A 144179-nucleotide genomic window follows, 5' to 3' on the forward strand; every position below is an offset into this window, starting at 1 on the left:
AGGAGGAGGAGTTGTATGTGACACTGAAAGTGTGCTGAGAAAGGTAAGAGGAGAACCAGGAGAGAGCAGAGTCACAGAGGCCGATGGAGTGGAGTTTACTGAGGAGGAGTGGGTGGTCGACTGTCAAAGGCAGCGGAAAGGTCAAGGAGTATGAGTATGGAGTAAAGGCCGTTGGTTTTAGCAGTTATTATTAGTGAAAATGTCCCCACACTCCTGGTAGTGTGTGCTTTCACCCTAAAGGGTGGGACCTTACTCTTCAAGCCATAGGCTTGAATGATCAACTGGCAGATCCAATGTGAAATAGTTACTTTGGATGCCACCTGCCTTTTCCTGGGCCTGTCAGGTAGTACAAAAAAAGCTTCCAACTTCCTGACCTGTGCCAACAATTTCAGGAAAACCCTTATAGCGCGTACCACATCCAGAGTATGTAAAGATATCTCTGTTGCTGACTGAGGCCTAGGAAAGAAAGAAGGCAGAACAATGTCTGGATTGAGATGTAAACTAGAAACCACCTTTTGGTTAAAATCACAACACTACCTTATCCTGATGCAAAACCAGAAAAGGTTCCTTACAAGAAAGGGCTGGCAACTCAGACACCCTTCTTGCCAAAGTGATTGCCACTAGAAACAAAACATTCTAGTTACCAGAACTAGTGGAATCTCCCCCATAGGTTCAAATGGTGGTTTCTGCAAAACCTCCAAGACAAAGTTCAAATCCCACAGACATAATGGTAGCCTTACAGGCGGAGCTATATGCATTACTCCTTGCAAAAATGTATGAACTAAAGAGTGAGACACAATGGGCCTTTGGAAAAAAATGGCCAATGCTGAAACCTGGCCCTTAATAGTACCAACTATTAAGGTCTTTCAGGGATGAAACAGCTGTACCCACTACATGTATACCCTACTTCTTAAACTTATTTTCCATAGGGTACCAAAGAGAAAACTTCTTTGGTGGAACAAAAACCCTGTCTGGATGATCCCAGTCAGCATACATAATCTGCTCCAAAAGAGGATGCACTGGAAAGGCCTGAGTACTCCAGTAGAGGCTTCAAAGAGCCCAAAGAAAAAAAAGTAACTTCAGAGCTTTTTATCAGAGGTAGCCTGAATCGAGATCGTACCATAACAGTGAGGTGCTAGAGTTATAACCTCTGAGATTGGGAGGCAGAGACTGCCTGCTTCTCCTCAGGCTGTGACCCTTCACAAAGACTCTGCCTGACCTTCCTGCAGTTTCTCCTCATCCTCCAGTTCTACCCATTCCTGCTCCAGGATCAGTGGTTCTTGAGACTGGGATCTCTCCCGCTTCTTAGTCTCCCTATGATCCCTATGATCGTATCCTCAAAACCCGCTAAGGCTGAAGCAAGATCATACTTGGTTACATAGGCCAAGACAGACGCCCCAGTACAAGCTACAATGCCAGATAACTGCAGTGGCTCAGACTGCGCAGTCACTTCTGGCCACTCAGGAGAGGATACTACAGCGGACATCCAGCTAGGTTCATCAGTGCCTCCCCCACTCTGCTTTCTGGAAGACATTACTTCACTTCGCATTAAAACCTGTGCACCTTCAGTAGTAAACACAGACCACAAAATACAGCTATGCAAGTAGTATGGTGATAAAAATACTCAATGCAAATTGCTGAGCTGACTGACTGGCCAATGCTCCTTCCCCCTCAAGGGAGTACTCACATGTCCCACTGAATAGCCTGCTCTGTGTTCCAGCCCCAGGAGTCCACCAGCAGTAGCCCACATGTGTCCAGGCCCCTTGATAAACATGGCCGACTTCTGCTTCCAGCCGCTCTAGTGCTCCCTCTAGTGATCCACCTGGAACAGGCAGGCATACATTTTCTCTGGCTAAATGCGGTGAGCACTACCGCTGGTGGTAGATTGGCCAATTGCACCAAGAAACTCCCCTTTTTCCCTCCAAAATCTGTGTGGTTTTTTTTTTTTCCTTTTCAGAGAGAAAGAGGTAGCTTACCAGTCCTGCTGCAGGTCCCTGACTTCAGCTAGGCAGCGACCTTCACCCATCACATAAGGCATTGTCATACAGACCTTCAAGGACTCAGTCCCCATAATGTGACGCCACTGCCTCAGACCTGTATAGCACCCCATTGGAAAGCTCCTTGGTCAGATATATACTGCACAGGGTTACATCTACACGGGATCCAGTGCTGTCAGGCTGCATTACAGGCAAAATCCCAAGGATTCTTCTCCTTATCCAGTGAGGCTTGGCTACCATCCATTTTAGCTCACAACTTTTCAAATGGATCCGATTTACAGTCCGTGATTCTCGAAGGAACCGTACTAGACCTTTAGGTATGCCCCAGGAGCACAAGCAACACTTTCAGTGACCATCTGCTTTACAGACACTGGTGGAAAAACTGAAGTACTTCCTGTGTAGGAGAGGTTATACAGGAGAGGACTTCTTCTCTGATTGGTCAGCCAATGTCCATTCACCTATAGGTGACCTATAACCCACATAGTCATGAATAGCCTGCTCTGTATTCCGTGATGTACGATAAAGAAAATGTATTGTTCCTATAATTGTTTCCAATGCAATGGGGTTGATTTACAGAAGGCAAATAGACTGTGCACTCTGCAAGTGCAGTTGCTCCAGAGCTTAGTGCATAAGGTGAAGTTTCACACTGCAAAAAAATACCCAATCACATGCAAGGGGAAAAAAGGGGTTTTGCTTGCACATGATTGGATGACGGAAGTCAGCAGAGCTTGCCATCATAAGCTCTAGAGCAGCGGTTCTCAACCTGGGGGTCGCGACCCTTTTGGGGGTCGAACGACCATTTCCCAGGGGTCGCCTAAGACCATCGGAAAACACATATTTCCGATGGTCTTAGGAACCGAGACACCGCTGCTGTCTCCGGCGATGTGTGGGCGGGATGATATGCTGCCCCTGTCACCGCCTCCTCGCCGCTGATTGGCCACCGGAACTGTAGCTCAGGAGAGGCACACAGGCGGCCAATCACCGGCGAGAAGGTGGAGCTTGGAGAGGAGGAGCCGAGCGGCAGCGCGGAGATCGAAGAAGATTGAGGGAGCTGCAGGAACGAGTGAAGAGAGAGGCCAGAGAAGGAAGACAGCTGACAGGTAAGTGCAAATTTTGCTGCTGCAGCCAGGTATGCAGGCTGTAGATGGGAGAGGGAGAGAGCGAGCCCAGGCTGGAGCAGGAGTCAGCAAGGTAAGTATCATTGGTGTCAGTGGAAGGGATAGTGCCCCATCATTTGTGTCACTAATACCAACGATGGGGCACTATTCCTCCCCCCACTGACGCCAACGATGGGGCACTATTCCTCCCCCCACTGACGCCAACGATGGGGCACTATTCCTCCCCCCACTGACGCCAACGATGGGGCACTATTCCTCCCCCCACTGACGCCAACGATGGGGCACTATTCCTCCCCCCACTGACGCCAACGATGGGGCACTATTCCTCCCCCCACTGACGCCAACGATGGGGCACTATTCCTCCCCCCACTGACGCCAACGATGGGGCACTATTCCTCCCCCCACTGACGCCAACGATGGGGCACTATTCCTCCCCCCACTGACGCCAACGATGGGGCACTATTCCTCCCCCCACTGACGCCAACGATGGGGCACTATTCCTCCCCCCACTGACGCCAACGATGGGGCACTATTCCTCCCCCCACTGACGCCAACGATGGAGCACTATTCCTCCCCCCACTGACGCCAACGATGGGGCACTATTCCTCCCCCCACTGACGCCAACGATGGGGCACTATTCCTCCCCCCACTGACGCCAACGATGGGGCACTATTCCTCTCCCCACTGACGCCAACGATGGGGCACTATTCCTCCCCCCACTGACGCCAACGATGGGGCACTATTCCTCCCCCCACTGACGCCAACGATGGGGCACTATTCCTCCCCCCACTGACGCCAACGATGGGGCACTATTCCTCCCCCCACTGACGCCAACGATGGGGCACTATTCCTCCCCCCACTGACGCCAACGATGGGGCACTATTCCTCCCCCCACTGACGCCAACGATGGGGCACTATTCCTCCCCCCACTGACGCCAACGATGGGGCACTATTCCTCCCCCCACTGACGCCAACGATGGGGCACTATTCCTCCCCCCACTGACGCCAACGATGGGGCACTATTCCTCCCCCCACTGACGCCAACGATGGGGCACTATTCCTCCCACTGATACCAACGATGGGGCACTATTCCTCCCACTGACACCAACGATGGGGCACTATTCCTCCCACTGATACCAACGATGGGGTACTATTCCTCCCACTGATACCAACGATGGGGCACTATTCCTCCCACTGACACCAATGATGGGGCACTATTCCTCCCACTGATACCAATGATGGGGCACTATTCCCCCCACTGATACCAATGATGGGGCACTATTCCCCCCACTGACACCAATGATGGGACACTATTCCTCCCACTGAGGCCAATGATGGGACACTATTCCTCCCACTGACGCCAATGATGGGGCACTATTCCTCCCACTGACGCCAATGATGGGACACTATTCCTCCCACTGACGCCAATGATGGGGCACTATTCCTCCCACTGACGCCAATGATGAGGCACTATTCCTCCCACTGACGCCAATGATGAGGCACTATTCCTCCCACTGACGCCAATGATTGGGCACTATTCCTCCCACTGACACCAATGATGGGGCACTATTCCTCCCACTGACACCAATGATGGGGCACTATTCCTCCCACTGACACCAATGATGGGGCACTATTCCTCCCACTGACACCAATGATGGGACACTATTCCTCCCACTGACACCAATGATGGGGCACTATTCCTCCCACTGATACCAACGATGGGACACTATTCATCCCACTGACATCAGTGATGGGGCGCTAGTCCTCCCACTGCAAAATTACAGTTATGAAGTAGCAACGAAAATAATTTTATGGTTGGGGGTCACCACAACATGAGGAACTGTATTAAGGGGTCGCGGCATTAGAAAGGTTGAGAACCACTGCTCTAGAGCAACTGCACTTGAAAAGTGCACAGTCTATTTATCTTTAGTAAATCAACCTCATTGTTTATGTAATTTGCACCACCAAGTCTGTTTACCCCAAAATATAATTAACAAAGCCTGCTAATTCAAATTATATCACATTTGTGATTTCTTCAACAAAGAATGGTAAAGCTCAGAGTGAACTATGTTGCATGCACTTACCTGAGTACACTTGCACATTAAAAACAAATGTCATCCATATTATTTGACATTATTGTTGTGACTTGAGTGAATCTGTAGGGAAAGGCGATATTTTAATGTAATATTTATATACAAACAAAACAATTTTTTTAACTTTCTTTCCACACTTTTTCTTCTTTATGGGGAGATCAGTGGAGAACCACTCTAGACCCCCAATGCAGCAACAGATCACATGTAATAGTGATCTATTCCTGACTGCAATCAGCCAACAATACTTGACTACAGCAGTCAAGTGCTGCTGCAAGCAGAGGATGGTAAGAGTTGCAGCATCTCTTCCTAATCATTTATACTCTGAGGAACTGCCCCTGTCATTACACTGCTGATGTAAACACAATGTAAAAGCATAATGTTTAAATCCTCTTCTGGAGCATGCGCCCTTGGAGTGATCTGTAGAAGGACTGAAAGCCCAGGATTGTTTTAGTTCCTGGACTTAGTGACAGGTGGGACCCAGTGCTAAGAGCCAATGGTTCTAGCGCTAGTGCAGGTGGGGACTCGCAGGGGCTGTTGAGTACTGATACAGTTTTAAACTGGTGCTGGGACAAATAGGCAGCACAGGGGCTAGATGGTTATCACTTCTGCCTAACAACACTAGGGTTGTTGGTTCGAATCCCAACCATGGCACTACCTGCCTGGAGTCTGTACGTTCTCCCTGTGCCTGCGTGTTTCCTCTGAGAACTCTGGTTTCCTTCCACACTCCAAAGACCTGATAGTAGGTTAATTGGCTCCTGTCTAAATTGGCCCTGGTCTGTGTATGTATGAATTAGGGATCTTGGATTGTATGCTCCTTGAGGGTTAGGGACTGATGTAAATGTATAATATATATGTAAAGAGCTGTGTAAACTGACAGTTCTTATAAGTGCTTGTAGTAACTTTCATTCAACCAGGTGTGTAAGGGCTCGTTCACACTTGGCTGTTTTACCAACGCTTGCCAAACGCCCCTATAGCGTTTGGCAAGCATTGGTCCGGCGTTTGCGGAGCGTTTTTAACGCTCCGCAAGCGCCGCATGTGTGGTTTAGCGGCGGTTGCTAGGCGTTTGCTGAGCGTTAACGCCCCACAAACGCCTATAATGCAGTTTGAGTGGTGTTACCGCTCCGCAAACGCCCCGCAACTGCACCGCAAACGCCGGCCGGTTGTTTGCAGAGCGGCACCATAGACGAGAATAGGAGGCTTTAACGCCTCCTGACTCGACCAGAGGCGTCCGTTTTGCCGCGACGCAAACGCTCCCGTTAGAACAGCACCATGTGCTGTAATGTGCAGAATTGGCAGAGGCGTTTGGGAAGCGGTAAAAACGCTTCCCAAACGCCTCTCTGCCGCCTGCACACAACGCTAGTGTGAACGTAGCCTTAAGAGGGGCTGAGGGTGTTCTTGGAGTCAAGGCACAGAACAAAGAACCCAAACTACCAAGTGGCTCCTTCAGAGGTAGTGCTACACATATTCTCAGAATTTCCAGTGATGTTCTTCTAGGGGTCTCAAACAAAAAAATGTGCAGCTCTGGTGGAGGAATGATATACCAAAAATCATTCTTATGATTCTGTGCTGTTCTATGCAGTGCTTGTGAGCAAATAGGACATTCATTTTTAATTATTTTTAGCAGCTTATCTGCTATTCTTTTTTTAGATCAAATTTTAAAATTTTTGGAAAACTTTCGTAAAAAAAGTGACAGCCAATCCAAAGCAAAACTTCACCCAAAAGGAGCCGTTCCGCTCATCCTCTTCCTCCCCTCCCACCCTACTAAACTTGCTATATTTTTTGGGAGGGGGAGTGGGTACCAAGCTTTTGCAGATATCTACGCCTACTTCCGCTTAGATCACCTAGGCCCCTCCTCTTCCTGCCTGCAACCTTCTGGAACACGGCACAGGTCCCAGGAGGCTATGGGACAATTCACAGGGGGTGCAGTGCTGCTCGTGCATGTGTAGTGGAAAGCTGACTATGAAACCACAAGGAGTCACAGCCAGCGTCCCACAGTTCACATGCTGTCGCCAAGGACCAGAAGACTGATTAAGAACTGGCCCAGATGAGGATGGCACTTCTTCCCTGGACAGGTGAGTGTCTGTCTGTTTATGAAATGTCAGCAGCTACCGTATTTATAGCTGCTGACTTCTACATTTTCTGGAACCTGGCTAGAGCTCCACTTTAACCGCCTCCTGCCCACCACATAAAGAAATGACGGGCACAAGGCGGTTCTCTTATTCTGGGCGGATGTCGTATGACGTCCTCCCACTCTAACCATGGGTGCACGCCCCTGGGGGTGCGCAGTGCGGCGATCGGTGGTGCATTGTGTCCCTGGGACACAGCTGATCACCAATCAATGGAAAGAGCCAATGACATCGGCTCTGTCATGTGATCAGCTGTGTCCAATCACAGCTGATCGCATGTAAATAAGGAAATGACGGTTATCGGCATTCCTCTCCTCACAAGCTGTTATGCTGACCGCTCGTGAGGAGAGGAGAGCCAGTAATTGGCATTACTCAGAGAGGATATGTACACTGATCATCAGTATCCTGATGATCAGTGTAGCTCCATCAGTGCCCTGATGATCAGTGTAGCTCCATCAGTGCCCTGGTGATCAGTGTAGCTCCATCAGTGCCTATCGATGCCACATATCAGTGCCCAACTGAGCTGCCTTTCAATACCACCTGTCAGTGCTGCCTATCAGTGCCATATGAGTGCTGTCTTTCAGTACCCATCAGTGATGCCCGTCAATGCCCATCACTGCCACCTACCAGTGCCGCCTCATTAGCGCACATCAGTGAAGGAGAAAGATCACTTAGTTTGTTATAAAATTATGTAAATAAGAAGTTTTTTTTCATAATTTTCAGTTTTTGGTTTGTTTAGCAAAAAATAAAAAACCCAGAGGAAAGCTTTATCTGTCTCAAAAACATTATAAAAATTTCATATGAGTACAATGTTGCATGACCACGCAATTGTCATTCAAAGTGCAACAGCACTGAAAGCTGTCTGGCTGTAGTGTCCCTGGCTGTCTATCTGAAAAACCCCCAATCAGGGGCAGACTGACCATTTGGAAACTCTGGCACTGTCCGAGGGCCCGGGGTCAGTAGGGTGCCCCATGAGATGCCCCTGGTACCTTTTTTCATAGGCTTTTTTGAGTTTGGGCAAGGACACAGGGGCCCATGATCACCTATTGCCCGCAGGCCCCATGAGTTGTCAGTCCACCCCTGCTCCAATGGTGCGCTCACACTGGCAGTTTTAACTGTACTTGGGCACTGAGGGCAGGACTCTCCCCTAGATCACTGAGGGCAGGACTCTCCCCCAGATCACTGAGGGCAGGACTCTCCCCCAGATCACTGAGGGCAGGACTCTCCCCCAGATCACTGAGGGCAGGACTCTCCCCCAGATCACTGAGCAAGGAAGCAAGAATGACTGTGCTTTGGTTGGCAGAGGTGATGATGTAGGCATACTTCGGGAACTTCCTTTCAAGCACAGTGTGAGCGCTGACCAGCAAAGGAGTGGGGGGGTGTAATCAAACTGGTTTAATTTTGCTCAGTATGAATACAACCTTTAGAGGCCAAAAACTAGTCACAGAGCACAAGATAAATGCAATGAAAGTGAGTTTTACATCACGATTGTATAATGTGTGGGAAGTGGCATGGCTGGCTTTGAATGTAGTTAATCATATACATTATCCAGCATGCTTTAAAGCTGAACACTAAGCAGATGTAAGACACAAATTAACCAGTTTGTGTCTAGGAAAATTGTTAAACTTTTCTCACACATGTTAAAATTTGCAATTTTGCTTGAAAATTACTTAGAATCCCCAAACATTACACATGTTCTGAAAGCAGAGGCCCTGCAGAATAAAATGGTGACAGTTGCAATTTTTTTTGTTGCACGATATTTGCACAGCTGTTTATCAAACTCATATTTTTAGGAAAAAAATACAATAAAGTGAATTTTAGTGCACACAAATATGATAGAATAACCATTTTTCGGTAAAATTATAAAAGATTGGGTTGCATCGAATAAATAGTTACTAAGCATGTAAAGACTCAAAATTGTGTGCACCCATGAAATGGCACAAAAATTATGGTGCCTATTGGTGGCTAGAGATGTCAATCACTGGGTTCCGGCCAGCATTCAAACGTCAGAGAAAGCTGACAAGGGAGAGATCTGTGTGTAAACATAGGTCTTTCTGCTGTCAGCATGGACATGCTGCTTTGTATTGCTCTGCACCGCAGAGAGATACAAAGCTGCATGTCTCTAAGGTAAAACACACACAGTTAACCCTTTGCCCCAGATGTTAACCCCTTCCTGCACAGTGTCATTAGTACAGTGTTAGTGCTTTTTATTAGCACTGATCACTGTATTAGTGTCACTGGTGACCTCAGTGCCAGTGAGTTCCCACCCAGTGTCAGAATGCCCACCACAGTCACTATAAGTCGCTTATCGCTGCCATTACTAGTATAAAAATTCCAGTACATATACCGCCATTTGTAAACGCTATAACTTTCACATAGACCAATTAATTTACACCTAGTGGGATTTTTTTTTCAGCAGAATACATTTTGGCCTAAATTTTTTTGTTGGTATTTTTTTGTTTTAAAGCATAAAAAATGCAGAGATGATCCAATACCACTGAAAGAAAGCTCTATCTGTAGGGAAAAAAAGGACACAAATTTAATTTATGTACAGCATTGCATATGACTGCGCAATTCCTCTGGAGAGCAAGTGGTTAAAGAGGAACATCACCATTTTATCATATAAAATATACAGTTAAATAGGTTGAAAAAAGACAAAAGTTCAACTAGTTCAACCAAATATAGATGCTAAAGACAAATAATTGCAGGCCTATTCCTTGCATATGCAATTTTTTTTCCACCTAATTCTTCTCATGGTGGCCATTTTCACCAAGGCCAGATGAATCTATTTTTATTTACTTCCTGGAACTCTGCCTAGAACGCTGGCTCAGCCATCACCAGTGCCCAAGAAACCAGGAAGGGGAAAATATTAATTTTAAATATAAAATAAAAAAGGTTTAACAAATTTAAGATTTCATATCAGCATGCATGGTCCAAACTGGACCAATGTAACTATGCAAAAATTGCCTTACCTAAACTTCAGCTTTGAGTATTGTGTACTGTATGTGAGCCCAAGAAAATAGAAGGGAAGAAAACGCAGCACTCGGTGTAATGCGGATTAAATACTTATATACATATACAGTTTACAGCAGGGGTGTCCAACCTTTTAACTTTCCTGGGCCACATTGGAAGAAAAGGAGGAATTGTCTCGAGCCACACAAACTACACTAACAATAAGGATAGCTGATGAGTAGAAAAAGTCAGGCAGATCACACATTCATGAACACTGATATAGACAATGTACCTATGAGTGATAGAGCTTTTAATTTTTTTTTTTTATAAAAGTAAAAGATAACAAAAGTTAGTGTGACATTTGACACTGTTTGTGATAAACAATAATAGGTCCTGATGCACACTGCACGTTTTTCAGCTGCTGTTTTTGGCTTTTGATGTTTTTTTTCTACAGCCAGTAAACCCCCCCCAAAGCATGTTATCCTATGTGTCCATGTACACAGACTGTAATCAACATTTTTTGGCTGGAAAAAACCCCCAGGACTAGTGGGTTTCTATAGGAGGTTTTTTAGGTGTAAAAATGCTCTAATGCTGAAAAACATGGCAAAACACTAAAAAATGCAAACGTGGGAAAACAAGCCGCTAAACGTGGCAAAATGCCTCTAAACGCTAAAAGAGAAGCTGAGACCAGTGTTATCAAAACACCCAGTATGCATGGAACCTAAGGAGAGCTGATGAGCAGTTCCTTCTGCAGCTCTCGGTGAGTAGGTGGACACCCCTGGTTTACAAATGTGTATGAAACTAAAAATCTATTTATCTATTAGGCAAAATAAAAGCATTATGATTTTTTTTTTTTAAGGTTAATTTCATGGTGAAAGAAAATGCTGTTTTTACAGTGTCTGCACAGCTTTCTGCTCTTATCTCTCACTAGGCCTGAGCCACTCATAGATGAAATTAGTTCGACAAGAACCGGCCAAATTTCGATCCAAGTATTGGTAGCCTGTAGTTTTTTTTTTTTTTTTGTGGTCCGTTTTTTCTTTGCCTTATCACTGCCAGCAGCTATAGCCACCAACAGCGATCACTGCATTGTGCTGGTTGGGAAGACTTCCTGTGCTCCCCACCAGCAGAACACAATAGCAATGCGGGAGGGATTCTCCCATCAACACTGACTGCAAGCGTTTAATGCTGTTTATGTCTAGGGGTAGATACTTGCTTACCAAAATACCTAATTTCTTGCTCCAGCAGTGTCCCTCCAATCCCTGCAGCTGATAATGTCAGAAATTTTCTTTATTATTAAAGGAAAACTGGCCCAAAATAGTGAAAAAAAAAATATATTTTTTTAAATTTAGTTGTACATTTCTTGCTACTACCATAATCTACAACCAAAGAACAACCCAAAATAATTTCTCCTGCTCCTGACAATCACAGCAATACCACATATGTGTATGTTAGTTGTTGCTTGTACCCGTAGACTGGCCCAGAAACGGTGTGCATTTTGTTTTGTTTTTTTAAATCCTGCCACTAGCTGACACCGATACTAATTTAAAAATTTAAAAAAAAAAAAAAACCTAACCAAAAAAGAAATGCTGACCCTGACTTTATCCTAAATACGAACCCTGGTACTAACCTAGATCAAACCTTGATGTATGTATTTTTTTAATTATTATTTTTATTTATTTTACACACTTTTTTTTTCTCTCTGAAAGGACAGAGAGATACAATGTATCTCCTCCATCCAGAGAGAGAAAACACAGGGGTAGGCTTCAGAGTGACTGATCATTGTGATAGCCAATCAGAGGCTATCACAGCGATCAGGAGACCCAGAATCGGGAGTTGCGGGCCCCGATTGTTAGAACGGGACCCAGGGCTCTCAGCAGCACAAAGACAGGCATGCAAACTAGCGGCCCCACGGCATGAAGCCCAGTGCAGCGGGGCAGCGAATTTCACCATTGGCGTGAAGGGGTTAATTTATTTGCACTAAGCACTTTAATTTGTTGCACATTGTTAATTTATAACAGCGCAGCCTATATGATATGTCTATCTTAGGCTTGTTTCAAGCTTGGAGACATGCAGCTCTTTGATGTTTGTTGAAATGATGTATCTACACTGCTCACAAGTTATAGGAACACTTTAATCAGAGTATAGCATTAAGTCAATTAACTCCTAGGATATTGATCTGGTCAGTTAAGTAGCAGATGGGGGTTGTTAATCAGTTTCAGCTGCTTCAGTATTAATGAAATTAACAACAGGTGCACTAGACATGCAACAATGAGACGACCCCCAAAGTAGGAATGGTTTTACAGGTGGAGGCCACTGACATTTTTTCCCCTACTCCATCTTTTCTGACATTTTTTTTCACTGGTTTTGCATGTGACTAGGGTCAGAGTTACTACTGGTAGCATGAGGCGATACCTGGACCCTGCAGAGATTGCACAAGCAATCCAACTTCTCCAGGATGTCACATCAATACTTGCCATTGCCAGAAGGTTTGCTGTGTCTCCCACCACAGTCTTGAGTATGGAGGAGAGTCCAATGGGACAGGCAGTTACTCTAGGAGAGCTGGACAGGGCCATAGAAGGTCCTTAACCCATCAGCAGGACCGGTATCTGCGCCTTTGTGCAAGGAGGGCCAGGATGAGCACTACCAGAGCCCTATAAAATGACCTCCAGCAGGCCACTGGTGTGAATGTCTCTGACCAAACAATCAGAAACAGACTTCATGAGGGTGGCCTGGGGGCTTGACATCCTCTACTGGGCCTTGTCCTCACTGCCCGGCACCATAGAGCTTGACTGGCATTTGCCATTGAACACCAGAATTGGCAGGTCCGCCACTGGTGCCCTGTGCTTTTCACAGAGAGCAGGTTCACCCTAAGCACATGTGACAGATGTGAAAGGGTCTGGAGAAGTTGTGGAGAACATTGTTGCCCGTAACATTATTCAGCATGACCATTTTGGTGGTGGGTCAGTGATGGTCTGGGTAGGCATATCCATAGAGAGATGCACAGACCTCTACAGGCTAGACAATGGCACCCTGACTGCCATTAGGTACTATGATGAAACCCTTGGACCCATTGTCAGACCCTACGCTGGTGCAGTGGGTCCTAGGTTCCTACTAGTGTATGACAATTCCCAGCCTCATGTGGTGAGAGTATGCAGGCAATTCCTGGAGGATGAAGCAAATTGATAGCATTGAATGGCCCCCCACGCTCGCCTAACCTAAATCCAATAGAACACTTCTGGGATATCTTGTTTTGGTCCATCAGATGCCAAAAGGTTGCACATCAGACTGTCCTGGAGCTCAGTGATGCTCTTGTCCAGATCTGGGAGGAAATACCCCAGGACACCATCTGTTGTCTCATTAGTCGCATGCCCCAATGTTGTCAGGCATGCATACAAGCATGTGGGGGCCAAACATATTACTGAGTACCATTTTGAGTTGCTGCAAAGAAAGTTCAGCAAAATGGACTAGCCTGCTGCATCATTTTTTCACTTTGATTTTTGGGGTGTCTTTTGAATTCAGTCCTCTGTAGGTTGATCATTTTAATTGCCATCAAACAATGAGCCATCCTCACATTCCTAACACATTACCGCCCATATCACTAAAGATATCCAGCATGATATTTTTCCCCAATGAAATCAGATTTGTTTTCAAAGTGTTCCTTTAATTTTTTTAAAGCTGTGTATATGCACAGAGCACTTTTAAAAATAATTATTTAGGATTTATAAGAGTGCAGTCTACTATACATTCTAATGTCCTATATGTGAATAGAAAAACATATGGCCAAAGAAATTGATTTCATCCATGTGATAAATATATAGCAAAAAGTGAAGAATATGTGATAAAATAAAAACCCAAAAAATGGAAAAAACTCAAAAAGTCCTTTTACAATCCATATTTTATGAAGAGCGTTCCCACACTTCAAATTCCTACTGGATAAGCCTCATTCACATGGGCATACCTACAATGGATATAAGAAGTCTACACACCCCTGTTAAAATGTCAGGTTTCTGTGATGTAAAAAAATGAGAGATTAATCATTTCAGAACTTTACCCACCTTTAATGTAACCTATAAACTGCACAACTCAGTTGAGCAACAAAGTAAAATCTTTTAGGTGGAAGGAAGTAAAAATAAAAAACTAAAATAATATGATTGCATAAGTGTGCACACCCTAAACTATTACTTTGTTAAAGCACCTTTTGATTTTATTACAGCACTCTTTTTGGGTACGAGTCTATCAGCATGGCACATCTTGACTTGGCAATATTTGCCCACTCTTCCTTACAAAAACACTCCAAATCTGTCAGATTGCATCTCCTGTGCACAGCCCTCTTCAGATCACCCCACAGATTTTCGATCGGATTCAGGTCTGGTCTCTGACTGGGCCATTCCAAAACTTTAAATTTTCTTCTGGTGAAGCTATTCCTTTGTTGATTTGGATGTATGCTTTGGGTCATTGTCATGCTGAAAGATGAAGTTCCTCTTCATGTTCAGCTTTCTAGCAGAAGCCTGAAGGTTTTGTGCCAATATTGACTAGTATTTGGAACTGTTCATAGTTCCCTCTACCTTGACTTAGTCTAGGTACTTATGCAGGTTGAATTTAAGGTGTTTCTGCATTGCATTTTGCATTTTTTTTTGTTGCTAGGCAGATTTTAAACGCAAAAGGCATGAAAACGCAGCACAAATGCAACAAAAACATAATACATGCTTTTCTGTAGCGTTCCCATTGAAGTCTATAGAACCAAAAACGCAATGTTTTGCGTTCAAAAAAGTCCCTGCCCTTTCCAAAAAAAGCTGGCACGCAGAGCCATCTCAGTGGGCACGCCAGGAAGAAGAGGATGATGAGCGCGCATGGACCGGCCATCCAGATCTCGTCCACACTGGATCCCCATCAAACTACATTTCCCACATGTCTCTGGGGCCAGGGTGGGCGTGGACGAGAGGAAACGGCTCCAATGCAGCTCTGGCACCAGGGGTGATGTACCCGGGGATGGGCGCGGAAGAGAGGAAGAGGCTCCCACACTGCTCCGGGGCCAGGGGCAACGTGTTCAGCGTGGATGGGAATGAGCTGCTGGGTTGGAAGCCACACCGACGCTGCCAGAGGTGAGATTGCTTGCAGTGTCATCCATCAGTGCCCAGCAGTGTCGCCCATCAGTGCTGCCCATCAGTGCCATCCATCAATGATGCCCAGCAGTCCCATCCATCAGTGCCACCTGTCAGTGCTGCCCAGCAGTGCCACCTGTCAGTGCTGCCCAGCAGTGCCACATGTCAGTGCCCAGCAGTATCGCCCATCAGTGCCACCCATCAATGATGCCCAGCAGTGCCATCCATCAGTGCCCAGCAGTGTCGCCTGTCAGTGCTGCCCAGCAGTGCCACCTGTCAGTGCTGCCCAGCAGTGCCACCTGTCAGTGCTGCCCAGCAGTGTCGCCCATCAGTGCTGCCCAGCAGTGCCGCCCATCAATGATGCCCAGCAGTGCCACCGATCAGTGCCGTCTGTCAATGCGCCCAGGTAGGCAAGTGGTTAATTGCAGTGTTGGCACTTTGAAATAAAAGAGTTGGTTTGTGTTGCAGTTTTGGGCACTCGGGCTCAAAAAGGTTTGCCATCACTGACCTAGGGTAAGGTCCTGCAATATTTTATAACAGAAACTAAGAAAAAACTTTTTTTTTTTTAATTTTCTCTTCAAAATTTTGTCTTTTTTTATTGGTTTAGCGAAAAATAAAAACCCCAGTGGTAATTAACCACTTGATAACCGTGTTATAGCCGAATGATGGCTACAGCGCGTTTACCCAGTTCTGGGAGGGTGTCATATGATGTCCTCCCGTGCGCCCCCAGGGGTGTGCAACCTGGTGATCTCCATGATCGCTGTGTCTTACGTACACAGCTGATCACATGCTGAGGTAAAAAGCCCCCAGGGGCATGCAACCCAGTGATCTCCGTGATCAATGTGTCCTATGGACACAGCTGATCACATGCTGAGGTAAAAGGCCAATCACAGCAGCCTTTTACCACATTATCAGCTGTGTCCAATGTCACAGCAGATCACGATCACGGTTATCGGCAGCACTTTCCTTACACTCACAACTCGAGGAAAGTACGGCCCATAACTGGCAGCTGTCACAGAGAAGATCGGCACTGATGATCAATGACCTGCAGTGCTGCCAGTCAGGGCTGTCAGTGTCGCCTATCAGTGCAGCATCATCAGTGCCTCCTCATCAATGCCTATCAGTGCAGCCTCATCAATGCACATCAGTGAAGGAGAAAAATTACCTGTTTGCAAAATTTTATAATAGAAACAAAGAAATTTTTTTTTGCTCTTTTTTTGTTTATAGTGCAAAAAATAAAACACCCAATGGCGATTAAATTCCACCAAAAGTAAGCTCTGTGTGCGAGAAAAATGATATTTGGGTACGGCGTTGCATGACCATGCAACTGTCAAAGTGCGACAGTGCTGAAAATTGGCCTGGGAAGGAAGGGGGGGGGGGGGGGTATAGAGTACCTGGTAGGCAAGTGGTTAAATGCCAACAGGAAGCTGTCTAAAAAAAAAAGTGATGCATGATGTCAGACTGTTTCAGAGAAATACAGAGAGTAGAAGCAGAGACAGAAGTATGTGTTGAAATTAGCTTAGGTGTGAGTTGCTCATTAACATTTCTTTTGTTTCCAAGGGTGGGAAAGTATCTGGTGGAGGGAGTCATTAAGGCCACCTGGCAGGGGGTCTTCATGAGGAATTTGAGGTATGAATGGTCATTAACCCCTTCATGCCTAAGGGTAAAACAAATCTAAATGCCGAAGTGCAATTTTGCAATGTTGACATGTTAGTAAAACCATACATATCATTACAACTACTTTCTACATCCAGGTGAATTATACCGTGTTTTTTTTTCAGGACAAATTGGGCTTTCATTTGGTGGTAAATGGTAATGAATATCTCCTGCTTTTTTTTTTATTATCAAAGGAAAACTGGCCCAAAATAGTAAAAAAAAAATAAAAAATTTTTTTTTTCATTTAGCTGTGTTTCCTGTTATTACCATCAAAGAACAACCCAAAATACATTCTCTAGCTCTTGACGATTGCAGCGATACCACATATGTGTATGTTGTTTATACCTGTAGTACAGCCCAGAAACAATAGTGCGCATTTTGTTTTTGTCTTTTTTTTTTTTTAACCTAAAACACACTGACACCGATACCAATTTCTTTTTTAAATCCTGACTCTTTGACCTTGACAATAACCCTGGCTCTGAACTAGATCAAACCCTGATCTAGGTATTATTCTACAAACATTTTTTTTTCTCTCTATGCCAGGAGTTAGAGATACAATGTATCTCTCGTCTCCATTCAGAGAGGAAAAATACAAGGGGACCAGGCTGCAGTGACTGATCACTGTGATAGCCAATCAGAAGCTATTACAATGATCATGTGACCCGTAATTGGGCATCCCAGGTCCTGATCGTTAGAACGTGACTCTGGGCTCTCAGTGACCCCGCGGTGTTTGTGCTGGGAGCGCACAGTGTGGCGTGCTCCCAGCATAAAGACAGGTACACAAATAAGCGGCCCCGCGGGAAAAAAGCCCAGTTCTGTGAGGCTGCATATTTGTGTGATGTGGGCATCAAGGGTTAACATATCTTGTGTTCAAGTGTGGGAGAGGTCTGAGGTGTGAATTAATCATTACAATGTGTGACAAGCTTAGTAGGAACATCCTGTATTCAGTGTTTTGTCCATTTGAGTACCTTGAAAACACTTTGCATGCATTTTTTAAGATGAAAAAAGGCTCTGGACAGCATAGGGAACTTTAAGAGGTAAAAAAAAAATATAAATGCAATTTGCAGAGTTTACACGCATTTTGCGTTTGAAACGCTGATAAAATTGCTAAACGCCAGTTTTCTGCATTCAAAAAAATGACTGTAAATGAAGAGCTGTACATGGACACATAGGAAAACATTATGAAGAGCTCACGGGCTGCTGAAAAAAACACTGAACAGATCCTAAACGTGAGTTTATCAGCTGCAGTGTACATGAGCCCTAAAGGGGTAGTAAAGCTGCTGCTCAATGAGGGGTCCACACCTGTAAAGCAGACCTGGCTGCCATTACTGACAATGCAGTTTATGAATTCCTTTCACTGGATACAGAGAGGACCGAATCCCAGCCTTCCACCTCCGCCATAACAGCCGCACTTCAGCCTCTCTGACAGGCCGGTGATGATGCGGCTGATTCATTCGGCCATGCGCGCCTCAGCACATCTTCCACGCACCAAGCATGTGTTCTACTCCCGCCTTCTGATTGGCCGGCAATGAAAATGCGTCAGTCATTGTCCTTGCCAACGTGATCCCTCCGCGAAATAATCCTTTTCTGTTACCTTCTATGTGAACCGATATTATCCCCTCGCTGGGCCGTGTTTAGTAATAGGGCACACGCCCTGATAGTGCGAGCCGCAGGGAGGGGATATTTGTTGGGGTAGGCTGCCTTGTAGCATTGCGAGAGAGTGGCGGAGGGATCTGTGCGGCAGGTGTGGGCTGGTGAAGCGGCTCTGCAGGGATCACCTTGGTGCTGAGTAGCTGCCGGCTACTGTCAGTCGGGCGACAGAGACAGAGAGAGGACGCGGTGTGAGGACACTCCCAGGACAGGTAATCAGTAACCTGAGCCGCTCCTCTGTACAGGAGACTCTAGTACATGTGATGGGATAGAGGGCGGCTCGGCTCGCTGTATTTATAATGGGACTGGATGGAGCCTGGAGAACCCTCCGCTGTATTCATTCATGGAGGTGTGAGGCCTAGTGGGTCTTGTACTGTATGCAGGGGTCGGGCTGGCTCTGTCACCCCCCCCCCCCCATTCCATAGTGGAGGTGGGTGTGACATGATGTCAGGGATTCCTCTCAGGAGAACATGGCTCCTCTTCTATAAAGTGCTGCATCACAGGTTACCAGGGAGACCAGGAGTAGGCGTGGCCTGCCTGACAGAAGGGACCGTTCTGTGTCCTCTAATGGAGGCGCCATGATCATCATGTGCAATCAACGTAAAATTCCAGCAGACCAGCAAACAATCAAATAGGCGTCACTTCCCTTCTGATCGATTTAGATTTTCAATCAATCTGGGTCAGTCATCCGGGTTGGAAAATGATCGATCATTTTGGTGTCGATCTGCAGCAATGAGATGCATTCATCATAATTTGGATTTGAAACAATCGGATAATGACATTGCATGGTGACAACAGAAATGCAATCGATAACGTTTCCGTTGTACTGTCAAGCGAAAGCCACTTTCCCATGTGTGGCAATATTCAATGAATGGGTTGTCTGCTATTATCCCCATACACACAAACTGATCGTTTATTAAAGCATGTACGGCCAACGTTATGGTGGATAATGCTCAGAATGGCTTTATTTACAGTCCGAATGTCAGGTTTACTGCCTAATCAGAAAATTACTCAATGCATGCATACACTTAATCATATCGAATGATCTGCATTCTTCTCATCAGGTTTTCCATCCAGACCGATCAGAAGCATTTCAGTTTAAAGCGGAACTTCACCCAGCAGGGGACATTCTGCTTGTTTGCAACCCATCCCCCCCTCGACTGCCACTTTTGGGGGAAAGGGGAGAGCGGGTACTTGGTTTTGATAGGTACCTGCTCCCACTGTCCTTTAGAATTCCCCAGCAACATTCAACCCCTCCCCCCGCCTACAGGTCACATCACAGGTCCCAAAAGGCTGTTTGACCATTCATTTGTTTGCACTCCTCCACTGCCACATTTGTCCATTTTGAGGGGAGAGCAGGTACCTAGTTTTGACAGATACCCGCTCCCACTTTCAGTCAATTCGCCATGGCAACATTCACCACCTCCTCCCCCCCCCCCCCCCCCACAGCCTTCTGGGGCACATCACAGGTCCCAGAAGACTGTAGGCGCCATTGACAAAGCGCAGCAGGAACCCAGCTGTGAGGCCGCAAGGTTTCACTGTCAGCTTCTCTTACCTACGATGCCGGCCCCTGCATCTGACCATTGAAGAATCGGCTTGGGTGAGGACATCTCTGGATCCCTGGACAGGTACGTGTCCTTATATTAAAAGTCAGCAGCAGCTTCATATTTTGGGGGGAGACTGAAGCTCCTCTTTATTACTAACCTGTCCAAAGGCCCAGCGCCAACATCTTTTTCTCAGTGCTGGCGTTCCTACCCCCCCCCCCCCATCATTGGCTGGCACAGGGGATGATGTCATTCAATGTACTCTAAGGCCTCTTTCACACGGGTGGTCAGATCAACTCAATCTGTCAGTTTTTCATGAGAACCTAATCAGAAGTCCAATGGAAGTCAATGGGCAGGTGGATGTAGTCCATCTAGGCCCCCCCCCCCAAAAAAAGCAAAAATATCTGGGTTCTTTATACAGCATCTGAATATATAGGTTGTTCCAATAGAAAACCAAGATATGTATCAAACAGGTTTCTGAATGCATGCTCCAGTTCTTAAATGGCGCTAAACACTGAGCGGACATGGATGTCACATAAAACGATATGCATCCCGTTCTGCTATGATTCAGCAGGACATCTGTTCATGGATCCCCACCTCATCAGACCACACTACGCCTGTGTAAAAGACCTGAATAAACTCTAAAAAGGAAGCTTTGACCATTGTTATATTTTTTGTATGTTTGTGTTATTTTTGCAATTATTATTTCATATGTTCTTTGTTTTATTTCTGTCGATTTTCTATTTTTATTTTTTTTGTGTGTGTTTCATGTTTTTATTTTCTGTTTTGTATCTCACTGATCGGATGTCAGGGTTGATACATAGAAGATAGCAGCCCTCTGAATGGGGTATCGTGTAATCTTCCTTTTTTTTTCCAATGTATTTTTAATCTTGGTAGATACGCCTTAATGATGAAATCCTGCTCACCTTTCTGAAATAACCTCCTGTTAGTGTCTGTTGTAAATTGAGGAAATAATCCGGGATATGTTCTCTTATTCCCCATGTTCATTAAAGAGTCTTTCTTCTCTCTACTGCCATGAATGCATGCCTTCTTCATGGAGACTGTGCTGTATAGAGTGTCGGATATCTATAGCTGTGCTATCTTTAGCATCATGCGGTAGGATGCACTGCGCCCTTTCCAAGGTCATTGGAAGTCATAGCTGAAGCATTTGCTACTCAGGTCAGTGATTGATTAGAACAAGAGCTGCATAAGTCAATAACCTAATCAGCAGAACAGGACATTGATGATCCAAGCCTCCCGCAGCTCAGCCGTTAATCCAATATGGCTTTTGCTGGAGTAGATGAGCAGGAGCACAATAGAAATGAAGAGTAAACCATGATAAAGTCAATGCAAATCTGAATGATTCCATTCCTGGACACATGGTAGGTTAGCTAGTAAGACCTTCATACTGTCAGCATAGTCACACTGGCAGTTATAACCCCCTTGGCCTGGTTTGCTTGTGTAGTTTGATTTCTCTGAAGCCTGGGGACAGTTAGGTGTACTGTGCCCTCGACCACTTGGAAGAGGTAGTCCGGTGCAGTTTATTTCACTGTGAGTGATTTCTGTGCTAGGAGATAACTCGGCACAGAAGGCAGGGATCACTGCGGTCTGATTGGTAGAGGTGATGATGTAAGCATGCAGGGGAGGGGGGACAATTGAGCTTGGGCATGGTTTGGTTCAATAGTACCCACTGTGAGTACACCCTACTGTGCTAGATTAGTGTCACACATCTGATTATCCAGATTCCTTTGGGTTCCTCTGGTCTCAGTCATCAGCAGGATTTTTTTCCTACATGTAGCAGCTCACAATGTCATAGCTGAACAAGTCTCTACCAGTAATAGGAAGAAAAACGTCAGATGATACTGTAGGAGGTTTCATTATGTTATAGGAGCATATCTCCCAAGAGCATCGCCTATTATGCTTTACATCAGGTACCTTCAACCCACCATGCAGGGATCTGTGAAATAGTTTTCAGGTCTCAGGGAAGAATAAAGAATGGGGTTTCCATAACCATGAATTAAATAATAATTGCCAGAAAATAGAGAGTGAAAATTAAATTTTTTTTTCTCATGTTGGTGGTGCTGTGGGCAGGAGATCTCCCTCTCCTCTTTTTTTCAAGGAGCCCCTACGAACCCCTGGAGTAACCTAGCACTGGTGGAATAGACTCCCTCAAGCGCTGGTTCTGGCCAGCTCAGTGGATTGCTTCCAAAAAGGCCTGGATTGTTCCTTAGATACACAGAATATAACGGGATACTAACATTTATAGGCAAAGTTGATCCATGGAATATCTGATTGCCTCTCGGACGAGGAAGGATTTTTTTTCCCTGCAGGAGCAAATTGGATCATGCTTTGCTGGTTTTTTTTGCCTTCCTCTGGATCAACTGTGGGTATAGGATTATAACTTTTTTTTTTTTTTTTTGTGGTTAAACTGAGTGGACTTTTGTTTTTTTTTTCAGCCAGACTAAGTATGGAACTATATATGGAACCCTGTTTGAGAGAGGCCGATCTACATCGATTTTTTTTTTTTCTGACCACACACATAATTTAAAACTGTCACATCCTGGATAAAGTATAGCTGCTTTTCTATTGAAATTAATTATGGTGTTTGTAAAGCCAGAAACTCTTTAGTGGGTTTTGGATTAAGTAGGGAATGGTTTAAACCCGTTGGGTTTTTTTTTTTTTATATCTCTTCCCCATTGTGGAGCTTTCCCTATACCTCCTGCCCTAGAAATACAACAGGAAATAAAAGGAGATCTGTCTAAAGCAGAAGGAAATATCCACCTTCGTAATCAGAACAGGTTTTCCCATTGCAAGACTTTTTTCACCTCCTTTTCAAATGATAACTAGAAAATATAAGATGTGCCATCACTTTCTATACTGGAGACATTGGTCATCAGGACAAATAGGCTGAGTCTCCCTAGAAGAGAGACATACAGTAGTAAGAAGCAGAGGTCCTAACCCTTCCCCATTTTTTGGAAACAAATTTTGACTTTGTTAAATAATTGTATATGATTATATTTACTGATTTCATCAGCACCTAATTTTCAGTATCTTACTGGAGTCAGATTTTGGCTTTCTGTGTACATTTGTAACTTCTTACCCTTCTCTTAAGCCTCGTACACATGATGAGAATATGGGACGAATGACCGGTCGTTTTTTTTTTTTGTTGCTTTTTTTTTTTCTATTACATGCTAGTCCCATATCAAAAACCAATAGGTTACTAAAGTTATGAAAATTATCCTATGACAGAATACTTCAGAAGTGATGTGATATTTCTGAGCATCTTGGTAGCTCAAATTTGTTTTTTTCTATGGACGAATACTGTACTAATTACACAAAAATTGTTTGTTCTGTTATCGTACAAGAAGCATTTTCCTGTTTGTCCCTTCAGATAATTTTACATGAACTGTCATGATCGGCTCTCGAAAGCTGTGTACGAACGATCGGATTATCACACGATCACTTGGAAAGTGGTATTTTTCGTCCAGTTTTCTGATCATGTGTACAATACTTTTCGTATCAGAAACTTTAAGCACAGCTGCCATGTGTATATTAGAAACGGAGACCTTCCCACCCCGAAATGTACAACAGGAACCCTCCGGCACCAAATTTTGTCTACAGAGTTTCTTGTCTCTTCTGCAGTCTATCAGTGCAGCCATCTGACATTGCTGTGACATTACCTGCTGTGTTCTTGCCCCAGGTCTGGGACTGAAGCCATACACATTCAAGCAAATATATTTAGAAGATGGTCAGCAATGACAGCCCATATAGTTCTCTGACAGGTATACTTTGAAGTGGAACTCAAGCTAAAATGTTTTACAGTATCTACTGATGTCTCTGCCTCTGGTCACATGGGAAATCGGAGTAAGGACATCACTTACCAGATGGAATGGTTCCCTTTCTTATAACAAAAAATGATTTGATTTCCACTTTAAATACATTGCTTCAGTATCTATCACAATAGGCAGGTAGGTAGTAGTAGGCTTTTATGTTTGTGCTCTAAAATCTTGGTGATTGTAACACTTAAAGCGGTTCTTCAGTCAGTTCTGCAAAAATTAAGTCAGCAGCTACAAAAACTGCTGACTTTTAATAAATAGACACTCGCCTGTCCTGGAAGAGGGAGCTGTTACCCTCCCTCCAAAAAAAAGTTTCAAATATGGTGGGGGAGAGAGCGCAGAACTTTCCCTTTTGGGTAAAGTTTCACTTTAATTGTTTTTTTTTTTTTTTTTTTTTTTTGGGGGGGGGGGGGTTAATTAAAATAAAAACATGTTATACTTACCTTCTCTGTGCAATAGTTTTGGACAGGGTGACCTGAGCCTCCTCTACTGGGGTCCCCTGCTGGTGGTCTGGGACTTCTTATGACGAGCACCTCAGCTAGGCTGTGTGTGTTTGTTGACACGCACTGTGGCTCTAACCTGCCCCCCCCCCCCCCCCCTCTCACAGGATTTGACTGACAACAGCAGGAGCCAATGGCTCCCATTGCTGCCTCTTTGTGCAGAGAGAGAAGAGAGCAGCTGCAGACGGACACAGCACTGGATCAATTCCAGGCTCAGCCCAGGTTCACGTATATGCAGTGCGGTGCATAGCATGTGATTCACATAGGAACTATACCGCATTCCTGTGCAAATCACATGTGATTTATGTGTGGTGCGATTGGAGCCATTTTGTATGGCTCTAATCGCACCGCACCAGCACCAAAATGATGCAGGACCCTTTTTTTTGGTCCACACTAGAATCGGATCGCATGGGTATTCACACCTATGCGATCCGATTCTGCACATAGCACCGCGTTTTGCAAACCGATTTCGGGGTGTTGTTAGCTTAACATACACACCCGCAGTGGTTCGCATGAACAAGGTGTGATTCTGATGTGGTGCGGAATTTGCATGGAAAACGCTGTGAATTCCGCTCCGCATCAGTGTGATCCCAGGCTCAGGGAAGCATATGGGGGGAGGGGGTGATGTAAACACTGAGACACAATGCAGGGAATGTATTAAGGTAAAAAAATGTCCAGCCGTTAGAACCTCTTTAATCTTGGAAAGACTCTAGGGAGTGATATGCTTACTGTGAGCTTTTTAAAGGGATGCTCAGTGCATTGTGCTGATTACATTTTTTGTTTAACTTTTATTTCAAGTGTCACAAAGTGACATTTAGGCTACTTTCACATTGTTTACTTGCAAAAACACGGTAAAAACGCATATGCATTTTTGCCTTGTTTCAAGTGTGTTATGCACCTGTGAAAAAGTGATAAAAAAAATGCACCAAAAAAAGCAACCGCGGGTGCGTTTTTGATGCAATTTTTATGTGTTTTCCATTTGGTTCAATGGGGAGGTTTGTTTTTAGTGCGTCTTCTTCTTCTTTTTTTTTTTTTTTTTTTTTTTTTAATACAAAAAATGCAGCAAGCAGGACTTTGAAAAATGCAATGGACTTGCAACTGAACAGTGTGAAGAGTTCCATAGGATTTAATGGTCATATGTTTTGTTTCTGCTTTTTTGACCACCTCCCCTCCGCCATATAGAAATATGACGGACGCAAGGTGGTTCTCTGGTTGTTCTGTCTGGGAGTATGTCATATGACGTCCTCCCATTCTAACCATGCATGCGCGGCTTTCGGAGCATGAGGCGATCGGCGGTGCACTGTGTCCCTCACCGATCCACGGAAAGAGCCAAAGATGTCGGCGCGGTCATGTGATCAACTGTGTCCAATCACAGCCGATCGCATGTAAACCGGAAAATGCCGGTTATTGGCATTTCTCTTCCCACGAGCTGTCACGCTAACAGCTCGTGAGGAGAGGAGAGCTGGTAATCGGCATTCCTCGGAGAAGACCTGTACACTGATCATCAGGGCACTGATGATTAGTGTGCCCTGATGATCAGTGTAGCCCCAGCAGTGCCACCTGTCAGTGTCCATCAGTGCCAGCTCTCAGTGCTCATCCATGCCACCTGCCAGTGTCCATCTGAGCTGCCTTTCAGTGTCACCCATCAATGCCAGTCAGTGCCATATATGAGTGCTGCCTTTCAGTGCCCATCAGTGATGCCTGTCAATACCCATCAGCGTAGCCTCATTAGCGCACATCCGTGAAGGAGAAAAATCACTTATTTACAAAATTTTACAACAATAAGTAAACGTTTTTTTTCAAAATTTTCAGTGGTTTTTGGTTTAAGAAAAAATAAAAAACCCAGAGGTAATTAAATGCCACCAAAATAAAGCTCTATCTGTCACAAAAAAATGATAAAAATTTCATATGGGTACAGTGTTGCATGACTGCGCAATTGTCATTCAAAGTGCAACAGCGCTGAAAGCTGTTAATTGGCCTGGGCAGGAAGGGGGTATAAGTGCCCTCTAGGCAAGTGGTTAAAACAAGCAGCACAGCAGCAAGGTGATCTGTGGTGCCTTCCTGTGTAGTGCACTAAAAAGCTACATGTCTGCATGTTACTGCAGCTCTCTGCTCCTCCTAGCTGTGTTGCAGTGTGAACAGGACGTGTAGAAAACCGTTCTTTCTATATGCCCTAACAGTAACCGACGTGTATTCAGTAAGGGAGTCCTTACTAACAAACGTGTACTAGCTGCTTAGAAGGATTGCCTGTGTCTGTCCATCTAGCTCGTTCTTATCCTTTGAGTATTACTATTACCCAATCGCTCTTCACTTCCTCACTGCTTAGTCAGAGACTTCCCGTATTCTGAAATAAACGGAATAGCTGAGTAATATCCTACTGAACAGGCTTTGCTGTACTTCGTATGTACTTCCCCTGCCATAAGTGTGTAGTATTGGAATGAGTGAAACGAAGAGGAAAGTACTAGTAGTCTGTATGTCTCATGGTACTCGATATTGCAGCTTATCCTTCTTCAGGTGACATTGACAACTGATTGCAGCAGTTTAATGCAGAGCAGAAATCTATGGAAATAATGGTGCATGGCTCACAAAACCACACCAAACTTTATTGTGCCATACTACTACTGTGTTTGCATCATCTGTGCCTGTGGTTACCTAGAATATGAAATTATTATACAGGATTCATATAGCGCCAACAATATTAAGGTGGACAGTGCAGTTGCAATCCAATACAGGAGGGTTTAGAGGGCCTTGCTCTAGGGAGCTTACAATCCAATTGTGGCATTAATGAAGCTTACTTTTAATTAGCAAAGAAAACTGTCATGTTGGGGATTCTTCAGGTCACTTTGTTTCCCTAAGGTTACGTTCACACTTGTGCGATGATTTCCAGTGCAACTTTGATGTGACTTTACACTCTCTGGCACTCAGGTCGCATCAGAGTAGTGCAGGAACCTTGTCAAAGTCGCTACAACTTTAAGTTGTATAGATCCAAATGGGTGCCATTGAAAACAATGGGCTGCGACTTGTCATCCGACTTTATGTTCAAAGTTGCTTGACAATTGTGAATGGAGCCTAATGTGTACTTCCTAACTGATAATTGTTAGATCTGTTGAATATAAACTCATAACTTTGCCATCAAAGGGGTTGTTGAAGGTGAGATTTGTTGGCGTTATCATTGGCAGTAAGAATCAATACTACTAATTACAAGTTCTGATAAGTAAAACTATTCTGAAATAAACTGGACTGGCCAAAAGGTCTACCTGTACTTGTTATATATAGTGCCTAGCTGGAGGATCACCTCTAATGTATGGGATGGACAATGGAGGATCACCTCTTTATGTATGTGGTGAGTAAAGGAGGATCGCCTCTTTATGTATGGGGTGAGTAAAGGAGGATCACCTCTTTATGTATGGGGTGAATAAAGGAGGAATCACCTCTTTATGTATGGGGGGGAATAAAGAAGGATCACTGCTTTATGTATGGGGGGAATAAAGGAGGAATCACCTCTTTATGTATGTGGTGAGTAAAGGAGGATCACCTCTTTATGTATGTGGTGAGTAAAGGAGGATCACCTCTTTATGTATGTGGTGAGTAAAGGAGGATCACCTCTTTATGTATGGGGGAGAATAAAGGAGGAATCACCTCTTTTTATGTATGGGGGGGAATAAAGGAGGAATCGCCTCTTTTTATGTATGGGGGGGAATAAAGGAGGAATCACCTCTTTCTGTATGGGGGAATAAAGGAGGATCACCTCTTTATGTATGGGGGAATAAAGGAGGATCACCTCTTTATGTATGGGGGGAATAAAGGAGGATCACCTCTTTATGTATGGGGGGAATAAAGGAGGATCACCTCTTTATGTATGGGGGGAATAAAGGAGGATCACCACTTTATGTATGGGGGGGAAAAAGGGGGATCACCTCTTTATGTATGGGGGGGGAATAAAGGAGGATCACCTCTTTATGTATGGGGGGGAAATGAAGGAGGATCACCTCTTTCTGTATGGGGGGGAAATGAAGGAGGATCACCTCTTTCTGTATGGGGGAATAAAGGAGGATCACCTCTTTCTGTATGGGGGAATAAAGGAGGATCACCTCTTTCTGTATGGGGGAATAAAGGAGGATCACCTCTTTCTGTATGGGGGAATAAAGGAGGATCACCTCTTTATGTATGGGGGAATAAAGGAGGATCACCTCTTTCTGTATGGGGGAATAAAGGAGGATCACCTCTTTCTGTATGGGGGAATAAAGGAGGATCACCTCTTTCTGTATGGGGGAATAAAGGAGGATCACCTCTTTCTGTATGGGGGGAATAAAGGAGGATCACCTCTTTATGTATGGGGGGAATAAAGGAGGATCACCTCTTTATGTATGGGGAGAATAAAGGAGGATCACCTCTTTATGTATGGGGAGAATAAAGGAGGATCACCTCTTTATGTATGGGGAGAATAAAGGAGGATCACCTCTTTATGTATGGGGAGAATAAAGGAGGATCACCTCTTTCTGTATGGGAGGAATAAAGGAGGATCACCTCTTTCTGTATGGGGGGAATAAAGGAGGATCACCTCTTTCTGTATGGGGGGAATAAAGGAGGATCACCTCTTTCTGTATGGGGGGAATAAAGGAGGATCACCTCTTTCTGTATGGGGAAATAAAGGAGGATCACCTCTTTCTGTATGGGGGGGGGGGAATAAAGGAGGATCACCTCTTTCTGTATGGGGGAATAAAGCAAAGAGTAGAATGTGGAATATGTCACATGCTCGTGTGCTGTTGCACGTAGAGTCTAGGCTTACAGACAGAGGGAGGGGCGTTCCGGTGGCATGTCCTACAAGAGGAGGAGGGATGCAGCAGCTCATGAGATGCTAGCAGGGTTGCTGGATCAGTCCATTATCCGTGTCGGAGGAGAGGAGAGAGCACCAAGCCTTACGTAAGCGACATCCTGCCATGCTCTATACCTTTCAATTATTTTCAGCCATATTTCACTACACTGAGATCCACATAGCTATACACAGCTTATCCATTTCATATATTTACTTTTTTATTTTATGTGTTTATTTTTAGTATGTTTGTTTTAAAAGATGACTTATTAATTGATAAATGAAAGTGAATTACTGGAAGGCTTACTATAAACTTTTATGTCCAATGTATGTACTTATAATGCAGAGGATATTGAGAGGATTTCAATGCACAGAGATAGAAAGTTGTCAGTCTAGGTAACTCTTTTATGCGAAGTTGGAAATTTTCACAGTGATTTCTGCTGCAAGTGACTCATCCTGGGCAGTGGAACAGTGCTGGGATCATTCTGCCTGTAGTCATATCTGACATGCGGCTGGGTAGACGTGGGTGCTAGTTTTACTTCCAGTTCTTAGTGGGGGTGAGGATTTGTATGTGAATGAAACACTGTACACGTGCGGTGTAGTTTTAATAGGTGCGTGGATATGAGGCATGTGCAGCTTTACAAGGATGGGCAAATATAAGGAAGCCTTCTAAAGGCAATACTGTCCTCTGTGTCTTCTAGTCCAGATGTAATTACATGAGCTGGAGCTTGTGCTGGATTTCCAGTAATAACTGCAGAGTGAATCTCTCCTTGTTTGACCCAAATGGAGGTGTACCATCCAAGCTCTATGTATTTATGAAGATTTAGGCATTGACTTGTAATGTAGGAATATACATGCCAGTATGAATTGTCTATTATACAGGGTTGTTAGCTGTTATTAGTGCTGCTCTTGTATTTACATGTTCGGATGGAACTCCAGCCAAAAACTTTTTTAGTTTGTGCTTTGTTTTTTTTTTTCTTTTGTGTGTGTTTTTTATGAGGAAGAGTTAGAGCCCCTCATGATTTTTGTTTTCTATCTCTTGTGGATATTTTACCTTACTTTCACACAGGAAAGAGGGGAGAGTTTTCTTACTGGCATCAGAGAAAGCAGTAAGCCCTAAACTGGCCATTTACTAGTTGAAGTTTGTTTGAGATTTTTAGTTTAGAGAAACGTTTGTTTGACTTTTCTAATTATTAAAGCGAAACTAAATCCTCCTTTCCTTTTCAGCCAAGGAAGCTGCCATCTTCTCTTCTGTTTGACCTGCAGTTGCCATGGTGCTGTACATGTGATCAGTTATGACACCAGCTATTTGATGGCTTGACAGTTAGCGTTCCTGCCATTCGTTGGGAATTTATAGCAGCTATACTTTCCTTGGCTCCAGTGATGAAGCATCCCGGGGTTCCCCTCCTGGCTGACTTCTGGGTCTCGATCGCTGGCCGGTGTTGATCGCTAAGCAGGGGTGACATAACACTTATAGTGAGCTGTGCGTGCGTAGCTCGCTGTACAAGGGTGGACAGGCAAGTAAGTCATTTTAATGCAGAAGAGACAAAGCGTGTCTCTTCTGCATTAAAAATTCCTGCCTGTTCACCTTTTTTATTTTTTTTTCCTAAAGTTCCACATTAACTTTTTGTTTTTTAACTGTAAATCAATGGTTTCCATTCTTCTTTAATGGGGTCAATTCAGTGTTTGTTTTGAACCATAGTAATGAGAAAATTCTGAGAAGCTGTGTGTTTTCATTCAGAGAATTACATTCAATCCAAAATTGAATGTAAAAACCAATCAACATTTTTAAGTGCTTTCAAACAACATTCGTCAAGTTATCTTTTATACTGAGAAATTTCATACAAATTTTTGTTCACAAATCTACTACTGTTTGACCAGCTTTACTCTGTCTGGATAGCTAACAAATAGTCTCTGGCTAGGTTTGACATAAGTGTGAAGCAGAGAAGTGTTAGTATCTGTCCAGGTTTTTATTGCTATTTTGAGGCCTTTTGGGGAAAATGCACCAGACAGGAAGTGAGCAATAAACACCTGAAGGGTGTTCTTGCCATTCCCTGCTCTGCTAAAAAAAAAAAGGTGGGGGCAGGGTTATTGCTGTGTCCTGTAGGAAGATGTATCCTTTTTTTCTTTGAAATGATGAACATTTTTGACTGAAAATGCTGCAGCACACAGGATGGTAAAATTTAAACCTATTAAATCGGAACTAAACCCTCCTATCCTTAATGCTGGCCATAGACGGGTCGAAAATCGGCTGATTTTTCTGCCGAATAAAAAATCGGCCGATTTTTGCACCGTTAGTGGGTTAATTGGCCGGCCATTTTTTGGGGTTTTGGCACATTTTTTTTTATCCGTAAAGTTGGAAAAAAATCGGCCGATTTTCCCGGCAATGATGGGCAAATCGGCCAGTCGTTTTACAGATAAAAAATCTGCGCATGAGCCGTGACCTGCAAGAAGAAGAAAAAGAATTCCAGTCCGCTATTATATTTGACATGAAAGTATTGTGGTTGCAACAATGTATCTATTTGTATACGAATAAAACCATCTGTATCCGAAATGGATACAAATGGATAAGTTGTTGCAACCGTAATACTTTTTCATGTCAAATATAATAGCGGAGCTCTCTGCAAGAGAAGAAGTAATTAAATGCCGGCCGTAGACAGGACGAAAATTGGCTGTTTTTTTTTTTTTTTTTTTTTTTCTTTTACCGTTGGTAACGTCGGCCTATTGAATGACCTATTTTTCATTTTTGTTTTTTTTTTTTTTAAAAGGCTGGTTTTCGACCCATCTATGGCCTGCATTACATGCCAAGGAAACTGTTGTCTTGGCCTTTGTTTGATCTGCAACTGCCATGGTGCTGCACATGTGATCAGTTATGACACCAGCCATTTGATGGCTTGACAGCTTGGTTGAGAGCTCGAGTAAATGTGGCAGTTATCATTTCATAGCATGTCTTACGTGTAACTGTTTTGGGAAACTGTTAAATGGGTTTCGTTTTGGTTTTAGGATTATTAGTTGTAAAGTAAATCCTTTGTGTATCAGTTAAATCGGAACTAAACCCTCTTATCCTTTTCAATCAAGGAAGCTGCCATCTTAGCCTCTGTTTGATCTGCAGCTGCCTTGGTGCTACACATGTGATCAGTTATGATGTCATCCATTTGATGGTTTGACAGTTTGAGAGCACAAGCAAATGTGACAGCTTTCCTGGCATGCCGGGAATAGAACTGTTTTTTTAAACCTTTAAATCGATGAATTTTCTTCCAATTTAACACCAAACTATATGAAATACAATATTGGTAAAGGCATTATTATGCTTCTTCAGGTTGAAGAATGGACTCTATAGTGATTGTAATGGCCATGCTAGAAAGAGTGTAGTGTAACACTGTAATGAGAGAGAGAGTGTGTGTGTGTGTGTGTATATATATATGTATGTATATATATATATATTATGTATGTATGCGATTTTCCTGTTATTAGTATAGTTTGTATACACGGCAACAAAGTAGTCCTATTCCAATGTATTTCCTTTTTATAATCTTACACATGTGTATATATTGATTCAGAAGTAGAAGTACTCTCTGGTATTGAAACAGACATCCATTTTATTTTCAATGCAGGTCACCATGTCAAAGTCTCATGTATGCGATGCCGGCAGTGCCTTCATCCAGACACAGCAGCTGCATGCAGCAATGGCGGACACCTTCTTGGAACACATGTGCCGTCTGGACATTGACTCTGAACCCATAGTGGCACGCAACACAGGCATTATCTGCACTATTGGTATGTATGTGTTTGAAATCTCTGGGAATTATGAATGAAAGCCTACTCCCCAGCATTTGATTATGGTAAAAAAAAAAAAAGAAAAGGAAAAAAAAAAAAAAAGGTCGGGCAACAGTTAAGTCTGTATGCCTTTGTTAAGAAGGTCCCACAGTGCTGACATCATCTGCATCAAGCAAGCCATCAGGACTCCTTTTTAGATGAGATTTTTACTTTCCATGATTGGCAGGTTGTAATTTTATGGGGATGGGTAGGATTAAGCTCAATGGATGCAGGGACTGCTGACTCTGCTCTGCTTAAGCAATTACATGTGTTTTCTGAGAGTGTAGTGTAGAATTCTCAATTTGTGTCTGCTGGCACTAAAGACATCAAGTGGGTATATATAGAGCAGCATAACATACAGTGTGGAAAAGTGCTCATTCACACGGAACTCATAAAGATGCATATACTTTTTATGCTCTGTGTTTTTGATGGAACCCAATCTAATGGTAAAATGGACAACAGTGGCGTGAAAAGCAACCTGCAGAGTTCTTCATGTAAATGAAAAAGCAGTTCATTAACCATTGTTTCCCAAAACCGGCCCCCTCTGTATTTTGCAGATCTTTGCAGAACACAGGTGAAATTTAGTATACTTGATTTAGCCTGTGCCCTGTTGATGGTCCTATAGGACCATCCCATTTAACCTTTTATAAGACAGATCTTTCCTTTGTTAGAGCAATTTCAGTCTGTTCCGGTGCAGTTTGACCGCACTACGGGAGCAGCGCAGATTGCCCGCGGGTTTGGTGCAGGTTAGCTATTCTTTCCTATTGAGTTACATTATGTTTTTCGGTTTTGGTGCGCTTTCTAAAAGTCCTGCATACTACACTTTGGTGCATGTTCAAAAAGCGCACCAAAGTTACAGGACTTAATGCAACTCTGTGGGACAGAGCAGCTAACCCACACCTAACCTGTGGGTAAATTTGCACTTTCCCAGCTGCACTGAAACAGCATGAAAATGCTCCAGTATATCAAGGAAAAGAGCTGTCTTATACAAGGTAAGTGGGCTTGTAACTAAGAGTTCAGAAATGAAACACAAGGGGGCACCAGCTTAGGTGCAGCATCAATGGGTTTATTACAATTAAAAAGCCGAATGCAAACTCACAGAAATATAAAATTAAAGAGCTTATCTGCAGCTATGCTGCTTGTGACAGCATGTTGTCAGTGAGAAAACCAAGTCCAAAGTTCCAGGAAGTGAGGAGAGCCCCTGTGGAATCCAGGGCAGGATGTGATGTCATACCTGGGGCGGGGCTGGTTGCTATGGTAATGTGTTTTGGAGCTCCCATTGGCTCCTTTCTCAAACCATACCTATGCTACACAAGCGCATGCTTACATTTATCTAGGAGGGTAGAGGCTAACTTATGCAGATGGTGCATTAGCATTTATTTGTGCCACAATTTCATTTGTTGTTTATTATAACAAACCATTAGATTCCCCTTTCATGGGAAAAATTACACTTGGAGTATACATTTTAATTTGGCTGATATGGCAGAGACAATTTCTCTTCCAAATGAACTAGGTTTCGTTAATTTACGCTTGTGAATAAAATGTGTATTTGGTCTCTGCACTCCGTTTTCATTGTAAGTGTATTCTTCTTTTGTGTGTGAAATATAATAAATTAACTATAAATTATATATAAAAATATAATAAACAATGAAAGCTCTCAAATGGAGAATGTTATAACTTCGAGATGGAATTTTTGTAATGATTTTCTGATGAAGATAAGCACAGAACTTTTCTTATATCCTTATTGTTTTATTTTTATTTTTTTTTCTTTTACTAGGCCCAGCATCTCGCTCAGTGGAAACTCTAAAAGAAATGATCAAATCTGGGATGAATGTTGCTCGTATGAACTTTTCCCATGGGTCCCATGAGGTGTGTAGTGTATTCCGGTTGTCTTAAGCTGTAGAATAGAAGGTCACTGTGGAAATCCAATCTGCTCCCTGCAGCTGTTTGCTATAAAAATAATTTCTTCTACACTACGTGGTTAGCACTCCATTCTGCTTTACTCTTTATGAACAAATTTGCCAAAAAAATTAATTTTTTTTTTCCATTATAAGCAGATTATGACTATTATAAATTGGCTTACCTACCTCCCATATAATGAAGATGATATGATTTGTGGAACCTGAAAGCCTCTTAAACATTTTCTGTCATAGTGAATATTTCAGACACAATACACTTTTATGTGAATTTAATTGAGACTCTGGCATTACACTTTTGTTTACCAGATAGTCTTCAATTTCAGTGATTTCTCAATAATTCAAACTGCCTAAACTGAATTTTTCATTTAGAAACCGAGTGCAAATGTTCCAGCGTTTTTAATAGCCAACAGTTGAAATGCATTCTGAGTCATTTCAAACATAATTCCACATTAGTCACAGCAGTAAAAATGGCATGTTTTCTCTATTATTGGTACTAAGCAACCCAGTTTGTTGCAAATTACACATCATTATCAATACAAATAAATTAAGATTTCTGATGATTATGCAAGAGGGGTCTCTCCCTGGCACACTGTGGTGCAATGACTCTGCTCTTTCTAGAAAAGAACATTTTTAATCTGGCCACAATTGTCTGTTACTGATTTGAGAATGTAATGCCAGCTAACTACTGCTATACCTATTGTCCTTCAAATGTCTTCTTGGCATATTATGCTCTCAAGTATCCATGGCTTGTAATGACAATTTCCACTGAAGGACATATCCTTATAGCACATGGAAGGTGATCTTGTATGAATGCATGCATACAGATTTCAGTGACCTTTTGTGGCATTTGTTAAACACATTTTCATTCTTGCACAGGCATGACTTAAGCTGTAGGCTTGGCACATGTAATGGTTGGGCATACCTTGTGCTATGTAGCTGGCAGACAAAAAGGTGTCAATTTCATTTATATCTGATGACATGCATTCTTGTACTTTCTTCACCTTGGATCAATACAGATAAATGTCCCCAGAGAACCAAAAAAAGCCTAGTTTCAAATCACTGTAACAAAAAAAAAAAAAAAAAAAGCACCACCTTGCGCTATCATTCCTTGTGCTGGGGAATTTGTATAGATCTAAATCTCATGTTTTCACAACTTGGTTGCTTTTACTTTGCTCTAGAAAAAATGAAGCACTAAATTCTGATACATTAATAATTCTGTGTTTTTTTAATTATGAATTATATTCTAGTACCACGCCGAAACCATTAAAAATGTCCGTGAAGCTACAGAAAGCTTTGCTTCTAACCCAATCCTCTACAGACCTGTGGCTGTTGCATTGGACACCAAGGGACCAGAAATCCGCACAGGTCTCATCAAAGGCGTAAGTACTCTAAAATCTACAGGATCTGAATAAAGAATATGCAAATTTAGAGAGAAATCCTTGTACATCTACAAGTGGATATTATCCATAATACTTTTCAGTGTGACCTCTGCTAAATGCCTTTGACTGTCCCTAGAGCTAAAATGGGCTTGGGGGGGGGGGGGCTGGGGGCTGGATTTAGATAGAAATATGTTTACCTGTTGCAAACTCCTTGTATATTTTGCTTTGTTACACTCTTTGTTGGTTTGTCTTTTAGAGTGGCACAGCTGAAGTGGAACTAAAGAAAGGCGCAGCCCTGAAGGTGACCCTGGATGATTCTTTCCAGGAAAACTGTGACGAGAATGTGCTTTGGGTTGATTACAAGAACCTTACCAAGGTGGTAGCAATTGGAAGCAAGATCTATGTAGATGATGGTCTCATTTCCCTGCTGGTTAAAGAAGTTGGTTAGTAGATTATCTTGATGCGAAAATAATCTGGTTATTCCCTTGTTGTGTCATTAGTTTGGTAAGACACTCTTAATGGTGTCAAGTACAAGTGTATAGGGATGCTAAAGCAGGTTGAAACAGGTCAAATGCAGGTCCGAAAGTGGTCAAGTACACCTGTCTGTGAATCCTGAATGATCTCAAACATGCTGCATTTATCCATCAACACAATCCCATATCAACATATGCCCCTGTAGTAGAGTGGGAAGGGTTTAGATCTTCTGACTGTTTCTACTTGCTGCTTGTGCTTCCCTGAACTCATGTGGCTGTCGCAGAGATAAAAATTGGGGGTAATATTCCCAATAGGCTGACAGCCAGTCATTTTGGCATATTTTGAATGGAATTGGTCTATCTGCACTAAAGTTTCCAAACAGATAGCAGAACTAAAAAGAAGGCACATAAACATATGCCTGCAAGTACATCTTCTATAGTTGCTTAGCATGCTCAGTACACACTAATGTGTCCGAGTATCTCCAAAACTGCAGCTCTTGTGGGATGTTCTTGGTCTGCAGTGGTCAGGACTGACCAAAAGTGATCCAAGGAAGGAAAACTGGCAAACCAGGGTCGGTGCAGCCAAGGCTCATTGATGCACATGGGGAGTGAAGGCTGGCCCATGTAGTCCTATACAATATAAGAGCTACCGTAGCTCAAATTGCTGAAATAATTAATGCTAGTTCTGATAGGTGTCAGAACACACAGTGCATCACAGTTTGTTGCATATGGGTCTGTGTACCCGCAGCCCAGTCAGGCTGCCCATGCTGAACCATGTCCACAGCCAAAAACATCTACAACATTGCAACTTACAGAACTTAAAGGATCTGCTAGTGACAGCTTGGTGCCGGATACCACAGCATACCTTCAGAGGTCTAGTGAAGTCCATGCCTCTATGGGTTATGGTGGGTGGTCATAAAGTTATGGCTGATCGTGGTATATACAGTTACACAGTTGACATCATCTACACTACATACATATTCATATTTAATAGCCTTGAAATCTGTTTTAACGCCGCATATTCTCTACAAGAAAGAAACCTCAAAAGAATACTTTTTTTTTCCAGACGCGTTCTGCTTCTTAGGGAGCAGCCTCTTTGTTGTGTAGAAAACAACATGTCTCTCACAATATGCATTTTGGGTAGGTTTGGCTGGGTCATCAATCTCCAGAAATAAGCACTGGTTCCAGCCCAGCGATTGAAGTATCTGGGGCTGTGCCTGGATATAGTCCAGGCAAAGATGATTCTTTCTCCAGAGAAATGCCTAGCATCGAAGAATCAAGTGTCTGCTCTCAGAACCATAAGGTATCTCTCAATTCATCTCTGCATGAGAGTTTGGGGGAACATTGTGCCCTCATTTGAGGCAGAATTTCTGTTGCAAGCTTCTGCAGCAGAATTTCCTGAATGCATTTGAAAGGGGGGAAAAAAATCATCGGCTCCCCAATGTTCTTACATTTTTGTGCTCTATGGTCCTTGGACTGGTGGATGTCACCCTGTCTCCCCAAAGGTAGGAGGCAAGGAAGTAGTTTCTCCCCCTTGCTTGAAAGATGACCACTTGACAGGGTGGATGGGCAGGGTCCAACTGCAGGCAATCTGACTAGTTGTCCTGCACTGGTTGAATCAGTTTCAGAGGGTCCCAGTGAGGGTTGAGTTGGACAGTGTCATGGCTGTGGCATATAAATCATCAAGGGGTACCAAGAGTTGGGCGGTCCAGAAGGAGGTGGACTGCATCTTGTGGGCAAAGCTCCCTTTTTCCCACTCTGACCACAGTTCACATTCCAGGTGTAGAAAGTTGGGAAGCAGACTTCCTCAGCTGTCCACAATTTACACCAGGGGAGTGGGCTGTCAGTCTGAAGGTGTTCAAGGCTCTCTGTTGGCAGACGAGGCACACTGAATGTGCCTCTATTGGCATCAAGGTTCAGTGGAAACTGGACAGTCTTTTTCAGGACCAGGAATCTTCAGGCATATATGTTAGATGCCCCGGTGATGCTATGGAACCAGTTCTTTCTGATGTATGCCTTTCCTTAGTTACAGCTTCTTCCGTGTTTGCTTCTCAGGGTTTGGGTGGAGGGAACACTAGTACTTCTGCTTGCATTAGCTTGGCCGAAGAGAACGTGGTATTCCAACATTGTAAATATGTTAATGCATGGCCTGTGGATACTTCAAACCCAGCCAGACCTTCTGTCACAAGGTCTGATCTTCATCCTTCTTTAAGGTTGCTGGCTTTAACAGCATAGCTATTGAAGCCATAATCTTGAGGGGAAATCTGAGGCAGTCATCTGCACACTTTTGGGAACCACGAAGGCTACTTTGAGGAAGATTTACCACAGAACCTGGAAATTGTGTGAAGTTTCATCCTGGCAAGTATGTTGTAGGCCGTATTCTGGCTTTTCTCCAGTCAAGGATTATTATGTAACTGGCCTGGAGTCCAGTCAAGGGGCAAATTTTGGTCTTGGCAGTCTCTTTTCAAAGGCCAATTGCTGCTCATTTCTTGTTGCGTACCTTTTTGTTGAGGGTGTCATGCAAGTGGTGCCTCCATTCAGGTCGGCTTTACTCCGTGGGACCTCCGTTTGGTGCTTTCAGTGTTACAGAAACCACTATTTGAGCCAATGCAAGATATTCCTCAATTCTTTTTGACCTGGAAGGTTGTGTTCCTTGTTGCTATTACTTTGGCACATAGGGTATCGGAGCTGGTGCCTTGCACGGACCCTTTTCCAGTGATGACTCATTCTACCAGGAGTGTTGGTGCCTCCTGGCCTATCCTTCATTAGGCGTCAGTGGCTCAGGTATGCAAGTCCCCAACCTGGTCCTCCGTTCATACATTTACAAGGTGAATGTAAGGGCCGCTGAGGATGTGATCGCACATTGCAGTGTTTTGCAGGCTGCTCTGTAAGGGGGGGGGGGTGGTATGTGTGTGTTTTTACATTTTTTTTTTTTTCATTTGGTCTGTCTGTGGTTGCCGTGTCTCCCTGCCCTCATGCGCATGGATTTAGGGTATCCCAATGTGTAAGGCCATAAGGCTGCTCTGTTTTTGATTTGCCTGTAAAATCTATTTCTTGAAGTACATCACGGGACACAGATCCCTCCACGCTATGTTGGGATGTATGGCTTCTACAATACTGAGGTGCTTACTCTATTAGAAGGATTATATAGGGGAGAACTTCCTGTCTTTTTGCCGGTATCCAATCAACTGTAGGTGGTGAATAACCCTATGAGAAAGGATTGGTAAGGCTGCTCTGTACTCCATGATGTACTCCAAGAAATGGATTTTATAGGCAAGTCAAAAATCCAGTTACAGTTAGGTCCATATATATTTGGACACGGGCACAATTTTCATACTTTTGGCTCTGTATGCCACCAGACTAAATTTAAAATTAAACCATCCAAATGAATTTGAAGTGCAGACTTTCAGCTTTAATTCAAGGGGTTGTGCATAGATACAAAGTACAAATTGTAGGAACTGCAACCATTTTTATACACAGTCCCTTCATTTTCAGGGGCTCAAATGTAATTGGACAATTGAATATAATCATAAATAAAATGTTTATTTTTAATATTTTGTTGAGAATCCTTTACTGGCAATGACTGCCTGAAGTCTGGAACCCATGGACATTACCAAAGACTGGGTTTCTTCCTCTCTGATGCTTTGCCAGGCTCTAACTGCAGCTGTCTTCAGTTGGTCTTTGTTTGTGGTGTTTGTGGGACTTTCTGCCTTTTTAGTTTTGCCTTCAGCAAGTGAAATGCATGTTCAGTTGGGTTGAGATCAGGTGATTGACTCAGCCATTGCAGAATATTCCACTTTTCCTTCAAAAGCTCCTGGGTTGCTTTTTTTTTTTTTTTTTTTTTCTTTTCAGTGTGTTTGGATCATTGTCCATCTGTACTGTGAAGCGCCGTCCAATCAACTTTGCTTCATTTGGTTGAATCTGGGCTGACAGTATATCTCTTAACACTGCAGAATTCATCCGGCTGCTTCTGTCTTCTGTTACATCATCAATAAACACCAATGACCCAGTGCCACTGGAAGCCATGCATGCCCATGCCATCAGACTGCCTCCACCATGTTTTACAGATGATGTTGTGTGCTTTGGATCATGAGCTGTTCCAAGCCTCCTCCATACTTTTTTCATACCGTCATTCTGGTAGATTAATTTTAGTTTCTTCCGTCCAAAGAATGCTTTTCCAGAACTGGTCTGGCTTTTTTAGATGTTTTTTTGGCAAAGTCTAATCTGCCTTTTCTATTCTTCAGGCTTATGAATGGTTCGCACCTTGAGGTGAACCCTCTGTATTTGCTCTTGTGAAGTCTTCTCTTGATTGTAGACTTTGACAATGATGCGCCCACCTTCTGGAGAGTGTCCTTCACTTGTCTGGATGTTGTGAATGGGTTTTTCTTTACCATAGAGAGGATCCTGCGATCATCCACCACTGTTGTCTTCTGTGGACATCCATGTCTTTTTATGTTGCTGAGCTCACCAGTGCGTTCTTCTTTCCTCAAATGTACCAAACTGTTGATTTGGCCACTCCTAATGTTGCTCCTATCTCTCTGATGGATTTGTTTTTAGTTTTTGAAGCCTTACAATGGCCTGCTTTACTTGCATGGACAGCTCCTTTGAAAGCATGATGTAGGTTCACAGCAAAAGATTCCAAATGCAAATACCACAATTAGAGTCAACTCCAGACCCTTTACCTGCTTAATTGATGAAGAAATAACGGAGTAGCCCACACCTGGCCATGAAACAGCTTTTGATTCAATTGTCCAATTACTTTTGGTCCCTTGAAAAAAGGGGGGGGTGGCTACTCTTAAGAGCTGTAGTTCCTAAACCCTTCCTCCAATTTGGATGTACATACCCTCAAATTAAACCTGAGAGTGTGCATGTTCAGTCCATATCCATTATATAACTATAGCATGAATATGTTTTGGTAAATACCTGAAAAAAACTAAAATTGTGCCGGTGTCCAAATATATATGGACATAACTGTATCTACAGCCCTTGGTATGGTAGCATGATCAATTAGTTTTAGATAAAATAATAAAGAATGTAGACTATATATTTGGCACTCAGCTTATTTTTTTTTTGTTTTATCACCCCCTGTGGTCTAAATGGCAAAGTTATTTTAGATGATGAATAATTATGGTAAAAAATATCAATGTAGATTGTAAAATTTCCTTTACATTGGCGATCAGTGGGAAAAGACTCCCCAACACAGAGCTAAAAAAATTGAGGTCAGTAGTTTCTTGCCTGAGAGACTAGAGAAGAGGATGGCTGGCCCTAACATGATTTTTGCTGGAACTAGCTCAGGTAGGTAATCAATCTGCCACTGATAAAATGGTCAAGAAACTGCTAGCTACCTCTGGTGGAACCCTGTTTGAGAAACAATGTTGTGGAAGAAAATTACTGCTTAGTGTGCAGAAAGATGCTACTGGAAAGATTAAGGTTGACACCACCTGAAAAGTAAGGAGTTTAGCAATATTTCACTGTGCTGCTTTATGTAGTTCCCTTAATGTTTTTATTGCCTTCTTTATCTAGGCCCAAACTACTGTATAACAGAGGTGGAGAATGGTGGATCCTTGGGCAGTAAGAAGGGAGTAAACCTTCCAGGTGCTGCTGTAGACCTGCCTGCTGTGTCTACGAAAGACGTTCAGGACCTTCAGTTTGGAGTACAACAGGGAGTGGACATGGTGTTTGCTTCCTTCATTCGCAAGGCAGCTGATGTGCAAGCTGTAAGAGACGTTCTCGGGGAGAAAGGAAAGAATATCAAAATTATCAGCAAGATTGAGAACCATGAAGGAGTACGCAGGTAGGAATGACTGCTGGATAGATGACTACTGAAGGGGAAGGGTGTGTGCCTGAGTATTGTACAGTTATGATTTACCTATGTACACTTTTGAAGTCTTCCAGGGCCTTTATCATAAATTCTGCTTTTCCAAGGACTGTAGTAATTTTATTTCTTCTTGTTTTGTGTCTTAAAGTAGTTCTAAAGGTTTAGGGCCAGTTCACACTACATGCGTTTTTAGTGTGCTTTTTTTCTGCATCTGAAAAGCACAGAAAGTAGGCTATATGGTTGTCAGTGTCATGGTTCACATCAGTGCTTGCAGTGCTTTCCAGTTGCAGAAAAAAAGTATAACAAGCTGCATTTTTTTCCTGCATAGAACTGCACTGAAATGCAGTAAAACGCTTAAAAAACACAGCGGAATGCACCAAAAACACGCTGGAACACATCCCTATTTAGATTGAAGAAAGAGAGAGAAAATAATTAACTGTAAAGCATCAAAAACGCACCGGAATGCCCTACAAACGTGGCAAAAATGCACATGCAGAAAATCATCCGGAATGCATCTGGACTGCATTTCTATAGTGTGAACCAGCCATTAAGGGTTTTTTTCACTTTGATGCCTTCTCTGCATTAGTGTGAAAACCTTCTGTACTGAGGATCCAGCCCCCCTTAACTTTACTGAGTCCGATCTCAATCCAGCACTCTGCCTGAGAGCGGCGGCTCTCTCCCTCCTCACAGGGCAGATTGATAGCGGCTCCTATTGCTGTCAATCAAATTCTGTGGTGGGGATGGGGCTGAGCTACACTGTCTGCTCAGCATTGGGCCTGCATGAGTGCCCCTACAGGAAGCAGCTTCCCATGGTGCCACTTGATGAAGAGATGGAGCCAGGAGTACTGGTGGGGAACTGAAGAGGAGGATCAGGGCTGATGTGAACAAAACTATTGCACAGCCTAGGTAAATATGACATTATTAGGAAAAAACAAAAAAGTTTACACTCACTTTTTAAAGGATAAATTCACCGTTGGAACATGTTACATTTTTACGGTGGAGCATGTAACATTTTCCCATAGCTGCATCCGTGCCCACCACCCCCTCTCCCTCTGACAGGTAGAACGGGAGTCTCCCCGTACTAGCTGTCAAATTTGAAAACCACGTGGCCGTGCAGGGCAGTTCTGTGAATGAGTGCCTACAAGTCCCGGCAACCTTTAGTGGCTATCGGCTTGTAGTTGTCAATGAACTACCACATCGCTGTGGAGCCCCATGGTAGTTCATTGAAGCTTCCTCTCAGAATATCTGCTTGACTGTATATCCCATATGGCGAGCAGATATTCTGACAGGTCTGCATGGCATCAGCGATCTACTGATCACTGGTGCAATGCTTTAGAGGCTCTTTTTGGACAAAAATAATAAATGCACTTTTTTTTTTTTTTTACCTGCAAAAAATGTGTATTTATTCTTTTTTGTCCAAGAGGTGAACTTATCCTTTTTAAGCTGTGTATGTAATGAGGGGAATTTACCAAAACTGGAGCAGCCATATTCAGGAGCAGCAGAGATATACTTGGTTTGTTCTGCAATTAAAGCTTTTTTACCTACTTGCTAGCGCACTTCTTCAGAGGCCTTGCATCTGCAGCTCAATCTGCAATCTTGGCATGCCTTTTTCATGAGATGTCATCCCAGATAGGTCAGTCGAGGTGGTCGAAGAAGCGAGACCCCGGAAAAAGACTGGGAGAGAGCTTGTGGGCATCATTTTGCTGAGTGTAGGAAAGCATTGTTTGTTTGTGGTTTTTTTTGTTTTTTTTCCCAAGCTTTAAATGCTTAGCATTTTGCACCTTATAAAATGATCCACTTACTTCTCTATATCTTAATGAGGTATAAACTGGTAAATTCTGTCTTTGCGCTTCTATTTTAGATTTGATGAAATTCTAGAAGCCAGTGACGGTATCATGGTGGCCCGTGGTGACCTTGGTATTGAGATCCCAGCAGAAAAAGTCTTCCTTGCCCAGAAGATGATGATTGGTCGTTGTAACCGTGCAGGGAAGCCTGTGATATGTGCGACACAGGTAGTATTCCTAACTTTTTTTTCTTTTGCAATTTGTATGAAACAGATAACTTTTTTTTTTTTTTTTTACAGATTCTTAAGACCTTGGTAACTTTTTTTTTTTTTTTTTCTCTTTACAGATGTTGGAGAGCATGATCAAAAAGCCACGCCCAACCCGTGCTGAGGGCAGTGATGTTGCCAATGCAGTACTGGATGGGGCAGACTGTATAATGCTTTCTGGTGAGACTGCTAAGGGAGACTATCCACTGGAGGCAGTACGCATGCAGCATGATGTAAGTATTCTCAAGCAACAGGCCACTTTCTGCCACTACATACACACATCAGCTCTTCTAGGGACCTGCATTGCCACATTAGTTGATCAGCTAGAAATTTCCTCATTACAGACAATCAGAATACAGTGGATTCATAGTCATTAAACTGAGCAGATAGGTACTGTAGTCCTATGTGTTTTTAGTCCTAATGTGTTTTTTACTTGGTTGGGTAAGAACATCACATACAGCTTTTTATCTTGTTTACATGAACATAACAGTTTAGACTGAGTGTATTTGTGGTTGGTGTGTGTGCGTGTGTGTATTTATATACCCGTTAATATATAACCCACAAAAGCGTGCAGTGTGCTGTATTGCGTCTTTAGATAAGGTTGTTGTGGCATGTGCTGTCGCTCTGCTGTCTGCTATAGCTTGCTGAAGGCTTTGCGCAGCTTTTAGATAGGCAGTAAGTAAAGACCCCATTTAATGAGCACTTGAAAATTCAGCTCCTTTTCTGCGCTTCCTTCCTCCTTGCCTCCCCTATCTTCTCTACTTCACTGAAGGCCGGTGATGGCATGCTATTTGCCAGCTCACACTTTTACCATGTGTCTGAGGACTGACTCCGGCAAGGCTTGTCTCTTTTAGTGCTGTTGGAAAGGAGTCCTGACTGCTCCTGGTATTTGGACAGTTGGCATGTTTTGATAACTGATGTGGGAGAGTGCTGACTGAGACAAGTCATATTACTCATGCACCAACCGTGCGTACACATCTGCTTCTACTTGTATTACTGGTATGCACGTTCATCCGGGAAGTATTCTTTTAAAGTCTTCACATGTGCTTCAATTAAAAAAAATGGCCTATTTTTGTAGTTTTATGAGTATAGTGAACTCATTTTTTGTTTCTAAATATATAAAAATTATATATATATATATATATATATATATATATATATATATAATTTTTTTTTTTTTTTTTTTTACGTCAGACTACTGTTAACAGACTTAACTGATTAGACTTAACTGATTTGCAAATCTGATGAATTGAGACTTGGTATTCAGTTTGCCTAAATATATTAATGCAGACCTGAAAAGCATAACACATATGATTCGGGATCATCTGAATTGCTGGAATCTTTACACATCTGACACCTCTTCTTTATCAGGAAATTCAGCATATTACCAGTTTTGGTTTACCTGAGTGACGTTTATTCACAAAGAAAGTAAAGCATGTTCACTTTGCAATTTGAATTTAGCTTTGTGAATGAGGTGAAGTTAAATGACAATGCACATTGCAAAGTATACCTAATTATGTGCAAAAAAAATAGGATTGTTACTTTCACCTCATTTACTAAGCTAAGGGGAAATGTAACCTTGCAAAGTGAACATGCTCCAGTCTTTTAATAAACCAACCCCACTGTTCTAATGCAAGTCTGTATAATCTTCACTGCAATTAACAAATCCAGACAGTCTCCATTCATAAGTTGAATGATTCCCCCCACATTGGAGAAGTTTACATGAATATATTTGACCAAATACAAGTGTGGTTCACCAGTTTGTCTGATTTGCAAGTCAATTTGTTTGTCCCAGTTACTTATTTTTTTTCTCCTCTCAGTCACATTAGTAGCTCTTGTTAAAAAAGCAGAGATGCAATATATACAGGCACAATCTGTATCACCTAGAGTGATATTCTTTACTGCTTGGCGGATTAATTCATTAAACAGCCCTTGGTATTTTAGTTTATTCTTTTTTTTTAATATGCTTGCCATCTAGCATGTGCAAATATTTAAATGTAATGACTGGCCGTGGATTGTAGCAAATTTGTATATAAATTTTATGCTACTCCCAGATTTAGTTAAATGTGCAATTTAATATCTTGTACATGGATCATTTAAACCATAATGCCTTCATTTTCATGCTGTATGAAATAGAACATCTTGACCTAACAAATTAATCTGTTTTGACTCTTAAGGTCTACCAGCTTTGATCAGGATAAATGCTGGTTGTACATGTTAATTCTCTGGAGTCCAGGCGATCTATCCTAAATTAAATATGTTTGTTTGTCTAACCACAAAACTACCTGAAACTCACAGTGCGCACATGCAGGTTTGTGTGTAAATGGACCATACGTGCACTTCAGTGATTGCAAAGCAAGGTATTGTTCTGCATTGTGTCATCCCCTCACCTCTCCTGACATATGCTCTGCTGCCTGACCTTTCTTTGCTGGGTTAGAGAAGTGGCAGTGTGTTGCATGGTGTTGCCTGGAGTGTCATTCCACTACACAGCAGTTGTCTATGTAATAGAGGTGACTGTACAAACTCCAAAAAGGGTTGTATCCTTACGCCCACCCCCTAGTTCTTGTCTTGGTGACACTGTTGAGAGTGGGAGAAGATATCATAAATGAGGACAAGGTCAGCAATAAAAATGTGAGGGATTTTAACCTTTCTGTAGTCCTATTAAAAGGTCTATTTGTAAGAGTTTTCAAAAAAATTATATATATGTCATCTTAAGGAGAGTTCTTCCCCTTTTACTTAAAAGAAACGTATGGCCAAAGCTTTTTTGGCCATACTTTTCTTCTTCTTTCTTCTTTCTTTCTTCTATTTTTGTACTCCTGTGACCCACAATCAGCTGACAGAGGGCTGCTGAGAGCCAAAGCAGCCGCTTCAGTGAGAGCTGAAAGGGCAGAGTAGAGAGCAGTGTGACTGTCACCGCTCTCTGCTCAGAGTTGACTGAGAAGTGAGCAATCAGCGGTCATTGATTGCTCAGTTCACGGGCTTAGAGCTGGCAGGGAACAACTGCAGATAGATAGATATATAATTTTTTTTTTTTTCAATTAGCACACTTCTACTGTTAAAATATTGGTTAATGCCAGACTCTGTCAACTCTAGCCTAGTCAATGTATTTTCATTATTAAAGTATGATGAAAATGTATTTTAACAATTTCTGCATGCAGAATTTACATGAATAATCCTTAAAGGATAAGTTCACATTTTGTAACATGTTCCACCCATATTCATGGTTTAATATGTAACAAATTAACTGGCCTCTGCTTTCCCCCAATCCCCCGTTTTGACAGCAGAGATATTCTCCCCCCGCTGGCTTTCACAGTCAGAAAAAAACATTCATTCATAGTATGTGAATGTGGAAACTACAAGTTCTGACAGTCTTTGCGGCTGTCGGCTTGTACTTCTCAATGAACTACCAGAGCGTGTTGAGCTCTCTAGGTAGTTAATTGAACTTCCTGTCATTGTGTAACTGGCCGTATCGGAGGTATGGGCAGGCAGATACAGAGACCGTTTGCAGGACCATGGCATTACACCTACGATCTGCTGATCATGGGTGCAATGCTTTACAAGCTCCTAACAAAGATATAATAAAAATGTACCTGCAAAAAAAAAGTGCGTTTTTTATTATTTATGTAAAAGTAAACATATCATTTAATCTCTATGGTAACTCTGTAGTTCTATCCCCTTCTAGATGGGTTTCAAAGTCTACGGTTACATTATTCTCTTTAATCTATACTGACCCCTGTTCTATATGTTAAATAGGAATTTCAGGTATGGATAATTTACAAATCATTATTGGTCCAGCAAAGAGCAATGTAATTATGTATATGCCGTACCTGGCCGATCCCTCTGAAAGCTGGAAATCACTGAAGTAGACACCCCTACTCCAGTGAGCTTCACTTGCTTCCCAGTCCTGTGCTGAGCGCCTTGGATGAGATGGCGAATATGATGTCACCACCCTGTTAAATTAGACCGCTTTGCATTCATTCAGTAAATGCAAAGCAAAAAGTAGTACCTTGAAAATGTTTTTGGGTTAGTTAGCACTTACAGTGTGAACAAAGTGGGAAAAACAATTGTCCACATTAATCTGATACAGCATCTCTATATATCAAACATTTATACACTGCATGATGGAAAAGTAGTTGTTTTGCACTAGATAAAGCTTGACTGTAGTCAGTGCATTTTATGCTACAGTTTTGTCATATACATGTTTTAAGCATTCAGTCACCCTACATTACATGTAGCTGGCATTTCCTATGATTTTGTAATACCTCTTAATAGGTATTTTTTCACATGACTAAAAAGCTTTTGTCTGGACCATATGTTCAGTTCCACAGCCACACTTTTTATTTAGTAACTCCAATAGACATTATTTACTGGAGGTTTATAGATTTGATGGAAAGTTGGTAGAAATCTTCTATTCTGATGGTATAGCTAAAACAGTATCACATATATTCTCAGTACACAAATAGCTTTATGGGTTGTTCATGTCCAAAGTCTTCAGGCTGCATTGAAAACATCCATTAGGTGAGACATTTTTCAATCAAGAAGTAATGTAGTTTGCATACTTTGTTGGGTTCTCGGAGTTGTCATCGCATGCTAGAAGTCTTATCAACAGTACGTATCACCAACTTTGTTGTATCGGTGTTTAGATATCATCTTTACAGCAGCCTGATGATTTCTAGTGTCTGTCCTGCTTCTCTTCCTTTTCATCTCCTACTCCTCTAGTTTTTCTTTCCTTTAACCCAAGTTCTTCCTAATCTTTCACACTAACATTTTGGCTTGTGGTTACTGGTGCAGAGAATCACTCTGCTTTATTTTCTTTCTTTTGTTATATGTCCCTTTCTCCCCTTGTCCTCCTGTCCCTTGCCCTGGTTCCTTTTCTCCTTTCCTTCGGCTCACAGATTGCTCTGGAGGCCGAGGCTGCTGTTTTCCACCGCCAGCTCTTCGAGGAACTTTTTCGTCTCACGGTTAACTCCAGGCATCCTGCGGAAGCAATGGCTGTAGGCGCAGTGGAGGCATCTTTTAAATGTTTAGCAAAGGCGTTGATAGTTCTGACAGAGTCCGGCAGGTAGGGCTCTGTCCACTCCACTATCCCTTAGCTTCTAACATGCTGCAACGTCTCTGGTTACTCCATGGTTCAGGCAGGTTGCGAGTGTGAATGCTGAATGAGTGGTTTCAGGTGATAGGCTCTGTCATACAATGAAAAAATGTAGCCTGACTGATGTGAATGTCTCCCATCCCATCCTGTTTCCCCCCTCCCCATTCATTCCCTACTTCCCTGCACTGGGCATTTGCGGCACGGCTTATCCCATTACTGCTAGATCGCTCGTGAGGCAGAAGCAGCCATTTTCCACCGTCAGCTGTTTGAGGAGCTTCGACGTGTGTCCCCGCTGACCAGTGACCCAACAGAAGCGACTGCCGTTGGAGCAGTTGAGGCATCTTTCAAATGCTGTAGTGGAGCCATCATCGTTCTTACCAAATCTGGCAGGTAGGAGGGGAATAAGCTCTGTAACAAAGCTGTGTATACTGTGCCTATTGGATCAGGAGTCTGGGAGGTAAATGTGTTACTAGACCAATTACTGACTTAATTAAAAGATTGCTGATTCCTGAGAACAACCCTCTTGACTGAGAAGGGATTAACAGAGGAAACAGGTCATGATGGTTTGTGTTTAGTACTCTGGACAGCTGAAGTTGCTGCTCTTATTTCATATGACCTTTTCTCTTGTGGATCCTTCACTCTGTGACCTTTCTTTGCAGGTATTTATAGCTGTTACCAGCGGCTTTCTATTACAGGGTCACATAGAAAATCACTTTTCTTTTGGCACGTTCTGTCCTTGAGATACCTAATAGAAACATTTTTTTTTCTAATATGTGTGGTTTGGTTAATATTGTTTTATATTTTAAAGTATTATCATACCCTTAAAATAATTATGTGATAGAATCACTTTCAAGCTTTCAGAAACTGTTTTTCTTCTCAGAGCCATATATTCAGATTCTCCTGTAAACTACACATACCTCTGTAGGGTGGCTACACTGCCTTGTGAGGTCTCCCTAGAGCTGCCTTGTAGCCACCATTATGTGCATGTTCTAAGCTGGGAATGCAGCCTCACATGAACATGCAGGACACAGACCACCTCTAAAGTAACTTGATGTCTTCTCTGCCCATCAACCCTTAGATTTGATAGCCGCACTGGAATAAGCTGGCAAATAATTTTCTGCTGCTCTTTCATTGCAGGAATGCAAAGATGGAAGGATCAGCAGAAAAGTGAGGGAGGTTATTGTTTACTTTAATGCCCATAAAGGACAAGTATGGCCAAATCTCTTTTGGCTATACTTTTTCCTGTGGGTCACCAGAGTGCACTTTGTTCTACACTCCTTTTTTTTTTTAACCTGTTTTCAGCCAATAGTTGGCTAAAACTTGCTGATGTCACTCAGCTGGTCCAGGCTCAGAAAAGATCCCGACTTTACAGTTGGGATCCACCGGGATGCCTGGACCAGCAGTTGGCTCAGCCTTTCAGCGAGCCACAGGGAGACTGAGCCAGCTTCTCCTGCTTCTTCCACAGCTCAGCGCTCCACTGAGTGCTGGAGGGGCAGAGAGCTGGTGATTGACAGTCACTGCTCTCTGAAGACCAAGAGCTGAGCAATCAGCCATGTTTGATCACTCAGTTCTCTGTTTTAGAGGCAGCGGGGGACAGATGCAGTATGGATTGATGCTGCATCCACCTAGGTTTGTATGATGATTGTTTTTGTGTTTTTTTGTTTTTTTTTCATTCTGGAATGTCTCTTTTAAAGTAAACCTGAAGGTATTTGGTTCTCATGTCCTACTGATTCACTATCCTTTCCTTTTTTGAGATAAAAGCCTGCTGCAGGATCATAGGCTAGGGTTGTCACCAAAGGTATTTTGGGGTAATTTTTAGTATATTTGAACATGTAGAAAAAAGTCACTGGAGAAAAAGTCAGAACCCAGGTAGGTCAAGAAAATGGGGTCTCCCTTTATTCAATCGCATAGCAGAGCAATACAAAGCAGAATGTTTCCCTAGTAAAGCACACACAGTTAACCCTTTGATAGCTCCAGATGTTAACCCCTTCCTGCCCAGTGTCAGTACTTTTAATTAGCACTGATGACTGTATTAGTGTCATTGGGATGTCAGTGGCAGTTGGTCAGTTCCCCCCCCAGTGTCAGAATGACTGCCGCACTCCCGCTATAAGTCACTGATCACCGCCATTACTAGTATAAAATTTTTTTAAAAAAATTCTAGTATACTGCCATTTGTAGATGATATAACTTTCACGTAAACCAATACATTTTACATTTATTTTTTCAGCAAAGACATGTAGCAGAATACATTTTGGCCGAAATTCATGACTAAATTTTATTTTTTTATTTTTTACTGGATATGTTTTATAGAAAAAAGTCAAAACTATTGAGTTTTGTTTTTTTTCAAAATTGTTGGTCTTTTTTTTTTGTTTATAGCACAAAAAATAAAAAACAGAGGCGATCAAATACCATCGGAAAAAAAAAAAGGACAGCAATTTAATTTGGGTACAGCGTTGCATGACCACGCAATCGTCGGTCAAAGTAACACAGCGCTGTATCGCAAAAAATGGCCTGGTCGGGAAAGGGGGTAAATCCTCTGGAGGGCAGGTGGTTAATGAAGGAAGACCTCATTTTGTTGACCTACCTGGGTGCTGACTTTTTCTCCAGTGCATTGTGTCATGTAGAGGCATTGAAAGGCTCATAATGTGAGCACCGGGTCTGGAGCCATGGATTGAGAACATTACTCCTGTTCCCATGTAGAAAAAAGTGCGGAGAGTATGAAGGCTGCCATTGCTAAACTCATTTGAAAATGCTTGCTGCCGGGCTTCAGTGCTTTGCATTTCTGAACATAGAATAATTATGCAAGGCACGAGTTTACTCTTTTCTAGCTTGTTCTATGTCAGACAGAGACTATATTGAGGCTACAGGCTGGCAGGAAAGGAACATTTGTCAGCAGTGACAGCCTTGGTACTAGTACAGGTTTCTCTTGGCCCCTTTTTTACATCTAAGCAATATATGTGCATGATATAGTGCACAGGTGCAAACTGAAGGCAGAAAGCGTTTTCAGTGATGCCTGTTTCTATACTAGTATGTAAAGTACCCATCAAAATGTTTTTGTGATTCTGTCACTCAAAGATGTCAGCTGCTCTACATTCATGTCTGCCTAGCTGCAGAAGCAGTCTTGGGTGGTCAGCTCAGCATTTTGACTGTTAGTAGTTCTAAATACATCATGCTTTATTTGCCTGTAAAATTATGTGAATTTGTTTTTTTGAAGCAAAGGTGTAAAAGAAAGTATCAGAAATTGCTTACCTGTTAACTCTTCTTCCTCTTTGCTCTGATCCTCCCTGTATACATTTTCGAATGAATTGCTTTCTGAAGACTTTTGTTTTTCTCTATGGTCACGTGACTGCATTGAAGAATGTTTTAAAACAAAAATGTAGAAAACAATTTATTAAAAAATGTATACAGGGATAAGCAGAACGAAGGGGAGAGAAACATTTAACAGGTACGTTATTGTGATGACTTTTCTACTTTAAAGCTGATCTCCAGCTTTTGTTACACTTTACATAGTTTGTTTGGGCCAAGCTGGCCCAAACAGACTATGTCCCTCACGAACATGTGACCTCTAGATGTGATGTATAAACTGTATGTAGCTGTGGCTCCATACAGCACTGTTACTGGTGCGAGCTGAGACCTTCCTGTCTCATACCAGGAACACAATAGCATCTGTCTGAATGGAGCTCAGCCATTCATAGAAAGTGATGTATTTGATCATTGAATACAAAGCTTTATCTGATTGGATGAGTCAGAGGTTGTGACATCATGGGCCCGCCTCTCTGACTCAGCCAATCAGAGGAAACTGTATTCACTGATAGAACACATTGCTTTTTATGAATGGCTGAGTGCCGCTCAGACAGCCACTATTGTGTTCCGGGTATAGGATAGGAAGGTCTTGGCTCGCACCCGGAACACAGTGGTGTATGCTCTATGCAGCCTTGGCTGCATACAGTTTATACAGCACATCCAGTGGCCTCGCATGTTGGTGCGGGACATAATTTGTTTGGACCAGATGAACTATGTAAAGTGTAACAAATGCTGGAGATCGGCTTTAAAGTATAGTTCGATCTTTACCCCCACACCAAAAAAAAAAAGAAAAATTAATTCTCAATACCCTTTCTTAGGTCAGCCAGCATGCTGATTTTGTACACTTTTAAACTTCATATACAGATCCAGAGGCTATATAGCAGCATAACGCTGGCAGAGGCTGGTGGTCATTGGCTAGCTCTGTCATGTGACTGCTAGCCATTGCCAGCATTTTGCTGCTAAAAAGCCTCCAGGGCTGTGTACAGATTGATACATCAGTTTATTGATGTAGTGGGGAGTATGTTGAGAATTCATGATTTTTTTGGGGGGGTGTAAAGGTAGAAATACCCTTTAAGTTCACAATGACAAAAAATGCTTTGTCATGAAAAATGAATATGACCACAGCATTAATAGGATGTAAGTCAGTGGTCTATTGTAAAAACAAGGACCAATTCAGACTATTACCCTAATGTATATCGAAAATGCATGTATTACTGTAATTTTTGAAAGTAAGTCTAATGCCCTTTTTGAATGGCACCTGGTCAGTGCACAGCAATGTATGTTCAGTTTTAGAATACAATCCACAGATCTCTGCATTCTGGTACACTGTCTTTTAAAACCTAATAGTGTGCCTATCAAAATGAAGGGGCTGCCCTACTGAAACATGCGTTACTGTAACAGACTCTGTTCATACTGTCTGAAATGGGCTTTTAGACAACAGGGTTTACAAGCAATGTTTCTTTTACAGGGTTAATTGCTATATTCAGCATTCTGTATAGTGTGCTGTTTATTTTATGTGTTAACGCCGGCTTTTTGCAGATCTGCACACCTGGTATCCAGGTATAGGCCACGTGCTCCAATCATAGCTGTGACTCGTAATGGGCAGACAGCCCGTCAAGCACATCTGTACCGTGGTATCTTCCCTGTACTATACAAGGAGCCAGTGCATCAGGCCTGGGCAGAGGATGTGGACCGCAGGGTGAACTTCGCCATGGATATTGGTAAGTCAGGGAACAAAATAAAATCACAGTTGCGCCATAAATAAAAATAGTGGGGGGGTGAAAATATTGTTAAACAATTTTTAGTAACTTTGCCTTGACTTACACACATGCCTTTTCTAATGCATTGAATTGCACAACAGGTTTAATAACATAGTTTTCTATGTTTGCCATTCACATATATGCGGTCCAGCTGCAGTGCGTTTTTTTGTTTTTCTTTAAGAGGGTCCTGTGCGATTCTTAGAGCGGTGGGGGTGCGACTTCTAGCCTGATTCACTTTAACAATTCACTTTAGAATCACACCTGCACTGCATGAACAAAATTGCACCTCATTCGGCCATCAAAATCATACCGTATATATGTGAACCTAGGCTGAGAGTGTTGAAGCCAGATGGTAGACCTAACAGCCAGGCAATAAGTACAGCAATTATCTCAAAGGTTCTGTTGAAAAAGGTTAACCTGATAAGTGTTCAGCTAAATTTCTGCTTTTGGATAATACATAGCTTTCAATGAGCAGGCTTACTGGCGGTGCTATTTATTAAAGATATATTAAGATGTTGCTATTGGTGGCTGATGGTTTAATTTTTCAGAAATTAAAAGATAAAAACAAAGTATTTGGTTGGTCACAATGGACAACTTTTTTTTTTCTTTTATAATTATCCCAAGTTTATTATTATTATACAGGATTTATATAGCGCCAAAGGTTTGCTCAGCAGTTTACAATATAAGGGGAGACAATACAGCAACAATAAAGTTCAATACAAGAGGGATAGGAGGGCCCTGCTCCTTGGAGCTTACAATCTAGGAGGTAGTAGAAGTGAAGAACTATTGTGTAGTCCTGCAAAGCCAGAAGCAGAACATGCATATATAATGCGCACACATTTGCCCCTTGTATAGTGGTAATTTAAAATATTCAATTTTGGTACACCCCTGTCTCTTATACCCAAACAAACGGTGTACTCAAGCCCCAGTTCATATATATGCAAATTGGATGTGTTTTGAAATGCTTCCAATTCCCATGACATGTGAATCAAACCGGCTTTCTACTGAGTGGGCCAGCCGCATTGCGTTTTTAAAGAGCAGGGTCCGATTTTTAATCAGCTTCAGTCGCAATTTCAAGTGTCAGAAATTCATGCCTGAACTGCTGAACAAAACCGCCCCTGCACATATGTGAACTCGGGATAAAAAAAAATATTTGAGGGTACCACTAATGTAATCTGTGTCGGCACAGGTAATAGGCTAGAACTGCATCCAGATTTAGTTGGGGTTGGTGCCAGTTTATGTTTGTGTATGTACATATCTGCATTCAGTGTTCTTTTGTCATTTTAGGTAAAGCCCGTGGTTTCTTCAAGACTGGCGATTGTGCCATCGTTCTAACTGGCTGGCAGCCAGGATCCGGTTTCACCAACACTATGCGTGTGGTACCAGTTCCTTAAAGTTGATCATCTTCCTGCAGCTCTCGTTCACCTCACTCCTTTATCTGCACTTAGAACGGTTTTGCCCTTTACATAAGCACACTTGTGGCTGCACCTGTAAATCCCATCTTCTATGTGCGGGACAGAGGCGTTAAGTGTGTGTGTGTACATAGCACTGTTCTGCTGCTCGTCACACTCCCTCCCTAATAGTCATTAGACTCCATATGTGCTGCTTACTCCTTAGGGAAACATTTTAGTGCTGTATGTGTTCACACTCCTCTCCTGCTGTCCCTCTATGGTGTTCAGTATGAGTATCCTTTGTGTGTCTTCTCTGGGCAGCTGCGTAGATTGTGGTGTGGTTAGGGGAAGGTTCATCTCCTGCTGTGTAATCCACCAGTCAGCAGTGTGCTGAGTTTAGTGTTTAATAAAATCATGCTACTGAGCACTTCTGCCTCATATTTGTCATTTGTTGTATATACGACGTGTGAAATATTCCAAAAACCGATTGCAATTGTACAGTGGAGCTGCCCATGGAAATGTTCTGGGCTTTTTCAGTCCAACCAGCAAAACCTTTTGACAAACCTGATGCTGCATTAGTTATAGAATATCGGAACTTGTAATAGTGGCATCCTTGTGGTCATTATTAGTAATGCCTACAGCAAAACTGGTATGGTTTTACTTTCATCAAAAGCTAGCCACTTGGCTTCAGGCATTCTGTGACCAGACAGCCCCAGAGGTTTTCTTCATGCTTGAAAGTTTGCATTCCAGATGGGGGCCAGCTATTTATTGTAAGCAGGACACATATAATAGTTACACATATTAAAACCCTTCTTCTCTGGCATATGTATCACATTATTGTAAAGAGGGGCCTCAGCCACTTACTCTCCAGAGGATTTACCCGCCTTCCTGACCAGGCCATTTTTTTGTGTTCCGGCACTGCGTTAATTTAACTGACAATTGCGCGGTCATGCAACACTGCACCCAAATACAATTTATGTCCTTTTTTCCCACAAATAGAGCTTTATTTTGGTGGTATTTGATCACCTGTGAGGGTTTTATTTTTTGCGCTATAAACAAAAAAAGACTGTCAATTTCGAGGAAAAAAACTATATTTTTGACTTTTTGCTATTAAACATGTCCAGTAAAAAAAATTTAAAAATCAAATTTTGTCATAAATGTAGGGCAAAATGCTACGTCTTTACTAAAAAAAAATCCCAATATGTGTAAATTAATTGGTTTACATGAAAGTTATAGCGTTTACAAATGGCGGTATATATTAGGATGGATTTTTTTTTTTTTTATACTAGTAATGGCGGCAAGTTATAAATAACTTATAGCGGGACTGCGGCGGGCATTCTGAAACTGGGGGGAACTGACTTGGTGTCGCTGACATCCCCAGTAACACCAATACAGTGATCAGTGCTAATAAAAAGTACTGACACTGTACTAATGGCACTGGGCAGGACGGGGTTAACATGGGGCGATCACAGGGTTAACTGTGTGCTGTTTCACAGTAAGCTGTGTCTGTGCTTTACAGTGGAAGCACACTGCTTTGTATGACTCGCTGATCGCCATTACTAGTATAAAAAAAATTCCTGTGTGTGTATGTGTATATATGTGTATATATACGTGTGTGTGTGTATATGTATGTGTGTAATGAATACAGTATCTCCTAAACATGCACCATTTAGGAGATATTCTACAGAGCTGCAGCTGGTGACACCAATGCATGCGCTCTGAAGGAATAACATACCTGTGCCATTCCTTCAGAATTGTGTGATGTCATCAGCTGCTCAGTCATTCAAGTAGCTGCAGCCTGGGAACCCGGAAAGAACAGGTGAAGATGGAAGCTCTGTCGTGCTGCTGGAGTGCTTCGTTTTAGGGTAAGTTTCACATAATGTATTCGTATACAATGCATACTAGCACATTATGATATTACTTTGCAGGGTGAAACTTTTTTTTTTTTTTTTTTCTTGGGTATGGTTTATAGCAAAAAGTAAAAAAATGTTTTGTTTTATTTTTGTTTTTTTTTTTATTGTTTTCATTTATATAATAAAAAAAACCAAGGGTTGATCAAATATCTCCAAAAGAAAGCACTATTTGTGTGAAAAAAAAATTAATTTGGGTACAGTGTTGCATGAGTGTGCAAATGTAAGTTAAAGTAGTGCAGTGTCATAAAGGGGGGTAAATCTGCTGGAGGGCAAGTGGTTAAAGTAAACTTACAGTATAGTGGATTGCTAAAAATAACTATTGTTTGTATTACTATATATGCTGATGTTACAAGATGAAAGTGTATTTTATGACCACACTGTGCTTTTTTTTTTTTTTTTTTAAAGGCACAAAGGTAAATTTAAAGTACTACAGTCAGACTATAAACCAGTAGAACCATTAGTTAGGTACAGGGGTTAGACAAAAAAATTAAAACACTACATGATTTGCAATTGTGAAAGTGACAACATGTTTTACATTGACAGCAGAAGTAATGTAACATTCTTTTGCGTCTGCTGTGTGATGAGACACCTAGCTAACAAGTGGGAAGCCTCACTTTCGTCATTCACTGCATGCTCTGCAAGTAGTACGGAGTCATGTCAGAGATTACTGAGCTTCAAAGAGGGTAAACTGTTGGCACCTGCTTAGCTGGTGCCTCTGTGACTGAAGTTGCCAATTTATTTGCCATGTCGTGAGGTTTGGCATCAAAGGTTATGACAGCGTATACAGTTTCCGGGAAACCGTCGTCTGATAAGCATAAGTGCGGTCGACATTGTCAAGCAACCGAAAGAGACAAAAGGACATTGCACAGGATTGTGACCCAGAATAAGAAAACTGCTGCAAAAGTGACTGCAGAGCTCAATCTCAGTCCTGTTAGCCAAGTGTCTCATCACACAGCAGAAGCAAAAGAATGTTACATCACTACTGCTTTCACCCCTATTGATGAATAGCTAGGCCCAGCTCCACCCACAGCCCTTTAGATTGATAATACATTGCTCTTAAAGAAACTATGTAAAAATAATAAAAAAAAAAACCCAGCTCAGTAACTCCTAAAGCATGGTCTATCTGGGTATGTCTACCTCCCTAGCTGTGTTTGCTGTAAAAATAATATTTAGCATGTCAAATTGTATTGAAAATGTCTGTTTATTACCCTGAGAAGAAAAGACTGGAGGATTTAGATGGATAACTGATGGAAAAACATGCATCATACATACTAGGGGGGGGTAAAACTGGGGGAATCAATGGTGAAGGATCTGGGGGTTCTGGTAGATCACAAGCTTAATAATGGAATGCAATGCCAAGCTGCGGCTTCTAAAGCGAGCAAAATCCTCTCTTGTATTAAAAGAGGTATAGACTCCAGAGAGAAAGATATATTACCCCGGTACAAATCATTAGTAAGACCTCATCTGGAATATGCAGTTCAGTTTTGGGCACCAATTCACAAAAAGAACATTGGGGAACTGGAGAAAGTACAGAGAAGGGCAACCAAACTGATAAGAGGCATGGAGGAGCTCAGCTATGAGGAAAGATTAGAGGAACTGAATTTATTCTCTCTTGAGAAGAGGAGATTAAGGGGGGATATGATCAACATGTATAAATACATCAGTGGCTCATATAGTGAACTCGGTGTAGAGTTATTCACCCTGAGGTCATCACAGAGGACAAGGGGGCACTCTTTACGTCCGGAGGAAAAGAAATGTAATCTCCAAACACGGAAAGGTTTCTTCACAGTGAGAGCTGTGAAAATGTGGAATAGACTTCCTCAAGAGTTAGTTTGGATTGCTTTAAAAAGGCCTGGATTCTTTCCTAGATACACAGAATATAACTGGATACTAACATTTATAGGTAAAGTTGATCCAGGGAATATCCGATCGCCTCTCGGGGAATCACTATGTAACATGAGTAGGGGCCAGTGCAACTTGAGAGCTGTGTAAAGAATAGAATACTGAACTCTAAAAGCAGACTTTTAAAGAAGATGTAAATAACTGGTCATTTCAACACACATTACCCAGGCACTGTCCACTGTTGTCAAAATAGGGAAGCCCAGCCTTAGAAATATCATGCAACAAAGGTGAAAAATATTTTAGTAGTAGTACATACAAGTAGAGGCAGAGTAGGTGCAGTAATTCAGCAGTACTTGGATTCTGTGATTGATACAATTGTTCACACTATTAAACATACTCCACATTGATGAGTGGACATATTCTGATGTATGAGATGTACAATCAAGTACATAACTGCTGGCGGGAGGTTTGGGGAATGGGTAGGGTGTATATGGGAGAGGAAAAAAAAAAAGTGGGGGGATGGGGGGGGGGGGGTGCAGAAGTGGAAACAAGGTCTAGTACAAAAATGTGCCCAGTTCCAGTGGGAAATGTAGAATAAAAGACACTACAGCAGTATGAATCATGAAGAGGTACAGGTAAGATAGTATTGTTTAGAAAGCTGTTTAACGAGCCCATATCTTGCAACAAATAAATATTTTGAAGTAGTGCGTTAATTCTTCCAGTAGGCGAACCTGGTCTATTTTCTGAAAACAGAATTTTGTGGAGGAGATAGAAAATGGTTTCCAGAACAAAGGTATTAGGCTCCATGCATTGTTTTTTTTAAAGCTCCTAGAAGCTATTCTGAGCATTTTTTTCTGCTCCTAGAAGCTAATTGTATTATCATCTGTGTCCATGCATTTTATGCTGGAAGTGTTTTTCAAGCTTCAGTGTTTAGGAGTAGAAAAACAGTTTTTGGGAGCTTTTTCCAATCAGAATAAAATGGTGAATGCTCCTAAAACACTACAAACACTGTTTTTATTTTTGTAACTAAAAATGCTAATGCGCCTAAACACTAATTAAACAATACTACTTCCTGGCATAAAATGCTATTAGCATTTTTTGAGCTTATAAAAAAACCGCTAGTGTGATTGGTGTCTTAGGAATTTAGCTGCATTATGTATATAAGGTGTAATAGATCATGTTTATCAGATTTTTGGTTTGCTTAATGGAATAGTAGCACCCATAGAATGAGGGCTGTTTTTAAACAAGGTCACCATAGTCCAGAATTTCTGAATTATTGGGCAAAACCATCAGATGTGGGCATTAGTCCCAGCATCACCACAACCTCCTGAGCATTAGGGGAGATTGATGTAATAATCAGTTGTAACACTCTAGGTGTCTTGTATGAGACAGAAGTTTTTTTTTTTCTGTTTTACACAACATAAAAGTTATATGTATATGAGAGATCTGTAGGATTCTTTGCTTCTGATCATCAGACATTTGGCAACCTAGGTCGTATTGTTTGGCAAATATTGTGAGTATGGAACAAATCCCACTTAAACAACTGAGCAATACATTTGTTTGGAGGTCCATACAATGACAAAAAAAAAGTCTCAAAAAGGATTAAGTTCATCAAAAGAATGGAGCAGCTTTGGTGTGGAAAATATGAAATATGTCAGTTAAGTATACCTCTATTGGTTCATCTTTTGTGAGTTACTGGGGCCTGTAACTGTTGGCAAAGATTTAAAAGCTGATCCAGAAGTGGGAGTGGTGGCCAGTTAAGATGCCATTGCTACCATGTAATCCCAAATTGTTAGGGATAACATAACAGGAAAAGTGTAAGGGATCTGTATTTGGAGGGAACCCACAGCTCTGTGTTTAAGGCCCCTTTCACATGGGCAGACTATACCAGCGAATCCATCTGCTCAGCGGGGAACCTGTCTGCTAATCCCCACCGAGCAGGTGGATGACAGGTCTGCGTCCTCTCCGCTTGTGCAGAGCAGACACAGCCCGCTTTCCTCTATGGATAGTTGCATGTAAACGGACCGCCTGTCATCTGACTATCATCTGATCCACTAGATGGATGGGATCCCTATCTGTCTGTTTTGATTGGATGCAGGCAGGTGTCCGTTTACATCTGCCACTCCATATAGGTCAGTAAATTGATTCAGTCCATCTGAAAAAGGGACAGGCGGACCCCATCAGTCTGCCTGTGTGAAAGGGGTCTAAGTCTTAGGCACTCAGTTGGAATTCTATTTCAACCCATCTCTTAGCTTGATGCCCATTTATCCAGTCAATTATTCTAGTAATGGTATTGGCCTGATAATAAGGCCCAGTGTTTAGGAGAACAAGCCCTCCATTCTCTCTGGAGATCCATGGTTTTGCATGATTCCAAAAAAAATGAAGAGTAGTGAAAAGGAGGCCTATGGTAACATTTGAAAGACAAATAAGACTTTGGGTAGTACATTAACCACAACATCTTACCCAACCAGGTCTAGGGTTGTTAGTGGTGTACCCCAAGCGTCAGTGTTGGGACCCTTCCTTTTTAATATATTTATAAATGATATAGGGTCTGGGATTAAAAATTCAATTTCAGTCTTTGCAGATGACACCAGCTGTGCAGTGGAATAATGTCCTTACAAGCCGACCTCAATGCACTGTTTAATTGGGCAACTATGTGGCATATGAGGTTTAATGGTGATAAATGTAAGGTTCTGCACTTGGGGGCTAAGAATATGCATGCATCATACATATTGGGGGGGGGGGGGGTACAACTGGGGGAATCATTGGTGGAGAAGGATCTGGGAGTTCTGGTAGATCACAAGCTTAATAATGGCATGCAATGCCAAGCTGCGGTTTCTAAAGTGAGCAAAGTCCTCTCTTGTATTAAAAGAGGTATAGACTCCAGAGAGAGATATATTACCCCTGTACAAATCATTAGCAACACCTCATCTGGAATATGCAGTTCAGTTTTGGGCACCAATTCACAAAAAGAACATTGGGGAACTGGAGAAAGTACAGAGAAGGGCAACCAAACTGATAGGAGGCATGGAGGAGCTCAGCTATGAGGAAAGATTAGAGGAACTGAATTTATTCTCTTGAGAAGAGATTAAGGGGGGATATGATCAACATGTATAAATACATCAGTGGTTCATATAGTGAACTCGGTGTAGAGTTATTCACCCTGAGGTCATCACAGAAGACAAGGGGGCACTCTTTACGTCTGGAGGAAATTAGATTTAATCTCCAAATATGGAAAGGTTTCTGCACAGTGAGAATTTGTGAAAATGTGGAATAGACTCCCTCAAGAGTTGGTTCTGGCCAGCTCAGTGGATTGCTTTAAAAAAGGCCTGGATTTTTTGCTAGATACACAGAATATAACTGGATACTAACATTTATATGTAAAGTTGATCCAGGGAATATTCGATTGCCTCTCGGGATCAGGAAGGAATTTTTTTCCCTGCAGGATTAAATTGGATCATGCCTTCCTGGGTTTTTTTTTGCCTTCCTCTGAATCAACTGTGGGTATAGGATTATAACTTTTTTTTTTATGGTTGAACTAGATAGACTTGTCTTTTTTCAGTCAGACTTACAATGTAACCTAGAGTGATATAAGGATGACAAATGGTGCAGGTCCCTCTAATGGTGTCCAAGAGGGAAATGTAGGTAGCTGCCAATAGATTAGAGGTGGTTGGTGTAAGAAAAATGACAAAATATCTTAGTTTGTTGAGGTGAACCTCTCTTGCAGGTAGGGTAAGGGTTACATTTTCTAACTTGACAAAGTTTATCTTCAAGAGGGTGCTAAATCTGGTTAGAGCTGAAAGTAGATATCACAAAATGGCCTTTAGCTAACCCTAGCCTGCCCTATCAAATACTTTTTCTACATCTGTTTAAATGAGGAGGGTGGCTTGAAACTACCAACAAACATGCACCATAATGAACAAGGTCCCCAGACTGTTGCACCTGCTGTGGTGAGCACTGGCAGCTCAGCATCCATGGAGGGAAGTACAACGGGGGGAGAGTGTACGGTGCTAATTCACCTTTTCGTGAACAGGTGAACTTTATTGTCAATATTTTGTAAAGATATTGGTTTATAGTTCACGCACACCATCAGATTATTTGTAGGTTTAGGGAGCACAGTAATGAGTTTGCAAAGTATCTGGCCTGATATGCCTGCCTAAAGCTGTGTACATACGGTCCAAATATCAGCCGGATCAGCAGGAACTCTCCGACATTCAGACGTGTGTAGCTGTCCCGACAAAAGCTAGTCTAAGGACTGGATTTTGTCAAAGGGACATGCTGAAAAACCAGCATCCAGTCAGCACTCACAGCTATTGTGTTGGGGGGGGGGAGTCCCTCTGTCAGAACACAAAGGCACAGTGGGAGAGACAGCACTTGGTACAGCTATCAGTTTTTTTTGTTCAGCCCCCCAGGTTGAAAGTAAAATATAAAAATTAAAGTATGTACCAAACATAATGTAAAATGTTAAAAGACAAGCTTCGGTTTCCTCCCCCCAAAATTTAAAAGCATCTACAAATATTGTAGCTGCTGATTTTTGATAATAGGGTACTTATCTGTCCAGGGATCCAGTGGTGTCCTCACCTGGGTCAGTTCTTTACTGGTCTTTGGGTCCCCGGCACTGGCGTGTTTACTACGGGAAACTATCTGTGAAGCCGCAAGCGTGAGCCAAGCTTTGTGAATGGTTCCAAAGTCTTCTTGGACCTGTGACCTGTCCCAGAAGGCTGTGGGCAAAGGGGAAGGGGGGTGTCGGTGTGAACTTCTGCTTGGATCACCTAGGCAATCTGGGAGGAAGTGGGAACCTGTCAAAACCCAGTACCAACTCCCCCCAAAAAATTATTTTCCAAAAGTGGGAAGGGAGGGAGGAGGCATTGTATACCAACTTTGGAATTAAAGATTCACTAATAGTTTTATAATTGGCCAAAGTCAGACCATCTGTGCAATTTTTCTACTAAGATATCTATTTGTAAAGTTTTAAAGGGACTTTTTGGGTAAAGTAGGTAGGTCAGCCTGTCATCAGTACTGTTGGAGCTTGCTCCATTGTGAGAGTTGGGGAAGCGTTGAAAAAACATTGTAAAGATTGTGTTAAAATCTTTCAATGTATGTGCAATATTGGAGGTTATAATAGGGTAGCTGAGAGAGATTTTATTTGAAACACAAAGGTTGATTTTTTTTTTTTCGTCTATGACGTTTAACTAGACTTCAGTCTGGCCTGTTGCCCTACTTGTGTATTTTTGGAGAAAAGACTGAAAGTGCATTTTGTTTCTTATACTAAGAAAGCTTTTAACTCTTCTCTCTCCAGGGTAAGTACAAGTGTTTGGATTGGTCATATGTAACATATCTAAGCTATAATTGTAGTAGGAAAGGAAGTCTGTAACCTCTGTCCAACCTGTGGAGTGCCCAGACACTAGGCTCAGTAACAGGCAATCCAGACTAATTTAATATGGAGTACTCTAAAAATAGAATGTCTGTCTCGGAAAAATACTGTGTATTATACATCAGTCACCACAAGCAGTAGAAACAAATGGAAACACAGTAGTAAAATTGTGATCCCCAATCTTCAGAGAGGAGCATGCAATCCTTTCGTATATACAAGGCAGAGGGAGTACAACTATAGCTTCAGAAGTCCTGGCCTATTAGTGACTACACAACAGTAACAGAAAAGGAACAATCACACCAGTTTGATCATGGAGAAGAGGCAGTTTCATTGGATCACTCATTCTGTGGAAGGTTGCCATTGGTGCTCAGGAAGCTCTAGGAGAGTAGGTAATGGTGTCTTGCCATCCAGGTGGTTGAGGTGCCTCAGTGTGAAGGTTGAAGCAAGAGTTCTCAAGCTCTTCAAGAAATCAGAGAGTGTAAGATTGTCCATCTTTATGGGTGATTAGGTAAGCTGGAAATCCCCACCGCTGATGGATATTAGCAAAGCATAGTTCATTCAGGAGAGGGCATAAAGATCGAGGTAGTTCCAAAGTTTCCCTAGCTAAGTTGGAAAACACTATTAGCGTGGCACCATTGAAATCAATAGAGGGTACATCTCTGAGCTTACACATCACCTCCTCCTTGTCGGCAAGGTAATGGAAAATCACAACCCTAAGCATCTTAGCATTTAGACTGCAGCGACAAGGCAATGCACGTGATCATCTTTGACACCAGCCATTTGATGGTTCGATTGAAGTCTAATATAAGCAACCTATTAGCCATTTGTCTGGGTTCACACTGATGCAGTGCAGAATTTGCACCGGTTTCTCTGCGATTTCCACACGGCATCATAATTACACCCCGTTCATATGAACCACTACGGGTATGTATTTTAAGTTGACACCCCGAAATCAGTTCGCAAAACGCGATGCGCAGAATTAGATTGCACGGGTATGAACACCCACCCATGTGATCAGATTCTGATGCGGACTATAAAAGGGTCCTGCACTTTTTTAGTGCGGATACGGTGCGATTTGAGCCATACAAAATGTATGATTCAAATTGAACCACACAGAAATCGCATATGATTTGCACAGCAATGTGTCGCGGTTTCTGTGCTAATCACATTTTTTACAAAATTTTATTTTTTTACTGGACATGTTTAATAGCAAAAAGTCAAAAATTTTGTTTTTCTCAAAACTGTCGGTCTTTTTTTGCTTACAGCGCAAAAAATTAAAAAAATAAACAGGAGATCAAATATCACCGAAAGAAAGCTCAATTTGTAGGAAAAAAAAGGATGTAAATTTCATCTGATTGCAGCATTGCAGTGCGGTCAGCACAATTGTCAGTTAAAGTAACGCAGCGTTGTAATGCAAAAAATGGCCTGGTCTGGAATGGGGTAAATCCTCAGAGGGGCTAAAAGTGGTTCACAAGAACCTTCATTGGAAACACCTGCACTCAATAATTAGGAGGGGGAGTCACATCATTTTTGACATATACTGTAGTATGTGAGATTATCAGTTGTCCACAAACTTTTACCCCTGGTTCACATATATGCGGCTGTGCGGATCGCGTTTTGCGCAGGTACGAGAGCGCATTCATTTGATTGGACTCCCGTGACACACAGGGAAGAAGTCCCTGCACTTCTTTGGAAACCGCAGCCTGCACGGGAACCTCGGTTCCCAGTGCGGTTGCAAATTCCAGCGTGGGCAGCATGCCATTAGAATTAATGGCACCCACCTGCGGGTCCGCATTCTTCTGTGTGGGTGGTGCAGCTGCATGGATTTTTGTGCGGATCCGCAGTGGCACCACCCACACATATGTGAACCTAGCCTTATATAGTGTATGGCTATGGCCAAGCAGATGCAATGGATGATATTCCGTTTACATCTGCCTACATCCATGTTTGTTCAGGTCCAGTTTTAGGCATGAAATATATTTAGCTTCATCAACAACTAAAAAAAAAAAAGAAAATGGATGTAAACTGAATTGAAGATGGATATAAAAACTGAAGTATCCTGAATCCATAGTCATCATTTTTTTCTTAGAAATACATTTGAACCGATGACGTTCGTGTGAATAAAAAAACCTTAATTGGTGGGTTTAGTTCAGCCATAAATCCTGCAAATACATGCTAACTGTGGATTAAAGTTTGCAGAAATGAATCAGGTTTACCCCCTGCAGAGGCTTTGAGGCAGAACATGAACACAATGTGTAGCCTGACCAGCAATGTCCAAACTTCAGAATGCAAATGTAAGAGACAAGGCTGTCCTATATTTTACTTTTTGCATACAGTGCCACCTTGTGGTCATTTAAATATGTACAACAAAACACTTGCCTTGTACTGGGACAAAAATATGGAAACACTACATGGTGTGAAAGTGACGACATGCTTCGCATTGAATGTGGAAGTAATGTAACATTATTATTATTATTATACAGGATTTATATAGCGCCAACAGTTTGCGCAGCGCTTAACATTCTTTTGGTTCCACTGTGTGATGAGACACCTAGTTAACAGGTGGGAAGCCTCACTTTCATCAATCACTGCTTGAGCTGCTAGTAAGAGGGGTTTTTTTTTACGAAATTTCCTAGTTCACTTAGAATCTCGTCTACGTCTGCATGGAAACCAATCATCTGACAGGTTTTATTGCTAAAGTTTAATTGAACAAGCTGAGGTTAGAAGCTGATTGGCTACCATGCACAGGTGCACGAGATCCTGAATGAACCAATGTTAGTAAATCTCACCCCACTAAGTCATGTCAGAGCTTACTGAGTTTCAAAGAGGGCAAACTGTTGGTGCCTGCTTAGCTGGTGCCTCTGTGACTGAAGTTGCCAATATATATGCGGCATCATGAGGTACAGGATCAAAAGTTATGACGGCATATACAGGTGATACGTCATCTGATAAGCATAAGCGCGGTCGATATGGTCAACTGACTGAAAGAGAAAAAAGGACATTGCAAAGAATTGTGACCCGGAATAAGAAAACAACTGCTGCAAAAGTGACTGCAGAGCTCAATCTCAGTCTTCCAAAGCCTGTGTCCACAAAAATGGTGTGGAGGGAACACCATAAGCAAAACATTCACAGGGGAGCTGCAATTGCCACAAGACTAGTGACCGATATTAATGCTCAGAAGCAAAGAGAGTGGTGCAACACCCATAAATTTTGGCTTATCGATCAATGGAAGACTGTAATATGGTTGGATGAATCAAGCTTCACACTGTTCCCAACCACCGGACATGTTTACTTGTGAGGAACGCTGTCCCAAGCTTATGACCAGGACTGTCTTGTGCCAAGGGTTTAGCATGGTGGAGACACAATCATGGTTTGGGCAGCCAAATCTTGGTATTCTGCAGGGCCCATCTTCACCTTGAGAGGTAGAGTCCCTGGCATCAACTGTGTACAAATTTCGGCCGACCATGTGACCCCCACCCCGCAGACAGCGACATTTACCAAGACCATACCGCTCCAATTCATACAGCTGGCATTGTCAAATTGTGATTTGACAAGCATGCAGACAAAGTCTTGCACCTTCCCTGGGAGCTGAATTTGGACATTTTCACTTAGGGGTGTACTCACTTTTGTTGCCAGCGGTTTAGACATTAATAGCTGTGTGTTGAGTTATTTTGAGGGGACAGCAAATTTACACTGTTATACAAGCTGTACACTCACTACTTTACATTGTAGAAAGTGTCATTTCTTCATTGTTGTCACATGAAAAGATAGAATATAATATTTACAAAAATGTGAGAGGTGTACTCAGTTCTGTGAGATACTGTATATTTGTCAATTTCCAGGAGAATTCAGGCCATCTTCCTTAAGGATAAGTACACCTTAGGGAAAATAGTTAAATATTTTTGCAGGAAAAAAACGTGCATTTATAATATTTTCCCTGACGAGCCTGGAAAGCATTGCAACCATGATCAGCGGAAGTCAGACTCCTGCAGACAAGCCCTTCAGCTTTCAGCCCCTACCTCCAATATGGTCTGACGGTTTACAAGCTGCAGGGCTTGTGAATGCATTAAAAGAGCACTTATCAACGACCTCGCAATTCATGCAGTACTACAAGTCGCCAGTGGCAATGGCTGATGGTAGTTGTAATTCATGCATTCACAAATGTGAAACTGTGAATGAATGACGCGATCATGTGTCGGTAGAGTCTTGCACGGCCATGCTGCTTTTAACTGTGACAGTGGGTGCGGGGAGAAAAGCTCTCACCTGCTTTCACAAAGGGGAGGGGGGAACTGGCTGCTGGAGCTGGAATATGTTACATGTTTTACTCATATTTAAGTTGGAACATGTAACATGTTCCAAAAGGCAAACTTATCTTTTAAGAAGTAAATGTATTTTTCACTATACGTTCCTCAGTGGTAAAACAATCACTGTCACTCAAATAAGATTCACTTGCAATGAAAGTTTTAGTAAATGTCAGATTCCCTGCTTTAGAAAAAAGTGGTAGAAAAAAAAAAAAAAAAAAAAAAAAAAAAAAAAGACTTTGTATATATTACTGGGAAAGCAGATAATTTCACATTTCAAAGTTTCCTTAACAAACTGCATAAAAGTTTCATAAACATACACTCATTAAAACCAAATACTTTGTGTATACGAGGTACTTTTACAAGTTACAGTTGCAAGAAAAAGTATGTGAACCCCTTGAGATTACATGGAGTTTTGCATGAATTGGGCATAAAATGTGCTCTGAACGTCATCTAAGTCACAACAATAGAAGAACACAGTCTGCTGAACATAATACTACACAAACATTAGATGTTGCCATGGTTTAATTGCACATAACATGTAAACATTCACAGTGCAGGGAGGAAAAAGTATGTGAGGCCCTAGCTTAATGACTTCTCCTAGAGCTAATTGGAGCCAGGAGTGAGCCTTGACTCCAATCAGTGTGATGATATTGGATGTGTTGCTGACAGCTGTCCTGCCCTTAAAAAACACACACCTGTTTTGGGTTTACTGGTTTCAAGAAGCACTGTCTGATGTGAACCATGCCTCACAGAAAAGAGCTTTCAGAAGACCTACGATCAAGAATTGTTGACTTGCATGAAGCTGGAAAGGGTTACAAAAGTATCTCCAAAAGCCTTGATGTTCATGTGTCCACAGTAAGACAGACTGTCTACAAATGGAGAAAGTTTAGCACTGTTGCTACTCTCCCTAGGCGTGGTTGTCCTGTAAAAATGACTGCAAGAGCACAGCGCAGAATGCTGCACGAGGTAAAGAAGAATCCCAGAGTGTCAGCTAAAGACCTACAGCAATCTCTGGCACATGCTAACATTTTTGTTGAGTTATTTGGGAAGAACACACAACACTATGTGTGGAGAAAAAAAGGCACAGCACACCAACATCAAAACCTCATCCCCACTGTAAAACATGGCGGAGGGAGCATCATGGTTTGGGGCTGCTTTGCTGCCTCAGGGCCTGGACGGATTGATGTCATTGATGGGAAAATGAATTCCAGAGTTTATCAAGACATTTTGCAGGAAAACGTACGACCATCTGTCCGCCAACTGAAGCTCCGCAGAGGATGGGTGATGCAACAGGACAATGACCCAAAGCATACAAGTAATTCAACAAAACAATGGCTGCAACAGCACAGAATATGCCTTCTGGAGTGGCCCAGTCAGAGTCCTGACCTCAACCTGATTGAAATGTTGTGGCATTACCTTAAGAGAGCGATTCACACCAGACATCCCAAGAATATTGCTACACTGAAACAGTTTTGTGAAGAGGAGTGGTCCAAAATGACTCCAGATCGTTGTGCAGGTCTGATCTGCAACTACAGGAAACGTTTGGTTGAGGTTATTGCTGCCAAAGGAGGGTTAACCAGTTATTAAGTCCAAAGGTTCACATACTTTTTCCTCCCTGCACTGTGAATGTTTACATGTTATGTGCAATTAAACCATGGCAACATCTAATGTTTGTGTAGTATTATGCTCAGCAGACTGTGTTCTTCTATTGCTGTGACTTAGATGACGTTCAGAGCACATTTTATGCCCAATTCATGCAAAATTCCACGTAATGCCAAGGGGTTCACATACTTTTTCTTGCAACTGTATATGAAAACCTTACAATGTAGCTTGTTCTACAGACAGAATCATATCTAAAACCCATATCTTAGGCAACTGACATTTCACAGACATAGCCCACTTCCTCAGTACTGGGTTGAAAAGCAGTTGTTGAAATATAACTAGACAGTGGTTAAAGCTTTAATCTAAAACAGACGTATGAAATAGACTGATTTGTGTACAATTAGGGTGCTCATACATGGATCAAAATTTGTCTGGTCCCTGCTGAGCCAGTCAGCTTTTGATCCACATATGGCCGGCTTTAGTCCCTTGTACTAGCAGAGCCAGTATCTTGTCGAGGAAGGTGGCAATGGAGTAAAAAACAAGTCCTGCCCTGATACAATTAGTCCATCTTAGGTGACACGGGGTCTTTGTGAATTTTAGGAACAGAGCAGGAATATACGGGGTGCACGGTTTGAAGGTAAACGTATAGATCTTCAACACACCCTAAATATGTGTGTAACATGTTCATAAAGGTGAACGTATCCTTTAAAATCCCATTTCTGTAAACAGTGCGGGATCCATAATTAACACACAGCCCCTTTCTCTGTAGACTGGTTGAGAATACCTGTTCACTCAAGAACTCCCTAACAAAGCATTCTATCAGCATGGAAAAAGCAGGATTTGGACTTACCCATGCTCCTATCCACTCCCAGCTTCAATGCTGGGAAAATGTCTCCTTCCTTACAATTGGGAAGTTCTTACAACAGACATAAGTCTGTCAGACTAGGGAGGAGTCTTCCAATATGTCACAGTTCAGGGAACATGGTCAAGAGAGATAACCCTCATCAACATCTTGGAGCTCGGAGCAGTCAGGTTGCCCCTCCAGCACTGGAACCCCCCCCCCATTTTAAAGGGGAAAGAAAAGAACACCATTGTGGTAATTAATAAATTTTAATGCACCCTATAATTTGGATCTGGTAGTAGTCAAAAGCGAAACTCATTTTTCAAATTCTCTTCATGCATAAGCAATCTGACTGAACTCAAAGGCCAGAATTTGCCTTGCAATGAGAACTCAGTCCCCTGATGATCTCTTTCCATTCTTTCCTCTTCTGTGTAACATACTGGGGTGTAATATTTTGAAAGTTCAGATTGTTACCCCCAACAAAATACTGCTCACAGAGCGCTTCAGCCACACATACCACATACATTCCACAATCATAGCTGTTGTGCTGGACAGGTGCCTTCTCCTCCTGACAATGAGGATTACCACCCAGTAACATACTTAGGTTTTTTGCCATGCGCTTAGCATGTGGGGCATTAGTCCCTGGTGCAGAGTCAAAATGAAGAAAACCATGGAACCTACGGAGGTAGGCAAGGAGGCTCCAGTGTGTGCCACCTGCTTCTGACCCTGCATTATCATTCACAGGTAACAAAACAAGGTCCTTGTTAGGAAGTTCTAGCGGCTGTAGGAAATCTTTGGCTTCATTCCCACAGCATTTGATGAACTGGCTCACTTCAGGGCTGAGGAAAGCAACTCTTTCAGCTGTAGATGGTGCCAAGGACGATGCCAAGAATTCAAAGGTAAAGCCGATGATGTTATCATTCAACCAATGAGGAGCATCAAGTAGAGTAACATCAGAAGAACGTAAAAGGGAGTCTCCATAACTTAATACAACCTGCTCCATTCTGAAAGACAAGAAACAAGGAATGATTCAACTATAAAGTGGTGAAAAAAGCACAGGTGCTTCATCTGCATTCATAAACATAAATCTGAGTCTCATAATTCATTAACTCCTTGGCGTCAGCGGTACACAAATTTGCAGCCTCTCGGTGGCTAGGCCTTGACGTCGAGAGGCTGCATATCTGCGTATCCAATGTAAACAACCATGCTGACAGAGTGCACCCTGTGCAATCCCAACACAGTTATAGCGTCTCACAGCAAGTAGTAATACGCAAGTAGCGATCGGGAGCTTTCTGATCAAGTGACTACTGTGACAGCCAATCACTGCATCACATGAGCTTAAGCACTGCCCCGCCTCCTGGCATCAGAAACCCCTAAAGGAATGGGAGGCACCGGCACCAAGGGTTTAAATGATTTCCTTGCTTTGTTTTACCCCACAGGTCCTATTTATTTAATTTTAACATACTGACATTATTAAAATCTAGCACAAATTCATGACCTGAATTGGTGTCTACGGGAACTGCCACACTTACTTCGGCAGTGGGTTAAAGGTACAGATGGAGATGTACTATCTGGCAAATCTACACAAAACACGTTTTAAGTGGAACTATAGGCAAAATAAAAACAATGACATACATAATGAGGAGTTTCAATACCAATAACATATTTTATCATGTTGATCCTACCAATAAATCTGTTATTTTTCTGCTAACTGTAACAGGCCAAGCAATCCAGCAGAAGGGGCAATTGCATTAAGCCCTCATGCACACTGGACGTTTTGTCCGGTGGCTGTTTTTGGCTTTTGACGTTTTTTTCTACAGCTAGTAAACCTCCCAGCATGTTATCCTATGTGTCCATGCATAGACTGTAATCAACGTTTTTTGGCTGGAAAACAACCCCAGGACTAGTGGGTTTCTAAAGGAGTTTTTTAGCTGTAAAAATGCTGTAACACTGAAAAACCGGTGTTTTGGGACTTTTTTTGACCCCCCAATTTTTTTTTTGCTATAAACGCGGAAAAAATCCGCTAAACGCAGCTAAACTCTAATGCAAATATGCTCAAAAAGAGCTGAAAAAAACTCTGGTTTTTAACGTGACTTTACACAGCTAACGTTACCAGCGTTATTAAAATGTCCCGTGTGTATGAGGGCTTAAAGTAAATCCCCATCTGCTGCTAAATGGACAGAGCAGCCATTACTCAAGCTGCACCGATAAAAATCACAGAGAGACCACCCTCCTAAGGACTTAGGTCACCCTATTAACCCCTTCCCACCACCGCCTCCCAGTGGATCTAAATGCCGGGAGGCAGAGGCAGGCATTCCTATCATGTGACCACTGTGATTGGCAATCACATGATTGGAATGTTCCAGATTGCAAGTATGCATTGGGAGGTTTCCAGTAACCATTCATTACTGAGCTGGGAGGGTACAGGGAGTGCACTCTCAGCACAGTAAAGTGTTTACCAATAAATTTGCGTGCACTCATGAAATGGCGACAACCTTCAGTACCCTATATTTTGTATATGTGGCACTTTTATAGCCCCATATAGGTCATCAGTTTTGCGTTGCGGAGGAGGTCTGGTCCTCAAATTATTGCTCTCATTCTAGTGTGCATGGCGATATGTAACATGCGTATCGCAATCGACGTTTTCATGTGTAGGCACCCCAGTGTGTGCTTTTATATTTGTGCGTGCATATATGCGTGGGTGGGGGGCCTTGAAAAATTGGGGGTAGGGTTATATGCTTGGGTGTAACTTCCTTTTTTAAATCACATAGGGGACAAAAAGTCCCCTATGTGATGATTGTTTTGGTGACAGGTTCTCTTTTTTGAGACATCTAGGGTCTAAAAGACGCTGGATATCTCCCCTGTGCACCACTGAATGTAATGCAGTGCACATCGCACTGCATTACATTCTTTCCCGGTCTCAATGACCAGGAATATGTCAAACGGGGACCCAGAAGTGACGTCACATTACGTCTGGGTCAGGAGAAGAGGAGGGGAGCGGATGTGTCCGCTCTCCTCCCTCCCCTATATCACATCCCTCCGGCGCACACTGAGTCAGTCCCGGGCTCGCAGATGGGCAAGCGGAGCCCAGGACATATAGTGGGCAGGGGGGAGAGGCTGACACTGTGGGCTGTGTGGAAGCAATCGGGCGGCAGCGATGCCACCCGAATGCTTCCACCTGACAGGTGAGCCCTGCTGCTTGCCCACAGTACGGCTAGAGGTAAAAAAAAAATCTACCTGCCCAGTGCCTGGAACTGCATGTCCCGGGCGTCGGGCGTTAGGAATTGCACATCCCTGATATATGGACCCAACTGTAAGTGCCAGGTCGGCGGGAACTGGTTAAAAAGGCCTCTATAAATGAGAACAGAAAGTGGCAACATTAACTATTTATGAAACATTCACTCATATTGTCACAAGAATTCTTACACATCTATAGATACACAGCAAAAAGGGAGCCGGAGCCATTTTATAGAGGGTGGCTCTATGTTCATTCTCCATGGTCCCAATGTATGTAGGAACATGATCACCCCCTCTGCTTGCTCCTGAGCTGGACTAGGGACTATGGGATTTGTAGTGTACATACAGCAGTGCACTGCTCATTCCAAACAAATGGAAGTGAGGGGTAAAAAGGAGAGGTTAGGAACTCACGAGGACATTACAAAGTGGCAAAAAAACTATTTCATGAAAATTAAATTACAGGCCCAACAAATAGTGGGTATGTATGAATTATTTATGCAGAAGGATATTGTTTAGTGTCACTTCAACCACTTGCTGCCCACTAACAATACAATTACTGCTAGCGGACGGCACAGCCAGGCACCACGACGTACCCACACATTGCAGTGAACTCAATTTGGCATTGTGTGGGCCTGCCCCCCGCTGGCCTATGCTGCGATTGGACACAACACAAGATGTTGGCAAGTTATAGCCAATGATTTTAGCTGTACACCTGCTAATTGGCTGTGACCAATCACAACACATTGTTCTGTGTTTACAAACATCCATAACACAGATTACCAAACACAGAACAGCAATCTGGCTGTTTCTTCTTCCTGAAATCAACTTTGCATTTATGAACAAAAGACAGACAGATCCCCTGAGTAAAAGCAGCACACATACACTCGTTAGGCACACATTTAACCCTTTGATTGCCCTTCTGGTAACCCATTAGTGTCAGTAGTATAGTATTATACTTTTCACTGTATTATTGCCATTAGCGAAGTCAGTGTCTGTTAGTGTCCCTCTCAGTCAGTGTCAAATAGCGCCAGATTGCCCGCCACACTATCACAGTCACATTAAAAGTCCCTGATCACCACCATTACTAGCACAGCGTCTATAGCTGTGTAAATTCCAGTATATATACCATATTTTGTAGATGTTATAACTTTTATACAAACCAAATAATATACACTTATTGGAATTAATAAGTGTTTATTCTTGTTTGGCCCTCCCCTTCCCCTCTCCATCAGCACTGGGTTCACATTAGCAGAGAGTGAGGGAGAGAAAATGACAGAGACACACTTGAATACTAGTCAGTACCTGTGTTCAAAGGTGTATCTGCTTTGGAAGAATAAATCACCTCTAATATTGGGTGTAATGGATGTGTGTAGAATAGGTTTTTACATTTTAGATTGGGGTGTCTTGATATTGTGCAGAATTTTAAAGGGTGCCTTGAGATTATCCACAGTTTTAAAGGGTGCCTTTACTGAAAAAAGGTTGAGAAACACTGGACTAAGGGACCAAACCAAAGGCCTACAAGAGAGAATCAGGTGGCTCAATATCATAGAACACCCCTGTTAGGGCAACCATTTGATTTCTTGAACTTTTACTTTCTTCTCAAATAAAACTGGGCCAACTAGTCCTAAACCAGGACTACCTGGATGGATTGATCTCATAGCGAAGCACTACACCTTCCCAATGAGATCACTCCAGCCAGGCAGTCCTGGTTTAGGGCTTGCTGGCCCTTTATTTGTAAGTCTAACACCGGCAGTATGTCTGGACAATCATCTGGCTCCTGTAAAATGCTGAGAATGGAGCTTCATGCTGGGGTCTATGTAACTCCTTTGCGCATGAGCAGGAGTCCTACCAGCAGCGGCTACCCAATGGGTAAAAGGCAGCATGGTGGGAGCTAGGAGCAGCAGTGTAGGCAGAGGGTGACAGCAGATGACTTGAGCTTGGGAGTAGTCATTGCTAGAAGTGGACCCTATGTGAGGTAAGTCTACCCTATTGTTGATGTGCCAACCATCACATTATAACTAGAGAACTCGAGCGTCCTCTGAACTCATATTTTAACTCCAGAGCTTCACCCTTTTTTTCCTAAAGTTAGGTGTGGCCTGGGTCATTTCCTACCCTGCAGCACATGTAAGCAAAGTAAATATCATTGGCTAAATACTAGTATGTGTCCATATAAGGGCACTGACACCAATATCCTACCATCTTGTTTCTGTGCTCCCACTCCGGTGTGCGCAGCAACATGTAACAGCTGTATTGCAATTGAACTTTCTTGTATGTAGGTGCTCTCTGATGGGCATGTTTACATTTGTATGTGCGTGCACAGGCTCATTTTTTTTTTTGGGGGGGGGGGGGGTAGTTTAGGTGCTTGGTAGTAATTTTATTTTTTTCTCTTTAAAGAGACATCAGGGGTCTTTTAGACCCATGACACCTCACCTGCCTTCCACTGAAGCTAATGGAGTGCAGATTGTGCGGCTTTAGCATCTTCCCTGGTGTCAACGGCCAGGGAAAGTGTCACCGGAAACTGGAAGTGACATTTTACAGCTCGCTTACTGGTTCATTCTAGCTGGGGAGATCAGTGAAGAGATGTTCGCTGGTCTCCCTCCCCTTCACCTGTTGGTGGGACTGTGGAGCCCAGGAAGCACGGTGAGTTGGATGGGGAGGTTTAAGTGTCACAGAAACCGATCCAGCAGCTGTACAGCCACCAGATTGGTTTCATTGAAATGCAGTCAGCTTGTGAACAGTACACGCGGTCCCAGAAGCTGCAACTGCCAGGAACCCTCTGCTGCCATTACCACGTCTTATAGTGGTAGCAGTAAGCCCTGGTTCACACTAAATTCAGCGTTGAAATCGCACTACATCACTTGAAATAGCATGATTTCAAATCTGAAGATCAGTGCGATTTGTACCTCTGATTTCACTATGGCTTGTCAATACAAGTCTCAATGAAATTAGAAAACAGTAGTTCAGAAAACATTTTTGAAATCGCGCTAATTCAAATCCCGCTGATTAAGACAGTACCATAGAAATGCATTAGATGCGACTTTAGGTGTGATTTGTAAATACTGCATGTCATACCTGAAGTTGCACCGGTATTAACCAGGGCTAAAAGGCATCATCTGCAGGATACCAAAATCACATGTCAGTGCGACTTGGCAACCTCATGCACGGATGGCTATGCAAGTCGCACTTGAAATCGCAAAAAAATAGTGCAGGAATCTTTTTTACCAAATCGGTGCAGCACTGCAAGGTCGGATTCACACCAATCTGAACGGTTCCATTGCCAACAATAAGGTGCGACTTGTCATTCGATTTGAAACGTGCATACATCACACCAGTGTGAACCACAGCTTAGGGAGAGTAAATCTCAGACATGGCTGAACAGGGATAAAACCGGTCACATCTCTCTACTCAGCCAGTCTATTATAGCTGCTGGTGTCACTTCTGTATGACAGAGAAAGGCAGGAATAAATGTATGGAGGATCTGAGAATACAACCATCACATTGCAGGAATCATGGCTTCCGCTACAACCTACAGCATTTCCTCCCAGGGGTGCACATTACACTCACTGTGTAGTCTAATAGGAAGGCCAAAACATACAAGGAGGGATAATGGACATAAAGCAGCACAGACAGGGGAACTCACAGCAATTGCAGTACAGGAGCACGACACTGTTACATGGTACACACCACTTCCGGCATCAACAGAGTTAACTACAAACAGCCGTCCCCAAAAGATGAGGTCACTGGCTTCTGAGCACTAGAGAGGAGGAATCCATGTACACAGTGCTAAAGCGGCAGCCATTTTCCTGTAGACCAACACAAACGTATACTGAGGTCAGGCTGCTGAAGAGGCTCCCAATAAACCTTGGGGGCATTATGGGTAGGGTTGGCACCTCATCCCTTTAAAAGCAAACACATATTGATTACACAGGTTCTGTGGCTGATTACAGTAATTAAACTCACTTGGTGCCTTATCTGCAATAGTTCTCCTCCCTGTCAGCTCGGCACACTGCTTTGGACAGCTGTGTGCAGCACAACCGTCCAAAGCAGTGTGCTTACAGTGAAGCACACTGACAGGGCCCCCTAATGAAACACTCCCAGCACACACTTTTATTGCCCCTTCATGTTAACCCCTTCCTGCTTAGTGCCATTAGTACAGTGTCAGTGCTTTTTTTTTTAGCACTGATCACTGTATTGGTGTCGACGACACTGCTCTGGATGGCTGTGCACAGCACAGCCATCCAAAGCAGTGTGCTTACAGTGAAGCACCAACACACCACCCCCCAGTAAAACACTCCCAGTGTGCTTACAGTAAAGCTCCAACACACCGCCCCCCAGTAAAACACTCCCAGCACACAGTTAACGCTTAGATCGCCCCTCATGTTAACCCCTTCCTGCCCAGTGTCATTATACAGTGTCAGTGCTTTTTTTTTTAAGCACTGATCACTGACTTGGTGTCACTGGGGATGTCAGTGACACCAAGTCAGTTCCCCCCAGTGTCAGAATGCCGCCACAGTACCGATATAATTCGCTGATCGCTACCATTACTAGTAAAAAAAAAATTTCCAGTATATATACCGCCATTTGTAAATGCCAAAACGTTCACATAAACCATTTACTTCACACGTATTGAGATTTATTTCTACCAAAGACATGTAGCAGAGGACATTTTGACCTAAATTTAAAATTAGATTTTTTCTATTTTTTTACTGGACATGTTTAATAGCAAATATAAAAAATATAGTTTTTTTCTCAAAATTTACGGTCTTTTTTTTTATAGCACAAAACATTAAAAATGCACAGGCAATCAAATACCACTGAAAGAAAGCTTCATTTGTGGGGAAAAAAGGACGTAAATTTAATTTGGGTGCAGCGTGGCATGACTGCACAATTGTCAGTTGCAGTAACTTAGTGCCGTAGTGCAAAAAATGGCCTGGTCAGGAAAGGGGGTAAATCCTCAGGAGGACAAGTGATTAATGTGTTTGGTTTTCAAAGGATGAGGTGGCAACCAAATTATGGGCTAAATATTACCAAGGAGGTGCTCCTTGTCTGAGGGCTCGTTCACACTGGTGCATGGAGTGGGAAACCCGTGTTCCGTGCGTGTTTCCTGCACCTTGTTCAAAATGCACTGGATGTGTGATCTGCTGCGGATGTCAATATGATCCTATCAACAACCCAAATGCAGATTGAAAACACAGTGCACCTGCTTGCACTGGATCGCATGGTACCGCAGTACCACTGTGGGAGGAGGTGGGGCAAAAAAAAATGTGTGCCTCCCCCCCAAAAAAAGAAAACTCTGTTACAGACTGATGGGAGGGAGTAAAACTGCGGGACTTCAATTTACCATTGTACCCTCCAAGCCCCACAACCACAATTCCGTAACCCCTAACACATTTCAGTCACCACTGTACCTCCCTAGCTCACCCCTATATACCTTTGTTACTGCTGTATCCTCCAGATCACCCCTGTACACTTTCGTCATCACTGTATCCCCCAGATCACCCCTGTACACCTTCATCACCACTGTATCCCCCAGATCACCCCTGTACACCTTCATCACCACTGTATCCCCCAGATCATCCCTGTACATCATCATCATTGTATCCCCCAGATCACCCATGTACACCTTTGTCACCACTGTATCCCCCAGATCACCCTTGTACACCTTTGTCACCACTGTAACCCCCAGATTAACCCTATACACCCTTACAGAGCATGAAACTTTCTGCACCCAGAGGAGAAACTACATCACCTGTACAAAATACATTGACTCCTACTAAATACGTCAATGCAAGATCAGCCCAAAGTTTGGGGAGACAGGGAAAGAGAGTTGGGTGTGGAACTCTCCCCTTAGCAGGAGGACAGGATGACCTTGTTTGTACATGTCTCCTCTACAAGTACTAAAATGCAACAATACTGTTACAAGTTTCCCTCACTGGTAAAGAATCCTAAGACATCTGGTGACAATGTTTCCAAGTACTTCTGATAGATGTTGAAGCAGCTGTGGCCAGAGGGGGTCATTTCTCCATCTATAGTGGGAATGTTCTAAAACTCACTCCTTCTGGATGGAGGTTAATCGACTTATACAGAACATTACCACATGGCTTCTACCTGCTGAACTACTTTCCATGTTGTTTCACTGTTTAGAATTATCTTTTGGCAGATATAAATAATCCATTTTTCCCCACCTCTTAAACGCACAGAAATGCCTGATTCCTAGACTTTGGAAGAAAGGCAAAGAAAAATAAGAATAAAAATGTGGACACAGAAAAGTGCACACACCTACTTAAGTAGAATTAAAAGCAAAGCTCTTTTTATATTTTGCATTGAGTAAGGGTTATAATCCCTGTCAGTCTTGATGCTTCAAAGACAAATATGATAAATGTCATTCTGCTTGAATAAAGGAAGACCCTAAAGCTAGGTTCACACCCCTGTGGGTCGGAAATGCCCACAAACTCATGTGCTTTCCCAACAAACACAGAAACGCGTTGCCCTTTAGCAGACACGCAGCAGTACTATTAATTCACAACTGCACCCACACACTTCTGCTAACAAAACACATGGTGCAAGGGTCGGGGGCTTCTTTTCTGCATTTCTCACAGGTGAACAAAGTCTTAGAAGTCTTATGGCAGATCAAACACAATAGTTCCATAACACATTTTGAGACTGAGAACAGCAACTCAATTTATTTTAGTTATTCTTTATTGTTATTTTGTATGTTGTTATTGAAAATAAGCTACATTATTATTTGAATACTATTGTCACGACCCGCGGTCGCCGCCACCAACAGGCGACAATCGCACAGCCGCGACTAACAGTAATACGTCACGCCCACGGCGTCAGACCCCAGACCTTCTCACCAAACTCGTGACCGAAGGGCCGGCCGATCCAAAACCGCGGTGTGATGCGCGTAACAAGGCCCCACCCAGCTGCACCCTACACAGCGATTGCCCAGCTAATGGACTACAATCGGTGCCTGCAGCCTGGATGCGCTTGTTACTGGGTCAGGTTAGTTACGCAACTAACGCTCTACTGCCACCACCACTTTTGTCGGAGACTGGGAAACTCCCGTTACCAAATATACACTATAATGATTGAAATATTGATCTATATAGCACGGCCCGCAGACCTGCTATACAGAAATATAACCACAGTAGCGTCTCTTCAAAGGCAGGGATTCGTGAATTGCAAGTAAGCGCTTAGAAACAGTTTAACACTTTCAGAAAGAAAGATTTATTACTAAAAGCGTTGGATGCAAAATAAATATGTACAAAGAGATATCCCAAAAATATATATATGTATACAAAGACACAGCAAACATAGAATAGCGAGAAAATACAGGGTAAGTTACTTGCCTTGCCTGGTTTTAGCAAATTCAAGTTGTGAGCAGAAAGCTTCTTTGATCTCCCCTTGTTACGATGTTGCTGGGAGATCCCTGTGTGTGTGAGAGTTTCTCTAACTCACTTAAAAGGGTTCCTCTCAGGGGCAGGGGGGGCTCTGACTACCCATTTTGGGAGTGGTCATTGGGGAACTCTACACTAAATTACTAGCTCATATCCCGTGATATGAACCATACAGTTGACCTGAGGACTGTGCACTTATTCAGGTCGGTTTGATAATGAGTGGGCTTACATAGTTTTGGGTGATAAAAATGACACCTTGTTCAGACTGGATGGCTCCACTTCTCATGTCTTCCTGGTTGTCCCCCACACCATCTGCCAGGAGATAACCTTTGACTCACAGGAATGCAGGGGGGATGTGAGGAGTGATTTGAGAAATGCCTCAGATAAACAGATAGAACAGGAAAACGAGGGTTGAGGGGGAACTCCGCTCCAATTCTGATGAGCAAGTTTGCCACACCTCCCCCTTAAGTGGTTGCCAAGGAGTGAGCTACAAGTTCTCTCCTGACGCAACCGACATCTGTCCAGAGGTTCCTCTTGGGACGTCCTGGTACTGCTGTACTGCGGGAGAACCGAAGTCCGTCTGAACCGGAAGCCGTTCTCCCCAGCAGCACTGCTGGGCCGACCAAGTGAGTGGTCACGGGTGGGTACCAGTCGACTGTGGACATCCGAATCCCGTGGCAACTGCCGGGGTGCCCACCTGTCCACAAAACACTTTGGCTCAGGGGTGTCCTTTGCTAACATATTAATATGTAGCTTCTTATCAAGGCAGAGAAGAAGATTTCCCTCTCCTACCTTCTTCCTCAGGCTTAGGACTACATCTGGCCTGAAGGTAGTAGCGCCTGTGGGCACTGGAACCGGACAGGCGAATTCTGGGCCTCGCCTCCCAGTGGTGTCCACAGGTACCTTCATCCAAGATGGACAGTCCTTGTTACCTGCTAGCATCCAGGACACCGGTTCCTCCAGTTTCCTGTCTGCCAGGTCAGTCACAGGCCCAGCTGAGCCATGATCATCGCATCCAGGCGTCTTACCGTAGCCAGCTGTACCTGCGACTGACGTAACCTGCTTCTTGGCCTGGGGAGCAGACCAGGCCTCAACTGCCTCGGTCTCCCCATGCCCAGACCTCTGGGGGTCTCTTCTTACTGATGGGTTCCTAAACTGAACCACTGACATGCCCCTCTGACAGTTACCCTTCTGGGCTGTCGGACTGGGCACAGGCGGTTTGTTCCCGCCTAGTGACAGGGGCGCAAGTGGCTCTTCCCAGACAGGGCTGAGCACCGCAAGGCCCCTACAGTGGACAACGGCACCCAGGTCCACTGTGCATTGCGGGCCACTCCTGACCGCAGGAGTGGCTGTCAGTGCCTTCTCAACCCCAACTAGCTTTCCCAAGGATTCAGGCAAGCCACATGGGGTAGTGAAGGCTGGCTCGTCTGGAGCTTGCTGGGTTAGAGATGGTGGCCCAGGCTCCTTGCTCAGGCCCATGATGGCAAAACAGTAGGCACCTTCCGGATGCTCCATTGCCTCATGGCTCCTGGGCATGGGGTAGGCCACAAACCCAGGGCTGGTGTTCAGTTTCCCAAGGCTCTCAGAAAGCCTGGTCAGCGTATCCTGCTGCCGGACCGTGACCATTAGGACTGCCCAGACTCTAGCTGATCCCTGGATTCCTGACTGTGCCATTCCCTTTGCCTCTGTGGCCCAATCAGCCGGCACCTTCTGAATCCAGACACCATCTATCGGAGGCCTGGGCAGCCGCTCCGGACCCCGAGTGCTAGGGAAGGGTGATTGGGTCTGGGCCCGGAGGCCCTCTCTCTGTAACCCAAGCATCAACCTTCCTTCCACTCGTAATCCAGGCCTGCTGCCTCTGACCTCTGTCTGTCTGCCTGTGAACACACCTTGACAAGTGAAATTAACTGACAGGCTTTCAGGCTCCCAGCCCCCACTGACTAGGCCAGTCATTCTAGCCTCCTTGCTCGTTTGTTTACTCTCCTCAGCAGGGGGGCTCACACCTAGCCCTGGACTAAAATTTCCATCTGAATGGCTTTCCAGAGCAGTCTTCCCTGTGGGACTACAAAGCTCATTTAGCTTATCTCTGAAGGTCCTTTGAGACTCACTTTTCAGGGCTGCCTGAAGTGTGAAACTGCAAGTCCCAGCCAGCTTACCTCTGAAGGTCCTTTGGGACTCACTTTTCAGGGCTGCCTGAAGTGGGGAACTACAAGTCCCAGCCAGCTGTGGTGTGCCTTCTCTAGCAGGGCAACTCACAGCTAGCGGGCCTCTGAAGCTCCGTTGGGAATCGCTTTTCAGTGCTGCCTGAGGCGTGGGACTACAAGTCTCAGCCAGCTGCCTAGTCCTATGCAAGGCCAACGGCTGGGCACTTATCAAGGCACAATCTTCTGAGCCTGGGCAAGGGACAGACCTATCCAGACAATCCCCTTGCTCAGCCTCCAGAGACTGTACCTCAGCCCCCAACACTGAAAACGCATCCTTTGTTTCATCACAAATCTCATTGTTAGCATTACCAACATTGCCGTCAACAATACAAACATTATCAATGACATTACCATCAATGCTACTGATATTATCCATGACATTCCTATCAATGCTACTGATATTATCCATGACATTCCTATCAATGCTACTGATATTATCCATGACATTCCTATCAATGCTACTGATATTATCCATGACATTCCTATCAATGCTACTGATATTATTACTGACATTCCAGACTGTATTCCCAATGTTACTAACATTAGTAAGATCACCCTCAGTGTCACCACAACGATCCTCAACAGTCATGTTCATAATATCAGGGACACATAAGTCCAATACCTCCCCAGGCCAGGGGATTTCTTCTGGTTCTCCAGCTAATGGAGACTCCTGCAGCCCCACACCATTCCCAGCCCCCTCCCTCTGTCCATCCACCGGTGGCCCAGACATTACCCCAATATCTGTCCCCAGTTCCTTGGCTGGTCCAGAGAGTTCCAGAGGGCCCTTCCGGGTCTTCTCGGCAGGAGCGTAATACGAAAGAAGAGTGCCTAGGTCAGCACCCAACAAAACAGGGGTGGGCAGTTTATCCGAGACCCCCACCTCCCTCATCCCCCTCCCCGCACCCAATCTAGGAATACCTTTGCACAGGGTGTGCGTGAACGGGTCCCCCCAACTCCTGTGAGGGTCAGGAACTTTCCTGGGATGAGGTTCTGTGGCTCAATCAGCTCTGGCCGGATCAAAGTGACGTCTGCCCCGGTGTCCCGGAAACCAGTTGCAGACCGGTTGCCCACGGTAACGGGCTGCAAGTTGGCGGGGTTTACCCGCATCTTCCTGCGAACGAACAGCACAGAAGAAGAGTTGCTGGCCGGCTGGCCAGATGATGTCATCTGCTTCTGCTCAGGACACTGCGTCCTGAGATGTCCGGCTTTCCCACAGGTGAAACATCTGCGGGTGTCAGGCAGGAATGGCTTGGCTCCAAGCGCTGCAGGGTTGGGCGGAGGTGAAGCTTGACTCACCGAAGTGAGAGAGGTTGCTAGGGATGATTTCCCCCCTTTCCAGCTGTTTGGAGGAGCCTTGCGAGGTTCAGGCACTCGCGTGTGGACGAAGGTATCGGCCAGATCTGCTGCAGCTGTAGTAGATGCTGGCCCCCTCTCCAAGACGAACTGTCTGATGTCTGCTGGGCAAATGTGCAGGAGTTGATCTTGGATCATGAGATCCTCCAAAGATTCATAAGAATCAACTTTCAGTCCCTTAGTCCACTGTCGGAATGTGGTGCGTAAGCGACTTGCCACATCCGTGTAAGAGTCCCCAGGTCCTTTCTGCATGGACCTGAACCGCTTGCGGTACACTTCCGGGGTCATCTGGTACTTCCGGATAATGGCATTTTTTAAACGTTCATAGTCATCATCTTGCCCCTCTGGCAATTCAACAAACGCTTCCAGGGCCTTGCCTTGTAGCCCTGGTGTCAGGTACCGAACCCATTGAGCTTGGGGCACATGGTACTGACGGCACGTTTTTTCAAAGGATAGTAAGTACGTGTCAATGTCACTGTCCTTTTCCATTGCGGGAAACTTGGCTGCGCCCACGGAAAGAGTGCCGTCCCTGTGATCTAGGGACCCGAGGTTCTGACCCGGTCGCTGCTGGAGCCTTGCCATCTCCAGCTCATGCCGACGATCCGCTTCCCTCTGAGCTTGGCGTTCCTCTCTCTTGGCCGCTGCTTGGCGCACTGCAGTTTCTCTGTCAGCCGCTGCTTGGCGCTCTGCAGTTTCTCTGTCAGCCTGGCGTTCCATGAACCGCAGGTATGCCTCCAGATCTGTCTCCATGAGGCGTTTCAAGGCCTCCTGCATCTGAGAAGAGTCTCTGCTGGTTCCAGGCACCACGATGTTAACACGCTCAGGCGGTGGTGTGACGTTAACATTTGGTGATCCTCCAGTGTCAGTCTCTGTATGCCAATCCTGTGAGGCCGTCTCTGAACCACTGGCAGTGTGGGTAACGGGAACCACTCCATGTTCAAGTTCCCCCGAGTTCTGATTTGCTCGGATATCATACTCCACTAGATCACTAATCAAATCTTCACGAGTTTTGCGACCGACGTCCAATCCTCGTGAGGCACATTCAACTTTCAAATCAGCTTTGCTCATTTTCTCGTAATCTGCTTCACCAGGCATAATTGCAAGCAAAGATAAGATAGAAGAGAAAAGTTGGAAAAGAAAATAGCTGTTGCTATGTGTCTCTCTATACACACATATATATAAAATAAAATATGCACCGCTTGTTTCTAAGGACTGTTACAATCCTTCAGTGCAGAGCCAACTATTAACACTGCACTGAAGCTCTTACTGCAATCATCCCACGTACGCTGCCAACAATATGTCACGACCCGCGGTCGCCGCCACCAACAGGCGACAATCGCACAGCCGCGACTAACAGTAATACGTCACGCCCACGGCGTCAGACCCCAGACCTTCTCACCAAACTCGTGACCGAAGGGCCGGCCGATCCAAAACCGCGGTGTGATGCGTGTAACAAGGCCCCACCCAGCTGCACCCTACACAGCGATTGCCCAGCTAATGGACTACAATCGGTGCCTGCAGCCTGGATGCGCTTGTTACTGGGTCAGGTTAGTTACGCAACTAACGCTCTACTGCCACCACCACTTTTGTCGGAGACTGGGAAACTCCCGTTACCAAATATACACTATAATGATTGAAATATTGATCTATATAGCACGGCCCGCAGACCTGCTATACAGAAATATAACCACAGTAGCGTCTCTTCAAAGGCAGGGATTCGTGAATTGCAAGTAAGCGCTTAGAAACAGTTTAACACTTTCAGAAAGAAAGATTTATTACTAAAAGCGTTGGATGCAAAATAAATATGTACAAAGAGATATCCCAAAAATATATATATGTATACAAAGACACAGCAAACATAGAATAGCGAGAAAATACAGGGTAAGTTACTTGCCTTGCCTGGTTTTAGCAAATTCAAGTTGTGAGCAGAAAGCTTCTTTGATCTCCCCTTGTTACGATGTTGCTGGGAGATCCCTGTGTGTGTGAGAGTTTCTCTAACTCACTTAAAAGGGTTCCTCTCAGGGGCAGGGGGGGCTCTGACTACCCATTTTGGGAGTGGTCATTGGGGAACTCTACACTAAATTACTAGCTCATATCCCGTGATATGAACCATACAGTTGACCTGAGGACTGTGCACTTATTCAGGTCGGTTTGATAATGAGTGGGCTTACATAGTTTTGGGTGATAAAAATGACACCTTGTTCAGACTGGATGGCTCCACTTCTCATGTCTTCCTGGTTGTCCCCCACACCATCTGCCAGGAGATAACCTTTGACTCACAGGAATGCAGGGGGGATGTGAGGAGTGATTTGAGAAATGCCTCAGATAAACAGATAGAACAGGAAAACGAGGGTTGAGGGGGAACTCCGCTCCAATTCTGATGAGCAAGTTTGCCACAACTATAATCATTCAAGGACATCAATAATCCAGGAAGGTTTTCCTGTTTACCTACCTTACCTCCATATTTTGCTGTGAAAAAAATATGAATTAAAGAATGACTCAATAACAAAATAACTACTAGTTTAGATTTAACTCTAGATTATTAAAGCCTAATTACAACCACAATATGTTTAGACTTAAATAAAATGGAAGAGTGTTTACAACTCAGTCAGGCTTGTACTTTTGTGTGTGACACTATTGGGGAGATATTACTTCACTTCCTGACCCTGTGACACCAAGATAAGGAATAATGGAGCTGTTGTTACCCTGTCCTGAAAGGTAAGCAAGGAGGAATCTCTCAATGGCAACACACACGGCAATAAAAACATGAAAGAGGTTCTAACCCATGGGTGCTAAACCTTTCGAAGAGAGAGGGCCACTTAAGTGATTTTATAGCCAGTCACGGGCCACAATGATCTATGGGGTTTTACCATGGGGGATGACATGTATACAGTAATGATTATTGTATACATGTCATATCACTATAATGGAGTACAGGGGAGCTAGGATATACATACTGTATACATGTCATATCACTATAATGGAGTACAGGGGAGCTGGGATATACATTACTGTATACATGTCATATCACTATGATGGAGTACAAGAGAGCTGGGATATACATTACTGTATACATGTCCTGTCACTATAATGGAGTACAGGGGAGCTGGGATATACATTACTGTATACATGTCATGTCACTATAATGGAGTACAGGGGAGCTGGGATATACATTACTGTCTACATGTCATGTCACTATAATGGAGTACAGGGGGGCTGGGGTATACATTACTGTATACATGTCATATCACTATAATGGAGTACAGGGGGGCTGGGGTATACATTACTGTATACATGTCATATCACTATAATGGAGTACAGGGGGGCTGGGGTATACATTACTGTATACATGTCATCACTATAATGGAGTACAGGGGAGCTGGGATATACATTACTGTGTACATGTCATATCACTATAATGGAGTACAGGGGGGCTGGGGTATACATTACTGTATACATGTCATATCACTATAATGGAGTACAGGGGGGCTGGGGTATACATTACTGTATACATGTCATCACTATAATGGAGTACAGGGGAGCTGGGATATACATTACTGTATACATGTCATATCACTATAATGGAGTACAGGGGAGCTGGGGTATACATACTGTATACATGTCATATCACTATAATGGAGTACAGGGGAGCTGGGGTATACATTACTGTATACATGTCATCACTATAATGGGGTACAGGGGAGCTGGGATATACATTACTGTATACATGTCATCACTATAATGGAGTACAGGGGAGCCGGGATATACATTACTGTATACATGTCATCACTATAATGGAGTACAGGGGAGCTGGGATATACATTACTGTATACATGTCATATCACTATAATGGAGTACAGGGGAGCTGGGGTATACATTACTGTATACATGTCATATCACTATAATGGAGTACAGGGGAGCTGGGGTATACATTGCCATGAATGTTAACTGTCACAGGTGCTTGTGCTTTCAACCAAACTGTCAAGCCATCAAATGGATGGTGTCATACCTGATCACATGTGCAGCACCATGGCAGTTGCAGATCAAACAAAGGCTAAGACGACAGCTTCCTTGGCTGTAAAGGATAGGAGGGTTCACTTCCACTTTGACTGTATGGTTTTTTTAATATTCTCACTTAAAAAACAAAACAAAACAAAAAAACAAACAGTCACTAATGAGCCTTTGTAGAAAAAAATTGCATTTCTGCCTCGAGTTGTTACAATAGTTCAGGTTTACCTCTCAAGAATACAATAATAAAGGACTATTATAGTGAACAATATGGTATTTTGAGAATTGTATTTGGCTAATTCATGTCATTCTATTATTGAAGTATATGTGAACCCCTTACCCTTAACTTGTGAAACAACCAATTAAATTTAAAGTAGAAATGAAAGGCAAAACATTTGTGTATAGATGTAAAAAAACATTCTAGATACATATAATATCTGTTTTCAGCTGCATAAGGGGCTTAGAAAGGTGTGGGTGGAGAAGCAGCAGTACACTGATCTTCCCAGTGAATAAAAGTGTGAAGGGGAGGGGGGGGCCTTGTCAGCACACAAGCATGATCATTGGAGGACAGGAAGACTGTTCTCCCTACGCAGCCAGAAAACTGACCGCAATGAGATGGATGAGCTGCCATGCCTAACGTGGTCAGTTTGAAACAGGAAAAGCAAGGGGACTGGCAGGATCACCAGGGATTTCACACAAAAGAGCAATACGAGGAGAACAGGGTACTTTTTAACACAAGTACATGGGACAACAGACACATGTAGGGAAGGTGGGCGACACTCCCTCCATGTTCCCCTCCCCATGGTGTTTGCATGAGCACCATGCGTGGGTCACATAGGAGGCCTACCCCAGGATGGATTCTTTTGGGCTATGCTGGGCACCTTGAATAGGGTCACTTGCCTTACACATTGGGGAACCTTTACTGTGCCGTGCTCATCAATACCCCGGGACAGTGCGGAGGTCACTTCCAGGGATAACTCTGTGACACACTACCTGTCACCCCAACTGGGTGCCTCTGCCAAGCATTGCCTCCTGCCCTCCAAATTCTTTCAGCAGACCAAAAGCAAATACCAGCCTTTTTCCCTAAGTTTCATACACAGACAGGATGTTGAGGTAAAAACTAAAGGAAAAACTTATTGAACAGAAATACAGGTTTGTATACACTTCAGAAATAGGGGCAGTCACCACATGAACAATAAAAACAAATATTACACATTGGGGTAAACATCCCACAATGGTTAGGTAATGGTTTAAAGTTGACACAAGACTGATCACATGCTGTAGGGATCTCCAGGGGGATTAGCAAACAGACAGAAATAATAGGATATTCAATTAACAAAGAGAATTCACACCTAGGAGCACACAAGGGGAAAATTACACAATGGGAGAGAAACCCCACAGCTTCTACTTCTGCTGACCGTTGGGGTTGGAGGACAACTTCTTTTGCTTCCACATCCTCCATCTGTTGCTGGGAGGAAAGGACGACCATCTCTTCCCCTGGACAGAGGATCTACCACTGGGGAGGGAGGATGGCTTCCTCCTCTCCCTGCACCTTGGCTTGTTGTTGGGGAGGGAGGATGGCTTCCTCTTCTGCCTGGCCCCTGGACTGCCACTGAGGAGCAGAGCCAGCTGCCCAGTCTCCTGAAGACCAATCCAGCTGTGGAGAGGACATCTGCCTGGCACTGTCTTCCAGACAGAAACAATAGATTACTCTTTAACAATGGGAATTCTCACCTAGGAGACACACAATGGGGAAATTACACAATGGGAGAAAGACACTTCACACCTAGACAGGACAACCAAACACAGGTACAAATTATAACAGTAAACATGTGAAACCTTACATAACAACAGGAGACCCCCAACATCAGGTTGATTATAATCATCTGCTTTGAGTCTCTGAGTCTAGGAGGGGGCTGAAGTAGTCAGTGCTGGTTTGGGATGTTGGTTCTATACCCCAATTAAAACTACTCTAAAGGTCCCCCAGGCCCCAAAGAATAGAACCCTCTCAAATGCCAGGGCCCATAGCAAGTAGGCAAGAGGCTAGCCTGCAGTCCTCTCCAAAAGCCCCTGTGGCAGTTGGGTCTGTCTGTACACCCTCACTGTCACAGCTGCACTTAGGAGGGACATGCTGAGCCTATGTCCTCTCCACCTGCCCAGCATATCTCCGCTACCTCACAGCTAGTAACGGATTGGGGCCCCGCTGAGGTCCTAGCATAAGCTTCATTCACTTTTTCTTCTCTGTACCTATGCTTGGGTTGGGACTTCTGCAGTGCTGATCTGCTGCCATTGCTATGGGAGACCGACCTGCTCCTCCTGCAATAGGCTGTCCCACTCATCACATGTACATGCTTCATGACAGGCTGCTTGCTAGACCTCTGTTACCCTTGGTGACCACTTTTGTTTCACACTATAATCACTCTCGTACTGCTAACTCCATATCCCAATGTGCTATACTGACCCAACTGTAGACTATGTGAGGTGCCAGGTACTTGCATTACAATCCCTTCAGACCAGGCAAGTGGCAAAGTTTCAAAAGCTTTTCTGAAAACTCTCAGCATATCAGGCAAGAGTCCATGTTTGGCAGAGTCCATGATTAGAAAAGTCCTACAAGCCGGTGCTCTAACACATTGGTGGTATCAGGGCAGACTGCAGATCCCAGCAATCCTCCTTCATGTGGAAAGCTCCTAGAGACAGATGAGTAGCAGCTGGAGATCACATCTTGCTGGCTGTCTGTGCCTTCTATCCCAAGAAGCAGACTGTCTGTGTCTGGGCAGAGCCCTCCCCCTTTTATTAACAGCACAGGGAGAGAGGCAGAGCTCAGCAAAAAGTGTGGGAAACAAGGTTTACTGTTTCCCCCGTTTGTTGTAGCAGCTAACCAATATCTCACTAACCAACATTTCAACCTGTTTACACACATATCAGGAATATGACATTTTGAGGTAACATATTCTTTTATTTCTTTTCTATTTTACAAATATTTTTTTTCAATTTTTGTTACCAACATTCCAAATGTAAGAACGAGGTTATATTTAATGGCATTTGCACTTAAGAACACGATGTTTAGGTAGATGCATTTTATATGATTTTGGTCCCATTTGCACTTTTCTGTTTTAAAAATGCATATATTTTTAATGCATGTAATGATGTGCATTGAAGTGATGCACATCTTAATGCATTTTGCAACAGAAATACACATCAATGAACCAATTAAAAATGTATGTTTTTTTAAAACAGAAAGGTGTGAATGTGGCCTTTAAATCTGATCTGAAGTAGTCCTGACCTATACTAATTACACTGACAACTAGGCTGCCTATAATTTATACATGATGTTCACATCATATTTGTTTTTTTCATTTAAATATTTATGAGATGCATCTTCACATATTGCAGACTTTTCTCAGGGCCCTTTCCCATGCGTGACATCCCTTATGATCCTCTGTGAACAGATCTCCTGCTAAATCACAGCTGAATGGTACAGATGACATTTTTTTGACAGCCATGTCCATTCAGTTTTTTCCTCCATCTTTTGATGGAGGTAAACACTGAGCTTAGTCAACCCTTCTGAGATCTATGAACAGGTGTATGTAAATGGATGTTGATCTGTCTTGTTTAGGTCTGTTTAGTTTTAGTGATTTCACACTGATATGCTGCGTTTACCCACACCGTGGGTGCAGTGCACTTTACCTGCAGCATTCCTGCAAAATATGTCCACCCCTATGCAGCTAAAGGGGGTGCGGTTGAGACAGGGGTGGTAAAAGCATCTTAACTATGGGGTTTTACCAACCTGAAAATGCAAATATAAATTAACCCTTACTGTTCGGAGTCCCCTTTAAGGCTGCTTTTGCGGGTGCAGTGCATCTGCGACTTTCCTGGGTTAGCTGCGCTTTGCCATAGACTTCTATTATATCCTGCAGGTTTGGTGCACTTTCTGAAAGCTCACCAAAACTCCTGAATGCAGGAGTTTTGGTGCGCTTTCAGAAAGTTCACCACATCTGCAGGATATAAGAGAATCCTATGGCAAAGTGCAGCTAACCCAAGAACGTCGCAGATGCACTGCACCCGCAAAAGCAGCCTTAAAGGGGACTCCGAACAGTAAGAGTTAATTTATATTTGCAGTTTGGGGTTGCTAAAACCCCATAGTTAAGATGCTTTTACTACCCCTGTCTCAACCGCACCCCCTTTAGCTGCATAGGGGTGGACATATTTTGCAGCTATATGCCCTGTGTAGCACCTGCCAACCTTGTGCTGTACAGCAAACAAGAGGATAAAGCAGGCAATAATGTGTTGCTTGCTCACCACCTGCTTTAACCCCTTGGACTCCACAGAAGCATGCAGTTGCAGGGCGCTTGCACAGTGGCCCAATTTACTTGAATGGGTTGTGATTGGCAGGCAGTAGTACCCACCAAAAGTTATAGGGGGTTTGATTTCTGCTGCAGCATGAGTAAACTCTTGGCTGCTGCCTCAGCAGCTAAAGGGGGTAGAGATGGGGGGGTAAAACCACCACTCAATTGCAGGGTTTTACCATCCCCCAACTTGACATGTCACGAATGAGCCCTAAGAGTGCTGCTGTTGAATGCAACTAAGGGCTCATTCACAAGTGCAGCAGGCACTGCTGCTCCTCTGAAAAATGATCCAAGTGTGTTTGACAGGTGGTTAGGAGGTGATATTTTGCCTCTTCACCACCTGATTTAGGCTCTGTTCACACCAATACTTTTTTTGTGCTTTTTGCAGAAATGCATTACAGTCCATTCAACATGGTTTCCTATAGAACATGTTTACATCTATGCTTTTTTGAGCTGCTGCGTTTTTGGAAAGGGTCAGGGACTTTTTGCTACAATAGAGTTGAATGGAGAAGCTGCTGAAATGCATGGTAGTGCGTTTTTTGCTGCGTTTTGCATTTTTCCATTTTTTCTTCCTGCCCAGCATCAAACAAAAATTCCTTAAACAAACAAAAAAGAAGCTAAACAAAATGCGGTAAAAACATGTCAAGAACACGTGTAGAAAAGCGCAAAACAAACTGCAAAAAGCACTGGAGAAATGCATAAATGTGAACCAATCCTGAAGCCCATGATTGCCGTGCAATGCAACACAGCAGTACAGCAATTAGAGGTTGAAATCAGGTGTGAGGAGGTGACACTGGGCCCACTGTTCTTTGACTTCTCCCATGTTGTTCAGGTAGATCTCCACCTCTTTAAGGTTGCCTACTCCTGGATTAAATAGTTAATCATATGTTCTCCAGTTGTATGAAATTAAATTGGTTCTGGTATCATATTTGTATTAAAAACCTGTAATACTGTAATCTTTGCCAAAATGAAGGACACACCAAGATCAGAAACACTTTTCTCTAACACACAAAAACATTGCCTCCAGCACTCAATACTCAACTTTTCCTGTTCTCCATTTCTGTTTGAAAGCTGTTTCAATCTTTCATCTAAAATAGACCACAATCTGCATTAATTTAAAACAAGGCACATTCCTTGCATGTTTCTGCTACTGGGTTCCAGGCTTTGGGAAGGCTAGGGCAGACATTCAACATTATGAATCAGTTACACCCCCTTTAGGACGTCGTGTAGAAGAGGAGATGAGTCTCTGCAAACTGAGAATACTTTGCAGTACTGGACTGAGGTCAGAGTGCAATTATGATAGAGAAGGTGCAGTGCAACATTTTAAACATTTTCTCATTTTTTGGGCGTGATGCTCCCATTTCTGTTGTGCTGAGTTTACCTGGTCAAATTGGGAGCATTGATGTTATTTTTTTTTTTCATTTTTTGTCTTTGCTTTATTGATAAATTACAGGTAATGTGTAATTTTTTACATTTTTTACCTGCATTGCTCACTTTTTAGAGAGCAGTATAGGTTCGGTTAACAGGTATTCAAGCGGCAACAGTGTCATCTCCTTGATGCCTGGTTTGTTTGTTTTTTTTGACAGCCGAACAGGGTTTCTGTATGGGAATTCTGTGCCACAATTGTGAGGCTAGCATTTTGCTGACCAGTGCAGCGCTGCCCCAACTACAAATGTAAAGGAATCCTAGGCGAGGTCAGCTTGAAGTAAATTTTTTTTATCATTGTATGTTCTTATTTTTAAAAAACCTTGATGATTTGTATAATTGGTAGTTATACATGTACAAGGGGGTAGGCATATTTTCTCAAAATATTAGACAGGCTCTGCTTTCTGAATTGCAGTGAAACTCAATACTTTTGCTAACCTGCTCCTTCTAACAATGAAAGTCTGTCTCCGCTTGTTAAAAACAGATGTAGCACCCTCCTAGTTAGGTGCTAGGTTGTATGTACTTAGGTTAAGGATGCGATGCAAAGACCGCTGGGGTTGGGACCAGTGGTGCATACCCTTACTACCAGGGACACCAGAGTCATGTCTGTGCAGAACAACTACCCAGCTCAGGCCAAACAACCACCAGGGAGAGGCGATAGGCAGAAGCTGCCCAGATTCTCCTGCTCCCAGCACATCGTACAGCGGAAAGTGGCTTTGGAATATTGATATGGTTACCCTTATGCACCAAGAAAGGTGATGGAGGAAATTGAGTCCAAAAGAAATTTCTGGTGGATTTCCTCTCTGTCAAGGAGAACTGAAGCCAATTAAGGTCCATCTTCATTGACAAAGTAGTCATTAACTAGTAGCCGACCGCAGATAGCCCAATGACGGCTGCACTGCGGCAGGCCAGTTCTGGGTGGACGTCATATGACGTCCCCCCAGAACGCGCTCTCCTGTGCGCCCCAGGGGGCGCGCACCCGGCAATCTCCGTGATCGCTGTGTCCTACGGACACAGCTGATCACGTGATGTGGTAAAAGGGCAATCACAGCGGCCTTTTACCACCTGATCAGCGGTGTCCAATGACACGCTGATCAGAGGGAAATGCAAGTGCCGGTTCTCGGCTGCACTTTCCTCACGCTGTCAGATCGTGAGGAAAGTACTGCCGAGAACCGGCAGTTGTCAGAGCGGGGATCGGCACCGATCATCAGGGTCACTGATCACCAGTGCCCTGATGATCGGTGCCCAGCAGTGACACCCGCAAGTTCCGCCCACCTGTGCCCAGCAGTGCGCGCACCAGCTCCGCCCACCCGTGCCCAGCAGTGCCCCCACCTGTGCCCAGCAGTGCCCCCACCTGTGCCCAGCAGTTCACCCACCTGTGCCACTCTGCAGTGCCACCTACCTGTGCCCAGAAGTGCCACCTACCTGTGCCCAGCAGTGCCACCCACCTGTGCCCACCCACCTGTGCCCACCAGTGCCACCCACCTGTGCCCACCCACCAGTGCTGCCCACCAGTGCCACCCACCAGTGCAGCCCAGCAGTGCTGCCAGTCAGTGCCACCAGTCAGTGCCCAGGGGTTGTGCCAGTCAGTGCCACCAGTCAGTGCCCATCAGTGATGCCAGTCAGTGCCGTCTATCAGTACCCATAATCAGTGTCACCTATCAGTGCCGCCTATCAGTGCTGCATATTAGTGCCGCCTATCCGTGACACCTCATTAGTGCTGTCTATCAGTGCCGCCTATCCGTGCCACCTCATTAGTACTGCCTATCAGTGCCCTTTAGTGCTGCCTATCAGTGCCCATCAGTGCCGCCTATCAGTGCCCATCAGTGCTGCCTCATCAACGCACATCAGTGAAGGAGAAAAAATACCTGTTTGAAAAATTTTATAAAAGAAACAAAGAAACTTTTTTTTTTTTTCAAATTTTTTGCACTTTTTTTATTTATAGCGCAAAAAGTAAAGCGCCCAGTGGCGATTAAATACCACCAAAAGAAAGCTCTATTTGTGAGAAAAAAATGATAAAAATTTCATATGGGTACAATGTTGCATAACTGTGCAATTGTCAATCAAAGTGCGGCAGCGCTGAAAGCTGAAAATTGGCCTGGTAAATAAAGGGGTATAAGTGCCTGGTAGGCAAGTGATTAAGAAAGCCGGACAGCGAAGTCAAGAATGGGCCAGCAATATCTGGGATCCTGTTGGATGGCCCAGATATCACACTCTGATTTCTACTGCTGAAGAGGTCCTTTGTTCTTGATGGGACCTGTAGCTAAAAAAAAAAAAAGTCTTGCAAATGCTGTGTCTGGGGCTCATGACTAGAGATGAGCGAAGTATTCAAAAATTCGATTCGGCTGATTCGGCGAATTCGAGGAATAAATTCGATTCGAGGCGAATATATTCGCTGCGAATTTAACTTTAAAAAGGGTGTTTCTAGGCTTCAGAGAGCCTTTATATTAGTGCAGAACACTGTACCTTTAATTTAAATGCCCTTGGAGTCTGCTGGGGAAGAGAAATAATACTGTCAGTCAGTATGACATGCAGATGAGTGCCGTCGATCTTAGAATCACCGCACACTTCACTCATTTGGGCAGTCACGGGGCCAAAACCAGAGTGTGGAGCCACAGTGTGGCGGTGGAGGCAGCAGCAATGGGAGGCCATACAGCACCCTATGACAAAATGGAACCCACCAGCAGTGTGAGGAGACCTGAAAGTGGCACATGGCAGAGTGTGGCGATGGAGACAGCAGCAATTGGAGGCTGTACAGGGACCCATGACACACTCTGGACCTGGCAGCAGCATGAGGAGGCGGTACAGGGGCCCATGACAGATTACGGGCCTGGCAGCAGCATGAGGAGTCGGTACGGGGGCCCATGGCAGATTACGGGCCTGGCAGCAGCAATGGGAGGCCCGTAATCTGCCAGCACCCTATGACAAAATGGAACCCACCAGCAGTGTGAGGAGACCTGAAAGTGGCACATGGCAGAGTGTGGCGATGGAGACAGCAGCAATGGGAGGACGTACAGGGACCCATGACACACTCTGGACCTGGCAGCAGCATGAGGAGGCGGTACAGGGGCCCATGACAGATTACGGGCCTGGCAGCAGCATGAGGAGTCGGTACGGGGGCCCATGGCAGATTACGGGCCTGGCAGCAGCAATGGGAGGCCCGTAATCTGCCAGCACCCTATGACAAAATGGAACCCACCAGCAGTGTGAGGAGACCTGAAAGTGGCACATGGCAGAGTGTGGCGATGGAGACAGCAGCAATGGGAGGCCGTACAGGGACCCATGACACACTCTGGACCTGGCAGCAGCATGAGGAGGCGGTACAGGGGCCCATGACAGATTACGGGCCTGGCAGCAGCATGAGGAGTCGGTACGGGGGCCCATGGCAGATTACGGGCCTGGCAGCAGCAATGGGAGGCCGTACAGGGACCCATGACACACTCTGGACCTGGCAGCAGCATGAGGAGGCGGTACAGGGGCCCATGACAGATTACGGGCCTGGCAGCAGCATGAGGAGTCGGTACGGGGGCCCATGGCAGATTACGGGCCTGGCAGCAGCAATGGGAGGCCCGTAATCTGCCAGCACCCTATGACAAAATGGAACCCACCAGCAGTGTGAGGAGACCTGAGAGTGGCACATGGCAGAGTGTGGCGATGGAGACAGCAGCAATGGGAGGCCGTACAGGGACCCATGAGACACTCTGGACCTGGCAGCAGCATGAGGAGGCGGTACAGGGGCCCATGGCAGATTACGGGCCTGGCAGCAGCAATGGGAGGCCCGTAATCTGCCAGCACCCTATGACAAAATGGAACCCACCAGCAGTGTGAGGAGACCTGAAAGTGGCACATGGCAGAGTGTGGCGATGGAGACAGCAGCAATGGGAGGCCGTACAGGGACCCATGACACACTCTGGACCTGGCAGCAGCATGAGGAGGCGGTACAGGGGCCCATGGCAGATTACGGGCCTGGCAGCAGCAATGGGAGGCCCGTAATCTGCCAGCACCCTATGACAAAATGGAACCCACCAGCAGTGTGAGGAGACCTGAAAGTGGCACATGGCAGAGTGTGGCGATGGAGACAGCAGCAATGGGAGGCCGTACAGGGACCCATGACACACTCTGGACCTGGCAGCAGCAAGAGGAGGCGGTACAGGGACCCATGGCAGAGTGGCGAAGCGTAAGCAGCTTAAATTGAAGGCCATACAGAGGCCTATGTTAAAAATAATAACATGTTTGGGGCATGATTCATGGCAGATTTAGTCAGTTGTGTCAGGAACTGGTGGTTTGAAATCCAGACTAATCCACGCCTGATTCATTTTCACAAACGTGAGTCTCTCCACACTTTGGGTGGACAGTCGTGTCCTCCGCGGAGTTACAATACCTCCTGCCGCACTAAACACGCGCTCCGATGCCACGCTACTGGCCGGGCATGACAGCCTTTCAAGGGCAAATTCAGCTAGTTGGGGCCAAAGGTCAAGTTTCGTTGACCAGTAGTCAAGGGGATTGTCTACCTCGGTTGGCAGGGTGCTGTCCAAGTAGGCCCAAGCCTGTTGTTTGAGGTCCTGCTCCAGGTCCACCTGATGCTGCTGCTGCTGCGGCTGGTTAGTAGTTTCCTCACTGCGCTGGTGAAGAAAGCTACTCATCATCGACTGCAGACTGAGGCAGCCGCTGCTGGTGGAGCTGCCACTGCTCCTACCACCCCACCCCTCCCCTGCTGCCATGGCAACGGAACGCGAGCGCACAGGGCCCACAGTGTCTGAGGATGGACGTTGGCGCAGAAAGGCAGAGACCAGCTGACTACATAGGTGGTTTTTATAGTACGTTATTTTGGCCTCCCTCTCAGCAGGTGTGAAAAAGGCCACCATTTTTGAACGGTAGCGAGGGTCCAACAAGGTGGACAGCCAAAAGTCATCCCTCTGTCTGATGGTTATTATTCGGCTGTCGCTATGCAAGCAACCGAGCATGCTATGGGCCATTTGTGCCAAGGAATGCGAGGGACTCCCTGCCTCCATCTCCACAGCATACTGCCACGGTGCGTCTGGGTCCTCTGTCTCCTCCTCCTCCTCCTCTACCAGATGCTCCTGCTCCTCCACTCCTGTCCGCTGAGTGGAAAAACCACCCATTTCACTCAATAATTTCTGAGCACCAATGTCCTCCTCTACCTCCTCCTCTTCTTCCTGTCCTGCCCCCACAGGGGTCATGTGGCGTTGAGATCTGTGCGCCACGTCTACCGCACCCTGACCAGCCATTGTTAACAGCATTTGTTCCAGGACGTGCAACAGAGGAATGACGTCGTTCATCCCATAGTCCTGCCGACTCACGAATAGCGTGGCCTCCTCAAAGGGCCTGAGCAAGCGGCAGGTGTCACACATGAGCTGCCAATGGCTGACATCTAAGTTACACAGGGGAGTACCTTTATCCGCTTGTAACATCAGGAAATCGGTGATGGCCTTTCGCTGTTCGTAAAGGCGGTTAACATATGTAGGGTTGAATTCCACCTTGTTGCAACGTCACAGCATGAGGAGTCGGTACGGGGGCCCATGGCAGATTACGGGCCTGGCAGCAGCAATGGGAGGCCCGTAATCAGCAGCACCCTATGACAAAATGGAACCCACCAGCAGTGTGAGGAGACCTGAAAGTGGCACATGGCAGAGTGTGGCGATGGAGACAGCAGCAATGGGAGGCCGTACAGGGACCCATGAGACACTCTGGACCTGGCAGCAGCATGAGGAGGCGGTACGGAGGCCCATGGCAGATTACGGGCCTGGCAGCAGCAATGGGAGGCCCGTAATCTGCCAGCACCCTATGACAAAATGGAACACACCAGCAGTGTGAGGAGACCTGAAAGTGGCACATGGCAGAGTGTGGCGATGGAGACAGCAGCAATGGGAGGCCGTACAGGGACCCATGAGAGACTCTGGACCTGGCAGCAGCATGAGGAGGCGGTACGGGGGCCCATGGCAGATTACGGGCCTGGCAGCAGCAATGGGAGGCCCGTAATCTGCCAGAACCCTATGACAAAATGAAACACACCAGCAGTGTGAGGAGACCTGAAAGTGGCACATGGCAGAGTGTGGCGATGGAGACAGCAGCAATGGGAGGCCGTACAGGGACCCATGAGACACTGTGGACCTGGCAGCAGCATGAGGAGGCGGTACAGGGGCCCATGGCAGATTACAGGCCTGGCAGCAGCAATGGGAGGCCCGTAATCTGCCAGCACCCTATAACAAAATGGACAGCACCAGCAGTGTGAGGAGACCTGAAAGTGGCACATGGCAGAGTGTGGCGATGGAGACAGCAGCAATGGGAGGCCGTACAGGGACCCATGAGAGACTCTGGACCTGGCAGCAGCATGAGGAGGCGGTACGGGGGCCCATGGCAGATTACAGGCCTGGCAGCAGCAATGGGAGGCCCGTAATCTGCCAGCACCCTATGACAAAATGGAACACACCAGCAGTGTGAGGAGACCTGAAAGTGGCACATGGCAGAGTGTGGCGATGGAGACAGCAGCAATGGGAGGCCGTACAGGGACCCATGAGACACTCTGGACCTGGCAGCAGCATGAGGAGGCGGTACGGGGGCCCATGGCAGATTACGGGCCTGGCAGCAGCAATGGGAGGCCCGTAATCTGCCAGCACCCTATGACAAAATGGAACCCACCAGCAGTGTGAGGAGACCTGAAAGTGGCACATGTTTGGGGCATGATTCATGGCGGATTTAGTCAGTTGTGTCAGGAACTGGTGGTTTGAAATCCAGACTAATCCACGCCTGATTCATTTTCACAAACGTGAGTCTCTCCACACTTTGGGTGGACAGTCGTGTCCTCCGCGGAGTTACAATACCTCCTGCCGCACTAAACACGCGCTCCGATGCCACGCTTCTGGCCGGGCATGACAGCCTTTCAAGGGCAAATTCAGCTAGTTGGGGCAAAAGGTCAAGTTTCGTTGCCCAGTAGTCAAGGGGATTGTCTACCTCGGTTGGCAAGGTGCTGTCCAAGTAGGCCCAAGCCTGTTGTTTGAGGTCCTGCTCCAGGTCCACCTGATGCTGCTGCTGCTGCGGCTGGTTAGTAGTTTCCTCACTGCGCTGGTGAAGAAAGCTACTCATCATCGACTGCAGACTGTGGCAGCCGCTGCTGGTGGAGCTGCCACTGCTCCTACCACCCCACCCCTCCCCTGCTGCCATGGCAGCGGAACGCGAGCGCACAGGGCCCACAGTGTCTGAGGATGGACGTTGGCGCAGAAAGGCAGAGACCAACTGACTACATAGGTGGTTTTTATAGTACGTTATTTTGGCCTCCCTCTCAGCAGGTGTGAAAAAGGCCACCATTTTTGAACGGTAGCGAGGGTCCAACAAGGTGGACAGCCAAAAGTCATCCCTCTGTCTGATGGTTATTATTCGGCTGTCGCTACGCAAGCAACCGAGCATGCTATGGGCCATTTGTGCCAAGGAATGCGAGGGACTCCCTGCCTCCATCTCCACAGCATACTGCCACGGTGCGTCTGGGTCCTCTGTCTCCTCCTCCTCCTCCTCTACCAGATGCTCCTGCTCCTCCACTCCTGTCCGCTGAGTGGAAAAACCACCCATTTCACTCAATAATTCCTGAGCACCAATGTCCTCCTCTACCTCCTCCTCTTCTTCCTGTCCTGCCCCCACAGGGGTCATGTGGCGTTGAGATCTGTGCGCCACGTCTACCGCACCCTGACCAGCCATTGTTAACAGCATTTGTTCCAGGACGTGCAACAGAGGAATGACGTCGTTCATCCCATAGTCCTGCCGACTCACGAATAGCGTGGCCTCCTCAAAGGGCCTGAGCAAGCGGCAGGTGTCACGCATGAGCTGCCAATGGCTGACATCGAAGTTACACAGGGGAGTACCTTTATCCGCTTGTAACATCAGGAAATCGGTGATGGCCTTTCGCTGTTCGTAAAGGCGGTCTAACATGTGTAGGGTTGAATTCCACCTTGTTGCAACGTCGCAGATCAGGCGATGCTGTGGAATTCCGTTCTGCCGCTGCAGCTGAAGGAGGGTGTGCTTTGCGGTGTAGGAATGGCTGAAATGCATGCAAAGTTAACGTGACATTTTAAGGATGTCTTGCAGTGGGATGGTGGCTTTTAGGAACCGCTTGACAACGAGATTGAACACGTGAGCCATGCATGGCGCATGGCACAACCTTCCTTGACGCAGAGCAGACACCATGTTCTTTCCGTTGTCGGTCAACATGGTTCCGATTTTCAGTTTGCACGGAGACAGCCATCTGTCGATTTCTCTGTTCATTACACTCAGAAGTTCCTCCCCTGTGTGACTACGTTCGCCAAGGCATACCAGGTGCAGCACAGCGTGACACCGTTGCGCCCTGCACATGTGATATGCCGGTCGGGTAATGGGACTTGGCACGGGGGTGGCGGCTGAGGACACGGCGGAAGAAGAGGTGGTAGAGGCGGACATCTTTGCCGGACCAAGGACGTGCAAACGTGGAGGCAAAAGCGGCGTGACCTGTCCAAGTTGCTGGTGCGGCTGTGCCGGCACCACGTTCACCCAGTGGGCCGTAAATGACATCTACTGTCCCTGACCGTAGTTACAGCTCCACACGTCGGCGCTGCCGTGCACTTTGGCAGAGACCGACATGCTCAAAGACTGGCCCACCATCTCTTCTACATGTGAATGCAGGGCTGGCACTGCCTTTTTGGCGAAGAAATGCCGGCTTGGCACTCTCCACCGCGGCGCGGCACAAGCCATCATTTCTCGGAAAGGTGCTGAGTCCACCACTTGGAAAGGGAGGGACTGCAGCACCAGCAACTTGGACAGGAGGACGTTCAGCTTTTGCACCGTCGGGTGCGTGCTCGCAAACTGTTGTCTCTTGGAAACGGATTCCAAGAAAGACTGCTGACGGAATCCGTGAAGAGGAGTAGCAGGAGAAGGAGCATCTGAACGAGCGGAAGATGCCAACGAGCGACAACTCCCCTCAGCAGAGGTGTTGGAGCCTTGACTGGCTGATAGAGGGCGATTGACGTCGGGTGACGGAGCAAGTAACGGAGCGGGTGATGGAGCGGGGGCTGGGGCAGGCAGAACCGCCGTATCTTTATCACGGTTTTCCCAGGCCACCAAATGGCGACGCTGCATATGCTGACGCAACGCTGTAGTCCCAACATGGGCCCCCTGGCCACGCTTGACTTTCTGGCCACATAGTCGACATACGGCTACGTTTACTTCCTCGGGCGGCTTGATGAAAAATTGCCACACCGCCGAGTAGGAAACTTTGCCCCCGCTACTCCTCACTGGCTGACTGCTACTTCCTCCGTGCACACCGGCACCACTACTGGCTGTGGTGGTAGGCTGCAGTGGAGCTGGTGCTCTACTCCGTGGCCGTTTGCCTCCACTGACACTGCTGCGACCCTGCTGCCTCCTGGGCAACCCACCGACTGTTTTGCTCGCTGCCAAGCTGGCACCCTCTTCTCCTGATGATGCGGAAGCAATAGCCTGATGACGACGAGGCTGCCAAGTGCGATCAGCCTCATCATCATCAATTAGGGTCTCCGCCTCACTACTAGCCCCCTCGGCTGCGTGTGGGTCAGGAGACAGACCTGCTACCGAGCCACTCTCCTCGCCAGTACTTCTTCGCCTGGCTGCTGAAGAGGCGGATGTCTCCCCCCGTTCCTGACCGCCCTCTGTTAGCTCTTCCTCACTGTACAGTGGGGCTGAGCCCACAGCATGCGATACTTCGCTTGGTGAGGGAACACCAAAGGACAGGGGCAGGTAGAGGGCACGTGATTTCAGTGGGCTTGCTCCCGGGCCATGCCAACTAACGGTTGTGTCTGACGTACCCACCGACCGTTGGCTGTAGGTGTCAGAGGTGACCTGGGAAGAGGAAGACGACCGAGCCAACCAATCGATGACGGCAGGGTTGTCGGTGGAGACACGACCGCTGGATGACACCGGGAGCACTGGCCTCTGGCTGCGACTAGTGCTGCCTCGACCCCTTCCTCTGCTGCCACGTCTGCTCGCTCCTAAAACATTGCCTCCTCTGCCACTCCTCTGCATGTTGTCTGACATACTCTTTAATTCAACGATTCTGTGTCCCTCAGTAACAATTCTGTGTCCCTCAGTAACAATTCTGTGTCTGTCCCTGAGTAACAATTCTGTGTCCCTGAGTAACAATTCTGTGTCCCTCAGTAACAATTCTGTGTCCCTGAGTAACAATTCTGTGTCCCTCAGTAACAATTCTGTGTCCCTCAGTAACAATTCTGTGTCCCTCAGTAATAATTCTGTGTCTGTCCCTGAGTAACAATTCTGTGTCCCTCAGTAACAATTCTGTGTCTGTCCCTGAGTAACAATTCTGTGTCCCTGAGTAACAATTCTGTGTCCCTCAGTAACAATTCTGTGTCCCTCAGTAACAATTCTGTGTCCCTCAGTAACAATTCTGTGTCTGTCCCTCAGTAACAATTCTGTGTCCCTCAGTAACAATTCTGTGTCTGTCCCTGAGTAACAATTCTGTGTCCCTGAGTAACAATTCTGTGTCCCTGAGTAACAATTCTGTGTCCCTCAGTAACAATTCTGTGTCTGTCCCTGAGTAACAATTCTGTGTCCCTGAGTAACAATTCTGTGTCCCTCAGTAACAATTCTGTGTCCCTGAGTAACAATTCTGTGTCCCTCAGTAACAATTCTGTGTCTGTCCCTGAGTAACAATTCTGTGTCCCTCAGTAACAATTCTATGTCCCTCAGTAACAATTCTGTGTCCCTCAGTAACAATTCTGTGTCCCTCAGTAACAATTCTGTGTCTGTCCCTGAGTAACAATTCTGTGTCCCTCAGTAACAATTCTGTGTCTGTCCCTGAGTAACAATTCTGTGTCCCTCAGTAACAATTCTGTGTCCCTCAGTAACAATTCTGTGTCCCTCAGTAACAATTCTGTGTCTGTCCCTGAGTAACAATTCTGTGTCCCTCAGTAACAATTCTGTGTCCCTCAGTAACAATTCTGTGTCTGTCCCTGAGTAACAATTCTGTGTCCCTGAGTAACAATTCTGTGTCCCTCAGTAACAATTCTGTGTCCCTCAGTAACAATTCTGTGTCTGTCCCTGAGTAACAATTCTGTGTCCCTCAGTAACAATTCTGTGTCCCTCAGTAACAATGCTGTGTCTGTCCCTGAGTAACAATTCTGTGTCCCTGAGTAACAATTCTGTGTTCCTGAGTAACAATTCTGTGTCCCTGAGTAACAATTCTGTGTCCCTCAGTAACAATTCTGTGTCCCTCAGTAACAATTCTGTGTCCCTGAGTAACAATTCTGTTTCCCTCAGTAACAATTCTGTGTCCCTGAGTAACGATTCTGTGTCCCTCAGTAACAATTCTGTGTCCCTCAGTAACAATTCTGTGTCTGTCCCTGAGTAACAATTCTGTGTCCCTCAGTAACAATTCTGTGTCTGTCCCTGAGTAACAATTCTGTGTCCCTGAGTAACAATTCTGTGTCCCTCAGTAACAATTCTGTGTCTGTCCCTGAGTAACAATTCTGTGTCCCTCAGTAACAATTCTGTGTCTGTCCCTGAGTAACAATTCTGTGTCTGTCCCTGAGTAACAATTCTGTGTCTGTCCCTGAGTAACAATTCTGTGTCTGTCCCTGAGTAACAATTCTGTGTCCCTCAGTAACAATTCTGTGTCTGTCCCTCAGTAACAATTCTGTGTCTGTCCCTCAGTAACAATTCTGTGTCTGTCCCTGAGTAACAATTCTGTGTCTGTCCCTGAGTAACAATTCTGTGTCTGTCCCTGAGTAACAATTCTGTGTCCCTCAGTAACAATTCTGTGTCCCTCAGTAACAATTCTGTGTCCCTCAGTAACAATTCTGTGTCTGTCCCTGAGTAACAATTCTGTGTCTGTCCCTGAGTAACAATTCTGTGTCCCTCAGTAACAATTCTGTGTCCCTCAGTAACAATTCTGTGTCCCTCAGTAACAATTCTGTGTCTGTCCCTGAGTAACAATTCTGTGTCTGTCCCTGAGTAACAATTCTGTGTCTGTTCCTGAGTAACAATTCTGTGTCCCTAAGTAACGGTTCTGTGTCCCTAAGTAACGATTGTGTGTCCCTAAGTAACGGTTCTGTGTCCCTAAGTAACGGTTCTGTGTCCCTAAGTAACGGTACTGTGTCCCTAAGTAACAATTATGTGTCCCTAAGTAACGGTTCTGTGTCCCTAAGTAACGGTTCTGTGTCCCTAAGTAACGGTACTGTGTCCCTAAGTAACGATTCTGTGTCCCTAATACAGAGAGGTCTGTCTCTCTTGAATGACCAGAGGCAAATGGAGAATTGTAAGATGGCCGCAATTTATAGCTCCACCATTACACAGTGCTGGCTGGCTGGCTGCTGATTGGCTAATGCGATCACATGTCATGAATGAATGCATTATGGGTCAGCGCGCCTTGTCTGCGCGCCTTCCCAGAGATCCCCGCTCCGTCGCCGCACATGTCGCCGCCATTTTTGGAAAAATTTCGATTCGCGCATCCGAAGTCTGCTAATTTTCGGATTCGGTGCGAATCGAAATTTTCCTAATATTCGAAACGAATTCCACTTCGCCGAGTTCGATTCGCTCATCTCTAATTATGAATAAAACTATTGACATCCCATTCTATATTCATTTCCTGGGGAGTGAAAGACTTAAGCTCATAAATCTAACGGGTGTCTAGTTTAGAAATCTGATGCCTAATGTAACTTTCCCTCCAATCAAGAGTATATTTATCGATTGCAAGATAGCTGGTGCACATAGGGTTCTTATGTACCTTTGCATAGTGTTTTGAAACACTATGTTCAAGAAAACGTTTTATGTTACAAATATGTTCCACCTGCATAGATCTAATAGTGTGGCCCACATATTGCAATCCACATAGACATTGAATCAAATATACTGTGTTGGTGGAGGAACATGTGATAAAAGATTTATTCTGATAGAATTTAGATGCAGCCTTTGAACAGAACTGACAGATCCGTCTATCCTTAATTTTATTATATTAACAAACCGCACATTTATGGCATGGAAAGAAACCTTTAGGCTCATAGAACATAGTATGGTTTTTTTGAGGATCTATGATATTAGGAGCCAAATGTAATCGTAAAGGAGGTACTCCTCTACAAATTACTTGTGCAGTCTCAGGAATTAAAGGGCCTAAAATCCTATCGTTTTTAAGAACCTTCCAATGTCTACGGAATTTTTTTTTTTTTACCTCAGGATGTTGATGAGAGTAAGGCTATGTTCACACTAGCCTTGTGTGCAGGCGGCAGAGAGGCGTTTGGGAAGCGTTTTTACCGCTTCCCAAACGCCTCTGCCAATTCTGCACATTACAGCACATGGTGCTGTTCTAACGGGAGCGTTTGCGTCGCGTCGCGTTGCGTCACGGCAAAACGGACGCCTCTGGACGAGTCAGGAGGCTTTGAAGCCTCCTATTCTCGTCTATGGTGCCGCTCCGCAAACGCCCGGCCGGTGCGGTTGCGACGCGGTTGCGGGGCGTTTGCGGAGCGGTAACACCACTCAAACTGCATTATAGGCGTTTGTGGGGCGTTATTAACGCTCGGCAAACGCCTAGCAACCACCGCTAAACCGCGCATGCGGCGTTTGCGGAGCGTTAAAAAACGCTCCGCAAACGCTATAGGGGCGTTTTGCAAGCGTTCGCAAAACAGCCTAGTGTGAACGAGCCCTAAGAGGTCACAAAAGTACAATTAAAAGGTGTCACTAGTCACCCCACCCTTATTTTTAGATTTTTCTTCCAACATCATATTCCTATCTTGTGTGCAAATTTCTGCAGTGGTTTTATCCAACTCCAACACATCATAAACTTTATCAGCCAATCTAACAATCTCAGTCTGTTTATAATAATCACTAATAAGTGAACAATTCTATCTGCTGTGGCTAGCACAAGTAGTGTCCCAGCCAGCATGAATTCAAGCACAGACCTGTCTAGAGCCCATAGTGTCCTTCCGGATGTGCTTGCAAATCCTGATTGGCAGCCCACAAATTCTGCAGCACCCGTACTTCCCCCATTCACTGCCCAACCAGGAATTCAGGTGGAAACAGCACATGTAACTACTCCCCAGCCCCACGGACTGAACAAAAAAAAAAAGAAAATTTCATGTATGCCCAACATTAGAAGTAGGTGGATGCAGGGAGGTATATTCTAATGGTGGGCATACCACACACTTTTGTTTTCAGATATTTCTTCTCTTTTTTCATTCAACCCATAGGCTGCATAAAAACAGAACAACATATACTGTATGCCCAACAAGGACCAGCGATGTACTGGTACATCACTGGACTTTGAGTAGTTAGACCAGGATGATGCCTGCAGCTACAGGCATCATCCTGGTATAATTTTTTTCATCTGGCAGTCGGTTTTCATGTAAAAGCAATCCTAGCAGCTAATTAGCTGCTGGATTGCTTTTACAAGCAGGGGGAGGGGACACCCCACCCCCCTCCCTCCTGCTGACTTTTACGGCTTTCTCAGACTGTCTCGTCCCATTAGGGAACCTGAGAATGCAGCTGGCATTTCTTCCAGCTGACCATAGAGCTGATTGGAGACCAGAACGGCTCCAATCATCTCTATAGTCTAAGAAACCAGAAGCTATGAGCATTTCATCACTTCGGTTTTGCTAGATATAAACAGCACCATTTTTAAATTGGAAAAGCATCTGATCACACCAATCTTGGTGTGATCAGATGATTTAAGGACAAAGGAAATATCTAGAGTCTAATAGACCCCAGATTTCTCAGAAAAGAGTACCTATTGCTATTTACATTCCCTATGATAACAGTAAAAGTAATACAAAAAAAAAAAAAGGAACAGTGTAAATATAAAAAAATAAGCACCCTCGTTCCCTCGCATGCAATAGCCTACGCAACCGTCATCCCCATGTCAGTATGTAAACAGCGGTTGCACCATGCATATGGGGTGTCGCTGTGAACGTCAAATCAAGGGCAGTAATTCTAGCACTATAACTCCTGTGTAAATCTAAAATGGTAGCCTGTAAAAGCTTTTAAAGCATCGCCCGTGGATATTAAAAATGTATGTAGTTTGTCGCCGTTGCACGGGGCGTGCGCATTTTTAAACCATGTCATGTTTGGTATATGTTTATTGTGTTTTTGTGCACGAAAATTCAAAAAAGTGTATTTTTTCCAAAAATTTGCATTTGAAAAATCACTGCACATGTACTGTGTAACATTAAAAAATAGTAACACCCACCATTTCATTCTCTAGGACCCCTGATTTGAAAATATATAATGTTTGGGGGTTCAAAGTAATTTTCTAGCAAAAAATACTGATTTTTTTTCATGTAAACAAAAAGGCTTGGTCCACAAGTGGTTAGAAGTGTGGCATAAGATTCTAATGCCAGCCATAAAATGCCAGGATAACAACCCCCCCCCCAAATTAATCCTTTTTGGAAAGTAAACACCCCAAACTATTTGCTAAGAGGCATGTTGAGTCAATAGAAGAATATACTTTTTACCACAAGTATTTGAAAAATGACAAAATAAAAATGTTTTTTTTTTTTTTACACAAAGTTGTCACTTGGTAGAAGTAGTAGAATGTATTTTGGGGTGTAATTTCACACATACTCATAGCATGTGTGAGCAATGTATCACTTAAGTGACAACTTTGTGTAAAAGAAAAAAAAGTAAGTAGTAAATTAGGTAAAAATAAAGTATCCCATTGACTCAACGTGCCTATCACCTCTCTGTGATAGGTAGTGAAGAAGTGAAATGAGAAATTTATGCACCATCAGGCTTTCAAAGCGGTCACTGGATTTTGCGCTCCTGTATGCGGCAAGGCTTCGAAAAAGTGTCACACGTGTGATAACACCATACTCGGGAGAAGTAGCAGTATATATTTTGGGGTGTAATTCCAATTATACCCATAGCATGTGTGAGCAATATATCATTTAAATGACAACTTTGTTTAAAAATAATTTTTTTGGGTCATTTTCCAAAAACTTGTGGAAAAATAAATACATTTTCCATGGACTCAACATGTCTCTCAGCAAAAACTTAGGGTATCTACTTTTCGAAAAGGGGTAATTTGGGGGCTGTTTTCACTGGCGTGGCATTTTAGCACCTCAAGAAATGTGATGATCTGTCAAAAAGTAAAAGCTGTGTAAATTCCAGTATCTATACCATAATTTGTAGACGCTATAACTTTCACACAAACCAATTAATATACACTTATTGGGATTTTTTTTTTTAACAAAGACATGTAGTAAAATATAAAAATATTCAAAAAGTGCAGCGCTGTAAATTAAATAACGTATCCAATAGTTATAATAGTATTATAAAACCAATGATCGTGCATATAGTCCATATAGTGCAAAAAAAAGTGTAATTGTAAAGCAGCAATATATGCGACAATTATCTATATACAGGGGCAGACTGACAACTTATGGGGCCCCTGGGCAATAGGGGATCATGGGGCCCCTGTGTCCTTGCCCAAACTCAAAAAAGCCTATGAAAAAGGTACCAGGGGCATCTCATGGGGCCCCCTACTGACCCTGGGCCCTCGAGCAGTGCCCGAGTTTCCAAATGGTCAGTCCACCCCTGTCTATATATATAAATGGATAAAAGTCCATGTGATGGTAATATTCTGACATCAATTAGATAGTGTGAAGATCCCGTGCTCAGGTGATGTCAAATCCATTCCATGTGATATTTAATTTACAGCAGTGCACTTTTTGAATATTTATGCTGCTGAAGGTTTCTGGTTCCCTTGTAGTGCATTTGCTGCTGGTCTCAACTTAAGCGCTCGCTGATTTCTCTATTGCATGTAGTAAAATACATTTTGGCCTAAATTTATGATGAAATTTGAGTTTATTGGATATTTTTTATAACAGAAATTAGAAAATATAGTCTTTTTCAAAATGTTTTCATTTATATTGCAAAAAAAAAAAAAACCCAGTGAAAAAAAAATACAAATTTTGTTTGGGTACAATGTTGCATGACAGCGCAATTACCAGTTAAAGTAGCGCAGTAAAAAATGGCCTGGTCAGAAAGAGGGGTAAATCTTCTGGAGCTCAAGTGGTTAAATTTAAAGCAGAACTGTACCCATAGCAGTGTGATAAACATTTTTCTTTAGCAAGGAACAAACATTCCAGATAATAAAATATGGTACCAAAATTAGTGTGTGATGTAAATTGCCTCCAGAATTGCTCCCCTTTATACTTGCCAGAGGCTGCCATTTTGTAGAGCCCCTGAGCAATATAAACTCTTTAGGCTGTCAGCAGATTGGCCTCTACATTTTCGGCAGTGCCACAAAAATGGAGAGCAACTGAGCCATCTGCAGAGCAGGATGAGACAATGTATTATTGAACTTTAAACAGAATAGGCTCTTGCTTTTAATGTTTTACATAGCTATACCAGCAAAAGGGGCCAGCCTGAAGTGATTTAGCAGGACTTAATTTTCTGACTAAAGCTCCACTTTAACAATTTATTTGTGCATGTGGATTCTGCTCTATGTCATGTTTTATTTATTTTATAATGGTTTCACTTTTTTACAGAATCATTTTTCAAGTATATACACATACAACATGAACATAATTCTATGATGTGGTAATTATGTTCAAATGGTTCATTTTCTTTACAGAATCGTACAGATATGCACTCACGAGTTACAACAAGCATTTGGAAAAAAAATGAATGACTATATATCTGTTTTTTGTAGTTTTACTGCCAAGAGTGTCAAGGTAGCATTCAAATCACAGATATAAGCCAAGAGTTTTTATCTCTCTGCTTTATTATCAGTTGTTACCAGCGTAGGTGCTTGATCTAATTTATGCAACCATTTTTTTTTGTCCTAAATACTATTTTTTAATATTTCTAATATCATCAGCCTACTTTGCATTGATATTGCCAGTATATCAAAAACACTTTTTCCTTGCAATATTTATATTGGGACAGATTAACCAATATGCGTTAAGGTCAAGATTGGGTATAATGTGTGTGGGAACTCAAAAGGAAATATTTATCTCCTCTGGTCATGGTGCTTTGTTTGCATTAAGATTTTCTAATCTTTTTTGGACATTGTCTTTTGTTAGCCACAAGCAGGGGAGGACTGACAGCTCATGGGGCCCCCAAGCAATAGGGGATCATGGGGCTCCTGTATCCTTGACCACACTCAAAGCACACCCAAAAAAGCCTATAAAAAGATACCAGGGGCATTTCATGGGGCCCCCTACTGACCCTGGACCCTCAGGCAGTGCCCGAGTGCTCTTATGGTCAGTCTGCCCCTGGCCACAAGGGTACAGTTTGTGATGCGTTACTAATGATGCAATCTTGACTACTATACCCCTCCTTTTCCTTTGTAAAAACTGAGGAGAAGAATGCATTTAGTACAGTTGCTTTCTCCATGGAATTTGTAACCAACTTTTCTTTGTCATCTTTTATGGGGTCAATTTGTTCTGACCTTGTTTTTTACTGTTTAGTATAAAAAATTGGGGGGATTTTTTTTTTTTTACTCTCCTCTGCTATATGCCTCTATTTTAGCTGCCCTGATTGCACTCTCATACTTCCTATTGCATTCCTTGTAGTGTTGGAATACCAGCAATGTCCCCTCTGTCTTATATTTTTTAAAGGCCATGTCTTTTTACTTTAAGGTTTAGCCACCCAGGTATAACTTTTGCTCTTTTGTATTTATTGTCCATTGGAATGCATTGGATAATACCTTTATTTAATATGTTCCAAAAGTATTCCCATTTTTCCTCAGTGTTCAATGTTTTTAGGATTTGGTCCCATTTAATATCCTGTAGTATTGAGTGTAGTTTAGAAAAGTTATATTAGCATGCATAGAAAAGAGAATTTACTCAAGAGATAACTATGTACTGTATACTGGATTGTAGGGTTGATTTGCTGGTTCTGCAGATTTCAATACATACATGACTTTCTGGGAACTACAGAAAAGATAGTTTACATTAGAGTTAATAGCTATTTCTTATTTTTTTTTATCTCCAGAGTCATGTGACTTTAGAAACCTATTCTGCAATAGAAAGCTTTGTCAGTGGTAAAACATGACATACTATATTCAAAAAGCTGCAGTCATGGCTGTCAACAGTTGGGGGTGCTCAATGATTTAATAACATACATAACCTATAACAATATAATGAATACAGCTACATGATGAAGGAATATTGATAGAGGACAAGGATATCACAAAATTCAACAAAGTAGAAATAAACATAAAAGTAGACATAGATTTTTACTTGTTAAAAAAAAAAAAAGTAGACATGCAGTGTATTTAATAAAATTTTATTTGCTACAAATTATTTTTGCACTCATGACATATATATATATATATATATATATATATATATATATATATTTCAGGTACTTATGTAGCTCCATCAATTTACACAGCGCTTTACATATATATTGTACATTCACATCAGTCCCTCACCCTCAAGGGGCAACATACCCAGCATCCAGTTCCTGCTTCACAATGCTACACGGTGGTTGTACAGCTCTTTCTGCCATGAAACTCTATGGAGTTGATTTACTGAAGTTGTAGAGCATATTCACTTAGCCAAGTAACTGAGGTGAAAATTCACTTTGAAAAGAATACTCAGTCAAATGCAAGGAAATGTAAAAAACTTATTTTTGCTGGCACATGATTGAATGATAGAAGTTGACAGAGCCTCCCCTCATTCATTAAGCTAATGGAAAATTCTTATTGCAAAGTGAAATTTCACACATTTTGGGGATCACCTAGGCACAACGTGATGAGTTAGCCGCAGGATGCTATACAGGTGTAGGACCATTGCCCATCCACTGCTGGGAGGCCAAAGATCTGGATGGGGTTTGCCGCTACCATTCTACATCTGCTGGAACCGAAATACATCACTTTAGGTTAGGGCTGTGGCTCTATCTGGGAGCCCAGAGTTCTGTCATCGTGGTCCTTTTGGGGTTACCAATGGGAAGCCAGACTGTGCCTTTTTTTAGCATCAGAAGTAGCCTTTTTTCTTATCTGTATCCAGCACAAGTCCAGGCCACCTGTGCATCTGCACTACGTTTATAGCATAGGGACTTAATGTGAAGGTCAGCTGATGCATCCATTTTCTGCCTCCATTTTCTGCCTCCTCCTAGCCACACAGCACAGTGATCCTTGGAAAATCTGCGCCCCCTGTGCCTACAGTGACTGGTCACACAAGGCATAATTCTTTGCCACAGGTCAAAAGTACACCTGCTGGGTTATTTCTCACTACACGTGTTGGATCAAAGACACAAAGGGCACATCCATATCATATCATATCACATCACATCACGAGAAGTAAGAGTACCCTCTTACCCCAGAAGAAGAAGGCAAAAGCTACTGCAGGCAAACCTATGGTTCCTGAGACTAAGAGGAGTTTCTATTGTTTATCTCAGGCCTCTAGGTCTATGTCCAAGCCCTGTTCACATTTTCACGACTAGACAAAGCCTCTAAAGCCTGCCATTTTGGAAACAAGCCCTCCTCACAATGAGGGGTGCTCCCACTTCTCAGAATAGGGGGACTCTTGTTGGAATTTGTGGTAATTTAGGCAGAGACTATGGCACTGTGCAACCAAGATCCAGTCGGATAATTCTGCAGCAGTGGCTTAAATCAATCAGCAAGGGAACACAAAAGATAAACTCAAAGTGAAGTGAACATCATTCTAGCTTGGGTACAACTCTACGTCCTGGCCCTGTCTGGAGTGCACATTCCAGGTATGGAAAATTTTCACAGAATCAAGAGTTAGGGTGTTATGATGAACCTCATTGCACCAAACAGGCCCAGAAGGACGTTGTATTCAGACATACACAGACTCCTGGCAGACTCTCCATTGGCCCTCCCAAATTGTCTTCTGTCGCAGGGGTCAGTCCATCATCCTGAGTTTTGGTTTAATGGCCTGGTTGCTGAAGCCCAGGCCCTGGGGACAGAAAGCTATCGGGTTCAGTCATCTCAAGGCTCCTAAAAGCAAGGAAATTGACTTCTCACAAAGTCTAGCATCACATCTTGAAGGCTTACATTGCATGGTGTGCGGCTAGATAATTCCATCCCAGTAAGTAATCAGTGGAGCGAATTCTATCTTTTCTCCAGTTTAGTCTGGATCTGCATATGGCCTTAAAGCGATACTAAAGGATTTTTATTTCCCTAAAATAAAAAAAATGTTATACTTATGGTATTGCACAGAGCAGTCCTGAACTTTCTCTTCTTGGGTCCCCTACCGGTGCTCCAGGCTTCTTCTCTTCGGTGTGTGCCACCATAGCATGCTGCCTGCTATTGGGGCACATGTGAAGGCTTCTTCCTAAGCCAGGCTGTGTGCATCCATAGACAAACACAGTGCAGCTTAGCCCCACAGCCGCTGATCAGCCCCACAGCCACTCCCTCCTCACAGGATTTAATTGACAGCAACAGGAGCAAATGGTTCCCGCTGCTGCCTCTGTGTCCTGTGAGGAAAGTAACAGAGACTGGCAGTGGTGCAGATGGGCACAGCACTGGATGGAGATAGGACTCGTTACAAATACTGGGACATTTTTTACCTTAATATAGGGAATGCATTAAGGTAAACAAATGTTCTGCCATTAAAACCACTTTATGTACCATCAGAGGTTAAATTTCATCTTTAGCCATTCTTTTCCAGAGACTACTTGCTCTTACTCATTGGTGAACTCAGATCAGCAGATCGCTGGTGACATGCAGGTCTCCTGCAGATCTGTCAGTATACTTGCTTGCCCATACAGGATGTATGACCAAGAAGATATACTGACAGGAAGACTCAATAAACTACCACAGTGCTCCACATTTCCATGGTAGTTAATTGAGAACTACAAGCCGACAGCCTCTAAGGACTCATTCATTCACAAAACACTGTGAATGAATGTCGCGGCCATGTGGGCAGAACCCTGCACAGCCGTGCTGTTTTTAAAAAATGACAGCTAGTACGGGGAACTTCTCTTCTGTCACAAGGGGGATGGGAGGGCAGCGAGCAGCGTCTGCAACATTGGGAACATGTTACATACTCCACCCTAATAACATGTTCCCAAAGGTGAGCTTATCCTTTAAGCACCCGCTGCCGGCACATCTGGCTTTTTCCAGCTACAGGACACCCTGCTGTCTGTGCTCTCCATGGAGATCAACCTCTTTTCCTATCCCCTTTGGGATTACAGGAACTCATAGTTTAAATAAGCAGACATGCTGACTGCTTTACACTCTGTTGATTCAACAAAACAACACACACAACAAAAAATAATATTTCTGCCCTCTGCTACACGAGGGGTTATGCTAGGGCTGTCCTTACAGCTTTGTTCACCGTTGTCCATGCACCTATAAGTAGCTGCATAACCCATGGTCTAAGACTAAAGCTGGGTATAACTTCTGCCGGTTCAGCAGGAATCAGGCAAATTTCGGTGCATGTGCAGCTTTTGAACAGGAGCCAGTCCAATGATCCAGCATATGATCAGCACTTGCAACCATTGGCTGCAGGGCTGATCTGTGTATTCTGATGGTGGGAGGGAGTCCTCGTGGTCAGAATACAATAGCACAGCACGTGAGATCCCTACATCTACATCGCTTGTGTGAATGCGGGGATCTGTGATATTTATTTATTTTATTTTTTTTAAAACAACACTCCATGTATACCCTGACTCACACGGCTGCATCATTCATTCACAGACGTCCGCGAATAAATGAACTGCAAGTCCCAACAGCCTTAGCGGCTGTCAGCTTGTAGTTTTCAGTGAACTACCACGGCGTTGTGGAGCACCGTGGTAGTTCATTGAAACTTCCTCTCAGAATATCTGCTTGACCATACATCCCTTACAGCAAGCAGATATTGTGACAGGTCTGCAGGAGACCTGCAAGGCATTAGCGATCTACTGATCGCTGGTGCAATGCTTTCCAGGCTCCTGTAGACAAAAATAATAAATGCATATTTTTTTACCTGCAAAAAAATGTGCATTTATTATATTTGTCTAAAAGGTGAACCTATCTTTTAAGATCCTGAGTCCCGTAATGTACTCTAGGTAAGTCAAAAATCCTATTTCTTTAAGTACTTGCAGGGTCTTTGAAGGGATAAAATCTAGGGAAATGTGCATGTATCACAGAAATGTACTGCACATTTGTAAAAAAAATTTGCCCTGACTTTAATATTTTTCTGCAGCTTCATTCCTCTCTCAAGATTGTGTTAATATCTGTTTTTGCCTGTAAGGCTCGGTACACACTAGTGCGGATGGAAGCTGATGTGGCACCCATACTTCATCCTGCAGCTGTAACCACCAGCACACAAAATGCGGGACCTGCGGACAAGTGCCATTATTCTAAACTGGAAATCGCACCCACACTGGGAATTGTACTGTAGTGCCATTCCCAGTGCAAGCTGCAATTACTAGAAAGGTGCAGGGACCTTTTCCTTGCATTTTGTGAAGCCCAGCAGCCCATTCAAATCAATGGGCTGCCACGCCGCGGCCCGCAAAGTGGCACTAGTGTAAATGTAGATTTCTATATAAATAGAATAAAGATAGGTGCAGGGGCGGACTGACCATTTGGAAACTCAGGCACTGCCCGAGGGCCCGGGGTCAGTAGGGGGCCCCATGAGATGCCCCTGGTACCTTTTTCATAGGCTTTTTTGAGTTTGGGCAAGGACACAGGGGCCCCATGATCCCCTATTGCCTGGGGGCCCCATGAGTTGTCAGTCCACCCCTGGATAGGTGCTAAGTAATGAAAGTCTTTCTCTGGTTATAATGTTAACCCTTCCAGTCTACTGAGAGGATTATTATCATTTACCGACACAACCCCTTTATATGTTAAACTTGTGGGAACATCACATTGTTTTCTGATTCTTCACCATATTCTGTGAAGCAGCAAGGAAAATGACTCAGTAATGAGTAATACAGTTGCTTCCGTCTTAGCACTGACATTATAGAGAAGTAGTATCGTTAGTGGCATATTAATAGGCATTAATGAACATAATGGGGAACATGCTTTTTTACCATATATAGGGACATCCCTTCTTTTTGTGTGTATATGTGGTTTCCATAATCTCTGATACGCATCAATTTATACATGGTTTTGAGTACTATATTTATGCTTTCTCCATTTGGCACATAAAGTTTTTGTTCATTGATTATGCAGATGCATTAATGGTGCAAATGCATTATTAACCTACAACGCTGCATGATATACTGTATGTTTCTTTCCTTTTAATCTTTCTTCTCAATGGGCCTGTTTCATGTGCATCAATGTCCAAGAAGTGGCATGTCCTATATTTTAAAATGTATTAATCTACATTGCATAGACATGGATTAAACCCAAAGAAATAAAGAAAGAAAATTTCTGTTTGAAATGCATTTGGTAAAATAGATGCAGATTACTGCAGGAAAAAGCACAAGTATGAATGGATCTGTAGTTTCAGTTTGTATTTTCCTTTTGTATATATAGGAAACCCATGATAATTAAGAAAATACTAGAGTACTAGAATTGGGAAATGTTAGGTCTAATCATAACACCTTAAAGCACAGCTCCACGCAAAAGGGGAAGTTCTGCTTTAAGGCCTTGTTCCCCGCTCCCAGTTAAGGATTGGCACCTTTGGGGAGAGGGTACGTGCCAAAATCGGGTACCCGATCCCCAAAGGTGCCAATCCTTAACTGGGAGCTGGGGACAAGGCCTTAAAGCGAAACTTCCCACTTCCACTGCGATTGCCTAGTTGACCGGAAGCAGACGTTCTCCTCCCCCTCACAGTCTTCTGAGACACGTGATGGGTCCCAGAACACTTTGGGACCACTCACAATGCGTAGTGCTGCTCACGCAGTGGACACCAAGCTGTGAAGCCGCATGCGGTCATAGCCGGGTGCCCACACATAAGATGCCGACGCCAGGGACACAGGATGGCCGGTGAACCCGGCTGCGGTGAAGTCACCGCTGGATCCTGGGACAATGTCTGTTTTTCAAAAGTCAGTTGCGACAGTTTTTGTAGCTGCTGTCTTTTAATTTTTTCACCAAAGACTGGAGCTGCACTTTAAAGTGCAGTGTAAAGGCAATCTTTTTAATGTTTTGGATAGAGTGGGGGAGGGTTTAACCAGAGATTGGCAACCTAAGTCACGTGTATAAGAGTGGGCACACAATGTTATTTTCACCTGAAAGATGGTTGTGTCATGCATTGAACCTCAGACTGGCCTCCAATGTACCGGAAAATTATTTTATGTTGGTCCTTGCTACCTACAAATACAGTTGTGCTTCCATAGGCTTCAACAGAAAGCTCATTAGGCTATTTCGTACATAGCCTGGCCTGCTCCTTTGTGCCCCCAGTCCACACACCTCCATGATGTTTCAGAGAGACCAACCTGATAATCAGATGCTCGCTGTCCTGCCAGTAACAGATTTGGCTTGCCTGTGGCTGCGGACTTGGTTACTTGAAGAAGGCCACCAGCCTACCTTCTTCTTCCTCTTACATGTAAAATCCCTGCATTAATGATGCAGTAATTGGGACTAATCTCAGGTTTAAAGGGGATGGTTTTGGGACTGATCTGAGGCCTGAAGGTACAGGAATTGTGGTTGGTCTGAGGTCTGAAGGTACAGGAACTGGGTATGTTGTGAGGAAGGAAGGTGCAGGAATTGGGGCTGATACGAGGTCAGAAAGTACAAGAATTGTAACTGATTTGAGGTCTGAAAATGCAGGAAGTGGGGCTGCACTAAGGTCTGAAGGTGCAGACATTGGGGCTGATCTGAAGTCTGAAGGTGCAGATATTGGGGTTGATATGAAATCGGAAGCTGCAGGAATTGTACCTGATCTGAGGTTTGAATGTACAGGAATTGGGGTTGATCTGAGTTCTAAGGGTGCAGTAACTGTAACTGATCTGAGGTCTGAGAATGCAAGAAGTGGGGCTGTTCTGAGGTCTGAGGGTGCAGTAATTGTAGCTGATCTGAGGTCTGGAAGTACAGACAAGGGGGCTGGTCTGAGGGTGCTGTAATTCTAGCTGATCTGAGGTCTGAGAGTACAAGAAATGGGTCTGTTCTGAGGTCTGAGGGTGCAGTAATTCTAGCTGATCTGAGGTCTGGGAGTGCAGAACATGGGGCTGTTCTGAGGTCTGAAGCTGTAGGAATTAGAACTGATGTGAGGTCTAAAGTTGCAAAAAGTGGGGATGATCTGAGGTCTATGGTGCACTGGCATACCAGTTGTCTAATACTTATGAACAGGGGTGGACTGACAACTCATGGGGCCCCCGGGCAATGGGGGATCATGGGGCCCCTGTGTCCTTGCCCAAACTCAAAAAAGTCTATGAAAAAGTTACAAGGGGCATCTCATGGGGCCCCCTACTGACCCCGGGCCCTTGACACTGCCCGAGTTTCCAAATGGTCAGTCCGCCCCTGCTTATGAACTAACACTTGTAATGTAGAAACAGTTGCTGACCCCTGGGTTAGACCCTCTGCCAAATTTGCATTACAGTCTGTATTCCATCTATCCAGATGTAAAAAAAGGGCTATAAATACTGTACATTTAAATACCTATAGTTGTTTAAAATATTTTATGGAAAGATTCACATTGGATGGAAGCCATCCACAGAAAGAGCCACTTGTGACAGCAAACAGCGTGTTGTCAGTGAGGAAACCAAGTCCAATGTTTCCTTGATGCTGGCACCCCTTGTGTTCCTTTTTGTAATTTCAGAGATTTGTTCCTGTTTTCAGGTGGAGCTGCTTACTGAAGTTCAACGCCCTTCCTGTGGGATTTTTATGAACCCCTTATGAACATTTTATGAACTACCTATGCTGTATAAGTGTATCTTCACATTTATCCAGGAGGTACAGGCTTAGTTATGTGGATGGCATATTAGCATTTGTTTGTGCAATAATTTAATTTGTAATTAGACAATTTAACCTCTTTTAATTATTAGGAGAAGTGTATACTGTATGAGTTGTATGAATAAGACAGCCTCATACTGCTACTGGTAATACCAGGAGGAATTACCAGCCATATGTACAAATACAGGGCAAAAGAGGTATATGAATTCACACTATTTTCTTTGAAAAGTAAATTCTCAGAATTCGTTTGGTTAAAAAACAAGTATATGACTAACGTTTGTAAGAGAGGTAGGACCACACTTGGCACATCACTGTGGTTTCAAATATATTTGCAAATGTATGCAACAGAACCTGTTTTCAACACAAATTGTGACGCGGTTTAGACTTTTTTTATTGGCTGGCTAGTAAGTAAGAATTCCTTTGCAGTGTATTGTTCTGTGAACTGCATCTTACATTGAGAGCTAGCTATACATTACTTAGAGTAAATGCTATTTTTACTTTGCTTGTTGGATTTGGTGCAGATACGCGCTGGATGTCCTTAACTGCCTTTGAGCGAGTTTGGGCTTCTAGTATGTCAAACAACAAAAAAGAAAAGAGAAAAATTCCCAGCTTAACTTACCTACCAGCCTGCAACCAACCAAATTGTCCTGTCTAACAGTTTGCATTAAAAACAGGGGTTTAGTTTGCACACATTTGCACCCAGGGGTGCACTGGACACTCAGCATATAGCACAATGGCAGCTAAGGTGTCCAGTGTGCCCCTCATCAATATATCAACATACAAACAAATGCACCCCTGTGCCTTTTACAGAGGGGTGGGCTCCCTCCAGGCTAACCTGTCCTTAGTCTATCCATTATTATGCATGTGCTTCTACTATGGAGGCTCTCAAAATTAGAGTTAGGACTGCAGAAAATAATGGGGTACTGTGAATAGGCTCTGCAGCTTACACATGTATTTGCAAATGTGTGCAAACTAGACCCCTGTTTTTCATGCAAGCTCTTAGGTAGGACAATTTGGCTGGTTACAGGCAGATTGGTAAGTTGAGCTGGGAATTTTTCTTTTTCGTTGTTTGACATCTGTTGCCCTTCCATATGCTCTTTCCTGCAAAGGCCAGTTATAGATTGGGGCAGTTGCCATTTGTTTGGGCTTCTAGTATGTCCCTGTTGGGCCTGTTCACAGCTATTGCAATGCAGGAAATGAATGTTTCCCTGAGTGTTTTGTTAGATGCACAAGTGCAATTAATTGTAACTGGCACCCCAAATGCTTCTAGCAAATGTGCATGGTACCACTGTTTGGTACAGAAAGATTTTAAAAGTTGCACCTGCCATACGTTTTGCATGTTTCTGTGTGTTTGGCAGCACATTGAAATGAATGGGATGAAAAAATGTTGAGAGAGAATGCACAGAAGCCAGCTCGTGAATACATGTGTTGTGGTGTGGATTGGCCTTTAAAGTGGAACTAAACCTAACTTTTAAAAAACTGCAAGAAGGCAGATCTTGCTGCCACATACCAGGGCTCTTGTGCAATAATAAACACTTACCTGCCTTCTTGCAGTTTTTTATTGAACACAAACTGAGCTGCACTTGCGCAGAACAGTGTTCATTTCCACCACACTGGATAGCGTATGTACTCTCCAGCGCCTCAGGATATGCACAGCCAAAAGGGAAGCCAAGGGTACCAGGACAGCGACAACCAAAAGGAAATGTTCCAGGGGTGCAGCCCTCCTCAGACGGGGAAATCAGCCACTGGATAGAGAGAAAACACAGGTGGCGCACACACCTAGTGCATTATCCAAGGTTTATTGTAGGAATTAAATCATAAAAACATACTCACAGACGAAGCATGTATCTAAAAAGCATAGAAAAATGACAATGGCCACAACGGCGGGCAAGGTGTTCTCACAGTCAGTGCGGTCAAATGGCTGACGCGTTTCGGGGACGAATCCCTTTCCTCAGAGCTGGCAGGCATCAACAGCGAGGCTCTTACTTTACTTTCCAATCGTCGTGCATCAGCATCAGAGGTTGGTCATCAGCTCTGAGGAAAGGGATTCGTCCCCAAAACGCGTCAGCCATTTGACCGCACTGACTGTGAGAACACCTTGCCCGCCGTTGTGGCCATTGTCATTTTTCTATGCTTTTTAGATACATGCTTCGTCTGTGAGTATGTTTTTATGATTTAATTCCTACAATAAACCTTGGATAATGCACTAGGTGTGTGCGCCACCTGTGTTTTCTCTCTTCATTTCCACCACACTCCATCTGTACTGCAATGACTGGCTCCTATGTGAATGCATGGGATTACCCCATTCTCCGCTGGCCAGTCAAGAGGCTGAAAACTGGGAAAAGATGACAGTGGCCAGTGATGGATGTAACCACCGTTTCTCTGGTATGAGTGTATAGGGGAGTTTAGTTCCACTTTAAGAAGGATGGGGCTACCCCTAGTCATAACTACTTGCAGTTTATTCATATCTATAGATCTCTTAAGTTTGGAGCTCTTTTAGGCGAACGTAATGGACCACACTTTCCAGATGTGTCTTGGTGCTTCAGTGTGACTCTACAATTACACTGCTCAAAAAAATTAAAGTAACACTTTTAAATCAGATTATAGCATCAAGTCATTTAAACTCCTGGGATATTGATCTGGTTAGTTAAGTAGCAGAGGGGGTTGTTAATCAGTTTCAGCTGCTTTGGTGTTAATGAAATTAACAACAGGTGCACTAGATGGGCAACAATGAGACGACACCCAAAACAGGAATGGTTTTAAAGGTGGAAGCCACTGACATTTTTTCCTACTCATCTTTTCTGACTGTTTTTCACTAGTTTTGCATTTGGCTAGGGTCAGTGTCACTACTGGTAGCATGAGGCAATACCTTGACCCTACAGAGGATGCACAGACAGTCCAACTCCTCCAGGATGGCACATCAATGCATGCAATTGCCATTGTGTCTCTCAGCACAGTCTCAAGAGCATGGAGGAGATTCCAGGAGATCAGCAGTAACTCTAGGAGAGCTGGACAGGGACATAGAAGGTCCTTAGCCCATCAGCAGGACCGGTATCTGCTCCTTTGTGCAAGGAGGAACAGAATGAGCACTGCCAGAGCCCTACAAAATGACCTCCAGCAGGCCACTGGTGTGAATGTCTCTGACCAAATAATCAGAAACAGACTTCATGAGGGTGGCCTGAGGGCCCAACATTCTCTAGTGGGTCCTGTGCTCACTGCCCGACACCACAGAGCATTTGCCATTGAACAGGGTTAGGGACTGATGTGAATGTACAATATATATGTAAAGCGCTGCATAAATTGATGGCACTATATAAGTACCTGAAATAAATAAATAAACACCAGAATTGGCAGGTCCGCCACTGGCACCCTGTGCTTTTCACAGATGAGTGCAGGTTCACCCTGAGCACATGTGACAGACATAAAAGTGTCTGGAAAAGCCATGGAGAACATTATGCTGCCTGTAACATCATTCAGCATGACCATTTTGGTGGTGGGTCTGTGGAGGCATATCCATGGAGAAAATCAGAGCCTGGGATTGAGCCTGGGCCTTCTGCGGTGAGAGGCAATGTTTCTTCTCACTGAGCCACCTGGAATGCTGGACAGCTCCCTTGACAATTCCTTGGATGATCCTACCTTGGCCCTGTTTGTTTTGAACCTTGAACTCCTTGCTCCTCCCATGAACTTCCTATAAAAGCCATGTCCGTGCACTTCCTCCTTGCCAGATTATTGTGCCTTCCCAGCCAATATCCCGCTTATCGTTCCTGCTGCTGTCTACATCTTCGTTACTGACCTTTGGCTTGGTACTGACTACAATTTTTCCTCATCCTAATCTACTACCATTTGTGACCGACCCTTGGCTTGTGACTGACTCTGCTTCCATTTGATCCCTAAACTGTTTGATCCGCTATTGGTTTCCAGCTTGCTCATTCCCTGGTGGGGTGAACCTGAGATCTGCGACCTGGTATTAACACGCAGCCAAATCCATCTCCACCATTAGGAGCTCTGGTGAAAACCGGTTAATACTTAGACCCCGCACCTCAGGTGAGCCTGCGTCATTCCCAGGGGGACCCGCTGGTGTACCTATCCTGCTGGTTTCAGGTAAGCCTTACACTGCTGTAGCAACTGGTCTCTGAACCTGACCCAGACCGTGACAGAGGGACAGACCCCTACAAGCTAGAAAATGGCACCCTTAATTCTATTAGGTATCGGGATTAAATCCTTGGGCCCATTATCAGACCCCACACTGGTGCAGTGGGTCTGGGGTTCCTCCTGGTGCACGACAATGCCCGGCCTCATGTGGCGAGAGTATGCAGGCAGTTCCAGGAGGATGAAGAAATTGATACCATTGAATGGCCCCCACGCTCGCTTGACCTAAATCCAATAGAACACCTCTGGGATATCATGTTTCGGTCCATCCGACACTGCCAGGCTGCACCTCAGACTGTCCAGGAGCTCAGTGATGCCCTGGTCCAGATCTGGGAGGAAATACCCCATGACACCATCCGTCGTCTCATTAGGAGTATGCCCCGACGTTGTCAGGCATGCATACGAGCACGTGGGGGCCATACAAACTATTTAGTACCATTTTGAGTTGCTGCAATGAAATTTCAGCAAAATGGACTAGCCTACTGCATCATTCTTTCACTTTGATTTTCAGGGTTTTTTCTAATTCAGTCCTCTGTAGGTTGATAATTTTCATTTCCATCAAACAATGGGGCATCCTTACGTTCCTAACACATTACCCAGTCCATATCAGTATAGATATCCAGCATGATATTTTTCTCTATTGAGATCTGAGGTGTTTTCAAATTGTTCCTTTTTTTTGCAGTGTATTTGCAAATGTATGCAACAAATACATTTGATTTTACTGCAAATTGTTTAAACATTTTGGACATTTTTTATTTTCTGGCTGGCTAGTAAATCTACTAAATGCTGCTATATAGTTACCTCTTTTCTTGGGATGTCTTTGTCCTACATTTATTCTAAATGTGTGAGTAAACCTTTTGTTGTGCACCTTACTTTTAAAGAAAGTTAGAAAGTAATCAGAGCTTGTGTCATTTTTACTAAGCAAGTTCATATGTGACCTTATGTCACTGTTCTTGTAGCCACTTTTAAAGAAAACTATATTAACTGCTAGAAGTGAGCAAATAATGACAAATCTGCTTCAGCAGCAGATGGTCCCAAACACTTTTGCAGACATGACAACTTTTCGACCACATGCAACCCTCTCACTACTTCTTTGTGGCCCTCATTAAGGTCAAGGATTAAAATGAAATGAGTACTTATACATATGTGCATCCCTAGCAGGCTTGTCGATTAATCAAACAGGGAGCTTGTTCATATAAATATAATGTTGTTTTTCATCACTTGAATACCTTTTTATTGCTTATATTTGAAAACTTCAATAAAATATATAAAAAGGCATATAAAGGCTACACTTCCTCACATAATTTTTTTTCAAATAATAGTTTTATGGCCCCATTCTTTGTGGTCAAATGTAAGTTACAATTATTACTATAGTGTTAATCACAAAAGTACTATAATTGATTTCTGGAATTTAGGTAAATCTGTCCCTCAGCAGACATAGTATGGCTCCTTGAAGATTTATTACATGCAGCTAGGCCTGCTGTTTTATTAAAGTAAAATTGAAGGCAAAGCTTTGTTTTAGTTTTGAATAGAGTGCAGAAGGATTAGAACTCTCACTCTCACTATTTGTCGAGTTTACAATTATCACATAGAGTAAAAGTGAAAGAAAATCCAAAATTTGGGGTTCACCAGAACAGATATAAAGGGGAAATATTCCACTGGGGACACTAGCTCTGGTGGCAATCAGGGATTCGCTCACTTTGGAGGGATTTTTTCTCACTTCCTGTTTTGGCTATGGGAGAGGAATTTTCCAATAGGGCAAAGATGGCCAGAAAGTGGCAGGGGTTTTACCCCTCCCTTACTTATCCAAAATGAAGGGAAAATGTTTTGCCTTTAGGTCAAACTTTAAGTTTGACATGCCTGGATTTGTATTCTGATCTATTGTGTTTGGTTCTACTAACCCTATTTTTTTTGTTTGTTTCTTTCTTTTATTGTCTAGTGTATGTTAATGGGAAATGTTTTTATATGAAGAATATTACAATTATTTGTTTCAAATAAGGATTGACAGATCTTGTTAAGCTCTTAGTAGATATTTGCGCTTTGTGAAGCAGCATGATCCTTGAAATTCAGACCAGTTATCTCATCTCTAAAGCACTCTAATGACTACATCTTTGCTTTTCACAAAGCAATATTATCAGAAAATGATCAAATGTAATTGTCATTCTGTTTACCATAGAGCAAGCAGAATACAGACATCTGAGCCTTTTAAAATCCGCTGTACAACAAAGAAGCCATGTAGAAGAAATGGTATAATTTAAAAGGAATTAGTTAGCTAGCGTGCAATGTTCAAATGGAAAATGTCAACAGAATATCTATTTGTCACCAGAACTCCAGAAAGGAGAACTATTTCTAGATGAATAACTGTGTTATAACTCACTACAATTACACATAACTGAATAATTACATTGAATATGGAGTTATCCCACTGACTTGTTCGCCTAAGAAGCCAATTTTGTGATGTCTAGCCTTCTCCCATCTCCCTATTATTTATCAGGATATTCTGTACTTAAAGCATTGGTAGAGCCTCTGGATCTTTCTGTTAGGGCTAGTTCACACTAGATGTAGTTCAGTGCACTTTTGTTCTGCATCAAAAATGCATGCACAGTGTTTTCCATGTATTCCAATGGCCCTAGTTCACACTAGTGCACGCAGTTTCAGTCAGTTTCCCGTGAAGAAAAAAAAGTAAAACATGCTGCATTTTTTCTGCACAGAACCATACTGGAATGTGGTAAATTGCATCAAAACTGCACCGGAATGGAGATTGGTGTGAACTGTAAGCAAAAACATATCTGGAATGCATCCGGAGTACATTTTTGTAGTGTTAACTGGCCCTTAATCTCTATTTGGATGTTATAATATCAACAACTGAGGTCTCTTGAGTGTTCCACTTATCTCTTATGTGTATTGTTCTAAACTGTGAATATTATGTAAAACATAAGTATTCTTTGTAATCCAACCATTTTTGTCAAGTCCTACCAACTTGTATTTGTATTTACTGCACATTTGTGTTTCTACACCCATTGTTGGGGCAGTTGTTTGGTGGGGGGGGGAGAGTTTTTTTTGGGGATTCAAAATGAATGGTTTCTTGTCTGTAACAATGTAAAACATTCAATAAATATTTATTTGATTTAAAACAAAACAGAAAATTTTAAGTTATGGAAAAAGGAGTGGTACAGACATTTATTACATCTTTAAATCCTTTAGAGTGAATTTGCAAACAGCGTGACAGTGGGAAAAAACTGATATGCCCTTGTACTGTGCAAACTACAAAACCATTAGCGATAAATACTTCCTTCAAATAGCAAGACAAAACTCCCACGTAGCAAAAAAGAAAAATACACACTACAGCGATACCAAAAGAAACAATGATAACAACGTATGACAAGCATCTGAAGGTTTGTAAACAAAGCACCATTTCAGAATGATATCGTCAAGATATCAGTAGCAGAACATGCTTGTACTACTTGACTATTTAATTTCATAGTGACTTTGCCTTTTCAGTACTGAAATTTCTGCTAGTGTAAAAAATGATGGGAAGAGGGCTCAACTACAGTAGATGTAAAGCAAAACTTGTCTGAAGCTCTCCTGTTGGTTATTGTCATTTAGGTCTGTCCTTACAGGCATGATAGAAGCATCCAGTCAGTTTTCACCATATTAGTACCTGTGTACATGGACATATTTACCTGTGCCATAAAAAGAGGAATAACACAAAACCTACGTGTCCTATTTATCTTATGCCTGTTTAGTGTCTGATGAATATGAATGCAGACAGCACATGTAGACAGGTATAGTTCCCCTTAACAGTTGCTTCTGCTTAGTGGTGGCGTTCCCCTTTATAGGAATCTGGGGATCGTGCTTCTGTCTGTCTACACCACTGAGAGGAGAGGGAGCAGCTGTGAGGTCTTACTTGCTTTCCCCCTCGTGGAAGGGGCTGTGGAAGACTTTACCCTTGTATAAAGGAAAAATGAGATAAGGACTTTAATGAGGACCACAATGACCCCTCACTGTTGTGCTGGATACAGTGGTATGTTTGACTGATGTAATTTACCTATCCATTATCTGGGAAACATTGTTACCAGTATTATGGCCTGTTGATTACAACTACTCAGTAAACACAACACGTTTGCAACAAGAAGCATTTGTGTAATTTTCTGCTACGAATGAAGTGTCAGCTACAGCCATTGCCTGGGGGAGAAGAGTTGTGTGCTTACTGGTGCAAGCCTGGTCGGCTCTGGAGTGGGTGGTGATTGAGAAAAAGGAGCCTGGCGGAGAGTAAGAACCCCCTTATGTTACAAGTGTCAGGTAACTGATGGTGATGGTTGGGCTTCTGGAGCTTCCATCTGGACCATTTTTAAAACATAGACCCTTCACAGTCATACTGCATCCTGACATGTCCACTAATTTCACTGCCTCCAATATAAATTACTCTATAGGGCATCCATATTTTGTAGAACCCAAGAAACAGAATATTAGATCCTTGATAAAGAGTTCCCACGACCTTGCATAAATTATTTCTGAAAAGTTCCCCAATGTGTTGGAGATGTTGGGAAAAGGAGGGTTCCATGTTACTTGTTTTATGGTCTTGTTCAAGTCTTAAAGATTTCCAGGTGAAGGTAAACATTGGATATCAAAATTAACAGATTTCCGAATGCTTGATAATACAGCTGCCTTGCTCCTATGTTGAAGACTTATAAGGGTTCTCCACTGATACATTTACTCAATGCAGAAAAAGCATGTATTCCATTATTTTGAAAACATCCTGTGGCTCCTTTCATTAGTTTGTGGTTCACTAAAATTAATGCGATAAAACCCATGGAAGAATTTGTGGCATCGGCAATTCATAGGGAAGATCGTTTCAAGAAAACTTGTTTTTTCTGGACTTCTTCAAGAAACAGTAAGGTGGATATTCTCTTTATTATTATTATTATTATTATTATTATACAGGATTTATATAGCCCCAACAGTTTACTCAGCGCTTTACAATATAACGGGAGACAATACAGCAACAATACAGTTCAATACAAGAGGGATTTGAGGGCCCTGCTCGTTGGAGCTTACAATCTAGGAGGGAGGGGCTAATGGTACAAAAGGTAGTAACTGTGGGAGATGGACTGGTTGGAAGAGTAGAAGATTCCAGTATTAGCTGAGGGCAGGATAGGCTTCCCTGAAGAGATAGGTTTTCAGAGATCGCCTAAAAGTGAGCAGAGTAGGCGATAGTCTGATAAATTGGGGTAGAGAGTTCCAGAGGATGGGGGAAGCTCTGGAGAAGTTCTGGAGACAAGCATGGGAGGAGGAGACAAGGGAGCTAGAGAGTAGGAGGTCTTGCTAGGAGCGGAGAGGATGGTTTGGGTGATATTTAGAGACAAGATCGGTGATGTAATTTGTGGCAGACTTACAAATGGCTTTATACGTTATTGATAGTGTTTTGAATTTTATCTGTTGGGCAACGGGAAGCCAGTGGAGGGATTGGCAGAGAGGGATGGTAGATACAGAAAGGTTAGTAAGGTGGATAATTCTGGCAGCAGCATTCATGATAGACTGAAGAGGGGATAGCCTGCGATGAGGTAGGCCAATGAGGAGGGAGTTACAATAGTCAAGGCGAGATATAACAAGGGAGTGGAGAAGTTGCTTAGTGGTTTCTGAGGTTAGGCGTATCTTGGAGATGTTGCGGAGGTGAAGTCTACCAGATTTGGACAGTGATTAAATTTGGGGCTGAAAGGACAGATGGGAGTCTAGGATTACACCTAGTACCCTGGCATGAGGGGAGGGAATGATGAGTGTGTTATTGACCTTGATGAAGAAGTCAGGGGAGGGGGCACGGGCTGGGGGGAATACTAAGAGCTCAGTTTTGGAAAGATTGAGTTTGAGGAAATGGAGTGACATCCATGGCGATATGTCACTTAGTAGGTTACTGATGCGAGAGGAGACTGAAGGGGTGAGATGAGGGGTAGAAAGATAGATTTGTGTGTCATCAACATAGAGATGGTACTTAAAGCCATGGGAGTTTATCAAGTGACCAAGGGAGGAGGTGTAGATGGAGAAGAGAAGGGTTCCAAGGACAGAACCTTGAGGGACCCCTACAGAAAGAGGGAGTGAAGAGGAGGAGGCAGCATTATATGTTACGCTGAAGGAGCGCTGCGATAGGTAGGAGGAGAACCAGGAGAGAGCAGAGTCTCTGAGGCCAAGAGAGTGGAGTTTTTTGAGGAGGAGGGGATGGTCAACCATATAAAAAGCCACAGAGAGGTCGAGTAGTAAGAGTACGGAGTAGTGGCCATTGGTTTTAGCAGTTAGTAGATCATTAGTGAGTTTTAGTAGCGCAGTTTCAGTGGAGTGTAGTGAGCGAAAGCCAGACTGTAGAGGGTCAAGAAAGTTGTTGTCGGTGAGGTAGAAGCTCAGGCGATTGTAGACTAAGCGTTCTAGGAGTTTAGAGGTAAATGGCAGCAGGGAGATGGGTCTTAATTTGTTCAGGTTGGTGGGGTCCAGGGAGGGCTTTTTAAGTATGGGAGTGATGTGCACATGCTTTAGAGGGGAGGGGAAGGCACCAGTAGAGAGGGAGAGATTGAAGATGTGAGTGAGGGAGCATAGGATGGAAGAAGAGGGTGACCGTAGTAGTTGTGAGGGGACAGGAACCAGGGGGCGGGTAGTGAGATGGCCTTCTGAGAAAACCTTAGTGACCTCTTCGGTAGTGGCAAGGTCAAAAGAGGAAAGTGTTGAGGGAGGTTTAGTATAAGGTATGCTAAGTGGGATGGATGTCTATGCAGTGGCGATGCCCCTACAAATTGTGTCAATCTTGTTTTTGAAATGATTTGCAATCTCGTGAGCAGTGAGTGAGGTACTGGGTGGGGGTGGAGGTGGAGAAAGTAGAGAGTTAAAAAGTAGAGAAGAGACGACGAGGACTGGATGACAAGATATTAATAAGAGTGACAAAGTAGGCTTGTTTGGCAGCATGAAGGGAGGACTTGTATGTTAAGAGAGCAGATTTATATAGGGTGAATGCTTGTTGACAAAAAAAGAAAAAGAAAGCGCCAATCAATAATACCAATATTATAAAGCAGCAAACCTCTAACCCAAATTTGGTGTAAAACATAAATCAAAATCGGAATGTGTTAAAAATATATACGAAAGTCCATATACTGTGCAGAAAAAGTCCAAACACCATAAATCCAACATATACAAAAATTCCACAGTGAAACAGTCCGTAAATATTAATGTGAAAAATTCAACACCCCAAATAATCTTCTTAATCGTTTATAACACCACACGACTATGTCGTTTAAGATTTCTGGTGTCATCAGTCTGCCAAGGTTGTAACAGTCATGGCCTGATGCTTCGTGTTGTTAGAGGAGCAAGTGAGTCGAACTGTTATAGACAGCAGTGGCCAGGGCAGGACAGAGGAGAGATTCTGTCATAGAGTTGGTCAGTTGCAGAGTGGAAAGGAGCAGGGTTCAAGTTGTGAAGGTTTCTGCGGGTAATTGTTTGCTGCTTGGAGGGATAGGTGTTTGAAGATGAGGAGACTGTGAAGGTGATGAGATTGTGATCAGAGAGAGAAAAGGGGGTGTTTGTGAGGTTGTAGGGAGTGCAAAGACGGGAGTAAACAAGGTCTAATGTATTCTCATCAGAGTGAGTGGAAGACTGTATACATTGTGTAATGCAAAAGATGAGGTTATGTTGAAGAGTTGGGATGTAGCCGGGTTGTTGACATTAATAGGGATGTTAAAATATCCGAGAATGATAGTGGGTAGTTCAGAGGAGGGAAAGTAGGGTAGCCAAGCAGAGAAATCATCAAGAAAGCGGGACACCGGTCCAGGAGGCTGATAGATCACTGCAATCCTCAGAGAAACGGGAGAAAACAGCCAGATGCAGTGAGTCTCGAAAGAAGAGGATAGAGAGGGAGGGATATGGAGGGCTTGAAAGGTGTGGGGATAGAAGCAAACCAACTCCACCACCTTTGCGACCACTTGGTCTTGGTGAGTAGGTCCAGAGGAGGCCTCCATAGGAAAGTGCTGCGGGAGAAGCAGAAACTGCTGCTTGAAGCCAGGTTTCTGTAATTGCTAGTAGGTTAAGGGAGCGGGAGACAAAAAGGTCATGGACAGAGGTGAGCTTTTTACAGACAGAGCGGGCATTCCAGAGCGTACATGAAAAAGGGAGTGTGGTATTTGGGAGCACGGGGACCGATATTAAATTAAGGGGATTGCGGCTATTCCTGGAAGAAAGAGGACGCCTGGTGTGGGGGTGAGATAGTGGAGGACCAGGGTTTGGGGAGATATCCCCAGAGGTTAGGAGAAGAAGAAAGGTGAGGAAAGTAACATGGGAGCCAGATGTACATGAGTGCACATGCCTTCCAGTTCTGGTGTTTGGGTCAGCAGGAGAGTAAAGTATCAGCAGGAGGTGATGAGAGCAGTAGTAGGGAGATGGTAGCAGTGAGGGAGAGATGTACAAGTTTTGGGGTGGAGCAGGGGGGTAAAGAAGTGAGATTTTGGGAATGCAGGAAAGTAATATGAAAAGGAGGAGTAGAGGGGACATATTAAAAAGGTACACAGAGTGGGACTCAGACTTGTAAGAGATGTTTCCCAGGGTGTTTGCTTCCAGTCTGTCCAGCGTGCAGTAAAGTTTCTTGCTGTTGTTGTATCTTCCTGCTGCTTGAGTTGATTTGATACACTTCAATAGAGATACCAAGAAGTCTCTCAAGGACATTGCTGCTTTGCTCATCTCAAGTCGCACAAATGACCCCCAACCTCCACCTTCTCTCTTTTCTGTCCATGACCCACTTCTTTGCCTTCATTTTCTCTTCTTACCCTGTATCTATAGGGTGAGTTGCTTTTTACTTTTGAGATTCCTTGGGCTTTTATATAACCATGGCAGCATATCAACTTCTTTATTTTCCCTTTCTTCCTTCTCTGTGTTTATTCCTGTCTGATCTAAAAACTGAAAAATAAAGAATTACAAAAAAAACCATGGGCCATGTATGAGCACTTCAAGCATGTGCGGAGAAGAGGACTGTCATCTGTGCTCATGAACAGTATGTGGGTTTGGGATGAACACAAGTGTGACGCCCTGAGATGCTGTAAATATAGGTGTGACCCAGCTGCATATGTCGGCCATGTGGAAATAAGCTGAGGCCCCGCCTTAGATATGTCCCTGCAAAGAGTACTAGTATGCATAACCTGATTTAATTTATGTTGCTGCCTCTCCTCATATTTATCTTACAGCCATTTAAATCTCGCTGCTCATCCTTGTCTATTCCCAATGACATAGAAGTTTTTTTCCTGAAAGAAAAAGATGTGTGTACAAGCAATTCAGGGAACTTTGAAAGGTCTTTTTTGCTAAACAAGACAACATCTGGTAAGCATTTAAACCTGCCAATAATAAAGGTGGCTTTATTTGTAGGACCACAATTACAGTTTCTGCCAGCTACATCTAGAACTGTTAAGTTGGTCATCAAATGTCATCAAGATACACAATAAAGACAATGTATTTTCTCATAAGAGCTGTGGCCCAAATCTTGCCCTTTAACACCATCTCAAGTCCTTAATTAACTTAAAACACTACCAAGCTACTCCAAGGCTTTTGTCATTTTAATTTGAATACCCAAATTCTGCTAAACTTTCACCATAAAATGCATTAAAGTGCTAGAGTATTAATATTTTATTGTAAAAGCCACCATTATAACTATGTTAATATTTAAAAAGTCAAAATGCAAATTTACAAATCGGTTTGTTTAAAGTGACACTAAATGATATAATTATGTTCCAAATATAGTCGAAATATAATCCATACACATCCACTACTTAATGACCTTGTAAGCTATTACTCTGTCTGACCAATGTATATAAATGGCCAGATGGCAGCAGCACTAATGCAAGTGGATACAACAGTATGTCATCTCACATCAGAGGCTCATGCGTGGCTCCTAGAGTGCACACCCATGAGACTGCTGATGGGAGTGTCACCTGGACACGGCAGATTACATTACATGGTTCAGAACCAATGAATTTCGCCCTGTATCATGTGATTGTTGTGTCCAATCACAGCTTCACACAAATGTGAACAAAAGCCACATGGTGCAGTTTATAGCTCTCTCTCCTCACACAGAGATCTTCTGTGAGAGGAGAGAGAGAGAGACATTACACCGGAACAGTGGGTATTCACAGCTGTCACACAGTTTTTAACAAAAAAAAAAACACATTGCCAGCCAACTCACAGTGTCCCTGATTACTGTCCAACAATGTACTGTATATACTCTGCAGTCAACCACCTGTCCCAGTGTCACCAGTGCTGCCAGGAACAGAGTCCCTGATTGCAATGAGGTCAGACCGCTATACACTAGCACCAGTGTCCTGATCCCCGCCATACCAACATCTTGATCACTGCCATACCAGCATCCTGATCACTACCATACTAGTGTCCTGATCACTACCATACCAGCATCCTGATCACCTTCATACCAGTGTCCTGATCACCATCATACCAGCATCCTGATCATACCTCATCCTGATCACCACCACGCTAGTGTCCTGATCACTGCCACATTAGTGTCAGCAGAGCCAGTTCCCCTGATTTCAGTGCGGCCAGACAACTATACACTAACACCAGTGTCATGATCACTGCTACACCTAGTGTCCATAGAGCCAGTGTTCCTGGTTGCAGTGATGCTAGTCCACTATACACCAGCACCAGTGTCCTGATCACCACCACATCAGTGTCAACAGTACAGTTTCACCCAAACCTGAGCGCCATGAGCAAAAAAAATATGCACCAGAAGGAGGCATTTCAGATTCTGAGCATGACAGATGAAAGTAGCAGGGAACTCACTGTCAGACATAGGTTCTGATTATAAACCCGTGGACAGCAACAATTCAGTAACCGATTCAGAGGAGGAAGGGGTCCCAATAAAAAGAATGAGGTGTTCTCAGGAGCAGCAGGCAACCACCAGCAGCACAATACATCTATGTGAAGTGGTGAACACCAGCAGTGCAGTACACCCAGATGAAAGGCCAAGTACAAGTAGTGGGGTGTCATAACAGGATTAGGGTCAATGCTAGAATCCTATAAGCACTTTTAAAACCTGTATGACTACCTTCAAATTCAGCAGCTCCTATCATTCCCCCCATTTATTGTGCATCCAGACATTCAGGCAGAAACACAACATTTTACACCCATTAATTTTTCAAATTTATTTTTCACAGAAGCCTTTTTGAATAAAGTTGTGAATCTTTATACCCAGCAGTATAATACCATAAAAATCACAGCTCTGTTTATGCCCATTCAAGAATTTAAAGTGTTTCTTATCCTAAAACTAAATATGGAACTCACAAAAAAATTAACTGCAGTCCTATTGGTCCACATACCCCATTCACCATATGGCACTCTATTCCTCCATTATGCCCAAGGCCCAGCATAAATTAATTATGTGATTTCTATACTTCAACGACATCTCCCTGTGCCCTCCCTGAAATCACCCTATATACAACAAGTTTTATAAAATTAGATCACTAATCAATTATTTTGCACAAATATTTTTTTAAATGTATACTCCTGACAAACATATTTTCGTTGACGAGTCCCTCATCCATTTTATGGCTGAACATCAAACAATATATCACAAATACATGGGCCAGATACAGGATGAAGTTATACAAACTTTGTGAGAGGGCCAAAGGGTACATGTGTAACTTCCGGGTTTATGAAGGAAAGTAACTATAGGCAGAGGAGTGGAAAAATTGTGTGGGACATTGTATCACTCCTATTCCATCCATCTACGTGGACAACTTTTACACCAGCCTGCCCCTTTTCAGCCACCTTTACCTCCAGAAAATTTTAGCCTGTGGTACAGCTGTAGAAGGGAGAGTCAGCCAGCTTGCAGAATGAATACATTTTCTCCCTTAAATGGAGGAATAAACAGGATGTGTATGACCTTTCCTCCATCCATGAAAACATCTCATTGGAAATCCTAAAAAGACACGGTCCGGTCCAAAAACTTGGCAATCACTTAATGGAAGGTGTGGATTATAATGACCAAATGTTGCAGCCCTGCTTAGCCATCAGAAGATCAATCCTTTTCGTATAAAAAAAGTGTCTACATACCTTTTCCTGTTGGCTGTGTACAATTCATTCATCATCTATCAGAAATACACAGAAAAGACCTTTCACCTTACTACACTATCACTACACTGTAACAGTCCTTATGCACCCACCGGCCTCTGTATTAGGTGTACCTGTTCGATTGCTTGGTAACACAAAATGCTAATCAGCCAATCACATGGCAACAACTCAATGCATTTAGGTATCTAGACATGGTGAAGATGACTTGCTGAAGTTCAAACTGAGCATCAGAATGGAGAAGAAAGGGGATTTAAGTGGCTTTGAATGTGGCATGGTTGTTTGAGCCAGATGGGCTGGTCTGAGTATTTAAAAAACTGCTGATCTACTGGGATTTTCACACACAACCATCCAGTGAGCTGTAGTTGTGTGGACACAAATACCTTGTTGAGGTCAGAGGTTAGAGGAGAATGGAAAGACTGGTTTGAGATGATAGGCAAATAGATAACCACTCGTTACAACCAAAGTATGCAGAATACCATCTCTGAATGCACAACATGTCAAACCTTGAAGCAAATGGGCTACAGTAGCAGAAGACCACACCTGGTGCCACTCCTGTCTGCTAAGAACAGGAAATGGAGGCTACATATTGCACAAGCTCATCAAAACTGGACAATAGAAGATTGCAAAAACTTTGCCTGGTCTGATGAGTCTCAATTTTCAGCTGCGACATTAAGATGGTAGGGTCACAATGTGGCATATACAGTATAACATGAAAGCATAGGTCCATCCTACCTTGTATCAACGGCTCACGCTGGTGGTGGTGTAATGGTGTGGGAGATATTTTCTTGGCCCACTTTGGGCCCCTTAGTACCAACTGAGCATCGTTTAAACACCACAGCCTACCTGAGTATTGTTGCTGACCATTTCCATCCCTTTATGACTACCCATCTTCTGATAGCTACTTCCAGCAGGATAATGCACCATGGCACAAAGCTCAAATCATCTCAAACTGGTTTCTTGAACATGACAGTGAGTTCACTGTACTCCAATGGCCTCCACAGTCACCAGATCTCGATCCAATAGAGCATCTTTTGGATGTGGTGGAACAGGAGATTCGCATCATGCATGTGCAGCTGAAATACAGTATCTTCAGCAACTGCGTGGTGCTTTCATGTCAACATGGACCAAAATCTCTGAGGAATGTTTCCAAAACTTTGCTGAATCTATGCCACAAAGACTTAAGCCAGTTCTGAAAGCAAAATGGGATCCAACTCGATACTAGGATGGTGTGCCTAATACAGTGCCTTGAAAAAGTAATCATACCACTTGAAATTTTCCACATTTTGTCATGTTACAACCAAAAACAAATGTATTTTATTGGGATTTTATGTGGTAGACCAACACAAAGTGGCACATAATTGTGAAGTGGAAGGAAAATTATAAATGGCTTTCAAACTTTGTTTTACAAATATCTGAAAAGTGTGGCATGCATTTGTATTCAGCCCCCCCCTGAGTCTATACTTTGTAGAACCACCTTTCGCTGCAATTACAGCTGCAAGTCTTTTTGGGGATGTCTCTACCAGTTTTGCACATCTAGAGAGTGACATTTTTGCCCTTTCTTCTTTGCAAAATAGCTCAAGCTTTGCCATATTGGATGGAGAGCGTCTGTGAACAGCAATGTTCAGGTGTTGCCACAAATTCTCAATTGGATTTAGTTCTGGACTTTGACTGGGCCATTTTAACATATGAATATGCTTTGATCTAAACCAGGAGTCTCCAAACTTTCTAAACAAAGGGCTGGTTTACTGTCCTTTAGACTTTAGGAGGACCAGAGTGCCCAGTGAGATTAGAAAATGTCCCAGCTTCAATAGGAGTAAAAAATATGACATAGTGCTTGTAGTCAGTGGAAGGAGGAATAGTGTCAAGTCATTAGTATTAGTGGGAGGAATAGTGCCCCATAATTGGTATTAGTGGGAAGAATAGTACCCCATCATTGGTGTCAGTGGGAGGAATAGTGCCCCATCATTGGTGACAGAGGGATGAAAAGTGCCCAATCATTGATGACAGTGGGAGAGATAGTGCCCCATCATTGGTGGCATGGGGAGGAATAGTGCCCAATCATTGGTGGCAGGGGGAGGAATAGTGCCCCATCATTGGTGGCAGGGGGAGGAATAGTGCCCCATCATTGGTGTCAGGAGTAAGAATAGTGCCCCATCCTTGGTGTTAGTTGGAGGAATAGTACCTAATTGTTTATATCAGTGGGAGGAATTGTGCCCCACCATTGGTGTCAGTGGAAGGAAAAAGGCCCATGGCTGGTGTTAGTGGAAGAAATGGTGCCTCCTTGTTGGTGTCAGTGGGAGGAATAGTACCCCGAGGGCTGGATAAAGGCAGGCAAAGAGCCGCATTCAGCCCACGGGCCACCGTTTAGAGACCACTGATCTAAACCATCCCATTGTAGCTCTGGCTGTATGTTTAGGGTCGTTGTCATGCTGGAAGGTGAAACTCTGCCCCAGTCTAAAGTCTTTTGCAGACTAATAGGTTTTCTTCTAAGATTGCCCTTTTTTTAGCTCCAACCTTCTTCCCATCAACTCTGACCAGCTTCCCTGTTCCTGCTGAAGAAAATAATTTACACAACATGATGCTGTTACCACCATGTTCCACTCGGGGATGGTGTGTCCAGGGTAATGTGCAGTGATAGTTTTCCGACACACATATTGTTTTGCTTTTAGGCCAAAAAGTTCAATTTTGGTCTCATCTGGCCAAAGCCCCATCTTCCACATGTTTGCTGTGTCCCCCACATGGCTTCTTGCAAACTGCAAATGGGACTTCTTATGGCTTTCTTTCAACAATGTCTTTCTTCTTACCACTCTTCCATAAAGGCCAGATTTGTGGAGTGCACGACTAATAGCTGTCCTGTGGACAGATTCTCCCACCTGAGCTGTGCAGCTCCTCCAGAGTTACCATGGGCCTCTTAGCTGTTTCTCTGAGTAATGCTGTCCTTGCCCGGCCTGTCAGTTTAGGTGGATGGCCATGTCTTGGTAGGTTTTCAGTTGTGCCATACTCTTTCTATTTTTGGATGATGGATTGAACAGTGCTTTGTGAGATTCTCAAAGCTTGGGATATCTTTTTATAACCTAACCCTGCTTTAAACATCTCCACAACCTTATCCCTGACCTGTCTGGTGTGTTTCTTGGCGTTCATGATGCTGTTTTTTCACTAATATTCTCTAACAAACCTCTGAGGGCTTCACAGAACAGTTGTATTTATACTGAGATTAAATTACATACAGGTGGACTCTATTTATTAATTAGGTGACTTCTGAAGGCAATTGGTTCCACTAGATTTTAGTTAGGGGTATGAAAATAAAGGGGGCTAAATACAAATGCACATCACACTTTTCAGATATTTAAAGTGTTAATAAACCCAGGACCCTGCATCCACTATATCTGGTCTCCCACAGTACACAGAATAGGGAAATACAATTATTTTAGTAAATATAAATTGCTAAATACCTTTTTCTCATCAGCAGTTAGAACAGTCTTGTGACTTCTTGTAAGGGACCGCCTGGCGACACCACTAGCACTCCACTAATCAGGCGTCCCCAGCGCACGGAGTCTAAGTCCCAGAGTACTTGTTCACCAGAGCCCCTGATGGTGGGGATGGACTTGGAGTACCCCGGGACAAGGTCGTGCTTACTGAGGACACCCGTCAGTGGTAGGGGTGGTCGCCAGGGGCTCCCACGGGAGAGAGCCTAATATGAGGAGGTCTGGGAACCCCGCTGGGAGGAATGGATGGATGGATGGATGGATGGCGGAGCAAGTGCAGAGTCAGGCAAGCCGGGTCGGTAATGGGGAGGACAGCACGGTACAAGGCAGCGGGCAGAGAATAGTCGGGTCACACGCCAGGTCAACAACAGTAGGTCAGATCCAATAGGGGACATACAGAAGAGAGGTCAGGCAAAGCAAGGGTCTGGGCAGGAGAATTCAGCAGTGGTCAGGTACAATCCGGGTCAGCAACTTACAGGTACAGGTACAGGTTCAGATTCAGGATACAGGATACAGGGCAAGGACAAGACCAGAAGGCACTGAATGACAGCTCAGGGCCGTTTAAATATCGCGCCCTGCGCTGCCATTGGTGCCCAGCGGGCGGCCGCGGCTCCTACTGCGCATGCGCGAACTCACGCGCCGCGGCCGGCCCGGACCTAGAGCCCGCGTCCCTGCACAGGGCGGCATACTGCGCGTGCGCCGGGACCATCGCGGCGGGGATCGAGGGGATCCCTGACACTTCTATATGTGTCCAGCCCATCACTAGCTAAAGCTTGTAGAAGGAGTTTTCATACTGCTCTAGGAGGACGAAAATCTCCTGACCTCTGTCTGGACACTGCTGATTGGCCCTGTGCTAATCACATGCATTCTCCCAAGAAAAAAAAAAAACCTCTCTAGCAATACACACCAAACTGATCATGTGCATGCCTACAGTTCAGTCTGGAGATAAGAGGTGGTCACTTGAAAAAGGGGAGGAACAGAGAAGAAAAGATCAAAAAGCCTTTTTACACAATGCAGAGGATTAATCCCTTGCCTCTTACCGTTTACAAAGAAAAAACTGGTCACCTACCCAGGTCTATAACTGGCTTTTTAAACAGTGAACATGGAAGGCGTCACAAAGTAAAAAATAGGACTATCCAGTTCAACTTGCCAGCTTACCCCAGTCTAATAATGGCTATTGTCCGAAAGGAACATGGATAAGTATAACTTATCAAAAGAGGGGGATAAGAAAGCCAGTTCAAACTGCCAGCCAGTTAGCCAACTATCAAAAACCAAATTAACCTGTCTAAGAACATGTGTTTAAAAACAGGGGTTTGGTTAGCACACATTTGATCAAACATCCTTTTTACACAATGCAGAGGATTAATCCCTTGCCTCTTACTGTTTACCTCTAAACTTTTAGAACTCTTAGTCTACAACCATCTGGGCTCCTACCTCACTGACTACCACTT

At 43.8% G+C, this 144179-nt stretch overlaps 2 protein-coding genes across 4 annotated transcripts; one reads left to right on the forward strand and one right to left on the reverse strand.

Moving 5' to 3' along the window:
• Positions 1-18750: 18750 nt before the first annotated feature.
• Positions 18751-56815, forward strand: PKM (pyruvate kinase M1/2). 3 transcript variants are annotated; one of them, XM_089671408.1, is made up of 11 exons: positions 18751-18906; positions 33002-33164; positions 34981-35072; positions 36370-36501; positions 36758-36944; positions 42498-42768; positions 44654-44804; positions 44923-45075; positions 50158-50324; positions 54777-54958; positions 56285-56815. In XM_089671408.1, exons 2-11 carry the CDS (start codon positions 33008-33010, stop codon positions 56389-56391), a joined length of 1599 nt encoding a protein of 532 aa, XP_089527534.1. In that variant the 5' UTR covers positions 18751-18906; positions 33002-33007; the 3' UTR covers positions 56392-56815. The 3 variants fall into 3 exon arrangements, with proteins under 3 accessions (XP_089527534.1, XP_089527532.1, XP_089527533.1); XM_089671406.1 differs by lacking the exon at positions 50158-50324 and adding an exon at positions 49738-49904 and having other exon boundaries at positions 18752-18906; XM_089671407.1 differs by lacking the exons at positions 18751-18906; positions 50158-50324 and adding exons at positions 29369-29497; positions 49738-49904.
• A 15699-nt stretch (positions 56816-72514) lies between these two features.
• SENP8 (SUMO peptidase family member, NEDD8 specific) lies at positions 72515-79229 on the reverse strand. Its single transcript, XM_089671410.1, has 2 exons — positions 79142-79229; positions 72515-73268 (listed from the first exon to the last, which is right to left on the reverse strand). The coding sequence occupies exon 2, from the start codon at positions 73265-73267 to the stop codon at positions 72623-72625; it is 645 nt and encodes a 214-aa protein (XP_089527536.1). The 5' UTR covers position 73268; positions 79142-79229; the 3' UTR covers positions 72515-72622.
• Positions 79230-144179: the final 64950 nt, after the last annotated feature.

Source organism: Staurois parvus, unplaced genomic scaffold (assembly GCF_062004578.1).
Source record: "Staurois parvus isolate SC_StPar_1 unplaced genomic scaffold, SC_StPar_1.0 ptg000105l, whole genome shotgun sequence".
Taxonomy (NCBI): Eukaryota; Metazoa; Chordata; class Amphibia; order Anura; family Ranidae; genus Staurois; species Staurois parvus.

Coding starts and splice junctions, on each gene's coding strand:
- PKM (XM_089671408.1), top strand. CDS start 33,008: ATGTCAAAGTCTCATGTATGCGATGCCGGCAGTGCCTTCATCCAGACA. Junction 36,945..42,497: donor CCTGCTGGTTAAAGAAGTTG/GTTAGTAGATTA, acceptor TTCTTTATCTAG/GCCCAAACTACTGTATAACA. Junction 44,805..44,922: donor CTGTGATATGTGCGACACAG/GTAGTATTCCTA, acceptor TTCTCTTTACAG/ATGTTGGAGAGCATGATCAA.
- SENP8 (XM_089671410.1), bottom strand. CDS start 73,267: ATGGAGCAGGTTGTATTAAGTTATGGAGACTCCCTTTTACGTTCTTCT.